Source organism: Hyla sarda, chromosome 3 (assembly GCF_029499605.1).
Source record: "Hyla sarda isolate aHylSar1 chromosome 3, aHylSar1.hap1, whole genome shotgun sequence".
In the NCBI taxonomy this organism is placed as follows: Eukaryota; Metazoa; Chordata; class Amphibia; order Anura; family Hylidae; genus Hyla; species Hyla sarda.
The window spans coordinates 442,030,356-442,159,499 of record NC_079191.1 but is presented as its reverse complement, the minus strand read 5'-3'; the positions used below and the strand labels follow the sequence as shown (position 1 = coordinate 442,159,499).

The 129,144-nt window shown below is 45.7% G+C and overlaps 1 protein-coding gene and 2 pseudogenes across 1 annotated transcript; 2 read left to right on the top strand and 1 right to left on the bottom strand.

Moving 5' to 3' along the window:
- Nucleotides 1–7,708: 7,708 nt before the first annotated feature.
- On the bottom strand, nt 7,709–118,426 carry LOC130361092 (kinesin-like protein KIF6). Its single transcript, XM_056563658.1, has 15 exons — nt 118,226–118,426; nt 109,528–109,634; nt 105,052–105,126; nt 83,923–84,070; nt 82,756–82,865; nt 70,699–70,828; nt 48,443–48,649; nt 42,880–43,023; nt 39,712–39,798; nt 39,466–39,569; nt 38,498–38,603; nt 37,255–37,396; nt 31,812–31,976; nt 10,951–11,073; nt 7,709–7,833 (listed from the first exon to the last, which is right to left on the bottom strand). The coding sequence occupies exons 1-15, from the start codon at nt 118,283–118,285 to the stop codon at nt 7,709–7,711; spliced, it is 1,833 nt and encodes a 610-aa protein (XP_056419633.1). The 5' UTR covers nt 118,286–118,426.
- Nucleotides 80,726–80,814, top strand: LOC130363285 (U2 spliceosomal RNA; annotated as a pseudogene).
- LOC130363335 (U2 spliceosomal RNA) lies at nt 90,531–90,678 on the top strand (annotated as a pseudogene).
- Nucleotides 118,427–129,144: the final 10,718 nt, after the last annotated feature.

Sequence of the window (129,144 nt, the reverse complement as noted above, 5' to 3'; positions counted from 1 at the left end):
TATAGAAAGTATAAAAGAGCAAAAGGTGAGAGACTATCCGATGGCGCCTTCCTGAATGATTCAAAATTGCCGTGAGTTTAAACAAGGCAATTTTATTGGAAATAGTGCAACATAAAAGTTTCGAATCCGGACCGGATTCTTCGTCAGGCAGAATGATTCACAGAAAAAATGCGCCAAGATTTAAATGTCCAAGTCCCACAACTACCGCCGGGTCATAGGGCAAAAAAATGGGAGGAGTAACATTACCTCACATTACACAATCTATATACAAAATTCCATATACATCCAAAAGTTAATAACAATAATAAGGTAAAAAACAAAGACTACGCAACAATTAAAATGAACAAATTACGCTCCTATATCTTCACTCTGAAGTCGCGGCACTAGCCGCTATTTGCGGGATCTACTGCCTATAGTTAGACAGTCATTCTCTAGAGCGGACCGATTGAGGAGATGGCGCACAGATTATACACTCCACCGCTTGTTGCAGCGCTGGAGCCGCTGGAAAAAAAGGCCCACTGTGACTCAGAGCTAATACAGAAACAATTCAGATGCGGTGCTGCCTATAATCGATAAAAGAAAAAATGGAGGTGTGTAACTGACACATAAGAGTTCCCATCGGGAAAGTCCCATTGCAGAATCAATACCAAATTGTATAGTGACTGCCGGCAATAAAAATTGTAAATGAAAAAGGTGTAAAATTTAAAATCTAATATAAGAGGGTATATTATTAACTGCCTCTTGTACAGTTAAAGGGGTATATTAGTAACTGCCTCTACAAAATGGTTATATATATCAAAATGACATATATAAAAATATATATATATAAAACAATACACTACATAATGAACCCTCATTGCATATAAATATAGGGGTAGAATAAATATTGAAAAAAACCCCGTTCTCATAAAAAACCAATTCTATACAAGAATCCTATATGGAATTAATTAATTTCATAATACAATGTATCTAAAGACATAAAATATCTGCCTGATATAAAAAATACTAAAAGAAATCACATACAAGTATAGGAAGCTAGAGATATAGGTAAAAATAGTCAAAAATGAGATTTATATTTATATGTGAGATTTATATTATCGTCTCTGTAATCTCATTAAGACCACGTGGGGAAATGGTGCCTAGCTTGAAGATCCAGTATACTTCACGTTTTTTTAGGAGTTCAAACCGATTGGAATTGTGTGCGCCAATGTAATCGATGGGAGTAACTTGAATGGGAGCTGCCTCATTGGGGTGTTGTAAGGTGCAATGACGTGATAGCCCATGGAGTAGAAATTGTTTTTTGATATTTTGTCGGTGTTTGTTGATCCTACAGTGCAAGGGTTGGATTGTTCTCCCTACATACTGGAGACCACAAGTACAGTCAATGAGGTATATCACGAACGAGGACTGACAGGTGAGTCTGTATTTGATCTGAAATGACTCGCTAGTAGCATATGATGTGATAGCATTAGTTTTATGTCTAATCTCTTTACAGCACAGGCAGCGCTTGACTCCACATCTGAAACTCCCCAAAGGTAAATCCTCTTTTACATTTTTATTTTTGTGTTGCCGAATCTGACTCGGAGCCAGCAGATTTTTCAAAGTCGGAGCCCTCCGAAAAGTTACCCGCGGGTAATCCGGTATTTTCCCTTTAAGGTGTATGTCATTTAACAGAATGTGCCAGTTCTTCTTTAAAACCTCACGTATTCTGTTTGAGGAGTTGCTGAAAGTTGTAATAAAATTAGTTTTTTGCACAGCAACAGCCTTACTATTTCTTTTTTCAGAATGAAGGCATTCTTTCTGTGTTTTCTTATGGGCTTTTTGTAAAGCCTGTTTAATGATCATTTTGGGATACTTTTTTTCTTTAAACCTGGTCTCCAAGATTCTAGCTTCTTCTCTAAACATACTGTCTTCCGTACAGTTTTTTCGAATCCGCTGAAACTGGCTAAAAGGAACATTTTTTAGCCATTGCTTATAATGCCCACTGTTAAATTCCAAGTAGCTGTTAACGTCAACACTTTTAAAAAAGGTAGAAGTAATAAATTTGCTATTATCATGGGAAATACAAAGATCCAGAAAATGTATTTCATTTTTACTGGCCTCTAAAGTAAACTGTAGTCCCCAATCGTTGTCATTCAAAGTTTCTAAGAGGATCTCGGAGGCATTGTCTGGACCATCCCATATAAAAAATAAATCATCGATGTATCTCTTATACATAATAATAAAAGGGGTTATTTGGGGGTTACCCATAATGAACCGTGATTCAAAGGCACCCATAAACAGATTGGCGTAAGCCGGTGCCACCTTAGAGCCCATGGCAGTCCCTTTACACTGCTGGAATATTTTGGTATCATATATGAAAAAATTATTATATAAAATAAATTCCAAACATTTCGTCAGAAACTTTTTTTGGGGGTGAGGGATTTTATCGTCTTTATCTAAGTAGTTTTGCACACATTTTAGACCCAGAGGATGAGAAATGTTTGTGTAGAGAGATGTAACATCACATGTGATAAACTGATAACCAGATTTCCACGGTATACTCATCAATGACTCAATGAGTTGTGTGGAATCTCTCAAATAACTTGGTAAAAGTAAAACATAAGGCTGTAAAAAAAGATCTATATAGTGTGCCAGGTTACTACTGTGGGAGTTAGTGTTTGAGATGATGGGTCGACCGGGGGGATTACTGAGGGATTTGTGAATTTTAGGTAAAAAGTAAAAATAGGGTTTGTTAGCATGGCACGTTTTAAGATATTTGCTTTCTTCATTATTGAGGACATTGTCCCTAACTCCTTCATCAATAAGGAGGTGCAGATTCTTTTCTACTTGTGGAAACGGATTGTATGAGACCTCATGATAGAAGGTATTATCAGACAAAATCCTATGTGATTCTTCTTCATAATATTCGTAGTCCAAGACTACTACACCTCCCCCTTTGTCAGCACATCGAATTACAATGTCCGAATTGCTTTGTAGTGTTTTAATTGCTGCATTCTCTTCTTTGGTAAGATTATGATTAGACATCCTAGTGGGTTTCATAAGTTCCTGTGCTACTAGATCATGAAAAACTTCAATGTTTGGACCTTTTGCATGAACCGGATAAAAGGTTGAGGGAGGTTTAACTGCTTGGTGTAACATCCCATCCATAATTACTGTACTCACTTGTGGTTCCCGGGAGTCTTCCTCCTTCAGGTTCTCTTTAATAGAAAAAAACCTCTGTAGGGTCAATTTCCTGATGAATCTATTTATATCTAAAAAAAGTTGGAAATCGTCCCCTTTATTAGTGGGGCAAAAAGAAAGTCCTTTTTCAAGGACTGATGTTTCATGAGGGTTAAGGTGATGTTTAGAGAGATTGAATATTTTTATTGTTCCCCTACTGTTGCTGGTAGCACTTTCCCCAAATCCTTCTTTCCTTTTTTCTCTTTTTCTTTTACCTCCTCGTTTTCCTCTACGTCTTCTATTTTCCTTTTGTTCTTCCTTTTCTGAAACATGACCGGAATGCTCGACTGTTTGGTCTGGCGTATCTCTAAAAAAGGTGCTGCAGGAATGTTAGTGGCATCATGCAGGGTGCTGGTACTGGGTTCCTGACTCCTGTCCTTAAGGTAGGGAGCTAAAGAATTCTTATTGTCCGTGTTGTCAATAATCACAAGATCGCCTTCCGTCTGAGATGTTTCTGAGGGTATAATCTCCGAGGGAGAAATCGCCTCATGTACGGACAAATTAAGGTCGATCAAATCCGATAGACCCCAAACTTGCTTGCTTGGTGTCAATTCGAGGATGGGAGGTGTGTTCCTTAGGGCATCCGTTCTCTCTTTCAGTATCTTTTTAACCTCTATAGTAGCATTCTGGTACTTCCTAGAGAGATTATGACTAGCCTGGAGAAAGAGCGATTTCGGGGTGCTCAGACAATCTTGTCTATTGTTAATTGTTTTTCTTTCAGGGGTTTTGTAAATTCCCTCTATCGGTGTAGGTAAGAGTTCTTGTTGGACAGAGGAACTCCCACATTCCTCAATAGTATCCGAATTGCTCTGATGTGGAGGGGTACGTGTACTTTCATTATTACCATAACTCTTACCACCTCGATTGCCGATTGTAATTTTATTCACATTACGCTCGGGATTCCTTTCTATACTAGCTTCTGATCGAGAGTGAGTAATATCTGATTGTTTACTAGCTTCTGATCGAGAGTGAGTAATATCTGATTGTTTACCTCTTTTCTTGAAACGTGTGTTAGTAAAATATTTATTATTATATGTGGTTGGTGTATTATGATGTTCAATGGGAGCCCACTCCCTATTCGGTGTTTTAGTATTACCTTCATTCATTGATGAGTATACCGTGGAAATCTGGTTATCAGTTTATCACATGTGATGTTACATCTCTCTACACAAACATTTCTCATCCTCTGGGTCTAAAATGTGTGCAAAACTACTTAGATAAAGACGATAAAATCCCTCACCCCCAAAAAAAGTTTCTGACGAAATGTTTGGAATTTATTTTATATAATAATTTTTTCATATATGATACCAAAATATTCCAGCAGTGTAAAGGGACTGCCATGGGCTCTAAGGTGGCACCGGCTTACGCCAATCTGTTTATGGGTGCCTTTGAATCACGGTTCATTATGGGTAACCCCCAAATAACCCCTTTTATTATTATGTATAAGAGATACATCGATGATTTATTTTTTATATGGGATGGTCCAGACAATGCCTCCGAGATCCTCTTAGAAACTTTGAATGACAACGATTGGGGACTACAGTTTACTTTAGAGGCCAGTAAAAATGAAATACATTTTCTGGATCTTTGTATTTCCCATGATAATAGCAAATTTATTACTTCTACCTTTTTTAAAAGTGTTGACGTTAACAGCTACTTGGAATTTAACAGTGGGCATTATAAGCAATGGCTAAAAAATGTTCCTTTTAGCCAGTTTCAGCGGATTCGAAAAAACTGTACGGAAGACAGTATGTTTAGAGAAGAAGCTAGAATCTTGGAGACCAGGTTTAAAGAAAAAAAGTATCCCAAAATGATCATTAAACAGGCTTTACAAAAAGCCCATAAGAAAACACAGAAAGAATGCCTTCATTCTGAAAAAAGAAATAGTAAGGCTGTTGCTGTGCAAAAAACTAATTTTATTACAACTTTCAGCAACTCCTCAAACAGAATACGTGAGGTTTTAAAGAAGAACTGGCACATTCTGTTAAATGACATACACCTTAAAGGGAAAATACCGGATTACCCGCGGGTAACTTTTCGGAGGGCTCCGACTTTGAAAAATCTGCTGGCTCCGAGTCAGATTCGGCAACACAAAAATAAAAATGTAAAAGAGGATTTACCTTTGGGGAGTTTCAGATGTGGAGTCAAGCGCTGCCTGTGCTGTAAAGAGATTAGACATAAAACTAATGCTATCACATCATATGCTACTAGCGAGTCATTTCAGATCAAATACAGACTCACCTGTCAGTCCTCGTTCGTGATATACCTCATTGACTGTACTTGTGGTCTCCAGTATGTAGGGAGAACAATCCAACCCTTGCACTGTAGGATCAACAAACACCGACAAAATATCAAAAAACAATTTCTACTCCATGGGCTATCACGTCATTGCACCTTACAACACCCCAATGAGGCAGCTCCCATTCAAGTTACTCCCATCGATTACATTGGCGCACACAATTCCAATCGGTTTGAACTCCTAAAAAAACGTGAAGTATACTGGATCTTCAAGCTAGGCACCATTTCCCCACGTGGTCTTAATGAGATTACAGAGACGATAATATAAATCTCACATATAAATATAAATCTCATTTTTGACTATTTTTACCTATATCTCTAGCTTCCTATACTTGTATGTGATTTCTTTTAGTATTTTTTATATCAGGCAGATATTTTATGTCTTTAGATACATTGTATTATGAAATTAATTAATTCCATATAGGATTCTTGTATAGAATTGGTTTTTTATGAGAACGGGGTTTTTTTCAATATTTATTCTACCCCTATATTTATATGCAATGAGGGTTCATTATGTAGTGTATTGTTTTATATATATATATTTTTATATATGTCATTTTGATATATATAACCATTTTGTAGAGGCAGTTACTAATATACCCCTTTAACTGTACAAGAGGCAGTTAATAATATACCCTCTTATATTAGATTTTAAATTTTACACCTTTTTCATTTACAATTTTTATTGCCGGCAGTCACTATACAATTTGGTATTGATTCTGCAATGGGACTTTCCCGATGGGAACTCTTATGTGTCAGTTACACACCTCCATTTTTTCTTTTATCGATTATAGGCAGCACCGCATCTGAATTGTTTCTGTATTAGCTCTGAGTCACAGTGGGCCTTTTTTTCCAGCGGCTCCAGCGCTGCAACAAGCGGTGGAGTGTATAATCTGTGCGCCATCTCCTCAATCGGTCCGCTCTAGAGAATGACTGTCTAACTATAGGCAGTAGATCCCGCAAATAGCGGCTAGTGCCGCGACTTCAGAGTGAAGATATAGGAGCGTAATTTGTTCATTTTAATTGTTGCGTAGTCTTTGTTTTTTACCTTATTATTGTTATTAACTTTTGGATGTATATGGAATTTTGTATATAGATTGTGTAATGTGAGGTAATGTTACTCCTCCCATTTTTTTGCCCTATGACCCGGCGGTAGTTGTGGGACTTGGACATTTAAATCTTGGCGCATTTTTTCTGTGAATCATTCTGCCTGACGAAGAATCCGGTCCGGATTCGAAACTTTTATGTTGCACTATTTCCAATAAAATTGCCTTGTTTAAACTCACGGCAATTTTGAATCATTCAGGAAGGCGCCATCGGATAGTCTCTCACCTTTTGCTCTTTTATACAATTCATTTCAATGACACAGATCGGGCCCTATATGCTGACTTAAAGGGGTACTCTGCCCCTAGACATCTTATCCCCTATCCAAAGGATAGGGGATAAGATGTCTGATCACGGGGGTCCCGCCGGTGGGGACCCCTGCGATCTCCCTGCTGCACACGGTGTTCGTTTAGAACGTCGGGTGCAGCGCCGGAGACTCGTGACATCACGGCCACGCCCCCTCAATGATTCTGTGTCAGATCCCACACTGATGGATTGTACATATTGTAGCAAACTCTCAGCTGTGTGAGCAGAGCTAAAGTTATATATTTGAATTTGAAGAAAGAATACAGCAGAAGGTTTGGTTATACAAATATTTTTTATGGGCAGTGTTATATATCTCCTCCTAAAGCAGTGATTCCCAACCAGGGTGCCTCCAGCTGCCCAGACAGCCAACGGCAACAGCTGAAGACACATTGGTTAGCAAACACTGCATTAGGGTAGCTTCACACGTAACTAATCCGCTGTGCATTTTTATTCCATTGACTTCAATGGGTCCACCGAAAATCAGATTTTTCGCGGAACCACTGAAATTAATAGTATCAAAATCTGCTGCAGATTTTCTGCTGCAAGGGATTAGGTACTTTTGAACCTACCATGAGGCTATGTTCACACAACAAAATTTCCGTGCAGAATTCCTCTTGGAAACTCCACTGCAGCACTGAGTCCTATTGATTTCAAATGGGATTCTGCTGCACTGTGCACATGGCGAAAACATCTGCCGCAAAAATCCTGATTCTGGCATCCGCAGAAAGAACAGTCATGTATGTTCTTTCGTCGGATTCCGCTCGGAAATTCATTGCGTCTACGGAGACTCATTTTCGAGCGGTCCTAGCACCAGCATGTTCTGCCGACAATGTATCCAGCATTCTTTCTTGTAACAAGCTTGAAACTCAGTAATGTTTCTATCCACAGAAAGCAAGCAGAGATCTTGGTGAGAATATCATAATATAATAGAATTTTCAATTAATTGAAAACTGGTGCCACAACGCTAAACAGATTTGGAAATTACTTGTATTACAAAAAATCTTAATCCTTCCAGTACTTATCAGCTGCTGAAGTTGAGTTGTTATTTTATGTCTGACCACAGTGCTCTCTGCTGACACCTGTCTGTCTATCTCAGGAACTGTCCAGAGTAGGAGCAAATCGCCATAGCAAAGCTCTCCTGCTCTGGACAGTTCCTGAGACAGAGCACTGTAGTCAGACAGAAAAAACAACTCAACTTCAGCAGCTGATAAGTACTGGAAGGATTAAGATTTTTTTTATAGAAGTAATTTACAAATCTGTTCAGCTTTCTGGAGCCAATTGCTATAAAAAAAATATATATATATATTTTCAGGAGAAAAGAGAAGGCTGTGCAGTGATATTTGAGTCTTTTGTGCAGGGACCCTGTAGACTGACCATGCACTTGGTGTCACTGATGCACTAGATGGCGCTTTGGTGACCACTGCATCCCTATGAACACAAAACAGTGTACCTCAAGTTGTTGCAAAACTACAACTCCCGTTTGCTGTCCGGACATGCTGGGAGTTGTAGTTTTGCAACATCTGGAGGTTCACAGTTTGGAGACCAGTTTTGCAGAGTATTGTATAGTAATGGTGAGTAACCTCCACAATATGCAGCCTTCACCCCCCTGCAGAGCGTCCTGCGGCTTCTCTCCGGGGTCCGGAATCCTCTAGTGATTCAGCTCCCATGAGTCACGGGGCCCTGCGGCTCAGCCCAGACTTCCATGTCCCACCAGGAGAGACAAGAATGGCCCAGTCATCAGCAGATTCCCTCTCCAGACGCTTCCTCTAATCACTTCCATCCAGGACCAGAGGGAAGGTCATGACCCGAGACCACAACCTGACAGTGCCTACAGGAAGCGTCTAGTCGCAGATGTGTGGGGTACAAGACCTGATACTAGTGGTCACAGGGTACTGCCCCAGTGGGCACAAAGAGACATATGCATATGTTTTCAATAGGGAGACAATTCACCACCAGACTCTTCTGTTCTCCTCTAGACCCCTCTGTCCTCTCCAGACTCCTAACCCCCCCCTCTCAGACTCCTCTGTCCCCTCAGGACCCTTCTGTCCCCCCTCCAGACCCTTCTGTCCCCCCTCCAGACCCTTCTGACCTCCCTTCAGACTCCTCTCTCCTCCCTCCAGACCCTTCTGTCCTCTTCCTTCAGACTCCTCTGTCCCCTCCAGACCCCTCTGTCCTCTTCCTTCAGACTCCTGTCCCCCCTCCAGACCACTCTGTCCTCTTCCTTCAGACTCGTCTGTCCCCCCTCCAGACCACTCTGTCCTCTTCCTTCAGACTCCTGTCCCCCCTCCAGACCACTCTGTCCTCTTCCTTCAGACTCGTCTGTCCCCCCTCCAGACCACTCTGTCCTCTTCCTTCAGACTCCTCTCTCCTCCCTCCAGACCCCTCTGTCCTCTTCCTTCAGACTCCTGTCCCCCCTCCAGACCCCTCTGTCCTCTTCCTTCAGACTCCTCTGTCCCCTCCAGACCCCTCTGTCCTCTACCTTCAGACTCCTGTCCCCTCCAGACCACTCTGTCCTCTTCCTTCAGACTCCTCTCTCCTCCCTCCAGACCCCTCTGTCCTCTACCTTCAGACTCCTCTCTCCTCCCTCCAGACCCCTCTGTCCTCTTCCTTCAGACTCCTCTGTCCCCTCCAGACCACTCTGTCCTCTTCCTTCAGACTCGTCTGTCCTCCCTTGACAGCAAATTTTCTTGACTCATCTAAAACATGAGCACTTTGCTCAACTGATCGTGCATATGTTTTCAATAGAGACACAATGTGCTGCCAGACCCCTCTGTCTCCACCGGACCCTTCTCTTTTTACTTCTAGACTCCTCTGTCGTCCTCCAGATCATTCTCTTCTCCCTCCAAACCCCTCTGTCTTCTCCTCCAGACCTGTCTCCACCAGAACCTTCTCTCTTCCCTCAGGACTCCTCTGTTCTCCTCCTGACTCCTGTGTCCAACTTGACCCCTTGTCCTCCCTCCAGGCTCCTCTGACCTCCCTCCAGGCTCCTCTGACCTCCCTCCAGGCTCCTCTGTCCTCCCTCCAGGATCCTCTGTCCTCCCTCCAGACTCCTCTGTCCTCCCTCCAGACTCCTCTGTCCTCCCTCCAGACTCCTCTGTCCTCCCTTCTGTCCCTTTTCTCTTTCCCACAAAACTCCTCTGCCCAACTTGACCAAACTCCTCTGTCCCCTCCCGACCTCTTGGTCCCTTCGACCAGAATTCTCTGTTCTCCCTCCAGACTCCTCTGACCTCCCTTCAGATTTGACTGCCCCCCCCCTTCTATATTCCCTGCAGACTCCTCCATCCCCTTCCACTGACCCCTCCCTCTCCTCCTCCCGACCTGTCCCCTTCCCCTGACCCCTCCGTCTCCTCCTCCCGACCTCTGTCCCTTCCCCCTGACCCCTCAGTCTCCTCCTCCAGACTTCTCTGTCCCCTCCCCCTGACCACTACGTCTCCCCCATCTGACCTCTGTCCCTCCCCCTGACCCCTCTGTTTCTCCGTCATACCCTGCTAGTGGTAGCTTACCTCTCATAGGAACAAGGGATTGTACACACTGAAAGTGAAGCGACTGATCTTTCTTTTAAGGAAACTGCTACCTCACATTTTTGTACGTACAAAATATGACATTTCATATCCCATAATGCATCACATCATTTTACAGACTCTTCTACCAGCTGAGAGATCTGTAGTTCAGACGTCCTCAGGATCCCCCCCAGCATTGTGCAGATCTAGATGTGACCGCAGGATGACGCCTGATGTAACACGTGACCATGCGCTCTCCATGTCCCATCTAGTTTTACCAAGTAGCATCGTCCTTGAGTGCAGAATATGAAGAACTTTCAGTGAAAGATAAAAAATGATGTGAACCTTTGTCTTACCATCTTATTTTTTCCCTATGATATTAGCGCAATGACACAAATATTCTAAGTGCACAAGGGGGGACCAAGCCTTATTGTAATGTTCCAGCCCAACTACTTTCCCTCTGACCCCACCAATGGGAATAGACCAGCCCCCCCCCCCCCCCCCCATCTCACAGCCCCACCAGCCCATGGCGCCCACCTCTGTTTCAGCAATTCCTTGTTGTCTTCTATGCTGACTCTGTCCGGATGATCCCGCTTGAAAATTTCGAATGCTTCCTGGCGACCAAGAGACATATGCGCCCCTGCTGTGAGACACATAGGAAGACGATGAATATCTCTACATGTTACATGTAGATGAACAAGTACATACAGATTGTATTACTATAGTACTATATATTACTAGTATATTACTGTATTACTATAGAACTATCTATTACTAGTATATTACTGTATTACTATAGCCAGGCCTGGTCGTACTAGTACTTGAAAACCAACCAGAGACCCAAATAATACTGTCCCTATATACAAGAATATACCGACTATAATACTGCTCCTATATACAAGAATATTACTACTATAATACTGCCCCTATATACAAGAATATAACTCCTATAATACTGCTCCTATATGCAAGAATATAACTACTATAATACTGCTCCTATATACAAGAATATAACTACTATAATACTGCTCCTATATACAAGAATATAACTACTATAATGCTGCTCCTATATACAAGAATATAACTACTATAATACTGCTCCTATATACAAGACTATAACTACTATAATACTGCCCCCATATACAAGAATATAACTACTATAATACTGCTCCTATATACAAGAATATAACTACTATAATACTGCTCCTATATACAAGAATATTACTACTATAATACTGCCCCTATATACAAGAATATAACTCCTATAATACTGCTCCTATATGCAAGAATATAACTACTATAATACTGCCTCCTATATACAAGAATATAACTACTATAATACTGCCTCCTATATACAAGAATATAACTACTATAATACTGCTCCTATATACAAGAATATAACTACTATAATACTGCCTCCTATATACAAGAATATAACTACTATAATACTACTCATATATACAAGAATATTACTACTATAATACTGCTCCTATATACAAGAATATAACTACTATAATACTGCTCCTATATACAAGAATATAACTACTATAATACTGCTCCTATATACAAGAATATATCTACTATAATACTGCTCCTATATACAAAAATATAACTACTATAATACTGCTCCTATATACAAGAATATAACTACTATAATACTGCTCCTATATACAAGAATATAACTACTATAATACTGCCCCTATATACAAGAATATAACTACTATAATACTACCTCCTATATACAAGAATATAACTACTATAATACTGCTCCTATATACAAGAATATAACTAATATAATACTGCCCCTATATACAAGAATATATCTACTATAATACTGCCTCCTATATACAAGAATATAACTACTATAATACTGCTCCTATATACAAGAATATAACTACTATAATACTGCTCCTATATACAAGAATATAACTACTATAATACTGCTCCTATATACAAGAATATAACTACTATAATACTGCTCCTATATACAAGAATATAACTACTATAATACTGCCCCTATATACAAGAACATAACTACTATAATACTGCCCCTATATACAAGAACATAACTACTATAATACTGCTCCTATATACAAGAACATAACTACTATAATACTGCTCCTATATACAAGAATATAACTACTATAATACTGTCTCCTATATACAAGAATATAACTACTATAATACTGCTCCTATATACAAGAACATAACTACTATAATACTGCTCCTATATACAAGAATATAACTACTATAATACTGTCTCCTATATACAAGAACATAACTACTATAATACTGCTCCTATATACAAGAATATAACTACTATAATACTGCTCCTATATACAAGAATATAACTACTATAATACTCCTCCTATATACAAGAATATAACTACTTATAATACTCCTCCTATATACAAGAATATAACTACTATAATACTGCTCCTATATACAAGACTATAACTACTATAATACTGCTCCTATATACAAGACTATAACTACTATAATACTGCTCCTATATACAAGAATATAACTACTATAATACTACTCCTATATACAAGAATATAACTACTATAATACTGCCTCCTATATACAAGAATATAACTACTATAATACTGCTCCTATATACAAGAATATAACTACTATAATACTGCCTCCTATATACAAGAATATAATTACTATAATACTGCTCCTATATACAAGAATATAACTACTATAATACTGTCTCCTATATACATGAATATAACTACTATAATACTGTCTCCTATATACAAGAATATAACTACTATAATACTTCTCCTATATACAAGAATATAACTACTATAATACTGCTCCTATATACAAGAATATAATTACTATAATACTGCTCCTATATACAAGAATATAACTACTATAATACTGCTCCTATATACAATAATATAACTACTATAATACTGCTCCTATATACATGAATATATCTACTATAATACTGCCTCCTATTTACAAGAATATAACTACTATAATACTACTCCTATATACAAGAATATAACTACTATAATACTGCTCCTATATATAAGAATATATCTACTATAATACTGCCTCCTATTTACAAGAATATAATTACTATAATACTGCTCCTATATACAACAATATAACTACTATAATACTGCCCCTATATACAACAATATAATTACTATAATACTGCCCTTATATACAAGAATATAACTACTATAATACTGTCTCCTATATACATGAATATAACTACTATAATACTGTCTCCTATATACAAGAATATAACTACTATAATACTGCCCCTATATACAAGAATATAACTACTATAATACTGCCCCTATATACAAGAATATAATTACTATAATACTGCTCCTATATACAAGAATATAACTACTATAATACTTCTCCTATATACAAGAATATAACTACTATAATACTGCCTCCTATATACAAGAATATAACTACTATAATACTGGCTCCTATATACAAGAATATAACTACTATAATACTGGCTCCTATATACAAGAATATAACTACTATAATACTGCTCCTATATACAAGTATGTTGGTATTTAGGATCTAGCTCTCTCCTCAGTGTTCCCGTATGATCTGGAGAGAGTGAGTGGCGGTGTAATCATAGGGCTGATGTGGAGGCGCGGAGCTCGGTGTCGGCCTGGTGAGGATCTTGGCAGCGGCTCGGAGTGATGGATACAAGTCAAAGCCACAGAAGCTTTTACCAGACCCGCCCGGCTCAGCCACCACACCTAAACAAATATGAGAGGAGTGCTGCCCTGCGGTGCCAGAGATCACACGTTCTGCGCTCAGTATCTGCGGACAAACAGGATCTACATCACAGACCGCATGGCACTGTTTGTTCTCTGGGATGGACGTGGTGCAGGTCACGTGGCACGCGCAAGGCTCACATAAAAGGCCCAGATGACATTGCTGTTGCAAAACTACAACTCCCAGCATGCCCAGATAGTGGTTGTAGTTTTGCAACAGATGGAGGCACCCCTGTTGGAAAGTAATGTTCTTCAGCTAACGGCTGACCGGGTATGCTGGGAGTTGTTGTTTTGCAACAGCTGGAGAGCCACAGGTTGGAGAACATTAATTCAGAGCAGTGTTTCCCAACCAGGGCGTCTCCAGCTGTTGCAAAACTACAACTCCCAGCATGCCCGGACAGCCAATGGCTGCCCGGGCATGCTGGGAGTTGTGGTTTTGCAACAGCTGGAGAGCCACAGGTTGGGGCTTGCTGTCCTATATGGTATACAACTACAACTACCAGCATGCCCTAGTTTTAATAAATGTGGTGAATAAGCGCCCCGCCCCCCCCCCCTTAAAAAAAAATATATATATATATATATATATATATATATATATATATATATATATATGTTACCCTCTTTTCCCATTTTACAAATAAAAAAAAAGTAAAACAAATAAGTTAATAAATAAAACATATTTGGTATCACCGCGTGCAAAAACGTCCAAACTATTAAAATAAAAAGTGTTGTGGTCTTGTGTGGTAAATGGTGTAGGCTTTAAAAAAAAGAAAAAAGGATTTTGCAAATTACAGCCTTGTCGTGTACTGCTCAATGACCTTTGCCATTTCATAAAGTTGACCCACGTCAGCGCAAAAACTGAAAATAATTGACTGTTAAAGACTCATATATATATATTATATATATATATTATATATATATATATATATAAGAAAATGGCGCAGTACTCCAAGATATGTAGAAAAAACTGTGTATTTATTCCATCGTGTCCCAAAGAAAACAAGCTTGTTTTCTTTGGGACATGATGGAATAAATACAAGTTTTTTCTACATATCTTGGAGTACTGCGCCATTTTCTTCTATTGGTTGGACCATGATCTTGTCGGGGCGCTGGCACCACTGGTTAAGTAGTGCTGCATTGATTTTGATGAACTATACATATATACATATATATATATATATATATATATATATATATACATACATATATATATATATATAGATAGCAACAGAAGAGTACAGCAGCACACTGCTAGCACAAAGATATAGGTAAAACATGAAAAGCCATACAGCTATAATGCAAAAAATGAAAATATGAAATAATGAGGTACTTAGCTTGCAATTTGGCGGCCAAATAGCTTGGACCATCTCACCACGATAAGGTGACCTCATTGGGACGGACCTATGAATATGCCTCTGTGTGATCAGTTTAGCAGGCATTGTAAGGTCTGCAACATCCAACACCTTATATACACCTGACAGAGGTGGGTGGGGTGCAAGAGCCAACATGGAGGTAGCCACTCCCCCGTATGTGTAATACAAACAAGGATAGGTTAGCCAGCACTATTGATACCAAACTATTGTCCGTCCCAATGAGGTCACCTTATCGTGGTGGGATGGTCGAAGCTATTTGGCCACCAAATTGCAAGCTAAGTACCTCACTATTTCATATTTTCATTTTTTGCATTATAGCTGTATAGCTTTCCATGTTTTACCTGTATCTTTGTGCTAGCAGTGTGCTGCTGTATTCTTCTGTTGCTGTATACCTAGCCTAGCAGCGTGCACCTGTATGCCAGGTCCATATAATAGTTTGGTATCAATAGTGCTGGCTAACCTATCCTTGTTTGTATTATACATACGGGGGAGTGACTGCCTCCATGTTGGCTCTTGCACCCCACCCACCTCTATCAGGTGTATATAAGGTGTCTTGGAGGCATATTCATAGCGTAGGGTCCGTCCCAATGAGGTCACCTTATCGTGGTGGGATGGTCCAATCTATTTGCAAATTGCAAACTCACTATTTCATATTTTCAATATTTCATATTTTTTGCATTATAGCTGTATAGCTTTTCATGTTTTACCTATATCCTTGTTCTAGCAGTGTGCTGCTGTACTCTTCTGTTGCTAGATAGATATATATATATATATATATATATATATATACAGCAACAGGAGAATACAGCAGCACACTGCTAGCACAAAGACATAGATGAAACATGAGTATATAGATAGAACATGAAAAGCTATACAGCTGTAATGCAATAAATGAAGATATGAAACTATGAAAATATGAGGTACTTAGCTTGCAAATTTGGCGCCAAATAGCGTGGACCGTCCCACCACGGTAAGATAACCTCATTCTGGGACGGACCCTACACTGTGAATATGCCTCTGTGTGAACAGTACAACAGGAATTGCAAGGTCTGAAACATCCAAGGCACCTTATATACACCTAATAGAGGTGGGTGGGGTGCAGGAGCCAACATGGAGGTAGCCACTCCCCCGTATGTGTAATACAACCAAAGGATAAATTGGCCAGTACTATTGATCCAAACTATCGTAAAAACCTAGCTTGCAGGTGCAAGCTGCTGGGCTAAATATACAGCAACAGGAGAATACAGCAGCACACTGCTAGCACAAAGATATAGATGAAACATGAGTATATAGATGAAACATGAGTATATAGATAGAACATGAAAAGCTATACAGCTGTAATGCAATAAATGAAGATATGAAACTATGAAAATACTCTATTAGGTGTATATAAGGTGCCTTGGATGTTTCAGACCTTGCAATGCCTGTTGTACTGTTCACACAGAGGCATATTCACAGTGTAGGGTCCGTCCCAGAATGAGGTCACCTTACCGTGGTGGGACGGTCCACACTATTTGGCGCCAAATTTGCAAGCTAAGTAGCTCATATTTTCATAGTTTCATATCTTCATTTATTGCATTACAGCTGTATAGCTTTTCATGTTCTATCTATATACTCATGTTGTATCTATATACTCATGTTTCATCTATATCTTTGTGCTAGCAGTGTGCTGCTGTATTCTCCTGTTGCTGTATATTTAGCCCAGCAGCTTGCACCTGCAAGCCAGGTTTTTACAATAGTTTGGATCAATGGTGCTGGCCAATTTATCCTTTGGTTATATTATATACACACACACACACACACACACACACACATCGCCCGACGCGCATTTCTCGGTGCCAGGCAGGTGAATTTTTCCAGCCCTTAGCCTGGCTTCGGGCAAGCAGGGTCGGACCTGACAAGCACGGCAGCGCTCAGAAGTCTGTATGGAGCGGGCTTCCAACTCCTGCCCTGCAGCCCCCGGCTGTTCTCAGTAGCCAGGGGCCGCCGCTAATAGCTAGCATGCGGCGATCGCCATGGCTGGCTATTAACCCTTTAGATCGGAGTTGGGAGTTGTAGTTTTGCTAATGCTAGGGGAGATGTGAGCAGGCAGCATACTGAGGGAGGGGGCGGAGACCTGCAGTGAGGCCACACCCCCTCCCTTTGAGAGGAATTCAGACTAGTGAGCTAAATTAAAAGTGTAATAAAAAAATAAATAAAAGGTGCTAGACACATAAAAATTAGATGTACATGGTCAGGATTAGGTACTGAGTGATATATTTAAAAAAACATTTTTTTGTTGTTGGATCTTACGGGTACACTTTAAATTTCCACAACCCTGATAGATATATATGTATCTATCTATCTATCTATCTATCTATCTACACACACACACACACACACAAATACATACATACACATAGTGGGTGAACACGTTACCATTTTTCTCACTAAATATAATTCCCGCTGCTATTGACATGACATTTTCACCAGATGTTGGTAAAAACCCAAGTAATTCACACATACAAAGAAAACAAAACGGCTCAGAAATGATGTGTAATAATGTGAAAAGACAAAGGGAAAAAGTATTGAACACATGAAGAAAGGAAGGTGCAAAAAGGCCTGGAAAGCCAAGACAATAACTGAAATATATCAGCCGGTTCAGTCCCAACTGATGGCTACAAAAAGGTCTCATTGCCGAGGAGTCACACAAGACGCATCTCACGATGGGGAAAAATCACACAAGACGCATCACATGGTTGGGGGGGGGGGGGGGGGGGGGAGTCACAAAAGACACATCCTACATATCCCCCCCCCCCCCCCCCGCTATAGGTAGAATATCGATTGTAATGATGACCTGTGACCTGTATTACACACATGCAGGGGAGGTAACAATCCCTTTCCCTGTGGTGAAGACGTCTTTTCCTCCCACATGAATGAATTCTGAACCTTTCTGCCCCAGGAGATAACAATCTTGCACACTCTGTCCGCTGCACAGCTCTGAAAGGGTTAACGCACATCTTGGCCTCCGGTCCAGTTCTGGATTTCTTATTTTTAGTGTTGGCCGGGGCCGTGCTGGAGTTTTTAGCCGTATAATTTGTGTTTACTAGTGAAGGAATTTATAGATGTGTAGAGCGCCCCCCGGGGCCACAGGTTGGAGACGTCAGAGCTAAGATCCAATGGGGATAGTAAAGGAGGCGTCCCCTAAGAGGACATGTCTGCCTTAGTGGGGTCGTGGGCTAAGGTCCTTCTATTAGAGAAGCAGAACCCTACGGTGCCCCCAAACACAGTATAATGCCCTATAAGTGCCCCCAAACACAGTATAATGTCCCATAAGTGTCCCCAAACACAGTATAATGCCCTATAAGTGCCCCCAAACACAGTATAATGTCCTATAAGTGCCCCCAAACACAGTATAATGTCCCATAAGTGTCCCCAATACTGTATAATGTCCCATAAGTGCCCCCAATACTGTATAATGTCCCATAAGTGTCCCCAATACTGTGTAATGTCCCATAAGTGTCCCCAATACTGTATAATGTCCCATAAGTGCCCCCAATACTGTATAATGTCCCATAAGTGCCCCCAATATTGTATAATGTCCCATAAGTGTCCCCAATACTGTATAATGTCCCATAAGTGCCCCCGATATTGTATAATGTCCCATAAGTGCCCCCAATACTGTATAATGTCCCATAAGTGTCCCCAACACTGTACAATGTCCCATAAGAGCCCCCAACACAGTATAATGTCCCATAAGTGTCCACAATACTGTATAATGTCCCATAAGTGTCCCCAATACTGTGTAATGTCTCATAAGTGTCCCCAATACTGTATAATGTCCCATAAGTGCCCCCAATACTGTATAATGTCCCATAAGTGCCCCAAATACTGTATAATGTCCCATAAGTCCCCCCAATACTGTATAATGTCCCATAAGTCCCCCCAATACTGTATAACGTCCTATAAGTCCCCCCAATACTGTATAACGTCCTATAAGTCCCCCCAATACTGTATAACATCCTATAAGTCCCCCCAATACTGTATAACGTCCTATAAGTCCCCCCAATACTGTATAATGTCCCATAAGTGCCCCCAATACTGTATAACATCCTATAAGTCCCCCCAATACTGTATAACGTCCTATAAGTCCCCCCAATACTGTATAACGTCCTATAAGTCCCCCCAATACTGTATAACGTCCTATAAGTCCCCCCAATACTGTATAACGTCCTATAAGTGCCCCCAATACTGTATAACGTCCTATAAGTCCCCCCAATACTGTATAACGTCCTATGAGTCCCCCCAATACTGTATAACGTCCTATAAGTCCCCCCAATACTGTATAACGTCCTATAAGTCCCCCCAATACTGTATAACGTCCTATAAGTCCCCCCAATACTGTATAACGTCCTATAAGTCCCCCCAATACTGTATAACGTCCTATAAGTCCCCCCAATACTGTATAACGTCCTATAAGTCCCCCCAATACTGTATAACGTCCTATAAGTCCCCCCAATACTGTATAACGTCCTATAAGTGCCCCCAATACTGTATAACGTCCTATAAGTCCCCCCAATACTGTATAACGTCCTATAAGTCCCCCCAATACTGTATAACGTCCTATAAGTCCCCCCAATACTGTATAATGTCCTATAAGTCCCCCCAATACTGTATAACGTCCTATAAGTCCCCCCAATACTGTATAACGTCCTATAAGTGCCCCCAATACTGTATAACGTCCTATAAGTCCCCCCAATACTGTATAACGTCCTATAAGTCCCCCCAATACTGTATAACGTCCTATAAGTCCCCCCAATACTGTATAATGTCCCATAAGTGCCCCCAATACTGTATAACATCCTATAAGTCCCCCCAATACTGTATAACGTCCTATAAGTCCCCCCAATACTGTATAACGTCCTATAAGTCCCCCCAATACTGTATAACGTCCTATAAGTCCCCCCAATACTGTATAACGTCCTATAAGTCCCCCCAATACTGTATAACGTCCTATAAGTCCCCCCAATACTGTATAACGTCCTATAAGTGCCCCCAATACTGTATAACGTCCTATAAGTCCCCCCAATACTGTATAACGTCCTATAAGTCCCCCCAATACTGTATAACGTCCTATAAGTCCCCCCAATACTGTATAACGTCCTATAAGTCCCCCCAATACTGTATAACGTCCTATAAGTCCCCCCAATACTGTATAACGTCCTATAAGTGCCCCCAATACTGTATAACGTCCTATAAGTCCCCCCAATACTGTATAACGTCCTATAAGTCCCCCCAATACTGTATAACGTCCTATAAGTCCCCCCAATACTGTATAACGTCCTATAAGTCCCCCCAATACTGTATAACGTCCTATAAGTCCCCCCAATACTGTATAACGTCCTATAAGTCCCCCCAATACTGTATAACGTCCTATAAGTCCCCCCAATACTGTATAACGTCCTATAAGTCCCCCCAATACTGTATAACGTCCTATAAGTCCCCCCAATACTGTATAACGTCCTATAAGTCCCCCCAATACTGTATAATGTCCCATAAGTCCCCCCACACTCTCATTAGGTTGCCCCAGTTTATAGACAGTTCTGCAGTAGTTTTCCTCAATAAAGTTGTTCCCCCTACAGATATTATCCCCCTGTAGGAAGTCCCCCCCCCCCCCCCCGCATGTAGTATTTCCCCAGTACGTAGCCCCCTCCCTGTTCAATATGCTTTAAAAAAGTGAAAGAAAAAAAAACTAATACAAATGACCCCCCTCCCCTCGGCTCTTTCTCTCCACCCTGTTTACAGCTCGCACCCCAAAGGCCGATCCTGCATCTCTGATCTGATCTACAGACGCCCCATACTAACCCTTCAGAAGCCTAGGATACCTGGACCGCAGCTAATGTGAGAGCAACAATGGGGCCATATTGGCAGTCACCCAACTTTTCTAAACTGTGAATGGTAACTCTGCCTTGTTCCACACTGATACATAAGGGGAAAAGCTGAGCTGCTTCCAATGTGAGGGATATAATGGCAGCCATATTGGTGGTCCAGCTTTTCCAGGGACAGATGAACAGTGACAGGAGGCAGATTCTATGTCTGATGTCCCGGGACCACCGCCATTGTGGAGGGGGGGGGGGGGGCTCCTCTAGTCCTGACACCTGATCCGCTCCTACTCTTCTCATCCCAGACTGCGGCACATCTGCCGTCCCCAGCGCACTCCGGCCAATATCTGTGTCATCGGAACGGTGGGAGAGATTACCGCAGCGCTCGCGCATCCAAAGCATCTGCTCTCGCAATGAGAACCATCGCTCCGGCGGCGTCTTCAGGGACAGTTTAGTGGACGCGATTCTTCGCTTTTTCAGCCATTTGTTTTGTGAATCGTTCTTTTTGACTGGGATAAAAAAAACATCAATGAGATCGGTCCTCGTAAGTGCGCCGGGCGGTGAGGTCATGGGGGGGACGGCGTCCAACACAATTCCCTGCACCTGCTTATTTTGGAAGGAGAGTATGAACAGAAAAAGAATGCGCCAAAACCAACCGGAGCGGAGGACCGATATCTGAGCGCAAAAGAGGAATCTGGACGGGGAAAAGGAAATCTAACCTGGGATAAGTCTCTGTACAGGTAACGGGGCGGAGGAGACTCCTCACATAGGATTGTAGAGAAGACACTGCGCAATTCTGGTTTACAAAGATAGAAACAATCCGAACTTCCGCCAACTAGGGTTAACACCTGGCCGGTATTTCCCCGCCACAGCCGGTATTTTTATATTAAAGGGGTACTCCCTTGGAAAAATATTCTTTTTTTTTTTTTTTTTGTAAATTAACTGGTGCCAGAAAGTTAAACAGATTTGTAAATGAATTCTATTAAAACATCTTTATCCTTCCAGTACTTATTAGCTGCTGTATGCTACAGAGGAAATTCCTTACTTTTTGAATTTCTTTTTTGTCTTGTCCACAGTGCTCTCTGCTGACACCTGTGTCCATTTTAGGAACTGTCCAGAGCAGCATATGTTTGCTATGGGGATTTTCTCCTGCTCTGGACAGTTCCTGATACGGACATCAGGTGTCAGCAGAGAGCTCGGTGGACATGACAAAAAAGAAATTTAAAAAAAGAAAACAATTTCCTCTGTAGCATATAGCTGCCAATAAGTACTGGAAGGATAAAGATTTCTTAAAGGGGTACTCCGGTGGATTTTTAAAATTTTTTTTTTAAATCAACTGCTGCCAGAAAGTTAAACAGATTTCTAAATTACTTTAATTAATAAATCTTAATCCTTACAGTACTTATTAGCTGCTGAATACTACAGAGGAAATTATTTTCTTTTTGGAACACAGTGCTCTCTGCTGACATTACGAGCACAGTGCTCTCTGCTGACATCTCTGTCCATTTTAGGAATTGTCCAGAGCAGCATATGTTTGCTATGGGGATTTGTCTCCTACTCTGGACAATTCCTAAAATGGACAGAGATGTCAGCAGAGAGCACCGTGCTCGTGATGTCATCAGTGTTCCAAAAAGAAAAGCATTTTCCTATGTAGTATTCAGCAGCTAATAAGTACTGGAAGGATTAATATTTTTTAATAGAAGTAATTTACAAATGTGTTACATTTTCTGGCACCAGTTGATAAAAAAAATTAAAATTAAAATTTCCACCGGAGTACCCCTTTTAAGAATACCGGCAATGCAATGTCTGGTATTTATCCAACCGATCCTCCAACTCCCAGAATGTTGCACCATAACCTATACAAGTGTTTACCAACAAGGGGTGCCTCCAGCTGTTGCAAAACTACAACTCCCAGCATGCCCGGACAGCCAAGGCTGTCCGGGCATGCTTGGAGTTGTAGATTTGCAACAGCTGGAGGTACCCCTGGTTGGGAAACACTGACCTATACTATATACTACTATATAGTCCAAACATGCTGGGAGTTGTAGTTTTCTTTTGGGGCAGCTGCTGAGCCACAGGCTGTATCAGGGCATGCTGGGAGTTGTAGTTAGTAAAAGTGATTAAAAAAAATCACATGGAAACAAAAATGGTTCTGTTAAAAACTAGAAGCCCAAAAATGAGCCTCATACAGGCCGCGTATAAGGGGAAATAAAAAAGTTATAGGGGTCAGAATAGGACACAATTTCACGTGCATGTGTGTATCCCGTGATGTCACGCATATATAATTAATTGTGCAAATTAGCATGGCCGGTATTTTTTTTTTTTTTGCAAGAAAGGTGGCGACCCTACGGGTAACCGATAGTCCGGAAAAAGTAAAAGCAGAACGTAATCTCCCTATAACCGCAGCGATTCTCCTATCCAGGATTTTACTCTGACCCCCGAAAGATGTCGTAAATCTGATGGTATAAAACCATGAAACATATTTACGAGTGTTATCTCTGGTGCCAAGTGAGGAGACGGGCGTTATCAGCCGCCAGGTGAGGAGCGAAAAGTTCAGTCAGTGCAGATCCGGCAGCGGCCGTCAATCTGGTGCTAAGTGCGACATTTACTGCGAAGAGAGAGTTATGGGGGTCCCAGGGGGGCCATGGATACAGGGTGGTGCGATCATCTGCAGGAGAATAAAGGGAGTTATTCAGACTCTCATGTGAATAAAGAGCAATTACTGGATCACAAAAGTGCTACAGTTGGATTTAATTTAAAAGATCTCTGCTTGCTGTCAGCGAATGAGAACTTTTACCTATCTAGATATAATACATCCCGATGCCATCTCCTCCCCAGTAAGGTGACAACATGCTCCCAGTCTTCCATCAGGACTCCTTCTATAGCTCCAGTTGTAGACTCTTTTGGGGGTGGACAGTGGTTACATGGGCTGGGACTGGTCTGTGAGGCCCCTATATACAGCAGCTGTGATGTCCTGTGTGATCGGACTCCTTACTATCATAGCCAGCAGGAGGTTTTTCAGCAGTTCTTCTGTGGGATCGGATCAGACGGCTTCCATGACTTTGTCACCATGAACTTCTCCCCGATTCGTCCTTCCTTGGACATTTTCGGTCAGTACTAATCACTACATACCGGGAACACGCCACTAGTCCGGCGCTCTGGAGATCATCTGACCCCGGAGTCTACACATCACTATTCTGTCCTGGTCACAATCTTTCTTTACACGTCACCATTTTTTTCTGCTTACTACATCTGACCGGTCACCTGCTCCTGATCTATCCCCCTGGACGGGCGCCATCGTCACCACATTACGCAGTCATCGGTTTTATTGTTCTGGCCGATCGGTGTAGGTGTCATTTCAGCTTTCCCAATATAAACAAAAGATATTCATTCACTGTCAGGAAGCAGAGATGTGGACAACAGTGCAGAATATACACTAGGGCTGGGCGGTATGACCAAATATGTGTATCACTGTATTTTTTTAACTTACGGCGGTTCCACGGTATATAACGGTATTTTGTGACCCGCGCGCGGTGTTCAGCATCCCCCCCCCAAATCATGTGACCCGCCAGCACTGTTCTGTTCTCCCCAATTAATGATCAGCCCTGCGGGGTACAACTCACAGATGTCACCTTCAAGCACTGCCCTCCTCCTCTTTGTTGGGGGCCGCCGGCGATGGAACTCTATACTGTACGCCAGTGGTCTCCAACCTGCGGACCACCAGTTGTTGCAAAACTACAACTCCCAGCATGCCCGGACAGCCAAAGGCTGTCCGGGCATGCTGGGAGTTGTAGTTTTGCAACAGCTGGAGGTCCGCAGGTTTGAGACCATTGCTGTACGCTGTATCCCTATGCCCGGGCTGCAAAAGATACGGAAAATAAACTTTAATTTACCTACGTCGGCCGCACGCTGGGGACTGGAACTTCAGACAGCCGTCAGCCGATCACCGGCCGGAGCGATGTCCCGCCCCGGCCAGTGATAGGCTGAGCGCACTGTAAGAAGGGGCGGGACATCGCTCCGGCCGGTGATAGGCTGACGGCTGTCCGAAGTTCCCGTCCCCAGCGTGAGGCCGACGTAGGTAAATTACAGTTTATTTTCTGTATCTTTTGCAGCCCGGGCATAGGGATACAGCGTACAGCAATGGTCTCCAACCTGCAGACCTCAGGCTGTTGCAAAACTACAACTCCCAGCATGCCCATACAGCCATTGGCTGTTCGGGCATGCTGGGAGTTGTAGTTTTGTAACATCTGGAGGTCTGCAGGTTGGAGACCACTGGCGTACAGTATAGACTTCCAGCGCCCGGCGGCCCCCAAAGAGGAGGAGGGCAGTGCTTGACATATGTGAGTAGTACCGCGCTGGGCTGATAATTAATTGGGGGGGGGGTAGAACAGTGCTGGCGGGTAACATAGGATTAGTTCCCCGATGTGGGGACAGTGCTGGGCTGATAATACATTCGAGGGGGAGGGGCCCAACCGGTATTGCGGTATGGGGGAAAATTCATATCGTGCAGCTCAAAAAATTCGGTATTCGGTATGAACCGGTATATCGCCCAGTCCTTATATACAATACATTATAAAGTCATAGAACTCCTAGTCTGGGGCTGTGAGCATCTCCTCTAAGGATCCTGAAATATCTACATTTTGGTGAATCAGAAATCTTTCGGGGGAGGCCTTGTGCATTCTCGTACACTCGACCATTTATGAGTGAGGGCGTTCAGAGCAGGCGGTGAGTCACAGAGGATTTAAAGGGCTACTCCGCCCCTATACATCTTATCCCCTATCCAAAGGGTCGTCCATAAGATGTCTGATCATGGGGGGCCCCAGGATCTCCCTGCTGCAGCCGGCGTTCGTTTAGAGCGTCGGGTTCAGCGCCGGAGGCTCGTTACATCACGGTCACACCTCGTTCGTGACGCCACGTCCACGCCCCCTCAATGCAAATCGTGACGACACGTCACGCCCCCTCCCATAGACTTGCATTGAGGGGGCGTGGCCGTGGTGTCACGAACGAGGTGACGTCGCGAGCCTCTGCCCCGCATCGCCAGTGCTCCGTGAATCGGATGTCTGGGGTGCCGCAGCAGAGATCGCGCGGATCCCCCCCCCCCCCCCCTCACAATCAGACATCTTCGCCCCTAGACATCTTATCCCCTTTCCAAAGGATAATGGATGAGTACCCCTTTAAGCGCCGCTCAGTGCTTCCAGGTGAGTATCAGGCGAAGGGGCTGAGGTCGCTGCGGTCATGTTAAGGAGAACAATATGGTCATTTTGTGGGCCTGTGGGAGAAAATGCAGAGGTTTCTTATTATAAGGATAAAACAATGAAAGGACTGTAGAGAAGTGCAGAGGCAGGGCGTGCGGACGGGGACATAGGAGGTTCTGACCTGAACAAGTGGTTCTAGGACTGAGCGAACTACATCCGCTTCCCGGGGGCGCGGTGAATTACCATATATACTCGAGTATAAGCCGAGTTTTTCAGCACGATTTTTCGTGCTGAAAACACCCCCCCTCGGCTTATACTCGAGTGAACTCTCCACCCACAGTGGTCTTCAACCTGCGGACCTCCAGAGGTTTCAAAACTACAACTCCCAGCAAGCCCGGGCAGCCATCGGCTGTCCGGGCTTGCTGGGAGTTGTAGTTTTGAAACCTCCGGAGGTCCGCAGGTTGAAGACCACTGCGGCCTTCGGCATCATCCAGCCCCCTCTCACCCCCTTTAGTTCTGTACAGTACTCGCCTCCGCTCGGCGCTGGTCCGGTGCTGCAGGGCTGTCCGGTGAGGAGGTGGTCCGGTGGGATAGTGGTTCCGGGCTGCTATCTTCACCGGGGAGGCCTCTTCTAAGCGCTTCGGGCCCGGCCTCAGAATAGTCACGTTGCCTTGACAACGACGCAGAGGTACGTTCATTGCCAACGTACTTCTGCGTCATCGTCCAGGCAACGCCTCTATTCTGGGCCCGAAGCGCGGAGAAGATGCGCCCCCAGTGAAGATAGCAGCCCGGAACCACTATCCCACCGGACCACCTCCTCTCCGGACAGTCCTGCAGGACCAGACCAGCGCCGAGCGGAGGTGAGTACTGTACAGAACTAAAGGGGGTGAGAGGGGGCTGGATGATGTCGAAGGCCACCGTGGTCTTCAACCTGTGGACCTCCGGAGGTTTCAAAACTACAACTCTCAGCAAGCCCGGACAGCCGATGGCTGCCCGGGCTTGCTGGGAGTTGTAGTTTTGAAACCTCTGGAGGTCCGCAGGTTGAAGACCACTGCGGGCGGATGATGACAAGAGGATGATGAAGGGGGGGTGTGGGATGATGAAGGGGGGTATGTGGGATGATGACAAGGGGATGATGAAGGGGGGGTGTGGGATGATGAAGGGGGGGTGTGGGATGATGACATGAGGATGATGAAGGGGGGGGTGGGATGATGAAGGGGGGGTGTGGGATGATTACAAGGGGATGATGAAGGGGGGGGTGTGGGATGATTACAAGGGGATGATGAAGGGGGTGGGGATTATGACAAGGGGATTATGAAGGGGGGTGGGGATGATGAAGGGGGGTGTGATGATGACAAGGGGATGATGACAGGTGATGATGATGAGGGTTTGGATGATGACAGGCGGTGATGATGATTAGGATGTTAATGACGGGGGTCTGGATGATGACAGGGGGGGATGATGTATTTCCCACCCTAGGCTTATACTCGAGTCAATAACTTTTCCTGGGATTTTGGGTTGAAATTATGGGTCTCGGCTTATACTCGAGTCGGCTTCACTTGAAATTACATATGTTGTACATCTTGAGAAAAAATTTACTTTTCTAATATATTTACTTTTTATAGAAATGATGGCTTATAAAAAAAAAAAAAAAAAAAAAAAAAAAGACCACTAGGGGTCCCCATACCATCTAGAACATAATCCTGTCCAGCTGCAGTGGGGGCGGGACTAGCACTGTTCGGTGTTCACTCCTGTCCTATCAGACTGCAGCATGAAAACAGAGGAGGGGGGGTTACAGAGCAGCCTGCAGTGATTGGATGAAGGTACCCAGCACAGCAGACTCAGGGAGGAAGTGAATGAATTGTGAGTGAGGGCGGGCTCAGTGCTTACCTCGGATACACCCCTTCCTGAGCAGTGGATGTCAGAATGAGTGAGTAGCAGAACAGAAAGATTTGTGAGCAATATACAGACTAGACTACAGACCCTGAATAGCTTATAAATCTATATTATTACTTGTACTTATTCTTCCTTTCCAAAGCTGTTTTGCCTGTGTACGTCTATGTCAGTAGTCACTGGAGCTTTCTCATTCTAGTCATGAAACAGGTGGCTCAGGATGAACAGTCAGAGGCCCACACTGATGAGCAGAGCAATGAATGGATGTGCTGGAGGACACATTGTAAACCTGGGTGTCAGACTGGACTGTAGATCTACTCGTGAACCAGAGAGATCAGGATGAACAAAGATGCAGATCCTTCAAGAACAATGTGTACTGACCCATTGCTGAACTCCTCTTGTCTTATACTCCAGTTAGATCCAGAGCTGCATCCTGCATAATGTCCCAGACATGAGAGATGTCCAAGGTAGTAAAAAGCTGTAAATGCAGCTCTGGATGTGACTGGAGTACAACACAACATGCAGAAATTGTGTGAGGGGTGGAGTAAACCAGTGTTGAGCACAAATATTCGTAATGTTAATTTTTTTTGCGAATATCAGCACTTTGCGATTTCCAGAATATTTAGCATATAGTGCTATATATTCGTAATGATGAATATTAATGTTTGTTTTTTTTTGTTTTTTTTTTCACATGCACATTTTTATGCAAATTAACCATGCAAATTTTCGCATGGAAAAAAAAAAAAAGTGAACGAACATAGCGAATATGTGGAATTTCCCAAACATAGGACGAATAATCGTCAATATATTCGCAAACTAACTCGAATATGGCCCCTGCCGCTCATCATTAGAGTAGACCTGATGTTATTTATCATCATCAAGTAACTTCAGACAATGCTACACTGAAACAAACCCCCAGCTCGACCTTCTGAGACAGAAAACGTGGCAGCAATAAAACCGGCATCTTTACTATTGTGTTCTCATCTCCCACACATGAGGCTTCATGAACTCAAGATGTTTCTGATACAAAAATCTGAAGATCAAACTCAAAAGAAGCAAAAAAGACAAAAAAAAAATCTCAATTCTAGGGAAGCGAAACTACAAGTCGTGTGAGAAAAACCAGAACCAGAGCAAAACCCAAATATCGTGTTTTTAAAGATTCTTTAGGGAAGTCACCTGAGCGGCAGAACAGTCAACAAGGACAAGAAAAAGGTCCAACCAGAGAATCCATACCGTATAAAGCCGGCAGTGACCGAAATGTAAAGGTTCACATATGTCCCCAAAGCTTAAAGAACGTCCCTAATGATAACCAGGGAGCAAACTACATGGTGGAGACAATGTTTCCGCATAACAAATTTAATTTTACTGCCATTAATTTACACTTAATACACTACTATAATACTGCTCCTATATACAAGAATATAACTACTATAATACTGCTCCTATATACAAGAATATAACTACTATAATACTGCTCCTATATACAAGAATATAACTACTATAATACTGCTCCTATATACAAGAATATAACTACTATAATACTGCTCCTATATACAAGAATATAACTACTATAATACTGCTCCTATATACATGAATATAACTACTATAATACTGCTCCTATATACAAGAATATAACTACTATAATACTGCCTCCTATATACAAGAATATATCTACTATAATACTGCTCCTATATACAAGAATATAACTACTATAATACTGCTCCTATATACAAGAATATAACTACTATAATACTGCTCCTATATACAAGAATATAACTACTATAATACTGCTCCTATATACATGAATATAACTACTATAATACTGCTCCTATATACAAGAATATAACTACTATAATACTGCCTCCTATATACAAGAATATAACTACTATAATACTGCTCCTATATACAAGAATATAACTACTATAATACTGCTCCTATATACAAGAATATAACTACTATAATACCGCCTCCTATATACAAGAATATAACTACTATAATACCGCCTCCTATATACAAGAATATAACTACTATAATACCGCCTCCTATATACAAGAATATAACTACTATAATACTGCTCCTATATACAAGAATATAACTACTATAATACTGCTCCTATATACAAGAATATAACTACTATAATACTGCCTCCTATATACAAGAATATAACTACTATAATACCGGCTCCTATATACAAGAATATAACTACTATAATACCGGCTCCTATATACAAGAATATAACTACTATAATACCGCCTCCTTTATACAAGAATATAACTACTATAATACCGCCTCCTATATACAAGAATATAACTACTATAATACCGCCTCCTATATACAAGAATATAACTACTATAATACCGCCTCCTATATACAAGAATATAACTACTATAATACTGCTCCTATATACAAGAATATAACTACTATAATACTGCTCCTATATACAAGAATATAACTACTATAATACTGCTCCTATATACAAGAATATAACTACTATAATACTGCTCTTATATACAAGAATATAACTACTATAATACTGCTCCTATATACAAGAATATAACTACTATAATACTGCTCCTATATACAAGAATATAACTACTATAATACTGCTCCTATATACAAGAATATAACTACTATAATACTGCTCCTATATACAAGAATATAACTACTATAATACTGCCCCTATATACAAGAATATAACTACTATAATACTGCTCCTATATACAAGAATATAACTACTATAATACTGCCCCTATATACAAGAATATAACTACTATAATACTGCTCCTATATACAAGAATATAACTACTATAATACTGCTCCTATATACAAGAATATAACTACTATAATACTGCTCATATATACATGAATATAACCACTATAATACTGCCTCTATATACAAGAATATAACTACTATAATACTGCTCCTATATACGTGAATATAACCACTATAATACTGCCTCCTATATACAAGAATATAACTACTATAATACTGTCTCCTATATACAAGAATATAACTACTATAATACTGCTCCTATATACAAGAATATATCTACTATAATACTGCCTCCTATATACAAGAATATAACTACTATAATACTGCTCCTATATACAAGAATATAACTACTATAATACTGCTCCTATATACAAGAATATAACTACTATAATACTGCCCCCTATATACATGAATATAACTACTATAATACTGATCCTTGACTTCTTATCTTCCTGGAATAGCTCTTGTATACTCTTATAATCTACATGTTCTATATACACCAGGATCTATGTCACGCACCTGTCTTCCTGTGGGGGGCGCTGGTCCTGTTGTCTGGAGTTGCAGGTGACTGTGGGCCCCTCTTTGTAGACTGCTCTTCCACATTTGGCCCTGTGTTTGGCCGGAGCAGAGTGCTGGACTCCAGATTCCTCCTCTTCTCCTTCTTCAGCATACTGATCAGGATATCTGATCATTAATAGGAAGAGAACAAACTGTACAATAAAGGGGCAAAAGAGGGAAAATAAACCGAAACACAGGATCCTATAGGATCTATTAGGATATATTTGTGTTATAATGTCTGGGCATTGGGAGCTCAAAGTCTGAGCAGGTCTAACTTGGTCGCTTCTCTATACTGCAATGTTACTGTTGCACTGTCCCTTGAATTCCCTGCACTCTCTGCTGCAAAATGTGTGTTCACCATGCAGACTGCAGCTCCTTTGGTTCGTGTATATTTTGTTTTTACTCTGCAGACTGCAGCTCCTCTGGTTCATGAGTATATTCTGTGTACTGTGCAGACTGCAGCTCCTCTGGTTCATGAGTATATTCTGTGTACTGTGCAGACTGCAGCTCCTCTGGTTCATGAGTATATTCTGTGTACTCTGCAGACTGCAGCTCCTCTGGTTCATGAGTATATTCTGTGTACTGTGCAGACTGCAGCTCCTCTGGTTCATGAGTATATTCTGTGTACTGTGCAGACAGCCGCTCCTTTGGTTCATGAATATATTCTGTGTACTCTGCAGACTGCAGCTCCTCTGGTTCATGAGTATATTCTGTGTACTGTGCAGACTGCAGCTCCTCTGGTTCATGAGTATATTCTGTGTACTCTGCAGACTGCAGCTCCTTTGGTTCATGAGTATATTCTGTGTACTGTGCAGACTGCCGCTCCTTTGGTTCATGAGTATATTCTGTGTACTGTGCAGACTGCAGCTCCTCTGGTTCATGAGTATATTCTGTGTACTGTGCAGACTGCAGCTCCTCTGGTTCATGAGTATATTCTGTGTACTGTGCAGACAGCCGCTCCTTTGGTTCATGAGTATATTCTGTGTACTGTGCAGACTGCAGCTCCTCTGGTTCATGAGTATATTCTGTGTACTGTGCAGACTGCAGCTCCTCTGGTTCATGAGTATATTCTGTGTACTGTGCAGACTGCAGCTCCTCTGGTTCATGAGTATATTCTGTGTACTGTGCAGACTGCAGCTCCTCCGGTTCATGAGTATATTCTGTGTACTGTGCAGACTGCAGCTCCTCCGGTTCATGAGTATATTCTGTGTACTGTGCAGACTGCAGCTCCTCTGGTTCATGAGTATATTCTGTGTACTGTGCAGACTGTAGCTCCTCCGGTTCATGAGTATATTCTGTGTACTGTGCAGACTGCAGCTCCTCTGGTTCATGAGTATATTCTGTGTACTGTGCAGACTGCAGCTCCTCCGGTTCATGAGTATATTCTGTGTACTGTGCAGACTGCAGCTCCTCTGGTTCATGAGTATATTCTGTGTACTGTGCAGACTGCAGCTCCTCTGGTTCATGAGTATATTCTGTGTACTGTGCAGACTGCAGCTCCTCTGGTTCATGAGTATATTCTGTGTACTGTGCAGACAGCCGCTCTTTTGGTTCATGAGTATATTCTGTGTACTGTGCAGACTGCAGCTCCTTTGGTTCATGAGTATATTCTGTGTACTGTGCAGACTGCAGCTCCTCTGGTTCATGAGTATATTCTGTGTACTGTGCAGACTGCAGCTCCTCCGGTTCATGAGTATATTCTGTGTACTGTGCAGACTGCAGCTCCTCCGGTTTATGAGTATATTCTGTGTACTGTGCAGACTGCAGCTCCTCTGGTTCATGAGTATATTCTGTGTACTCTGCAGACTGCAGCTCCTTTGGTTCATGAATATATTCTGTGTACTGTGCAGACTGCAGCTCCTCCGGTTCATGAGTATATTCTGTGTACTGTGCAGACTGCAGCTCCTCTGGTTCATGAATATATTCTGTGTACTCTGCAGACTGCAGCTCCTTTGGTTCATGAGTATATTCTGTGTACTGTGCAGACTGCAGCTCCTCTGGTTCATGAATATATTCTGTGTACTCTGCAGACTGCAGCTCCTTTGGTTCATGAGTATATTCTGTGTACTGTGCAGACTGCAGCTCCTCTGGTTCATGAATATATTCTGTGTACTCTGCAGACTGCAGCTCCTTTGGTTCATGAGTATATTCTGTGTACTGTGCAGACTGCAGCTCCTCTGGTTCATGAATATATTCTGTGTACTCTGCAGACTGCAGCTCCTTTGGTTCATGAGTATATTCTGTGTACTGTGCAGACTGCAGCTCCTCTGGTTCATGAATATATTCTGTGTACTCTGCAGACTGCCGCTCCTTTGGTTCATGAGTATATTCTGTGTACTGTGCAGACAGCCGCTCCTTTGGTTCATGAGTATATTCTGTGTACTGTGCAGACAGTTTGGTTCATGAGTATATTCTGTGTACTCTGCAGACTGCAGCTCCTTTGGTTCATGTCTATATTGTCTATACTCTTACAATACAGGAATATGGGTGCACTACTGTGGTAGATGTATACAGTGACATTGTCTATCCCTCAACACTGATGTTAAAATTGAGACTTTTCTTGTATTATTCTAATTGTTACACATCCACATCATCTATCTGGTGTAGGATTCTATTGTGGCACTTGTAGTCCGCTGCAGGCATCCCCCATTGTATGCATTTTTATGCTGGGGATCGCCCCTAGCAATGGACTACAAGGGCAGGATCTGCTCCCCCAGTATAAATGCACAACCGTATTTGGGGTTGAGCACCTCCAGCCATTTTTTTTTGTTGTTGTTTAAATTGTCTATACTCTGCAGACTGCAGCTCCTTTGGTTCATGTATATATTGTCTATACTCTGCAGACTGCAGCTCATTTGGTTCATGTATATACAGTGGGAATCAAAAGTTTGGGCACCCCTGGTAAAAATGTGTATTAATGTGCATAAAGAAGCCAAGGAAAGATGGAAAAATCTCCAAAAGGCGGCAAATTACAGATTAGACATTCTTATAATATGTCAACAAAAGTTACATTTTATTTCCATCATTTACACTTTCAAAATAACAGAAAACAAAAAAATAGTGTCTGCAAAAGTTTGTGCACCCTGCAGAGTTAATATCTTGTACTGCCCCCTTTGGCAAGTATCACAGCTTGTAAACACTTTTTGTAGCAGCCAAGAGTCTTTCAATTCTTGTTTGAGGTATCTTTGCCCATTCTTCCTTACAAAAGTCTTCCAGTTCTTTGAGATTTCTGGGCTGTCTGTCACGCACTGCTCTTTTAAGGTCTATCCATAGATTTTCAATTATGTTGAGGTCAGGAGATTGTGAAGGCCATGGCAAAACCTTCAGTTTACGCCTCTTGATGTAATCCCCCGTGGATTTCGAGGTGTGTTTAGGATCATTATCCATTTGTAGAAGCCATCCTCTCTTTAACTTCAGCTTTTTCACAGATGGCATCAAGTTAGCATCCAAAATTTGCTGACATTTTATTGAATCCATTTTTCCTTCTACTCATGAGATGTTCCCTGTGCCACTGGCTGCAATACAACCCCCAAGGATGATTGATCCACAACCATGCTTAAGAGTTGGACAGAGGTTCTTTTCATTAAATTCTGTTCCCCTTCTTCTCCAAACATACCTTTGCTCATTCCGGTCAAAAAGTTCAATTTTAACCTCATCGGTCCACAGAACTTGCTTCCAAAATGCATCAGGCTTGTCTATATGTTCATTTGCAAAGTTCAAATGATGATTTTTGTGGTGAGGACGTAGAAGAGGTTTTCTTCTGATGACTCTTCCATGAAGACCATATTTGTACAAGTATCTCTTTATAGTGGAATAGTCGACCACAACTCCAGTGTCTGACAGATCTTTCTGGAGGGATTGTGCAGTCAAACGTGGGTTTTAAATAGTTTTTCTCACAATCCTGCAAGCTGTTCTGTCTGATATTTTTCTTGGTCTTCCAGATCTTGCTTTAATTTCCACTTCTCCTGATGACTGCCATTTCTTAATTACATTTCGAACAGAGGATATTGACATCTGAAAACGTTTTGCTATCTTCTTATAGTCTTCTCCAGCTTTGTGAGCGTCAACTATTTTCAGTTTCAGATTTCTAGACAACTGCTTAGAAGAATCCATGGTGCTGATTGTTGGGGCAAGGTCAGATGAGTCTGGGCATTTAAAACCTTTGAGATTGACATCACCTGGTCTTCCCAGATGATGATTGAGAACAATCCATGACACTGGCAGGTCTCAGCTTTGCAAAGGGGGCAGTGCATGCTATAAATTCTACAGGGTGCCCAAACTTTTGCAGACACCATTTTTTTGTCTTCTGTTATTTTGAAAGTGTAAATGATGGAAATAAAATTTAACTTTTGTTGACATATTATAAGAATGTCTAATCTGTAATTTGCCGCCTTTTGGAGATTTTTCCATTTTTCCTTGGCTTCTTTATGCACATTAATACAAATTTTTACCTGGGGTGCCCAAACTTTTGATCCCCACTGTATTGTCTATACTCTGCAGACTGCAGTTCCTTTGGTTCATGTATATATTGTCTATACTCTACAGACTGCAGTTCTATTGGTTCATGTGCATATTGTCTATACTCTGCAGACTGCAGCTTCTTTGGTTCATGTGCATATTGTCTATACTCTACAGACTGCAGCTCCTTTGGTTCATGTATATATTGTCTATACTCTACAGACTGCAGTTCTATTGGTTCTCGTGTATATATTCTATACTCTACTGACTGCAGCTCCTTTGGTTCATGTGTATATTGTCTATACTCTACTGACTGCAGTTCCTTTGGTTCATGTATATATTGTCTATACTCTACTGACTGCAGCTCCTTTGGTTCATGTATATATTGTCTATACTCTCCAGACTACAGTTCTATTGGTTCATGTGTATATTGTCTATACTCTACAGACTGCAGTTCTATTGGTTCATGTGTATATTGTCTATACTCTACAGACTGCAGTTCTATTGGTTCATGTATATATTGTCTATACTCTACAGACTACAGTTCTATTGGTTCATGTATATATTGTCTATACTCTACTGACTGCAGCTCCTTTGGTTCATGTATATATTGTCTATACTCTGCAGACTGCAGTTCTATTGGTTCATGTGTATATTGTCTATACTCTCCAGACTGCAGCTCCTTTGGTTCATGTATATATTGTCTATACTCTCCAGACTGCAGCTCCTTTGGTTCATGTATATATTGTCTATACTCTCCAGAATGCAGTTCTATTGGTTCATGTATATATTGTCTTTACTCTCCAGACTGCAGCTCCTTTGGTTCATGTGTATATTGTCTATACTCTGCAGACTGCAGCTCCTTTGGTTCATGAGTATATTCTGTGTACTCTGCAGACTGTGTGGGCAGCACCTCTTACACTTGACACATAAGGGTTAAGGATACTGATTTCGTTGTCTCTTTGCTGCAGGAGATCTCGAAGCTTCTTTATCTCCTCTGAATGGGCAGAAGATGTTGTAGGTCTTTCCGTGGATATTTCTGGAGAGGTCACCTGGTTGACTGATTCTGTCTTTTCATGGAGAGCTCTCTGTTGAAACATAACGATCCAAAAGAATAAAACTGCACGAATGTCATGTGACTAACAGTGCTATATTATCTGCTGTCACATGACCTACTGCTTTCTGCTCATTGCTGCTGAAGAACCACAGTGTATCATAGACAGCTCAGATAACAAGAAACCTTTACACATAATGAGCAGAATGGGGTTAGGACAAGGTGTCTGAATGTAAAAAAGAATATTTCTATTCAGTTACAGCAAGCAGGGATCTTAAATATGGTGCGGAATTGAAGCACAAAAGTGTAATAATAATTGTGTAAAGCTCTACAACTTAAAGGACATCTGCAGCCTAAATACACTTCCCCCCTATCCACAGGTTATGGATAAGTGTTTGATCGTGGGGGGGTCCAACCACTGGGACCCCCGCGTCTCCCGAACGGGGCACCGGCATTGCCGTACTGTGCTGCGGCTAATACGCGTAGTGTCCCCTCCACGTCCCGCCCCCTCCAGCTCTATGCATGAAAACTGCCTCCCTGCCTCTCCCTTAGAACTACATGGAGGAGGTGTGTCGGCCGCGGTGCCATGATGCAGCCGGCACGCCTACTGCACGGGAAAGCCATGGCAGAGCCAGACACTGGGACTGGGGGATCAAACACTCATCCCCTATCCTGTGGATGGTGTATAAGTGTATTTGGGCTGCAGATGTCCTTTAAAGAAGATCTCCAGGATCTGAAAACTTATCCCATATCCTAAAGAAAGGGGTAAGTTTCAGATCGCGGGTCGTCTGACCGCTGAGCCCCCACAATGCAGGGCTATGGCAGAGCGGGAGGTTGCTGAGTGCAGTGCTCCGGTACTCCCATAGTGTCGTATTGAGAGGGCCAATCAGCCACCACTTCGTGCAGTGGTCGACACACTGCCTTTCTGCAGACTGCCAGGGCCCTGTACAGGAGATCGTGGGGGGTCCCAGCGGTCAGACCCCCCGCGATCTGACACTTATCCTTACCTGGAGTACACTAAGTTATTTTTTGGAGGATGATGCCTGGTATACGACTGAACCAAAGTCTATGGGAACAGCTGGAAATGTCTCCCTTCACCCCCTGCAGAGACTTGTGCTGGGTCGTACAGTGTTACCTTAAAGAAGCCAAAACAATACTGAATCTTCCTCATGTCTGCCCCCACATCCAGGAGACTCTCGGGGTCCTGGTCATCCAGAAAAATCTGGAGTTGTTCCTCAAGCCTAGAAGAGAAAAAAGAATGTTGTCAAAATACAAATGTCAGTCAATATCACGGCCCAAGGATTCCGACAGGTATGAATATGGATCAAATGGAGCATGTCCGCGAGCAGCCACGGCATGTCTGGGAGCAAGCTGAGGACAAGCGGGGCTCTGCACACCGAGGACAAGCGGGGCTCTGCACACCGAGGACAAGCGGGGCTCTGCACACCGAGGACAAGCGGGGCTCTGCACACCGAGGACAAGCGGGGCTCTGCACACCGAGGACAAGCGGGGCTCTGCACACCGAGGACAAGCGGGGCTCTGCACACCGAGGACAAGCGGGGCTCTGCACACCGAGGACAAGCGGGGCTCTGCACACCGAGGACAAGCGGGGCTCTGCACACCGAGGACAAGCGGGGCTCTGCACACCGAGGACAAGCGGGGCTCTGCACACCGAGGACAAGCGGGGCTCTGCACACCGAGGACAAGCGGGGCTCTGCACACCGAGGACAAGCGGGGCTCTGCACACCGAGGACAAGCAGGGCTCTGCACACCGAGGACAAGCGGGGCTCTGTACACCGAGGACAAGCGGGGCTCTGTACACTGAGGCTCTGTGACACGCTCCTGGCTCACACATCAGGATGATCCACAAGCCTGCACAGAGCCCTGCAGGTCCTGACCTCACTTCCTGTATCTGGACTCCTCATAGAGACACATAGGGAATAGCCACAGGGAAAAGCCAAAGAGACAGCATTTCTCCACCCAAAAATATGCACATTTCTTTACCAACGTATATTACAAATATACATACAATGGTATTATCTCCAGTATATAAAAAGTTTTGGTTAATGACAGGTTCACTTTAAGTCTCCACATGTATGTTACCTCTGGAGTTCGTCCGGGGTCAGGTCCGTCGTCCTCTGCTCTCCAGTCATCAGGGCGATCTCATCTTTCAGCGCTTGAATCTCTTTCTTGAGACGTCCGATCATCTAAGTAAGATGAAGAGCAGACAATCTGTGATGATGCAAAACATGGCGATGTATACTGAAAACCCTACGATCTATCAGATCATGAGAAAGCCCAAAGCAGCACAGAGTATTTCAGGAGCGGACGCGCAAGATATTCTCTTACCAGCTGAGGGTCTATCTCTTCATTCAGGACGGCTTCGTTCTTGATAAGCGCAACTCTCTGGGCAAAGCGACAGGTGGAGATGGATTCCTGTAAGGCAGATGACAAAATTTTAGGCGAATGGGGAATGGTAACCGATGAGATTTATAGGATTTTATTAAAAACTCTAGTTACTTCCTAGAGAAGACTTAAAGGGGTACTCCGATGGGAAAAAATACATTTTTTTTTTAAATCAACTGGTGCCAGAAAGTTAAACAGATTTGTAAATTACTTTTATTTAAAAATCTTAATCCTTCCAGTACGTATCAGCTGCTGTATGCTCCACAGGACGTTGAGTTGTTCTTTTCTGTCTGACCACAGTGCTCTCTGTTGACACCTCTGTCCATGTCAGGAACTGTCCAGAGTAGGAGCACATCCCCATAGCAAACCTCTCCTGCCCTGGACAGTTCCTGAGACAGACAGAGGTGTCAGCAGAGAGCACTGTGGTCAGACAGAAAAAGAAATTCAAAAAGAAAAGAACTTCCTATGGAGCATACAGCAGCTGATAAGTACTGGAAGGATTAGAATAGGAATTTAAATAGAAGTGATTTACAAATTTGTTTAACTTTCTGGCACCAGTTGATTTAAAAAAATGTTTTTAACAACAATACATTTCCACAGGAGTACCCCTTTAATAGTATTGAAAAACAAAACCCATCATGCCCTGCCAGTCAAGGTAAGGGTATGTTCACACTACAGAGTGTGAACGGAATCTCCGCTTGGTGAATTCAGTGAGCAGAGATTCAGCCTGGCAGCGGGCGGCGGAGGTAGGACCGTGCGGCACTGGGCAGTCACCATTGATGGCTATGCAGAGCTCGCGGTCTTACGCGCAAGGAATTAACATGTTCTTTCCCTGCGCGGAACAATTTCAGCGGCAGAATTGTCCGCCGCTGAAATTCCGAAGTGTGAACGGGTCATGCGGAGACCCATTCACACTAATGTTAAGTTCACACCGCGGAATTCCGTAGTATGAACGTACCCTGAGGAGGAAATTTCAGTAAGTAATAGACAATGTGAATATAACCTAATCTCTAACAATCCCTGTGACGTGTGATACAATGTATTCCTATGGAAGCGTATGGATGTCTAACCCGGATGTCTAACATACAAATATCTCGGATCGTTCACCATTATTGTAACATTTACTGCAGTGGTTTAAAAAAATTATAATAAAAAATTGTGTCTCCAGCTCTGGAAAAACTACAACCTCCAGCATGCCTGGACTGACTAGAAACAAAAATGATTATAGCAGAGCACAAGAAAACACACATAGAATGCTGGAAAGAACTGCAGAGGGCATAAGCTATAATCCACACCATACTGCAAAAGTCAGCAATCTAGAAAGCAGTGTTTAAAAACAAGGGGGTCTCCAGCTGTTGCAAAACTACAACTCCCAGCATGCACAGCTGGAGGCAGACTGGTCAGGAAACACAGTATAGCAAGATCAGCCGACACTGATGTCCCGCTCTGGCGTGAGCGATGAATGTTGCACCATTAACAACAAAAGTCCGTATAGATGGTGCTCAGTCCTGTGTAACAAAGGAATCCAAACACATACAGGTCAGGGAGTGATACAGACAGGAGGATCGTTCGGAACGTTTCGTGCGTTATGACGTACTTCCTCTAGCCGACGTTGCCTTTTTGCAACTGAAGTTTAAAGGGTTACTCCGCTCCTCAGCATCCGGAACTCAATGTTCCGAATGCTGGGTGTGGGCTTCCGTGTTCAGGCACGCCCCCTCATGATGTCACGCCCCGCGACATCACGCCACACCCCCTCAATGAAAGTCTATGGGAAGGGGGCGCGATGGCCATCACGCCCCCTCCCATAGACTTGCAATGAGGGGGCGGGATGTGACATCACGAGGGGGGGGGGGGGGGCGTGAACACGGAAGCCCACACCCAGCGTTCGGAACATTGAGTTCTGGACGCTGGGGAGCTGAGCAACCCTTTAAAGCATTCCCGTTTCATGGCGAGTGCTGTCTTCTATCTTATGACACTGGTCAGGAAACACAGCTCTGAACATTGTAGGTCTCCCATTCACTGTCTTGACCGCGATACCTGCTGCTTAGCATACCGGGAGTTGTAGTTTTGCAACAGCTGGAGCCACACTGTTTGGAAAACATTGGTTTATTGCAATGATAAAAATAATAATAAAAAAACAATCTTTTAGTCAGGAGCTGGGCAAATCTAGAACCATTCCAGCGACAACGGGGGAACAGCGGATGGTAAGTTAAGGTTCTTTATTTCAATTGTGGCAGCCTGGGCAAAATGGCAAAATAAAAATTATTGTCAGTGTTCTCCTTTAAAGTGGTACTAGACATCTTATCCCCTATCCAAAGGATAGGGAATAAGATGTCTGATCGTGGGGGTCTTGCAGCTGGGGACCCCCGTGATCTTGGCTGGGGCACCCCAGACATCCGTTGCATGGAGCAAACTTTGCTCTGTGCCAAATGACTGGCGATGCGGGGCGGAGGTTTGTGACGTTTGACGTTACGGTCATGCCCCATCAATGCAAGTCTATGGGAGGGGGCGTGACGGCAGTCATGTCCCCTCCCATAGACTTGCATTGAGGGGGCATAGCCGTGACGTCACGAGCCTCCGGCGCTGCACCTGACGCTCTAAGCGAACGCTGGCTGCAGTAGGGAGATCGCGGAGGTCCCCAGCGGTAGGACCCCCACAATAAGACATCTTATCCCCTATCCTTTGGATAGGGGATAAGATGTCTAGGGGTGGAGTACCCCTTTAAGTGTTTAATTTACCTGCAGCGCCACCACAGGAGAAACAAAGCATTACACAGCCTTGTAATGCAGTCACACAACTCCCCTTTTAGTATCTCTATATAACTGGATGCTTATGTTTAGCAGAGACCTTAAAGTTTCTTCTTTACTTTTAATTTGTCTTGGAGGGGGGGGGGGTCAAATATCATCACTCCAGCTCCAATAATGATCTATCAGCAAACAGACTCACATTAAACAACATTAAAAGTGGGCCAAAATAACAAACGGCACCCGCAGATCAATCACCGAGACACTAAAACGCTTTCTACAGATCCATAAACAGAATTATACCGATGGAGAATAATGATGGTGTCAGCGAGTGGAGACAGCGGTCGAGTGCAGCTCATATACATACATCAATGTTCTTCTTGTCTAAGGACAGGGTGGCGATCATGGTTGTCATACAGTTCCCCCCGAGGCTGTCCCGGAGGACAGAGGTCATCATGGAGTTTCTGTACGGTATGTGCGAGCGATTCCTCTCAGCCAGCGCAATAATAACCTAGAAAAGGGACAAAAAAATGTAATACAGATTCTATATTGAATTACTGATCATATACACAACCACACATTACTTATCCTGTATTATACTCCAGAGATGCACTCACTATTCTGCTGGTGAGGTCACTATGTACATACATTACATTACTTATCCTGTACTGATCCTGAGTTATATCCTGTATTATACCCCAGAGCTGTACTCACTATTCTGCTGGTGAGGTCACTGTGTATATACATTACATTACTTATCCTGTACTGATCCTGAGTTATTTCCTGTATTATACCCCAGGGCTGTACTCATTATTCTGCTGGTGAGGTCACTTTGTACATACATTACATTACTTATCCTGTACTGATCCTGAGTTATGTCCTGTATTATACTCCAGAGCTGTACTCACTATTCTGCTGGTGAGGTCACTTTGTACATACATTACATTACTTATCCTGTACTGATCCTGAGTTATGTCCTGTATTATACTCCAGAGCTGTACTCACTATTCTGCTGGTGAGGTCACTGTGTACATACATTACATTACTTATACTGTACTGATCCTGAGTTATATCCTGTATTATACCCCAGAGCTGTACTCACTATTCTGCTGGTGAGGTCACTATGTACATACATTACATTACTTATCCTGTACTGATCCTGAGTTATATCCTGTATTATACCCCAGAGCTGTACTCACTATTCTGCTGGTGGGGTCACTATGTACATACATTACATTACTTATCCTGTACTGATCCTGAGTTATATCCTGTATTACACTCCAGAGCAGTACTCACTATTCTGCTGGTGAGGTCACTTTGTACATACATTACATTACTTATCCTGTACTGATCCTGAGTTATGTCCTGTATTATACTCCAGAGCTGTACTCACTATTCTGCTGGTGAGGTCACTGTGTACATACATTACATTACTTATACTGTACTGATCCTGAGTTATATCCTGTATTATACCCCAGAGCTGTACTCACTATTCTGCTGGTGAGGTCACTGTGTACATACATTACATTACTTATCCTGTTCTGATCCTGAGTTATATCCTGTATTATACCCCAGAGCTGTACTCACTATTCTGCTGGTGAGGTCACTTTGTACATACATTACATTACTTATACTGTACTGATCCTGAGTTATATCCTGTATTATACCCCAGAGCTGTACTCACTATTCTGCTGGTGAGGTCAGTGTGTACATACATTACATTACTTATCCTGTACTGATCCCAAGTTATAGCCTGCATTATACTCCAGAGCTGTACTCACTATTCTGCTGGTGAGGTCACTGTGTACATACATTACATTACTTATCCTTCACTGATCCTGAGTTATATCATGTATTATACTTTATACACTTCATAACCATGCAGCAATGTGGTTTCTGGGTGTATCAGATTTACATTCCAGGATTCTAAGAAAGCTGGGTGATAAATCTTAGTTACATCACAATAGCGGCCATATTTGTTGTCAACCAGACCCACAAACAGCTAATTTGGAAAGTATGATTCACACAAGAGGCTGAGTGGGTAGAATCCCATGGGGTCAGCCCAGGGGGCGCTCTGCTTCTAAAGGGCTATTCTACTTTTTGTAAAGTTTATTTGTTATAAGAAGTTTTACAATCCTCCGATAGATGAAGAAGCAGAGTATAAACAATGCGGCTGGACTCCGGATCCCCGTCATCTGCTCTTCATCTAAACCGTATGTTACCCCCATAACCCACCCACTGGATCCGCTCATGGACGATCTGTACGGCCCGGATCCTGGGCTTGTGGGTGTTCTATGGTCACAGACAATAAAGCCTTATAATCTACAATGAGACCCGAGCCAATATAGGAGGCCATCCTGGGCAAAGATGGCCGCTGGTCACAAGGGGCTGACAGTGTGTGGATTATACTTGGATATCTCTAAACCAGTGAACCTCCAGCTTTTGTAAACTACAACTCCCAGCATGCCCGGACAGCCGTTGGCTGTCCGGGCATGCTGGGAGTTGTAGTTTTGCAACAGCTGGAGATCCACTGGTTTAGAGATATCACAGTAAAATCCCCTTGTGACCAGCGGCCATCTTTACCCAGGATGGCCTCCTATATTGGCTCGGGTCTCATTTTTTTTCGTATAAGCGCTAAACACACGAATTTAGAATTTATGACTGAATCCAAAAATGGTTGGATTTAACCCAAATTTTGTACTGGTTAGAGCCAAATATTGCAACTTATTTTTTATTCTAATCTGTTTGATTTTATTAAATTTTTTTAATTAAAATTAATTTTCTTATAGGAATTTTCTTTTTGTTTAATTTTTTAATTTATTTTTTATTTATTTATTTTTTAATTTTGATAACTTTTTTTTAATAAAAATGATTTTAATTCATTTTGTGTATATTATTGTGATGGTGCGTCCATCTTGGCTGATCTTTTTTTTAAAACAGCAATTAGGGATATGCTTTACAGCAAGCCCAATGGACATAGGCAACAATAAACAAGAGCTGTTCTATGGATACAAAAAGGGAAAGGTTGCTGGGAGCATTCTGTGACCTCTTCAGAGGGAGGGGGAGGCTGAGCTGTGAGCGTCATCTATTATCTTATTTATATACTCGTATAAGCTTCCATCCCGTCTGTGGTCAGGAGAAGACTGCTGGGAAGTGAATTGTACAACACAGGAAGTCTCAGGATTTATAGTAGGCCTAGTGGTGAGAATTGAAACTGCAAGATTATTTTAGAACATAAAAAGGTAAAAATCAACAAAAATTCTTAAAAAATATGTTTAAAATAAAAACTTAAATTTAAAAAGTAGGTCATTTCAGATTTACCCTGCAGTCGTGCTCTCCGCTATTAGACACTTATCCCTTATCCTATGAAGATGGGGATAAATTTTAGATCCCCCGGAGTAACCCTTTAAAGGGTGTGTGCAATGATATATTATAAAAAAATAATCTAAAAACCTTGCAGTTTCCATTTTCACCACTAGGCCTGGTATAAGGCTGAGCCTTCCTGGTCTGTACCGATCATTTCCCAGCAGTCTCCTCTTCATATCACAGACAAGTTTACAGAGACACGTGACACCAGTATGTAGATAACAGAAGTATACACAATAGCTGTTACTCGCAGATCAGCCTCCCCCTCCCTGTAAAATAACCTTTGGAAAGGTCACAGAGTATACCTTGAAAGCTTCACCAATCATACAAATGGGGCGGCTCTATTCTGTTATTGCTAATGTCCATTGTCCCAATAACAATGAACAAAAAAATAAAATAAAAAAAGTTACAATATTGTGAAATGACAAATGTTTTAGTATCAGGCTCTAATAAGGCTAATAATGTCTAACACAGTGTTTCCAAACCAGGGTGCCTCCAGAGGTTGCCAAACTACAACACCCAGCATGCCCGGACAGCCGACAGCTGATCTAAGATAAGTGCAGGAGGTTTTGCTTTTGTAAGAAGAGACAAAACCCTGAAGATAAAGAGCGATAGAAAACACTAAGGCCTGACTTTCTTGCTTAGATCCGGTGTCTGTGCCCCAGTGTGGGGGGTAGTTGGGATGCTTCGGTGTGGAGTTGTCGGGGATCCCCAGTGTGGAGTTGTCAGGGTGCCCCGGTGTGGAGTTGTCAGGGTGCCCCGGTGTGGAGTTGTCAGGGTGCCCCGGTGTGGAGTTGTCAGGGTGCCCCGGTGTGGAGTTGTCAGGGTGCCCCTGTGTGGAGTTGTCAGGGTGCCCCGGTGTGGAGTTGTCAGGGTGCCCCGGTGTGGAGTTGTCAGGGTGCCCCGGTGTGGAGTTGTCAGGGTGCCCCGGTGTGGAGTTGTCAGGGTGCCCCGGTGTGGAGTTGTCAGGGTGCCCCGGTGTGGAGTTGTCAGGGTGCCCCGGTGTGGAGTTGTCAGGGTGCCCCGGTGTGGAGTTGTCAGGGTGCCCCGGTGTGGAGTTGTCAGGGTGCCCCGGTGTGGAGTTGTCAGGGTGTGCCCCAGAGTGGGGGGTAGTTGGGGTTCCCCGGTGTGGAGTTGTCAGGGTGCCCCGGTGTGGAGTTGTCAGGGTGCCCCGGTGTGGAGTTGTCAGGGTGCTCCGGTGTGGAGTTGTCAGGGTGTGCCCCAGAGTGGGGGGTAGTTGGGGTTCCCCGGTGTGGAGTTGTCAGGGTGCTCCGGTGTGGAGTTGTCAGGGTGTGCCCCAGAGTGGGGGGTAGTTGGGGTTCCCCGGTGTGGAGTTGTCAGGGTGCCCCGGTGTGGAGTTGTCAGGGTGCCCGGTGTGGAGTTGTCAGGGTGCCCCGGTGTGGAGTTGTCAGGGTGCCCGGTGTGGAGTTGTCAGGGTGTCCCGGTGTGGAGTTGTCAGGGTGCCCCGGTGTGGAGTTGTCAGGGTGCCCCGGTGTGGAGTTGTCAGGGTGCCCCGGTGTGGAGTTGTCAGGGTGCCCAGGTGTGGAGTTGTCAGGGTGCCCCGGTGTGGAGTTGTCAGGGTGCCCCGGTGTGGAGTTGTCAGGGTGCCCCGGTGTGGGGTTGTCAGGGTGCCCCAGAGTGGAGGGTAGTTGGGGTTCCCCGGTGTGGAGTTGTCAGGGTGCCCCGGAGTGGAGGGTAGTTGGGGTTCCCCGATGTGGAGTTGTCAGGGTGCCCCGGTGTGGAGTTGTCAGGGTGCTCCGGTGAGGAGTTGTCAGGGTGCCCCGGTGAGGAGTTGTCAGGGTGCCCCGGTGAGGAGTTGTCAGGGTGCCCCGGTGAGGAGTTGTCAGGGTGCCCCGGTGTGGAGTTGTCAGGGTGCCCCGGTGTGGAGTTGTCAGGGTGCCCCGGTGTGGAGTTGTCAGGGTGCCCCGGTGTGGAGTTGTCAGGGTGCCCCGGTGTGGAGTTGTCAGGGTGCCCCGGTGTGGAGTTGTCAGGGTGCCCCGGTGTGGAGTTGTCAGGGTGCCCCGGTGTGGAGTTGTCAGGGTGCCCCGGTGTGGGGTTGTCAGGGTGCCCCAGAGTGGAGGGTAGTTGGGGTTCCCCGGTGTGGAGTTGTCAGGGTGCCCCGGAGTGGAGGGTAGTTGGGGTTCCCCGATGTGGAGTTGTCAGGGTGCCCCGGTGTGGAGTTGTCAGGGTGCTCCGGTGAGGAGTTGTCAGGGTGCCCCGGTGAGGAGTTGTCAGGGTGCCCCGGTGAGGAGTTGTCAGGGTGCCCCGGTGTGGAGTTGTCAGGGTGCCCCGGTGTGGAGTTGTCAGGGTGCCCCGGTGTGGAGTTGTCAGGGTGCCCCGGTGAGGAGTTGTCAGGGTGCTCCGGTGAGGAGTTGTCAGGGTGCCCCGGTGTGGAGTTGTCAGGGTGCCCCGGTGTGGAGTTGTCAGGGTGCCCCGGTGTGGGGTTGTCAGGGTGCCCCAGAGTGGAGGGTAGTTGGGGTTCCCCGGTGTGGAGTTGTCAGGGTGCCCCGGAGTGGAGGGTAGTTGGGGTTCCCCGATGTGGAGTTGTCAGGGTGCTGGCTCACCTGCTCCAGATAGTGCAGGGACAGATTGATGTACTTGGCTTCGGTCAGCAGCTGCCCCCCCACTCCAGTCTTTGCCACCCGCTCGGATCCGGCCAGGTCCACGAGGTGCAGCTTGGAGCGGCGGACGGTGGCGGAGCCGGGCTCCTTGCTGGAGATGTGTACGGTGAAGATGCAGTGAGAGCGGGTGGAGGCTTGGTTCATTGGAGTCTGAGAAAAAAAATGAGAAAGAAGAAAATGAAAAGGTTCAGAGTATAAAAAAAATCTCACACTGTCACTATCACTGCTTGCTGTCAGTAACAAGGAACACTCTTTCTGACCTAGTTTGTGGACTTGACATAATTCCTGTACAAGGGAGATGCAAAACACTAAAGCTCATAATGGCTGATACACAGTAACAAACCATCAGCTGTACATGCAGAACAAATCCCTGGGCTATGTTCACACAGATGCAGAAATTTATCAATGACTTTTGTCTTTATCACATGTGTTTTGCGCAAAAATTTTGCTAATTGTCAACATCCCTATAACATAAAGGGGTACTCCGGTGGAAAACTTTTTTATTTTTATTTTTTTAATCAACCTCAACTGGTGCCAGACAGTTAAACAGATATGTAAATTACTTCTATCAAAAAAATCTTAATTCTTCCAGTACTTATTAGCTGCTGAATACTACATAGGAAATCATTTTCTTTTTGGAACACAGAGCTCTCTGCTGGATCACGAGCACAGTGCTCTCTGCTGACATCTCTGTCCATTTTAAGAACTGTCCAGAGTAAAAGTAAATCCCCACAGCAAACATATGCTGCTCTGGACAGTTCCTAAAATGGACAGAGATGTCAGCAGAGAGCACTGTGCTTGTGATGTCAGCAGAGAGCTCTGTGTTCCAAAAAGAAAAAAATTTCCTATGTAGTATTCAGCAGCTAATAAGTACTGGAAGGATTAAGATTTTTTAATAGAAGCAATTTACATATCTGTTTAACTTTCTGGCACCAGTTGATAAAAAAAAAAAAAAAAGAAGTTTTCCACCGGAGTATCCCTTTAAGTAATTTTTGCAAAACTGACTTAGTAGAGGTTTTTCACTGGTAGTGCATACAGTGGTGCTGATGTATTAAATTATCTAGATCAGTAGTTTCCAAACTGTGGACCTCCAGTTGTTGCAAAACTACAACTCCCAGCATGCCCGGACAGCCAGCGGCCTTCCGGGCACGCTGGGAGTTTTAATTTTGCAACAGCTGGAGGCACCCCTGGTTTGAAACACTGACCTATACTGTATACTACTAAATTGTCCAACATGCTGGGAGTTGTAATTTTACAACATCTGGAGGGCCACAGTTTGGAGACCATCGAGCTAGATCTATCTATCTGATCTATAGCATCTTCTGTGAGGTCTGAACTCCAGAGACTGATCTGGTCTATACCTGTACAGATACATTGTAACAACCCTATCCAGACTGGAGAGAGATATGTGCTGCTGTATGCATCTCACAGAGCATTGTCTAGACTGGATACAATTGTATCACTTCTCAGCTGAGAGCAGGATGAGCTATGTACAATGTATCAGTCTGGGGTCCAGGAGGTTTAGCTCACAGAGCATTGTCTAGACTGGATACAATTGTATCACTTCTCAGCTGAGAGCAGGACTAGCTATGTACAATGTATCAGTCTGGAGACCAGGAGGTTTAGCTCACAGAGCATTGTCTAGACTGGATACAATTGTATTAATTCGCAGCTGAGTACAGGACTAGCTATGTACAATGTATCAGTCTGGAGTCCAGGATGTTTAGCTCACAGAGCATTGTCTAGACTGGATACAATTGTATCACTTCTCAGGGCAGGACTAGTTATGTACAATGTATCAGTCTGGAGCCCAGGATGTTTAGCTCACAGAGCATTGTTTAAACTGGATACAATTGTATCACTTCTCAGCTGAGAGCAGGACTAGCTATGTACAATGTATCAGTCTGGAGACCAGGATGTTTAGCTCACAGAGCATTGTCTAGACTGGATACAATTGTATATACTTCTCAGCTGAGAGCAGGACTAGCTATGTACAATGTATCAGTCTGGAGTCCAGGATGTTTAGCTCACAGAGCATTGTCTAGACTGGATACAATTGTATCACTTCTCAGCTGAGAGCAGGACTAGCTATGTACAATGTATCAGTCTAAAGTGCAGGATGTTTAGCTCACAGAGCATTGTCTAGACTGGATACAATTGTATCACTTCTCAGCTGAGAGCAGAAAGTTAAACATATTTGTAAATTACTTCTATTAAAAAATCTTAATCCTTCCAGTACTTATTAGCTGCTGAATGCTACAGTGGAAATTCCTTTCTTTTTGGAACACTGATGACATCACGAACACAGTGCTCTCTGCTGACATCTCTGTCCATTTTAGCAACCGTGCATAGCAGCTGTATGCTAAGGGCAGCATGGTGGCTCAGTGGTTAGCACTGCTGCCTTACAGTGCTGAGGACTTGGGTACAAATCCCACTACTAAGGACAACAATAAATAAAGCGTTATTATTATTATAATACCGTCAGCAGAGAGACCTTTGCTCGTGATGTCATCAGAGAGCATTCCAAAAAGAAAAGAATCTCCTCAGTAGTATTCAGCAGCTAATAAGTACAGGAAGGATTAAGATTTTTTAATAGAAGTCATTTACAAATGTGTTTAACTTTCTGCCACCAGTTGATTTAAAAGAAAAAAGGTTTTCACCGGAGTACCCCTTTAAAGGGATTCTCCGCTGCTCTGTTCCGAACGCTGGAGCTGGCACCGGGAGCCCGTAACGTCATAGCCCCACCCTCTCAATGCAAGTCTATTGGAGGGGGTGTGATTGCTGTCACACCCCCTCCCATAGACTTTCATTGAGGGGGCGGGGCGTGATGCCATGAGGTCACGAGCTGCCGGCTCCAGCGTTCGGAACAGTTTGTTCCAAACACTGAGCAGCGGAGTGCCCCTTTTAAAGAGCAACTGTAATAAACCCTCGGAGTATTAGGGGAGGATATTTTTTAGCATCTGGATGTAAACAAAAATGTTCTTGTTCACTGACAACAAGCAGAGATCTTAAAAAGTTCTGCTAAAGTCCTGAAACACTGTAGCAGAACTTTTCATTATACAGTGAGGAAGACTATAAGGTTACGTTCCCACACAGAGGATTTCACCAAGACTTCGGTGTCAGAATTGGAATGATAATGTGAACGTTCGCAAAAAATTAATAAAAATTGGGACAAATTTGAGTGTGGGTAAAATAGAATAGGGGGGATTTATGATTGTATGCGTAAATCAGGATATTTTTTTTTCCACCATTTGCCGCTCCTATGTCACGACGTGTATTTTCTCCAAATGTATCAAAAAATTTGCAACAATATTAATATTTTTGATCTTGATAAATCAGCGACCACTGCGAAAGTCTGGACAAATCTGACTTCATCCTAAGGAGTTTGGATCCAATAACTCCAGCAGTGAGGAAGCAAAATGGTTGCACTTTATTTGTACGTAACTACAGTGATAAATTGCTCCCACAGTGAGAAAACGTTTTATTAGAGCGGGATGAATCCTGTACAGACAGAAGGTATACAGGCGGCAGCGGGCGCACAGTAAAGATTTATAGGCGGCGGTCGGTGCTCGGTAAACATTATGGCAGTAAAGCGGAATGTGGTAAATATTTATAGACAGAGAGGGCTTCTTCATAAACATTTACACTCAGGAGGGGGGGGGGGTCTTCATGGAGACGCTCCAATTCTCGCTGTTTCCTCTGCAGTAGTCGCCACCGGCAGGAATAACACAGAAGTTCGCTCACCCCATGATGTCACAACAAGGACGCAAATGTTATAAATCACCGGCCAATAAAGTGGACACGACGCCCCCCACCAGACGCCATCCACCCTGCGCGTCACTAAATAAAAAAGGGTCACTGCTGGTGAACTAGAGTCATGGGAAAAGATGTAAGAATAAGGCTTAAAGGGGTACTCCACTCCCCAGCTTTCGGAACATTTAATTCTGAATGCTGGGTGTGGGCTTCGGGGATCGCCACGCCCCCTCGTGACTTCACGCCCTGCCCCCAATCCCCCCCCCCCCATGGGTCACTACGCCCCACCCTCGCGGGTCACCGCGCCCCCTAGTGACTTCACACCCCGCCCCTCAATACAAGTCTATAGGAGGGGGTGTGACCGCGGGGAGGGAGTAACATCACAACCCCCAAAGCCTGCACCCAGCATTCGGAACTAAATGTTCCGAATGCTGGGGAGTGGAGTACCCCTTTAAAGAGTACCTCTCATGATCTTGTTAGGCTGCATTTACACCACGATGTGACCTTCCGATGCACAGATACAATTTCAGAAGCTCAAATCATCTGTGCATGGATAGGTACGGACAGATACTGAGCCCTTAAAGGGGTACTCCACTGCCCAGCATTTAGAACAAACTGTTCCGAACGCTAGAGCCGGCAGCTTGTGACATCATAGCCCGCACCCCCTCAATGCAAGTCTATGGGAGGGGGCGTGACGGCTGTCACGCCCCCTCCCATAGACTTGCATTGAGGGGGCAGGACGTGACGTCATGAGGGGCGGGACTATGATGTCATGAGCTCCCGGCGCTGGCTCCAGTGTTCGGAACAGTTGGTTCCAAACGCTGAGCAGCGGAGTATCCCTTTAACTATTATGGGGCTGTGGACCTGATCATAGTCAGCTAGTGACTACGATCTGGTAATTTTTTCAAGGGATCTGATATTTCGCTAGGACTGAAAATCGCGGATCCCCTGAGAAAATGACCAAATCGTAGCCACTAGCTGACTATGATCGGGTCCGCAGCCCCATAATAGTTAAAGGGGTAACTTTTTTTTTTAAATCAACTGGTGCCAGAAAGTTAAACAGATTTGTAAATTACATCTATTAAAAAAATCTTTACCCTTCCAGTACTTTTTAGCAGCTGTATGCTACAGAGGAAATTATTTTATTTTTCAATTTCTTTTTTGTCCACAGTGCTCTCTGCTGACACCTCTGTCCCTACCAGGAACTGTCCAGAGCAGCATAGGTTTGCTATGGGGATTTTCTCCTGCTCTGGACAGTTCCTGATACGGGCAGCAGGTGTCAGCAGAGAGCACTGTGGACAAGACAAAAAAGAAATTCAAAAAGAAAAGAATTTCCTCTGTAGTGTGCAGCTGCTAAAAAGTACTGGAAGGGTAAATATTTTTTAATAGAAGTAATTTACAAATCTGTTCAACTTTCTGGCACCAGTTGATTAAAAAAAAAAAAAAGTTTTCCACCAGAGTACCCCTTTAATGGCTCAGATTGTGGTGTGAATGCGGCTTTACATTTTATAATCCCCCCCAGATCACTGCCCCCATCATGATAAACTACCACCGGGATTTATTTTTATTATTTTTTAGTTTTCTACCTTGATATTGTTCTGTATTTTCTGCTCAGTCTCAGTCAGATTCACAGACTGGGAAGGGGCGTTCCCCAGCAGGCGTGACATCATCTGAAGCCATACAGGGGAGAACTTCCTCCCTCACTCTGCTACACACAGCCCAGAGAAGTTCAATATGTGATGAGCTATGATTGGCTAAGGCTGTAAACACCCCCTCAGCACTCCAGACTGCATTTCCTGATTTTGGACTCCTGCCAGGCCAGCAGGAGTCCAAAGTCTGTGCAAGAGATGGGGGTAAATGTGCTCTGGACAAGTAGGGAGACACCTAGTGGCAGCTTTTTTTAAACACAAATAAATCATAGAAAACAATTTTTTTTAAACAAAGTACATTAGAAAGATTTTTTTATGTACCATAAGGAGTGCTGTTACGCCAAGCACTCTGGGTCCCTGCTCCTCCCCGGAGTACTCGCGGCGTTCTTCTACGTGCAGCGCCCCGGTCAGATCCGCTGACCGGGAACGCTGCTCTGCTGTTACCGGCGGGGATGCGGGTCGCATCCCAATCTTCTCACCTGCCCTGTCCTCCTGCTGTCCTGTCCCGCGCGCGCGGCCCCGCTCTCTAGGGCGTGCTCGTGCCGGCTCTCTGAAATTTAAAGGGCCAGTGCACCACTAATTGGTGCCTGGCCCGATCAGTGCCTATCAGTACTACACATATAAAAACCCACTTCCCCTTCCTGACCTTGCCGGATCTTGTTGCCTTGTGCCCTGAGAAAGCGTTTTGTGTGTTCCCAAGCCTGTGTATCCAGACCCTTTGCCGTTGCCCCGGACTACGAACCTTGCCGCCTGCCTTGACCTTTTGCTACGTCCGACCTTGCCTTCGCCTTGTCCTTGTGTACCGCGCCTGTCTCAGCTGTCAGAGAGGTCGAGTCGCTATCAGGGGATACGACCTGGGAGTTACCGCCGCAGCAAGTCCATCCCGCCTTGCGGCGGGCTCTGGTGAAAACCAGTAACTTCTTAGAACCGGTCCCCTGGTACGGCCCACGTCATCACCTCACTGACACAGAGGATTCACTACCTGCATCCTAACCGCTTACCAGTCCGGTTCCTGACAAGTGCATTTTCAAGGACAGGGCTGATGATACCAGGACAAAGAAATGGAGGTGAGTGAGAGGTCCCAGACTGAGATTACCAAAAAGAGAAGAGCCTTCCAGCAGCACAGAGGATTTCAGGATCAGAGTGCGTTGGTCTTGAGCAGGCCAGTGATCAGTCTTGGGCTGGGTTCACACCACGTTTTTGCAATACAGTTCCCAGATCAGGTTTTTGATAAAAAATTGATTCCTCAAAACCGGACTAAACTGTGTCAAAACGTGTGTACAAATTTTTATCCGTATACGGTTTGAAAAATGATATCCGGTTGCATCCGTTTTTTTTAGAAAAAAAAAACGTATACGTCTTTAACTTTTCACTCCATTGTGAATAAAGTTTCACTTGTTTGATTGAAATTCCAAGAAAAAGAACTGTGCAAAGTCAAAAACCGTATGGTGCAATCTGGATGGAACCGTACGCACATAAGGTTCTGTACGGATCCCATTGACTCCCATGTTTAAAAAAAAAGTATACGTTTTAATATGGTTTTTCACCCGGACCAAAAATCGTGGTAGACTATGGTTTTGGGTACGGGAAAAAAAACGGACAAAATCGTACATGATGCAAAACGGACACAACGGGATCCATCGTTTGGCGTACGGTTTTCAATGGAGAGTCAATGCGTACGGTTTTCAATACGGATCCGTACGGTTTTCAAATTGAAAATGTATACGGGAACTGTATTGCAAAAATGTGATGTGAACCCGGCCTTACTCGCGATTTTAGTGACCATAGGGCTGATGTCATATTGTCCCCGGGAGCGGGAGGTCATAGACAATGATATAGCAGGATCAGCTAACAGCACAGAGTATTTTAGGAAAGGAACATGCTGATTCTTCGGCCGGGCGTTGACCTGTCCACCAGCTGAGATTTTTTAGTTGGGACAGGGATGAACGCGGTTTCGTGATATAAGAAAGGGAACGGGAACAAGTGACAAGTCGCAGGCTAAGATTTAGATACTGAAAGGTACAAGGCCATCCTGCAGCACAGAGGATTTCAGAAGAGGAGTGTGCTAAACACTGGCCAAGCGCACTCAGAGCTGCAATTGACCTGGGTTCCTCCAGCTGTTGCAAAATAACTCCTAGCATGCCCCGACAGCTGTTTGTTATCTGGGCATGCTGGGTGTTGTAATTTTGCAACAGCTGGAGGCACCCTAGTAGGGTAACCCTGCTCGTTATCGTTGCGCTCCAATCTGTGGCTCTTCAGCTGTTGCAAAATTAAAACTCCCAGCATGCCCGGACAGCCAACAGCAGGAGGCACCTTGTTTGAAAAGCACTGTCCTAGAAGGTGCATTGTCTTTCTGTAGTACAGAGGATTTAAAGGAGCATTACGGGCAAAAACCATCTTTTCCCCCTATCGAAAGGATAGGGGATAAGATATCTGATCGCGGGGGGCCCGCCGCTGGGACCCCCGCAATCTCCCTGCAGCAGACCACATTCTATGTGTAGCTGCGTCTGCAGTTTCGGAAACCGCCAAGCTTCCGAGACGGGGACGTGACGTCACACCACACCCCCTCCATTCATGTCTATGAGAGGGGGCGTTGCGGCCTTTACGCCCCCTCCCAAAGAAATGAATAGAGGGGGCGTGGTGTGATGTCCCCATCTCAAAAGCCCGGCGGTTTCCAAAACTGCAGACGCTGCTACGCATAGAATGAGTGCTGCTGCAGGGAGATTGCGGGGGTCCCAGTGGCGGGCCCCCCGTGATCAGACATCTTATCCCCTATCCTTTCGATAGGGGGATAAGATGTTTTTTGCCCGGAATGCCCCTTTAAGGGAAAAGAGAGCCAACAGCTGTCCGGGCATGCTGAGAATTGTAGATTTGCAACAGCTGGAGGCACCCAGGGTGGGAAACAGTGTCCCAGAAGGTGTATCGACCTTGCAGCACAGAGGATTTTAGGGAAGGAAGAAGCCAATTGCTGTCCGGACCTGCTGGGATTTGTAGTTTTGTAACAGCTGGAGGCACATTGGTTGGGAAACCGTGTCCTGCTCCGGCAATGTAATGAGAAATGTGCGACAAGGCTTCCCTCGCCGCTGCCAGGGAAATTCCGCCACGGAGCAGATGAGTCTCTTTCATGTATCATCCCTGGAGCCTCCAAAATAGGGGGGAAAAAAGTTATTTTCAGCAAATTGCATTTGAGTTATATAGCAGCAGCTGCAGCGGCGGCGGGGACACATGTACATTGTTAAAAAGCAGAGAGGCTTTGAGGGTGACAACTTCAAAAGGCGAGGGGGTCCGCCGTGAGAAGCCTGACAATGGCATCATGTGAGGGAGAAGCCTCTGATCTCTTATGAGCCGCCATGTGCTCCACATATATTGCTGAGAACCTGCCGGCCACATGTACCGATCCGACAGCAGTCATGTGACAATAATAGGTCCTGGGGCGCACAGACCGGCGCAAATGTTGTTATCCCTGTCAGTAGAAAAAACTCAGGGACATGTCAAAAACTTTTTACTGGCAGGGTAAACCCCGAACCAGGACAAGCCCCATAGACTTAAAGGAGTACTCCGGCGCGCACTTTTTTCCTTTTATCCCATCCGGGCTGCAAAATAAAAGAAAACACACTTTCTCTTACCTGCCAACGAGCCCCCGGAGCTCCGGTACACTCCGGTACAGGTGTTCGGTCCCCGGGCTGTATTCTTCTTACTTCCTGTTAGCCCGGCACGTCACACGGAGCTTCAGCCTATCACCGGCCGCAGCAATGTAACTGGAAGTAAGAATACAGCCCGGGGACAGAACACCTGTACCGAAGTGTACCGGAGCTCCGGGGGCTCGTTGGCAGGTAAGAGAAAGTGTGTTTTCTTTTATTTTGCAGCCCGGACAGGATAAAAGGAAAAAAGTGCGCGCCGGAGTACTCCTTTAAATTTTAAGCCTGTTTGGGTCACATGACAGAGAGCCTGGTAGAGAACGCAGTAAGCGCAGACTTCTCCAGTCTCCTTGTTGTGATGTGGCGAGTCTGGCGGGGCGTGAGTGGAGTACCCCTTTAACCCCTTAATTACCAGGCCCATTTTGGCCTTAAAGGGTAACTCTCATTAAAATAAATTTTTGCTATTGCCCTCCTTATGGTAAATTAAAAAGATTTCTAATATACTTTGTTAAAAAAAAAAAATGAAGTTTTCTATGTTTTATTTTGAGATAAAAAAAAGCTTGAGAGCACATTCTCCCCCCCCCCCCATCTCATACACAGACTTAGGACCGAAGTCCAAATACAGGAAGTGCAGCCTGGAGTGCTGAGGAGGGGGGTGTCCTCTCACACTTAACTGCCATATGCTGTTGGTTGGACACACCCCCCTCAGCACTCCAGGCTGCACTTCCTGTGTTTGGACTTCAGTCCTAAGTCTGTGTATGTGATGGGGGAAAATGTGCTCTGGAGCTTTTTTTAAGCACAAATAAAACATAGAAAACTTCATTTTTTTTTTTTTTTAACCAAAGTACATTAGAAATCTTTTTTTATTTACCAAAAGGAGGGCAATAGCAAACGTTAGTTTTAATGAGAGCGACCATTTAAGGACCAGGCTAATTTTATATTTGCCTTTTCGTTTTTTCCTTCTCGCCTTCTAAAAATCATATCTTTTATATTTCCATCCACAGACCCATATGAGGGCTTGTTTTTTGTGTCACCAATTTTACTTTGTAAGCACATCACTTATTTTACAATAAAATGTATGGCGCAACCCAAAAATTATTATTTATGTGGGAAAATTGAAAAGAAAACCGCAATTTAGCAAATTTTGGAAGGTTTTGTTCTCACACTGTTCACATTACAGCATAAATAACGTTTTCTTTATTCTGTGGGTCAATACGATTAAAATGATCCCCATGTTAGATGCTTTTCTATAATTCTACCACTTTAAAAAAAATCTCAAACTATTTTAACAAAATTAGTATGTTTGAAATTGCCCTATTTTGACCACCTATAACTTTCAAATTTTTCCGTATATGGGGCGATATGAGGGCTAATTTTTTGCTCTGTGATCTGTAGTTTTTATCACTACCACTTTTGCTTAATTTTACTTTTTATTAATTTTTTATAATTTTTTTTTTAATAAAATGTGACAAAAAAGCAACAATTTTTGATATTTTTTTTTACATTTACGCCGTTCACCGTACAGGATAATTAACAATATATTTTGATAGTTCAGACTTTTATGCACGCGGCAATACCAAATAGGTTTGTTTATTAATCATTTTTTTAACGGATTCCTTAAAACCTGACTAAACTGAATCAAAACGTGTGTACAAATTTTAACCCGTATACGGTTTGAAAAATGATGTCCGGTTGCATCCGTTTTTTAAGAAAAAAAAGGGTACGTTTTTAACTTTTTCACTCCATTTTTAATAAAGTTTCATTTGTTTGATTGAAATTCAAAGAAAAAAAAACTGTGCAAAGTCAAAAACCGTATGGTGAAAACCGGATAGAACCGTACGCACATACGGTTCTGTACGGTTCCCATTGACTCCCATGTTTAAAAAAAATGTATACAGTTTAATACAGTTTTTCACCCGGTCCAAAAAATGTGGTAGACTACGGTTTTGGGTACGGGTATAAAAAAAACGGACAAAACCATATAAGACGCAAAACGGACAAAACAGGATGAGGTGTTTGACATACGGTTTACAATGTTAAGTCAATGCATATGGTTTTCTATACGGTTCCATATGGTTTTTAACTTGAAACTGTATACGGGAACTGTATAGCAAAAACATGGTGTGAATGCACCCTAATACTGTTCAGCGCTATGCATAGGGCATATCACTGATCAGTGTTATCGGCGATCTTCTGCTCTGGTCTAAGATTGAGCAGACCAGCGCAGAAGACCCCAGGAGACGGCTGGAGGCAGGTGAGGGGACCTCCGGTCGCCATGCTGGATGATCAGATCCCTGCGGCAGAGTTACGGGCGATCCGATCCTCCATTCAAAGTACCGCACTGCCCCAGATACCGTGATCTGTATTGATCCCGGCATCTGAGGGGTTAATGACGGACATCCGTGAGATCGCGGATGTCCGTCATTACCAGCGGGGGTCCCTGGCTGCTGATAGGACCCGGGACCTGCCGCGAACATCGATTCAGTGCCCGCGGTCATGGCGGAGCGTAAATGTACGTCATGGTGCGTTAAGTATTGTATATACTCGAGTATAAGCAGAGTTTTTCAGCACGATTTTTAGTGCTGAAAACGCCCCCCTCGGCTTATACTCGAGTGAACTCTCCACCTGTCAATCCCTTCTCAGTGGTCTTCAACCTGCAGACCGCCAGAGGTTGCAAAACTACAACTCCCAGCATGCCCGGACAGCCATCGGCTGTCCGGGCATGCTGGGAGTTGTAGTTTTGAAACCTCTGGAGGTCCGCAGGTTGAAGACCACTGCGGCCTTCGTCATCATCCAGACCCCCCTTTAGTTTTATACTCACCTCCCCTCAGTGGGAAGGAAGGGTGAGCTGGTCCGGGCCATCTATGCTGCAGGGACCGTCCGGTGGGGAAGGTTAGTCGTTCCGGGCTGTATATTTTCACCGGGAGGCACTCTTCTCTGCGCTCCGGGCCCGGCCCCGGACTAGTGACGTTGCCTTGACGACGACGCACAGGGACGCGCATGAACGTGGTGAAGACCACTGATGAAGGGATTGACAGGAAGTGATGACGACGGGGGTCTGGATGATGACGGGGGTCTGGATGATGACGGGGTCTGGATGATGACGGGGTCTGGATGATGACGGGGGTCTGGATGATGACGGGGGTTTGGATGATGACATGGCGGGATGATGCATGTCCCACCCTAGGCTTATAGTCGAGTCAATAACTTTTCCTGTGTTTTTGGGGTGAAATTAGGGGCCTCGGCTTATATTTGGGCCGGCTTATACTCGAGTATATACGGTACCACGGCACCATGACGTACATTTACGTCCATTGTCGTTAAGGGGTTAAAGATGCCACGTCAAGCACTTAGAGACGGTTAATGTTTCCTTCAGTAACATATGGCCATCACCCACCTCAAATACTCACAAATGCGCTCACTGATCCTCCAGGAAAATTCCGCTGTTGAGCAACATTCGTTCGACGTATATACTATGTTGCAATTTGACTTCTTCCATTAAACCCCGTCTGATCCTGAATGACATCATGTGCCGTCACGTAACACAAGTGTCCAGTTTTGGGGGCAGTTCTATGTATTAACCTTGAACAGTCATCTAGATCAGCGTTTCCCAAACAGTGCACCTCCAGCTGTTGTAAAACTGCAACTCCCAGCATGCTAAGCAACAGGTATCATGGTCTGGGCTAGGGATGTCCCGATACCGATACTGGTATCTGTGTCAATACTGGACATTTGCACGAGTACTTGTACAAATGTCCCCGATACCTAATCTGATACCTGCAGACGGGACTCCCGCCAGCAGGTATCACGGAGGTGCGGTAAGCTGCCTGCACACTCCACACGGATCACCTACTAGAGGACGCAGGGCGTAAATTTACGCCATGTGCCCACTCCCGAGTTATGCAGCAGGTTCATAGCCGGGACCCGCACTAACCTTTTAGACACCGCAATCAAAAGTTGATTGCGGTGTCTAAAAGTCCTGAAGGAAACTTCCGGTTAGCTCAGAAATCTCTTTATCCCGATGAGCTGAGAAGACGGCCGGAGGTCCCTTACTGTGCTCCGTGCGTCTGATCGTCGCTTCTTTACTGCAGCCAGCCACGGCAGGCATTAGCAAAGGAGCGCCGATAACACTGATCAATGCTATGCTGTGGCATAGCATTGATCAGTGTATGCAATCTACAGATTGCAAGTTATGGGGTCTCCTATGGGGACAAAAAATGTAAAAAAAAAAAATGTAATAAATAATAATTATAAATGTGAATTAACCCCTTCCCTAATTAAAAATTGAATCACTCCCCTTTAAAAAATGTTTAAGTAAAATGAAAAAAAATAAAAATAAAAAAAAAAATATAATAATAATAATAATAATAATAATAATAATAATTTATAATTAATAAATATTAATATTCTCTTATAAAAAGAAAACAAAATTCCCCTTAAAGAAAATAAATTAAAAAAAAAACCTGTCACGTGACACTGAAAAAAGTATCGGTAGTTTGTATTGGCGAGTACTTAAAGGGGTATTCCAGGCAAAACCTTTTTTTATATATATATCAACTGGCTCCGGAAAGTTAAACAGATTTGTAAATTACTTCTATTAAAAAAATCTTAATCCTTCCAATAGTTATTAGCTTCTGAAGTTTTCTGTCTAACTGCTCAATGATGATGTCACGTCCCGGGAGCTGTGCATGATGGGAGAATATCCCCATAGGAGCTGGACAGCTCCCGGGACGTGAGTCATCAGAGAGCAGTTAGACAGAAAACAACAACTCAACTTCAGAAGCTAATAACTATTGGAAGGATTAAGATTCTTTAATAGGAGTAATTTACAAATCTGTTTAACTTTCCGGAGCCAGTTGATAGAGATATATATATATATATATTATATATAAAAATTGTTTTGGCCTGGCATATCCCTTTAAAAAAAAGAAAAGAAAGTATCAGTACTCGTAGTCGGTCTTAAACAAAAATGGTATCGGGACATCCCTAGTCTGGGCAGTGGATGAGAGAACAACAATGCTCATAGCAGCGTTTCCCAACAAGGGTGCCTCCAGCTGTTACAAAATGACAACTCTGAGCATGCTTAGCAGCAGGAATCATGGTTTAAGCAATGGATGGGAGACAAACTGTTACGCCGAGCGCTCCGGGTCCCCGCTACTCCCCGGAGCGCTCGCAACATCCTCGCATTTGCAGCGCCCCGGTCAGACCTGCTGACCGGGTGCGCTGCAATACCTCTCTCAGCTGGGATGCGATTCGCGATGCGGGAGGCGCCCGCTCGCGATGCGCATCCCGGCTCCCGTACCTGACTCGCTCTCCGTCGGTCTTGTCCCGGCAAGGAGCGGGGCCGCGCGCGCCGGGTCTCTGCAATTTAAAGGGCCACTGCGCCACTGATTGGCGCAGCTGGCTTAATTAATTAGTGTGTTCACCTGTGCACTCCCTATTTATACCTCACTTCCCCTGCACTCCCTCGCCGGATCTTGTTGCCATCGTGCCAGTGAAAGCGTTCCCTAGTGTGTTCCTAGCCAGTGTTCCAGACCTCCTGCCGTTGCCCCTGACTACGATCCTTGCTGCCTGCCCTGACCTTCTGCTTAGTCCGACCTTGCTCTTGTCTACTCCCTTGTACCGCGCCTATCTTCAGCAGTCAGAGAGGTTGAGCCGTTGCTGGTGGATACGACCTAGTTGCTACCGCCGCTGCAAGACCCTCCCGCTTTGCGGCGGGCTCTGGTGAATACCAGTAGCAACTTAGAACCGGTCCACCAACAAGGTCCACGCCAATCCCTCTCTGGCACAGAGGATCCACCTCCAGCCAGCCGAATCGTGACAGTAGATCCGGCCATGGATCCCGCTGAAGTTCCACTGCCAGTTGTCGCCGACCTCACCACGGTGGTCGCCCAGCAGTCGCAACAGATAGCGCAACAAGGCCACCAGCTGTCTCAACTGACCGTGATGCTACAGCAGCTACTACCACAGCTTCAGCAATCATCTCCTCCGCCAGCTCCTGCACCTCCTCCGCAGCGAGTGGCCGCTTCCGGCCTACGATTATCCTTGCCGGATAAATTTGATGGGGACTCTAAGTTTTGCCGTGGCTTTCTTTCGCAATGTTCCCTGCACTTGGAGATGATGTCGGACCAGTTTCCTACTGAAAGGTCTAAGGTGGCTTTCGTAGTCAGCCTTCTGTCTGGGAAAGCTCTGTCATGGGCCACACCGCTCTGGGACCGCAATGACCCCGTCACTGCCTCTGTACACTCCTTCTTCACGGAGATTCGAAGTGTCTTTGAGGAACCTGCCCGAGCCTCTTCTGCTGAGACTGCCCTGCTGAACCTGGTCCAGGGTAATTCTTCTGTTGGCGAGTACGCCATCCAATTCCGTACTCTTGCCTCCGAATTATCCTGGAATAATGAGGCCCTCTGCGCGACCTTTAAAAAAGGCCTATCCAGCAACATTAAAGATATGCTGGCCGCACGAGAAATTCCTGCTAACCTGCATGAACTTATTCACCTGGCCACCCGCATTGACATGCGTTTTTCCGAAAGGCGTCAGGAGCTCCGCCAGGATATGGACTTTGTTCGCACGAGACGGTTTCTCTCCCCGGCTCCTCTCTCCTCTGGTCCTCTGCAATCCGTTCCTGTGCCTCCCGCCGTGGAGGCTATGCAAGTTGACCGGTCTCGCTTGACACCTCAAGAGAGGACACGACGCCGCATGGAGAATCTGTGCCTGTACTGTGCCGGTACCGAACACTTCTTTAAGGATTGTCCTATCCGTCCTCCCCGCCTGGAAAGACGTACGCTGACTCCGCACAAAGGTGAGACAGTTCTTGATGTCAACTCTGCTTCTCCACGCCTTACTTTGCCTGTGCGGATATCTTCCTCTACCTTCTCCTTCTCTACTATGGCCTTCTTGGATTCCGGATCTGCAGGAAATTTTATTTTGGCCTCTCTCATCAACAGGTTCAACATCCCGGTGACCAGTCTCGCCAGACCCCTCTACATCAATTCTGTTAACAATGAAAGATTGGACTGTACCGTGCGTTACCGCACGGAACCTCTCCTAATGTGCATCGGACCTCATCGCGAAAAAATTGAATTTTTGGTCCTCTCCAACTGCACTTCCGAAATTCTTCTTGGATTACCGTGGCTTCAACGCCATTCCCCAACCTTTGATTGGTCCACAGGAGAAATCAAGAACTGGGGTACTTCTTGTTTCAAGGACTGTCTTAAATCGGTTCCCAGTACTCCCTGCCGTGACCCTGTGGTTCCCCCTGTAACCGGTCTTCCTAAGGCTTATATGGACTATGCTGACGTGTTTTGCAAAAAGCAAGCTGAGACTTTACCTCCTCACAGGCCTTATGACTGTCCTATTGACCTCCTCCCGGGTACTACTCCACCCCGTGGCAGAATTTATCCTCTGTCTGCTCCAGAGACTCTTGCCATGTCGGAGTACATCCAGGAAAATTTAAAAAAGGGGTTTATCCGCAAATCCTCCTCTCCTGCCGGAGCTGGATTTTTTTTTGTGTCCAAAAAAGATGGCTCCCTACGTCCTTGCATTGATTACCGCGGACTTAATAAAATCACGGTAAAGAACCGCTACCCCCTACCTCTTATCTCGGAACTCTTTGATCGCCTACAAGGTGCCCACATCTTTACCAAACTGGACTTAAGAGGTGCTTATAATCTCATCCGCATCAGGGAGGGGGACGAATGGAAGACTGCATTTAACACCAGAGATGGACACTTTGAGTATCTGGTCATGCCCTTTGGCCTGTGCAACGCCCCTGCCGTCTTCCAAGACTTCGTTAATGAAATTTTTCGTGATCTCTTATATTCCTGTGTTGTGGTTTATCTGGACGATATTCTGATTTTTTCTGCCAACTTAGAAGAACACCGCCAGCATGTCCGCATGGTTCTTCAGAGACTTCGAGACAATCAACTTTATGCCAAAATGGAGAAATGTCTCTTTGAATGTCAATCTCTTCCTTTCCTAGGATACTTGGTCTCTGGCCAGGGACTACAAATGGACCCAGATAAACTCTCTGCCGTCTTAGATTGGCCACGCCCCTCCGGACTCCGTGCTATCCAACGTTTTTTGGGGTTCGCCAATTATTACAGACAATTCATTCCACACTTTTCCACTATTGTGGCTCCTATCGTGGCTTTAACCAAGAAAAATGCCAATCCCAAGTCCTGGTCTCCCCAAGCGGAAGACGCATTTAAACATCTCAAGTCTGCCTTTTCTTCTGCTCCCGTGCTCTCCAGACCTGACCCATCTAAACCCTTCCTATTGGAGGTAGATGCCTCCTGAGTGGGAGCTGGAGCTGTCCTTCTACAAAAAAATTCTTCCGGGCATGCTGTTACTTGTGGGTTTTTTTCTAGGACCTTCTCTCCGGCGGAGAGAAACTACTCCATCGGGGATCGAGAACTACTGGCCATTAAATTGGCGCTTGTGGAATGGAGGCATCTGCTGGAGGGATCAAAATTTCCAGTTATCATATACACTGATCACAAGAATCTCTCCTATCTCCAGTCTGCCCAACGGCTGAACCCTCGCCAGGCCAGGTGGTGGTCGTTTTTTGCCCGTTTCAACTTTGAAATTCATTTTCGCCCTGCCGACAAGAACATTAGGACCGATGCCCTCTCTCGTTCCTCGGATGCCTCGGAAGTAGAGCTCTCTCCGCAACACATCATTCCTCCTGACTGTCTGATCTCCACTTCTCCAGCCTCCATCAGGCAAACTCCTCCAGGGAAGACCTTCGTTTCTCCACGCCAGCGTCTCGGGATTCTCAAATGGGGACACTCCTCCCACCTCGCAGGCCATGCGGGCATCAAAAAATCCTTGCAACTCATCTCTCGTTTCTATTGGTGGCCGACTCTGGAGACGGATGTTGTTGATTTTGTGCGGGCCTGTACTGTCTGTGCCCGGGATAAGACTCCTCGCCAGAAGCCTGCTGGTCTCCTTCATCCTCTGCCTGTCCCTGAACAGCCTTGGTCACAGATTGGTATGGACTTTATTACAGACTTACCCCCATCCCGTGGCAACACTGTTGTTTGGGTGGTCGTTGATCGATTTTCCAAGATGGCACATTTTATTCTTCTTCCTGGTCTTCCTTCAGCGCCTCAGTTGGCAAAAAATTTTTTGTACACATTTTTCGTCTTCACGGTTTGCCCGCGCAGATCGTCTCGGATAGAGGCGTCCAATTCGTGTCTAAATTCTGGAGGGCCCTCTGTAAACAGCTCAAGATTAAATTAAACTTCTCTTCTTCTTATCATCCCCAATCCAATGGGCAAGTAGAAAGAATTAACCAGGTCCTGGGTGTCTATTTACGGCATTTTGTTTCCTCCCGCCAGGATGACTGGGCAGATCTTCTACCATGGGCCGAATTCTCATACAACTTCAGAGTCTCCGAATCTTCTGCTAAGTCCCCATTTTTCGTGGTGTACGGCCGTCACCCTCTTCCCCCCCTCCCTACTCCCTTGCCCTCTGGTTTGCCCGCTGTGGATGAAGTGACTCGTGATCTTTCCACCATATGGAAAGAGACCCAAAATTCTCTTTTACAGGCTTCATCCCGCATGAAAAGGTTTGCCGATAAGAAAAGAAGAACTCCCCCCATTTTTGCTCCCGGAGACAAGGTATGGCTCTCCGCTAAATATGTCCGCTTTCGTGTCCCCAGTTACAAACTGGGACCACGCTATCTTGGTCCTTTCAAAGTCTTGTGCCAGATTAACCCTGTCTCTTACAAACTCCTTCTTCCTCCTTCTCTTCGTATTCCCAATGCCTTCCATGTCTCTCTCCTTAAACCACTCATCATTAACCGCTTCTCTCCCAAACTTGTTTCTCCCACTCCTGTTTCCGGTTCTTCTGACGTCTTCTCCGTGAAGGAGATTCTGGCCTCCAAGACGGTCAGAGGGAAAAAAAATTTCTTGGTGGATTGGGAAGGCTGTGGTCCAGAAGAGAGATCCTGGGAACCTGAGGACAACATCCTAGACAAAAGTCTTGTCCTCAGGTTCTCAGGCTCCAAGAAGAGGGGGAGACCCAAGGGGGGGGGGTACTGTTACGCCGAGCGCTCCGGGTCCCCGCTCCTCCCCGGAGCGCTCGCAACATCCTCGCATTTGCAGCGCCCCGGTCAGACCTGCTGACCGGGTGCGCTGCAATACCTCTCTCAGCCGGGATGCGATTCGCGATGCGGGAGGCGCCCGCTCGCGATGCGTATCCCGGCTCCCGTACCTGACTCGCTCTCCGTCGGTCTTGTCCCGGCGCGCGCGGCCCCGCTCCTTAGGGCGCGCGCGCGCCGGGTCTCTGCAATTTAAAGGGCCACTGCGCCACTGATTGGCGCAGCTGGCTTAATTAGTGTGTTCACCTGTGCACTCCCTATTTATACTTCACTTCCCCTGCACTCCCTCGCCGGATCTTGTTGCCATTGTGCCAGTGAAAGCGTTTCCTTGTGTGTTCCTAGCCTGTGTTCCAGACCTCCTGCCGTTGCCCCTGACTACGATCCTTGCTGCCTGCCCTGACCTTCTGCTACGTCCGACCTTGCTCTTGTCTACTCCCTTGTACCGCGCCTATCTTCAGCAGTCAGAGAGGTTGAGCCGTTGCTGGTGGATACGACCTGGTTGCTACCGCCGCTGCAAGACCATCCCGCTTTGCGGCGGGCTCTGGTGAATACCAGTAGCAACTTAGAACCGGTCCACCAGCACGGTCCACGCCAATCCCTCTCTGGCACAGAGGATCCACCTCCAGCCAGCCGAATCGTGACACAAACACTGCTCAGAGCAGTGTTTCCCAGCTAGTGTGCATCCAGCTGTTGCAAAACTACAACTCCCAGCATGCCCGGACAGCCAACGGCTGTCGGGGCATGCTGAGAGTTGTAGTTTGCAACAGCTGGATGCACACTAGTTGGGAAACATTGATCTAGATGGTCGATGCAAAGTTTAGAGAATAGGGATTCTGTAAGAAGGGCAGGATTAAGGTGAGACCATATGAGGTTTGCAGCAATAGTCTACGTGCGTTTTTGCCCCAATCCAAACCCGCAACACTATTGACTTGCGGCACTAGAAGAAATCAGCAGCATAGTGGTTTTTCTGCTACACGTTAATAGGCTTCTCCGAACCTGGTTCCCATGGGTTATACTGTAATCTGCGGTGTGAGACCTGCAGCGTGTGAATTCAGCCTCGGTTCATCCCCTCGTGGGCTCCTGCACGGGAAAAGGTCAAATCCACTTCCCACTTTTACACCGAACCTTCCAAAACTCACACATGTTACCGATCAGGGAAAGCTGTTCTTTTATGGGAAAAGTCTCTGCTCCTAGTAGGGTTGGGCCGTAACCGAAATCTCTTCCTGCAGAGCAATGATCCGGGTGAAAGCGAGAATGTTTAATATTGATATCCCGGATAATATAGTGAGGACTGTCACAGGCTGAGGCAGTGATTCCTAACCAGGATGCCTCCAGCTGTTGCAAAACTAAAACTACCAGAATGCTAAGCAGCAGGTATCATGGTCTGGGCAGTGGATGGGAGACCAACAATGTTCAGAGCAGTGTTTCCCAAACCAGTGTGCCTCCAGCTGTTGCAAAACTACAACTCCCAGCATGCTAAGCAGCAGGTATCATGGTCTGGGCTGTGGATGGGAGACCAACAATGTTCAGAGCAGTGTTTCCCAACCAGGGTGCTTCCAGCTGTTGCAAAACTACAACTCCCAGCAAGCTAAGCAGCAGGTATCATGGACTGGGCAATGGATGGGAGACCTACAATTCTCAGAGCAGCATTTCCCAACCAGTGTACCTCCAGCTGTTGCAAAACTACAACTCCCAGCATGCTAAGCAGCAGGTATCATGGTCTGGACAGTGGATGGGAGACCAACAATGTTCAGAGCAGTGTTTCGAAACCAGTGTGCTTCCAGCCTTTGGCTGTCCGGGCATGCTGGGAGTTGTAGTTTTTAAACAGCTGGAGACACATTGGAAAACGCTGCTTCATAGAAGTTTGCTTGATTTTATTTATTTTACCCTCCCCACACACACACACACACACACTTAAAAAGCATGCTGGGAGTTGTAGTTTTGCAATAGCAGAATGCTCACTGGTTGGAAAACACTGTTCTAACTGCTGAGTATTCAATATAGGGCTCCATCACTTTTTAGCTTCAAAGCTAGGTATATCTTGTTGCTTTATCCCTACTTACTTCTTTGTATCATGTTGCTTTGTATTTATCTTCATCAATTAGGTTAGATTATATCTTCAGCCAAAGGCTGTACGGGCATTGCTGGGAGTCATAGTTTTGCAACAGCTTGAAGCACCACACAGGGCTGAGGATACAGGTCTGTACATACTCCTCACATTCTAGACCACTGCTCCCCAATCCGTGGCTCTCTAGCTGCAGCAAAACTACAAGACTACAATTATCAGCAATCTGTTGCAATTTTTAAATGGTAATTTATTTTATTAATTACTTTTTTGTACATTATTATGGGAGCTGCCATGTCCCCTGAGCTGTCTTTAACAGCATTCAGCAATATGCTTTACAGCAGGCCCATGGACACAATGAACATCTTCAGCCCCTATTCTTTCGATGGGGGAGGCTTGTATGCTGCTCTGTGACCTGAGCAGTGGCCATTCTATAGAGAGAGGGTGGCTGAGCTCCTATTGTCCTCTCTACCTGTGTCACTTATCAATGTAATACTGTTCACTTTTCTGCAGCCTTCTACTTATCACAGACAGGCGTACAGTGACAGGTGACACTAGTGTATAGTTTAGTATATATACAGAGCTGTAAATAGTATACACAGAGGCGAACACAATAGCTGATGCTCACAGCTCATCTCCCCTCTCTCAGTCTAGAATGGCCTCTGAAAGGGTCACAGGGGATGCCCAGACACCTTTCCCATTCATATCAATCTCTATCTATTGTTTTCTATGTCTCTGGGGCTTGCAGTAAAGCGCATCTCTAAATGCTGTTAAAAACAGCTCAGGCAAGATGGCTGCCCCCATAATAATGTACAAAAAAATAAACAAAAATTACATTCAGAAAATACAAACAGATAAATAAAATAAAGTATATGTTTCACTATCCGGTTCTAATAAGTAATAAAAAAAAAAGTGTTCTACATTTATTTTATACACAAGAAGCTCCATGCACTGGTTGTACAGCCCACAAGGGGGCGCCGCACTCTCACCTCTGCTATCATTCGATTGGTGTCTCCCAGGAAGAGCAGGTTCAGGGCGTCCTCCTCGGTGGTGGCCTGCTGCAGTGACAGGTTCTTCAGGTGAATGTTCTGGTCTGGATCTTCCATAATAGTCACCTTCCTGGACACACAGACAAGAAGGAGAAAAGGAAAATGATCAGATTATTACTAATTATTTTACTAAAATATATTACTAATTTCTTATGTGTGTGTGTGTGTTGGGGGGGGGGTATTAAAATAAAAGCAAGCAAATTACTTTCAAGCAGCGTTTTACAAAACAGTGTGTCTACAGCTGTTGCAAAACTACAACTCCCAGCCAAAGGCACAGAAGGAGTATACTTAACTCCTTAAGGACCAGGCCCAAAATGGCTTTAAAGGGGTTATCCAGGAAAAAACTTTTTTTATATATATATCAACTGGCTCCAGAAAGTTAAGCAGTACTTATTAGCTGCTGAAGTTGAGTTGTTCTTTTCTGTCTAAGTGCTCTCTGATGACACCTGTCTCGGGAATCGCCCAGTTTAGAAGCAATAGCAAACCTCTTCTACTCTGTGCAGTTCCCGAGACAAGCAGAGATGTCAGCAGAGAGCACTGTTGCCAGACAGAAAACCATAACTCAACTTCAGCAGCTGATCATTATTGAAAGGATTAAGATTTTTTAATAGAAGTAATTTACAAATCTGTTCAACTTTCTGGAGCCAGTCGATATAAAAAAAAAACATTTTTTTTCTGGAATACCCCTTTAAGGACCAGGCCAATTTTATTTTAGCATTTTCGTTTTTTTCCTCCTCACCTCAGTTTTCCACCTTAAAAATCATAACTCTCTTATATTTCCATCCACAGACCCATATCAGGGATTGTTTTTTGAGTCATCAATTTTACTTTGTAATTACATCACTTATTTTACCATAAAATGTACAGCGCAACCCAATAAATAAAACATTTTAATGTGGGAAAATTGAAAAAAACGCAATTTAGCAAATTGTGGAAGGTTTTGTTTTCACGCTGTACACTTCATGGTAAAATAGACATGTTTTCTTTATTCTGTGGGTCAATACGATTAAAATGATCCCCATGTTAGATGCTTTTCTATAATTGTACCGCTTAAAAAAATCTCAAACTATTTTAACAAAATTAGTATGTTTGAAATTGCCCTAATTTGACCACCTATAACTTTCAAAATTTTCCGTATATGGGGCAGTATGAGGGCTAATTTTTTGCGCCGTGATCTATAGTTTTTATCACTACCACTTTTGCTTAGGTTTTATTTTTTTACTCATTTTTTTTATTATTTTTTGGGGGAATAAAATGTTTTTGGGAAAAAAATACAGCAATTTTTACATTCACCGTATGGGATAATTAATTTATAACTTCTATGAATGCAGAGATACCAAATATGTTTATTAATTATTCTTTTTTGGGGGTAAAATAGGAAAAACGGATGATTTATGTTTTTATTGGGGGAGGGGATTTTTCTAATTTTTTAACATTTTTATATATATATATATATATATATATATATATATATATATATATATATATATATATATTTTTTTTTTTTTTTGTTTATTTATTACACATTTTAATGTCCCCATATGGGACTATTTATAGCAATCATCTGATTGCTATTTGCTAATACTGTTCAGTGCTATGCATAGGACATAGAACAGATCAGTATTATCGGTGATCTTCTGCTCTGGTCTGCTCGATCTCAGACCAGAGCAGAAGACCCCTGGAGACGGACGAAGGCAGGTGAGGGGACTTCCGGCCGCCATTATGGACGATTGGATCCCTGCGGCAGCGGTAGGGGCGATCCGATCATCCATTTAAAGTACCGCACTGCCGCAGATGCCGTGATCTTTATTGATCACGGCATCTGAGGGGTTAATGGCGGACATCTGCGTGATCAATAATGTGCGCCATTACTGGCAGGTCCCTGGCTGCTGATGGCAGCTGGCATCTGCCGCGCATAATGCAAACACCAGTCCGGTGCGCACGGTTATGGCGGAGCGTAAATGTACGTCCTGGTGCGTTAAGTACCATGGCACCATGACATACATTTACGTCCATTGTCGGTAAGGAGTTAAAGGGGTACTCCGGTGGAAAACTTTTTTTTTTTTTTTTTTTTTTTTTTATTAACTGGTGTCATAAAGTTAAACAGATTTGTAAATTACTTCTATTAAAAAAAATCTTAATCATTCCAGTACTTATCAGCTGCTGTATGCTCCACAGGAAGTTCTTTTATTTTTTAATTTCCTTTCTGTCTGACCACAGTGCTCTCTGCTGACACCTCTGTCCATGTCAGGAACTGTTTAGAGCAGGAGAGGTTTGCTATGGGGATTTGCTCCTGCTCTGGACAGTTCCTGACATGGACAGAGGTGTCAGCAGAGAGAACTGTGGTCAGACTGGAAAGAACTACACAACTTCCTGTGGAGCATACAGCAGCTGATAAGAACTGGAAGGATTAAGATTTTTTAATAGAATTAATTTATTAATCTGTTTAACTTTTTGGCACCAGCTGATTAAAAATTTTTTTTCCATTGGAGTACCCCTTTAAGGATAAATTGGAGTGGAATAAGCGAGCAGAATTACGCGAGTAAAATCCTTTCCAATTCATTGTGAACATGCTCTTAAAGGAGTACCCTGGAGTATAAACCGGGTGGTCCGGTAGGTATTTCTATGTCCCTTTATGCTTCAGATGCCGTGATCAGTATTGGCTTATCCTCAGAAGATTATGGTACCACTTATTGTTAATTCAAGTGCATCTTTTCTGCAAATAATCTGTCTAGTGAGCATTTACCCTATAGAATCCTTGCCACCCAACTTTCCCAGACCCAGATATAAGATGGCTTTTTATTATGACCCCTGTCGTACGTGAAAAGGGGCCTGAGACCATGGCAGAATTGCTCATGCCAAAGCCATAGAGGACGCCATATTGGTTATCACTAAGCCAATTCCCCGCGTGCAGACGAGGAGTATAAATATGTGCGGACACCCGTCTGTTTTGTGGCGCGGTCGTGGAGGCTTCGTATTTCTGACTACACAATCACGAGGTCACATGTGCAGGGAGCGGTCATTTCCTACACAGATTGGCCTATTTTTATGTTGTCTCGGTCGGTGACAGCGGTGATCAGCAGATCGGGTTGGAGGCTCGTACAGAGCGGCAGGGATTGGTTTATCTCTCTCCTGATGTCACTTTCGGAGTTCTTTATCTTTTCACCTGGACACGGCTGATTATGAGACCATGTCGTATCACAGAGACTCTGCTGGGGACACTGACTGCTCCTTCCTGGTCTCTGGTCACATGGAGCCCTCACTAACATTATCACATTACACAATGAGCTTGTTCCTCTCCTGAAATCCTCTGAACATACTTGTTATTTTAGGTTTAGTATTCACAGTCATATCTAAGTGCATGAAAAGTCATAGAGATAGTCAGGAGAGGACCTCTTACTCCACAGTCAGGAGAGGACCTCTTACTCCACAGTCAGGAGAGGACCTCTTACTCCACAGTCAGGAGAGGACCTCTTACTCCACAGTCAGGAGAGGACCTCTTACTCCACAGTCAGGAGAGGACCTCTTACTCCAGTCAGGAGGAGAGGACCTCTTACTCCACAGTCAGGAGAGGACCTCTTACTACACAGTCAGGAGGAGAGGACCTCTTACTCCACAGTCAGGAGAGGACCTCTTACTCCACAGTCAGGAGGAGAGGACCTCTTACTCCACAGTCAGGAGGAGAGGACCTCTTACTCCACAGTCAGGAGGAGAGGACCTCTTACTCCACAGTCAGGAGGAGAGGACCTCTTACTCCACAGTCAGGAGGAGAGGACCTCTTACTACAGTCAGGAGAGGACCTCTTACTCCACAGTCAGGAGAGGACCTCTTACTACACAGTCAGGAGAGGACCTCTCACTCCACAGTCAGGAGAGGACCTCTCACTCCACAGTCAGGAGAGGACCTCTTACTCCACAGTCAGGAGGAGAGGACCTCTTACTCCACAGTCAGGAGGAGAGGACCTCTTACTCCACAGTCAGGAGAGGACCTCTTACTCCACAGTCAGGAGGAGAGGACCTCTTACTCCACAGTCAGGAGGAGAGGACCTCTTACTCCACAGTCAGGAGGAGAGGACCTCTTACTCCACAGTCAGGAGGAGAGGACCTCTTACTCCACAGTCAGGAGGAGAGGACCTCTTACTCCACAGTCAGGAGGAGAGGACCTCTTACTCCACAGTCAGGAGGAGAGGACCTCTTACTCCACAGTCAGGAGGAGAGGACCTCTTACCACAGTCAGGAGAGGACCTCTTACTCCACAGTCAGGAGAGGACCTCTTACTACACAGTCAGGAGAGGACCTCTCACTCCACAGTCAGGAGAGGACCTCTCACTCCACAGTCAGGAGAGGACCTCTTACTCCACAGTCAGGAGGAGAGGACCTCTTACTCCACAGTCAGGAGGAGAGGACCTCTTACTCCACAGTCAGGAGAGGACCTCTTACTCCACAGTCAGGAGGAGAGGACCTCTTACTCCACAGTCAGGAGGAGAGGACCTCTTACTCCACAGTCAGGAGGAGAGGACCTCTTACTCCACAGTCAGGAGGAGAGGACCTCTTACTCCACAGTCAGGAGGAGAGGACCTCTTACTACACAGTCAGGAGGAGACCTCTCACTCCACAGTCAGGAGAGGACCTCTTACTCCACAGTCAGGAGGAGAGGACCTCTTACTCCACAGTCAGGAGGAGAGGACCTCTTACTACACAGTCAGGAGGAGACCTCTCACTCCACAGTCAGGAGAGGACCTCTCACTCCACAGTCAGGAGAGGACCTCTCACTCCACAGTCAGGAGAGGACCTCTCACTCCACAGTCAGGAGAGGACCTCTCACTCCACAGTCAGGAGAGGACCTCTCACTCCACAGTCAGGAGAGGACCTCTCACTCCACAGTCAGGAGAGGACCTCTCACTCCACAGTCAGGAGAGGACCTCTCACTCCACAGTCAGGAGAGGACCTCTCACTCCACAGTCAGGAGAGGACCTCTCACTCCACAGTCAGGAGAGGACCTCTCACTCCACAGTCAGGAGAGGACCTCTCACTCCACAGTCAGGAGAGGACCTCTCACTCCACAGTCAGGAGAGGACCTCTCACTCCACAGTCAGGAGAGGACCTCTCACTCCACAGTCAGGAGAGGACCTCTCACTCCACAGTCAGGAGAGGACCTCTTACTCCACAGTCAGGAGAGGACCTCTTACTCCACAGTCAGGAGAGGACCTCTTACTCCACAGTCAGGAGAGGACCTCTTACTCCACAGTCAGGAGAGGACCTCTTACTCCACAGTCAGGAGAGGACCTCTTACTCCACAGTCAGGAGAGGACCTCTTACTCCACAGTCAGGAGAGGACCTCTTACTCCACAGTCAGGAGAGGACCTCTTACTCCACAGTCAGGAGAGGACCTCTTACTCCACAGTCAGGAGAGGACCTCTTACTCCACAGTCAGGAGAGGACCTCTTACTCCACAGTCAGGAGAGGACCTCTTACTCCACAGTCAGGAGAGGACCTCTTACTCCACAGTCAGGAGAGGACCTCTTACTCCACAGTCAGGAGAGGACCTCTTACTCCACAGTCAGGAGAGGACCTCTTACTCCACAGTCAGGAGAGGACCTCTTACTCCACAGTCAGGAGAGGACCTCTTACTCCACAGTCAGGAGAGGACCTCTTACTCCACAGTCAGGAGGAGAGGACCTCTTACTCCACAGTCAGGAGGAGAGGACCTCTTACTCCACAGTCAGGAGAGGACCTCTTACTCCACAGTCAGGAGAGGACCTCTTACTCCACAGTCAGGAGAGGACCTCTTACTCCACAGTCAGGAGAGGACCTCTTACTCCACAGTCAGGAGAGGACCTCTTACTCCACAGTCAGGAGAGGACCTCTTACTCCACAGTCAGGAGAGGACCTCTTACTCCACAGTCAGGAGAGGACCTCTTACTCCACAGTCAGGAGAGGACCTCTTACTCCACAGTCAGGAGAGGACCTCTTACTCCACAGTCAGGAGAGGACCTCTTACTCCACAGTCAGGAGAGGACCTCTTACTCCACAGTCAGGAGAGGACCTCTTACTCCACAGTCAGGAGAGGACCTCTTACTCCACAGTCAGGAGAGGACCTCTTACTCCACAGTCAGGAGAGGACCTCTTACTCCACAGTCAGGAGAGGACCTCTTACTACAGTCAGGAGAGGACCTCTTACTCCACAGTCAGGAGAGGACCTCTTACTCCACAGTCAGGAGAGGACCTCTTACTCCACAGTCAGGAGAGGACCTCTTACTCCACAGTCAGGAGAGGACCTCTTACTCCACAGTCAGGAGAGGACCTCTTACTCCACAGTCAGGAGAGGACCTCTTACTCCACAGTCAGGAGAGGACCTCTTACTCCACAGTCAGGAGAGGACCTCTTACTCCACAGTCAGGAGGAGAGGACCTCTTACTCCACAGTCAGGAGAGGACCTCTTACTCCACAGTCAGGAGAGGACCTCTTACTCCACAGTCAGGAGAGGACCTCTTACTCCACAGTCAGGAGAGGACCTCTTACTCCACAGTCAGGAGAGGACCTCTTACTCCACAGTCAGGAGAGGACCTCTTACTCCACAGTCAGGAGAGGACCTCTTACTCCACAGTCAGGAGAGGACCTCTTACTCCACAGTCAGGAGAGGACCTCTTACTCCACAGTCAGGAGAGGACCTCTTACTCCACAGTCAGGAGAGGACCTCTTACTCCACAGTCAGGAGAGGACCTCTTACTCCACAGTCAGGAGAGGACCTCTTACTCCACAGTCAGGAGAGGACCTCTTACTCCACAGTCAGGAGAGGACCTCTTACTCCACAGTCAGGAGAGGACCTCTTACTCCACAGTCAGGAGAGGACCTCTTACTCCACAGTCAGGAGAGGACCTCTTACTCCACAGTCAGGAGAGGACCTCTTACTCCACAGTCAGGAGAGGACCTCTTACTCCACAGTCAGGAGAGGACCTCTTACTACACAGTCAGGAGAGGACCTCTTACTACACAGTCAGGAGAGGACCTCTTACTACACAGTCAGGAGAGGACCTCTTACTCCACAGTCAGGAGAGGACCTCTTACTACACAGTCAGGAGGAGACCTCTTACTCCACAGTCAGGAGAGGACCTCTTACTCCACAGCCAGGAGAGGACCTCTTACTCCACAGTCAGGAGAGGACCTCTTACTCCACAGTCAGGAGAGGACCTCTTACTCCACAGTCAGGAGAGGACCTCTTACTACAGTCAGGAGAGGACCTCTTACTACAGTCAGGAGAAAAACTGGATAACATATCTTCAAAATTAGGGTGCTTTCACACTACGATTGTAGTGTATGGTTGCTGGATCCGGTTGGGAGGGGCAAAAACCGTCCGCTCCCGTATCCCAGCCAGATCCAGCCTGAACCCCACTCATTTCAATGAGCCGACAAGAGTCAAACCGTATACCACGGTTCTAGGTCCGGTCAGAAAACCGTGTTCGGGGAAAAATGAGACAACCTGAGTCAGCGTTTAACTCCGGTCGGCTCATTGAAATGAATGGGGTTCAGGCTGGATCTGGCTGGGATACGGGAGCGGACTGTTTTCGCCCCTCCCAACCGGATCCAGCAACCGTACACTACAATGGTAGTGTGAAAGCACCCTTAGTTGGCAAATTGGGAGTCATTACCTCTTAGGTCATGTTCACACTACCAAAAAACGTGCGGAATGGGTGAACATTGCACATATATGCTTGATCGAGCGGCCTCTAGGACAGCATGGAAATATCCCGTCTCATAGACGACAATGTATTGAGAAAGTCTATTCTTTCTGAGGATGCAGGAATCGGGATTTCCGTGGCAAAAAACATCTGCAGTGGAAATTTCGCCATATGCACATTGCTGCAGAATCCTACTGAAATCAATGGGACTCTGCTGCAGAGGAAAGTCTGTGCAAAATACATATAACAATAAAAACACCATCACCACAATGTGCCGCAATGGAATCTCTCAGACCACAAGACGTCCCAGCCTCCGTGAAGGTCTCCATGTGCACATCTTACAGACTGAGGATCTGTTATTGTCCAGAACAGAAACGTCTACACGATGACGACACCCGCGCTGTGACAAGTAAATGCATACATACCATTATGGTCCATTAATTTACATAACGTGACAATTTAAGGCTCTACAGGAATGGGTGTCTGCTTCCCAGAAATAGCCATGTTCTAACCAGGACAAATGCATCTGCAGCTAACCATTGATAAATATAGGACGGCCGTCTGTAATTTACGGCCTATCCACATTATTACCAGTAACCGGATCCTGCGAGACGGCAGAATTCATCAAAAAGCTGGTGGATACTCTGAAACCCATCCGAGCTTTATAAAGCCCAGACTTGTGCTTATTCCCATTATAGATGGGTGGATCGCGTCCCGGGAATTGCCCACAAGTGCACTGGATCGTCCTGGGCAATGGAGCAGGTGCAGGTACGGCTGGAGTTTATAGTGGTCCTGGGTAGGACCCCGCACTGTGATCAGTCAGTATAGTCCCCACAGACCTTTCACAGCTGTCACTATGGAGAGGGTTTGTCACAGGTGATTCTGATCTATTTCTCTATATTAGCAATGATGGGGCAAATATCTGCATGTGTATGTATAAGCATAAAGCACCAGTGCGGGCCGGCTCTAGTCAGGGTCTGTTCACACATGCATCATAACCTCCATTAAAGGGGTACTCTAGGAGAAAACTTTATTTTTTATTTTTTTATTTTTATAAATCAACTGGTACAAGAAAGTTATACAGATCTGTAAATTACTTCTATTAAAAAAATCTTAAAAAGGGGTACTCCGCTGCTCAGCATTTGGAACAAACTGTTCCGAAAGCTTGTGATGTCATAGCCCCGCCCCATCATGCCGTCACACCCCGCCCCCTCAATGCAAGTCTATGGGAGGGGGCGTGACGGTTGTCACGCCCCCTCCCATAGACTTACATTGAGGGGGTGGGGCGTGACATCATGAGGGGACCGGGCTATGACATCACGCGCTCCCGGCACCGACTCCAGCGTTCTCTGGAGAAAAGAGCTTTCTCTGGAGCATACAGCAGCTGATAAGTACTGGAAGGATTAAAGGGGTACTCCGCTGCTCAGCGTTTGGAACTGTTCCGAACGCTGGAGCCGTCGCCGGGAGCACGTGATGTCATAGCCCCATCCCCTCACAGCCGCCACGCCCCCTCCCATAGACTTGCATTGAGGGGGCGGGGCAGGGAGTGACATCATGAGGGGCTATGACATCACGTGCTCCCGGCGCCGACTCCAGCGTTCGGAACAGTTTGTTCCAAACGCTGAGCAGCGGAATACACCTTTAATCCTTCCAGTACTTATCAGCTGCTGTATGCTCCAGAGAAAGCTCTTTTCTTTTTAAATTTCTTTAATATCTGACCACAATGCTCTCTGCTGACACCTCTGTCCTTTTCAGGAACTGTCCGGAGAAGGAACAATTCCCCATCACAGCAAATGCTCTCCTGCTCTGGACAGTTCCTAACATGGACAGAGGTGTCAGCAGAGAGCACTGTGGTCAGACAGGAAGGAAATAAAAAAAAAAAAAAAAGAACTTTATCAGGAGCTTATAAGTACTGGAAGGAATATGTGGTATATTGTAAATAAGGGCGGAGTAATATGTGGTATATGGTAAATAAGGGGCAGAGTAATATGTGGTATATGGTAAATAAGGGGCGGAGTAATATGTGGTATATGGTAAATAAGGGCGGAGTAATATGCGGTATATGGTAAATAAGGGGCGGAGTAATATGTGGTATATGGTAAATAAGATGCAGAGTAATATGTGGTATATGGTAAATAAGGGGCGGAGTAATATGTGGTATATGGTAAATAAGGGGCAGAGTAATATGTGATATATGGTAAATAAGGGCTGAGTAATATGTGGTATATGGTAAATAAGGGCTGAGTAATATGCGGTATATGGTAAATAAGGGCTGAGTAATATGCGGTAATCGCTTCTCGGCCTTTTGGCTAAGATCAAGTGTAGTATCTGTTCTTCAGTTTCAGGCTGGTTGCAGACGATGCCGGTATGGAGCTGGTGGGGACGGGTGCTGCATGGTAGGGAGCAGGTGTACGGGGGCGTTCCGGGGCTGGTTCTGAGGAATCAGCTGGACGGCTGCCCCGATGTGACCTGTTTCCTCTGGGTCTCGCCATGAGGCTGAGAGGGTCTAGAGCCGAGGTACTTTAGTGTCTCGGGGAGTGGTGACCCCCAGGTGCCAAAACTCACTGGGAGGATGGACTCACTGAGTTGAAGCACGGGCACCATAATCTCTGCACCTTGTGGCACTCACCTCTTGATTCCCGGCCTTCTGGCTAGGATCAGAGAAATGTTTATGGATCCGGCCGGATGTCCGGGCAGTATATCTGCGCACATTCACTTATTTATTTCTATTTTTCTCACTGTGTCACTTTTTGCGTGTTCTGTCCACATGATTTGTCAGGATGCGGTAACCCTTCTGGGTGTCCCTCCTGGCGGTCTAGGGGAGGTGTGTGTGGCCATTAGGTTCCGCACCTCCCTGAAAACACCCCGGGTACTCCTGCTTTGGCAGGGTACTGACCGTTATCGGCTCTGCGGGCAGATCCCTTGGCTAACGCCAAGGGGGATGCCGGGAGCATTTGTGGTCCCTTAGTAGCTTCGGCGAAAAGGGACATCGAACCTGGAACACCTCCCCCATGTCACACCTCCCCCCGATGTCACACCTCCCCCGATGTCACACCTCTTCCCCCCCCCATGTCACACCTCCCCATGTCACACATCCCCCCCATGTCACACATCCCCCCCATGTCACACCTCTTCCCTCCCCCATGTAATAGGGGAATTTCGCTATTTTTTTATTTTTTTTATTGTTTCGAAATCACAATATTTACCATCCTAATCACAATCGCACTCGCACATCTTCCCCAAATCGTGCAGCCCCAGTACAGACTGAAAAACACATGGGGAGCGGCGTGGCCAAACATATGCTGCAGTGATGTGCTTCTGCCTTAGGAAGACTGCGCCATTTGTGCGCCTCTGATTGGGTCAGAAGCGGAGGTCCTGTCCTGTGTAGTTTGCACATTCCCCCGAGCCCTGGTTTATTATTTAGTGATGCGATTTTCTCCCACACATTCATGCCTTAAGCACGCTATATTTTGTGGTTTTCTCCATAGCTGAGGCCGCTCTCACTGCACTCACATCACCAATTACATCTGACATCCAGCTCAAATAAATGAGTGTTTTCTCTTCAGGTGGTTATCCGCTGCTATTCTCAATGACCAGACGCTCGATGTAAGTAAGTTCAGCGTCATGTAATGAGCCTTCTGCCTGTAATTCTCATCACAGTGTAACATAGAATCTATGGCTGGGAAACCCATCACCGAACGCCACGGAGATCACTGGAGACAAGGACTTTGTCAGGAGACATGGCTACCGAATCAGAATTCTCTATGTAGGGCTGCGCGCGGACCCAACTGTTCCATATTGAACATTCCATCATGTAAATTAAAGGGGTACTCCTCCCCTAGACATCTTATCCCCTATCCAAAGGATAGGGGATAAGATGTCTGATCAATGAGGACCCCCGCGATCTCGGCTGCGGCATCCCAGACATCTGGTGCATGGAGTGAACTTCGCTCTGTGCCGGATGACTGGCGATGCGGGGTGGAGGCTCGTGACGTCACGGCCATGCCCCCTCAATGCAAGTCTATAGGAGGGGGCGTGACGGAAGTCACGCCCCCTCCCATAGACTTGCATTGAGGGGGCGTGGTCGTGTCGTCACAAGTGGGGTGCGGCCGTGACGTCACGAGGCTCCGGCGCTGCAACCAACACTCTAAACGAACGCCGGGCGCATCAGGGAGATCACGGGGATCCCCAGTGGCGGGATCACTATGATCAGATATCTTATCTAAGATGTCTAGGGACGGAGTACCCCTTTAACATTGCACAATCGCCTATGAACAGACATCAATGACATTATCATTCATCATTGTGACGTGACTTACGGGAGGTCCTCTAACTTGGAGGCTTCATGTCTTGGGTCCAGCAGGTCGTAGCCACATTCATTGTATATCTCCAGGTATGAGATGTGCACAGTGTAGACTTTACTGCTGTCCTGAATAAAGAAAAGAGACAGATAAGTACAAAGGCAGATATATACACTGCTCAAATAATAAAGGTAACACTGCGATAACACATCCTAGATCTGAATGAACTAATCGTATGAAATACTTTCCTCTTTACATAGTTGAATGCGCTGACAACAAAATCACACGAAAATTATCAATGGAAATCATCACCCCATGGAGGTCTGGATATGGAGTCACCCTCAAAATCACAGTGGAAAACCCCACTACAGGCCGATCCAACTTTATGTAATGTCCTTAATACAAGCCCAATGAGGCTCAGTAGTGTGTGTGGCCTCCACGTGCCCGTATGACCTCCCTACAACGCCTGGGCATGATCCTGATGAGGTGGAGGATGGTCTCCTGAGGGATGTCCTCCCAGACCTGGACTAAAGCATCCGCCAACTCCTGGACAGTCTGTGGTGGATGGAGCGAGACATCCCAGATGTGCTCAATCGGATTCAGGGGAACTGGCGGCCAGTCCATAGCATCAATGCCTTCCTCTTGTAGGAACTGCTGACACACTCCAGCCACATGAGGTCTAGCATTGTCTTGTATTAGGAGGAACCCAGAGCCAACCGCACCAGCATATGGTCTCACAAGGGGTCTGAGGATCTCATCTCGGTACCTAATGGCAGTCAGGCTACCTCTGGCAAGCACATGGAGGGCTGTGCAGCCCCCCAAAGAAATGCCACCCCACACCATTACTGACCCACCACCAAACCGGTAATGCTGAAATATGTTGCAGGCAGCAGAACGTTCTCCACGGCATCTCCGGCGTCTCCAGACTATCACATTTGTCACGTGCTCAGTCTGAACCCGCTTTCATTAACAAGGAAGTAGCGTTTCTGACATGGCAGGGGAGAGAATGTCAGATGCACAAAAAAAATTGATTTTTGGTAAGCAATGCTATACGCTTATGTGGCCATCGGAGTACCCTATTTTAAAGGGGGTTTCTAGGAACTGATGGCCTGTTCCAGATATCTGACCAGTGGTCGGTCCAACACCTGGCTCCCCTTAAATTCCTTAAATAAAACTACATCATACCTTCTGAAGCTGCTCGAATATATAGGACAATGTCCTGGGGATGATTCCTCTGTCGTTGTAACGTTCGGCTCCTCCAGTGATGGTGAATGTTTTGCCGCTGCCAGTTTGCCCGTAGGCAAATATGGTGCCATTGTAGCCGGTAAGCACGCTGCCGAGATAGAATTGGCGTAACATTAATATCATGACAAAAGCTCCATCACTATCCACATATATGTTGACACAATACTCCAGTGTTTCCCAACCAGCGTGTCTCCGGCGGCTGCAAAACTATAACTCCCAGCATGCCCGGACAGCCGTTGGCTGTCCGGGCATGCTGGGAGTTGTATTTTTGCAGCAGCCAGAGGCACACTGGATTGGAAACATTGCATTACTTGCTCACTATAGGCTATTACTGTACACATTGTAGTCTCTAAAAATAAAAAGTAAAAGCAAAACATGTATCCGAGCCCACACAGAGCGACATATGTAGCTGGATGCTGTATATGTGAAGGGATATATTCAGAAATGTGACTAAATGTATCCAGCCCACATAAAATACAGACTAAATTACAGAAGCTGCTCCATCAGAGGTCACCGGGTCCGTCCCAGCTGGAGCAGAATATGATAGATGTGTAGACTAGACAGGAGGCTCCCGCTGAGTCCATCATGATCCCTCAGGTTTATATTATAGAGTATATATCTTATATCACCCATATATACAGTATACACAGGGATAAATTCACCAATCATATACAAACACATCAATGTCTACTCTGCTGCAAGGGAAAGGAAGTGACACCTGCACTGCAGCACTGTAAGGGAAGGGAAGTGAGAGCAGTAATGTGAGGGAAGGTAAGTGAGAGCTGTAATGTGAGGGAAGGGACAGCTGTCATGTGAGGGAAGGGACAGCTGTAATGTGAGAGAAGGGAAGGGACAGCTGTAATGTGAGGGAAGGGACAGCTGTAATGTGAGGGAAGGGAAGGGACAGCTGTAATGTGAGGGAAGGTAAGTGAGAGCTGTAATGTTAGGGAAGGGACAGCTGTAATGTTAGGGAAGGTAAGTGAGAGCTGTAATGTGAGGATAGGGAAGGGACAGCTGTAATGTGAGGGAAGGGAAAGGACAGCTGTAATGTGAGGGAAGGAAAGGGACAGCTGTAATGTGAGGGAAGGAAAGGGACAGCTGTAATGTGAGGGAAGGGAAGGGACAGCTGTAATGTGAGGGAAGGGAAGGGACAGCTGTAATGTGAGGGAAGGGAAGGGACAGCTGTAATGTGAGGGAAGGGAAGGGACAGCTGTAATGTGAGGGAAGGGAAGGGACAGCTGTAATGTGATGGAAGGGAAGGGACAGCTGTAATGTGAGGAAAGGGAAGGGACAGTTGTAATGTGATGGAAGGGAAGGGACAGCTGTAATGTGAGGAAAGGGAAGGGACAGCTGTAATGTGAGGGAAGGGAAGGGACAGCTGTAATGTGAGGGAAGGGAAGGGACAGCTGTAATGTGAGGGAAGGGAAGGGACAGCTGTAATGTGAGGGAAGGGACAGCTGTAATGGGAGGGAAGGGAAGGGACAGCTGTAATGTGAGTGAAGGGAAGGGACAGCTGTAATGTGAGGGAAGGGAAGGGCCAGCTGTAATGTGAGGGAAGGGACAGCTGTAATTTGAGGATAGGGAAGGGACAGCTGTAATGTGAGGATAGGGAAGAGACAGCTGCTTCACTGAAATGTGAGGGAAGGGCTGGCTCTAATGTCAGAGAAGGAAAGTGACAGCTGCTTCCCTACAATGTGAGGGAAGGGAGGTGACAGCTGTGCTACTACTAGAAAGGGGATGAAACAGCTGCACTACTGCTAGGAAAAGGAAGTGTGCTGCTGCTTCATAAGGGAAGACACAGCTGTGATGCTGCTAGGGAAAGGAAGTGACAGCTGGGGTGCTGCTAGGGAAAGGAAGTGACAGCTGGGGTGCTGCTAGGGAAAGGAAGTGACAGCTGGGGTGCTGCTAGGACAGGGAAGTAACAGCTGCACTTCTACAAGGAAAAGGAAGTGACAGCTGAGCTGCGCTAGGAAAGGCAAGTGACAGCTGCTCTCACGCTACAAAAAGGAAAGGAATGATGCATCATGTTTTATTTTAGGTATTTTGGGACAATAACATAAATAATTAATAGTTTGTGAAGGTAGATATAACCTTTAAGGTAAGAAGATCCACCAACAGTGACTGTCTTCAAGACTTGTGCTCGCCCTTGGCACCTCTGCTCTGCCAGCTTTCCTGTACAGAAAGTGAAGGATGGTTGACGCCCTAACATCTCCACCATGCTGTAATAAGAAGTGTTTCTGACACTTAGTGCAGTTAGTACCTACCCACACACCCAGCCCGGTTATTGGCCTCACATCCACCATCTGCAGTTCGTCTACACGTGGCCACTTGCTGGCATCTCCGCCGCACATCAGTATTCAGTTAGTGCGCAAAACCTTTGTTATTTGGCGATTTCCAGCCACATGTGGCCTCCGGCAGGAACATTTACATCCCAAATGTTGAAAACATACAGAAAAGTTTAGCAGCCCCTGAAAGGCTAATGACGTGTTAACACCGTATTACGGCGGTCGATGGATGCAGTGTGACGGAGACCTCAACAGTGGCTCCAAAACGGGGCAAAACCGCCCAGGTGCAGACGCGTGACGTAAGGTCACGGATTAAACGGGACAAATTGAACTCTAGGTTTATTATTAGAAAATTCCTTCCACATGAGCACAATTCTGTAAATCACAAATGAAAACAAATAAATAACAAGTACAAGCGAGTACGAGCGGTGCTGAAATAATTGTGCACCAGATGTCTGTCCAACAGCACCGGGGGGGGGGCGAAGACGAAGGGGGTTCATGTATAAAGGAGAGTTCAAGATTAGAAACAGAAAAATTGTACAGAATCGGCTGTGTGGTGTATAAAACACACAAAAACGTACAAAAGGAAAATGGCCCCCAGAGTTGTCGCACATTTCCCAAAACTATTAATAAAAGAAGAAATTTTCACCATTTATGGGGATAGCGGAAAAGGGTCTGAATGTGAACAGTGTACAGTAATCTCCTGCCATAGCAGAGCTGTCAATCACAGGGAAGACAAAATCCGCCCACACCTCCTCACACAGCAGAAGAGGAGGTTCTGTCTCCGGAGAGATGGGGAAGTCAGGGAGCTGCTGAGACAACACCACACTGACAATGAGAGGGCTACACAACTACTTGTCAGGAGAGATGATGGGGAGCTGCTGAGACAACACTACACTGACAATGAGAGGGCTACACAACTTCTTGTCAGGAGAGAGTATGGGGAGCTGCTGAGACAAGACCACACTGACAATGAGAGGGCTACACAACTACTTGTCAGGAGAGATGATGGGGAGCTGCTGAGACAACACCACACTGACAATGAGAGGGCTACACAACTACTTGTCAGAAGAGATGATGGAGATGGGGAGCTGCTGAGACACCACCACACAGACAATGAGAGGGCTACACAACTTCTTGTCAGGAGAGAGGATGGAGTTGGGGATCTGCTGAGACACCACCACACTGACAATGAGAGGGCTACACAACTTCTTGTCAGGAGAGAGTATGGGGAGCTGCTGAGACAACACCACACTGACAATGAGAGGGCTACACAACTTCTTGTCAGGAGAGAGGATGGGGAGCTGCTGAGACAACACTACACTGACAATGAGAGGGCTACACAACTTCTTGTCAGGAGAGAGGATGGGGAGCTGCTGAGACAACACCACACTGACAACGAGAGGGTTACACAACTTCTTGTCAAAAGAGAGGATGGAGATGGGGAGCTGCTGAGACAACACCACACTGACAATGTTGGTACAGGTGTATAGTGCAGGTGACGATAACCATACTTACCTGTCCCCGATCGGTGGTCCCGTTTTCCAGCTATCTTCCTCATTCGGGCGGCAGGATTGGGGCACTTGCGGAGCTTTGTGACATCACCGCCGCTGCTACCCCAAGCCTGCCCGCCGCGGGGCCCAGCAGAGAAGCAGAGAAGCGATGTCAGGAAGCTCCACCTGTGCCCTAAGCCTGCCGCCCGAACTAGGAAGATAACTGGAGAACAAGACCACGGATCGGGGACAAGTAAGTATGGTTCTCATCAGTGTCACCTGCACTGCACATCGGTACCAACAGGTTAGTGCAGTGACTATGATGACCGTGTTCCTCTGGATGCAAGTAAATAAAAAGGGAAGGACTGGGGTGCAAGAAATCGCTACTCCTGATGCCACAGAAATGTTCCTATGGAGATCGGAGATTTAGACAGTATATTGGATTTTGCTAAAATACTTCATGGTCCTGAACCTTTACACATAAAATAATAATTGCGCCTTTTTGCATAGAAATGCTCCTCCAAACTTTCCTTTTCGGTCCAAGATACCGGCGTCTAAGGGGCTCGTGTGGCAATAACCGATGGCATGCAGCTTGTTTGGATCATGTAAAATTTCCGTCTACGATCGCCAGAGCTACAAAAGCCGGGTCTCATGCGAAGCCCCCGCCGCCCCCGGCCTCATTAGACTGTACAAATAGGCTGGAACCTGACTAATAAAAAAGAAGAAGAAAAGGAAGGCGAGGGAACACTGACAGCTTTGTGGCTGCGCCGACCACGTGCGGCACCGCACCAAAGGAATCCCAGCGCGGCCCAATTGTCTATAAATGATGCGTGACAGATTTAGAACATATTAATAATAAAAAGCACCCAAGACGTCCGGTTTCCTGGATTTAGTATAGAGGAGGAGCGGGAGGATTTGGAGCCGTTTTCGGCAAGGAAGCTGTATAAATAGGGGCCGTGTCAGAAGTGGAAAGTCTCCTCTGCATTATTTATATAGAGAGGCTGTGGATACAATGAATCATCTCCCGGCCCCTGTAATGACCACGTTACCATGCGGCCCGATGGAACGCCGCATTCTGGAGGCGTCCTGACCCGGACCTTAACCCAATAACTGCTGCAGCTAGGAGAAAGTGATGCTCCTATGTGCAGGGTACCACCACAACACCTTCTATGGCTGAACCTAAAGAAACACTCTATAACAGTGGTCTCCAAAATGCGGACCTCCAGATGTTGCAAAACTACAACTCCCAGCATGCCCGGACAGCCGTTGGCTGTCCGGGCATGCTGGGAGTTGTAGTTTTGCAACATCTGGAGGGCCACAGGTTGAAGACCACTGCTCCATAAGATCTACGCTTGTGAACAGTGAATGGAAAAATACTTGGATACTAGGGATCAACCGATTATCGGTTTGGCCGATATTAGCAGCTGATATTCACGATTTTGGACGTTATCGGTATCGGCAATTACCTTGCCGATAATGCCCCGCCCCCACCGCATCCCCCACCACTGCACCGCAGCGCACCCCCCACTACCGCACCGCACCCCCCACCGCACCGCCCTGGCCAGAGACCGCCGCTGCCCCATTGCCTCCCCCATCCCCGGTTTTATAATTACCTGTTCCCGGGGTCCGCGCTACTTCTAGCTCCTGCGGCGTCCTGTGTTACGCTGTGCAATGACGAGTGATGTCCTCAACGCGACCTCACCGTCAGTGCACACAGTGACAGCTCAGGACGCCGCCGGAGCCAGAAGTCCGGGAACAGGTAATTATAAAACCGGGAATGGGGGAGGCAATGGGGCAGCGGTGGTGGCAGGGGGAGAGAAGAGAGCGGCGGCGGTCTCTGGCCAGAGGATGGGGGTGGGGTTGGACTCAGGAGGACCCCAAGACAGGCAGGGGGAGAGAAGCGGGTGGCGGCGGCGGCGGTCTCTGGCACCGCAAAAGCTGCTGTAGTTCACAGATTTAAAGCGCCCGCTATAAATCAATGATCTGCTGCGGTGTCGCCGGGGGGGCAGGATAAATAGCCGATAACTTATACTGATATTCCGGTATAAGTTATCGGCTATCGGCCTTAACCTCCACAGAGTATCGGTGTCGGCCCTAAAAAAAAAAAAATTGATATCGGTCGATCCCTATTGGATACATCAAAAAGCTAAATAATCCATCCTGACCCAACACTTCTCACAGCTGAGAGTTTGTTACATCTGACCCAGACCCATCAGCAGCATAAATCTCTTCCATGTCCAGATAGTTTGTTACAATGTGTCAGAGCAGGTAAAATGTATCAGTCCACAACACTGAAGACTGTCTACATTAAATCTGAAAAGGATTTAAAGGGGTACTCCACTGGCCAGCATGGAACTAAATGTTACGAACGCTGCGGGGGTCGGCCATGCCCCCTCCTGATGTCACGGCCACGCCCCCTCAATGCAAGTCTATGGGAGGGGGCGTGACAGCTGTCACACCCCCTCTCATAGATTTGCATTGGGGTGTGTGGCCGTGATGTCACGAGGGGGCGTGGTCGACACCACAGCATGAAAACAGCATTTGGAACATTTAGACTTCAGAATGTTTTTGCATGATTCCCACCGGAAAGGAAGTTGTTTAATCCTCTCATTGTTAGTGTGGTGTTGTGTCCAGCTTCTTGGTACCTCCTTTTTCTTTAGCCCCTCCCCTGAGTGATGACATCGCCTCTGACCAGCCCCTACAGCCTACATGACCATCACCCTCTTATACACATATATCTTTACTGGGACATTTAGAGAACAAAGAGTTCTTCGCTTCTCGGCCTATTGGCGAAGATCAAGTGTAGTATCTGTTCTTATCAGTGGTTTAGTCTTCGCCATTGATATAGGATGGGTGCTGCATGGAGGAGGCAGGTGTGCCACAAAAACAGCTCAACGGCTGCCCTAATGTGACCTGTTTCCTCCGGGTCTCGCCATGAGGTAGAGGGGTGTAAAGCCGAGGTACGTCTGTGCCTTGGGGAGTGGTGACCCTGAGGTGCCGAAACTCCCTGGGTGTTATAACTCACTGAGTGAACGCTCTGCACCATTACTCTTCACCTTGTGGCACTCACCCTTGGTATCCCGGCCTTCTGGCTAGGATCAGGGAAATTTTTATAGATCCAGCCGGATGATCGGGCAGTATATCTGCACTCATCCACTTTTTTTTTTTTGCATGTCACTGTGCCCCTTTTGCGTGTTTTTTTGTACAGAGGATTTGTCAGGGTTCGGTAGCCCTTCTGGGTGTCCCTTCTGGCGGTCTAGGGGAGGTGTGTGTGGCCATTTGGTTCCTCACCTCCCTGTAACCCCTGGGCATCTTGGCTTCGGTCAAGATGCCATCAGTATACGGCTCCTCGGCTGATACCTTGGTCAAAGCCAGGAGCATTTGCGGCCCCTTAGTAGCTTCGGCGAAAAGGGGCATCGAACCTGGATCCTTGCAGGTGCCTTTCGGCCCGGAGGTGTAGGGTAAGGTTTGTTGGGGGGCCTCTCTCCTATCGGAGAAGGGCTTAGCGATAGACCGCATCCTTTGTACACGTTTTTTTTAGTGTAACACGTTTGCACTTTTTCTTGCACTTTGGGTGATAGAGAGCACGCGCCTCGGCTCTTAAAAAAAATAAAAAATTTAGAGAACAATGAGGTGCGTTTACAGCATTCTGCCTCGTGCTGAACAATGGCATAGGCAAAGAAGCAGACACGGAAAGAATAGTCTGCGATAGTCTGCTGGGAAATTAGATGTTCTGAAGCAGCTCTGGGTAGGGAGAAGGCAGGCTGGGGGGGGGCTGTGATAAAAAGGTGAGGAAAAGCAATGCATTCTGGGAATTGTAGTGTTGAGCAAATGAATAACCAGGAAGTACAGGACTAAGACTCCTAAAACAATTGGATTTTAGGTGTTTTTAGAACTGGAGCAGACAGGACAGCAATGCTTTGTTCTTCTGGAGCATTTATGTTTTTACCTGAGTGGGAATTATGCTTTATGCCTCTAAGAGTCCTATTTATTTCAATGGACTAAGGTAGTCCACCAGTGACTATGTTTGCTCCATTTCTAAGCAAATCCTGTAACTTTGAAGAACTCAAAACCACGAGGAATCTGTGTTTTGTAATTCCGCAAAATGCTCGAAAATAGACCAAACACACTCACAAGGAGACTATGTTCAGTTCATTAGAATAAAATAATACGGCTCAGGTACACAGCAGTATATGTCAGCATACCGCTCTGCTGAGCATAGGGCACATAACACAAAATCTGCAGAAAAGAACAGAAAATCTGTATAATAAATTCCCTCCATTTTATTTTAAATTAAACAGAATAAATATAAAAAATGTGCAAAGCAAGATGCCATTTATCAGTAGTTACTATGTTAGTTTTAAAGTTAATACCTATGTTATGTACTTGTTTTCTTACATACACTGATCACCCCAAGACTTAAATTGTTAAGCTTCCATCATATTGTGACCTGGATTCACACAGACTGCATATAGGGAGGAAAGCATACAAGAAGGGCACTTCACAAAGGCTGTAAATAGGGAGGAGAGCACACATGAAGGGCACCTCAAAAAAGCTGTAAATAAGGAGGAAGGCATACAGGAAGGGCACCTAACCCAGGCTGTAAATATGGAGGAGAGCATACATGAAGGGCACCTCACCCAGGCTGTAAACAGGGAGGAAGGCATACAGGAAGGGCACCTCACCCAGGCTGCAAACAGGGAGGAAGGCATACATGAAGGGCACCTCACAAAAGCTGTAAATAAGGAGGAAGGCATACAGGAAGGGCACCTCACCCAGGCTGTAAATATGGAGGAGAGCATACATGAAGGGCATCTCACCCAAGCTGTAAACAGGGAGGAAGGCCTACATGAAGGGTATCTCACCCAGGCTGTAAACAGGGAGGAAGGCATACATGAAAGGCACCTCACCCAGGCTGGAAACAGGGAGGAAGGCATACATGAAGGGCATCTCACCCAGGCTGTAAACAGGGAGGAAGGCATACATGAAAGGCACCTCACCCAGGCTGTAAACAGGGAGGAAAGCATACATGAAGGGCATCTCACCCAGGCTGTAAACAGGGAGGAATGCATACATGAAGGGCACCTCACAAAAGCTGTAAATAAGGAGGGAGGCATACAGGAAGGGCACCTCACCCAGGCTGTAAATAGGGAGGAAGGTAAACAAGAAGGGCACCTCACCCAGGCTGTACATAGGGAGGGAGGCACACATGAAGGGCACCTCACCCAGGCTGTACATAGGGAGGGAGGCACACATGAAGGGTAGCTCACACATGCTGTAAATAGGGAGGATAGTATACCTGAAGGAAAACTCATACAGACTGTAGATAGGGGAGAGAGCATAAATTAATGGCAGCTCACACAGGCTGCAGATAGGGATGAGATAATGCAAGGAGAGCAGCTCAGGCAGGCTGTAAATAAGGAGGAGGGCATACATGGATGGCAGCTCACACAGGCTGTAGATATGAACGGGAAAATACATGAAAGGAAGCTCAGACAGGCTGTAGATAGGAAGGGAAGCATACATGTAGGGACGGTCACACAACTTTTAGATAGGGAGAAGAGCAAACAGAGGGCAGCTCACACAGGCTGTAGAGAGGGAGTCAAGCATATATGTAGGACAGGTCACACAGGCTGTAGATAGGAAGGAGAGCATACATGTGGGGCAGGTTACACAGGCTGTAGAGAGAGAGTCAAGCATATATATATATATATATATATATATATATATATATATATAGGACAAGTCACACAGGCTGAAGATAGAAATAAGCATGGAGGGCAGCTCACACAAGTTGTATATAGGGAGGCGAGTGTAAATGGATAGACAGAACAACAAGAACTGACTGGTCACTTTTCCTAACCTATGCCATTCCTCATAGGCGCCATTGCCACCAGATAATTTGTGTTATTCACTTCACCTATAAGTATTTTGCACATCTTTTTTTCCATTTAATAAGCTTTACTTATAAAGCCCCATACACCAGGGACATATGATGCCAGCAGATTACTAGTACCCAGATGCAGAACTTTACATTTCTCCACACTGAACTTCATCAGCCAAGGAGACGCCCAAACACTCAGTGAGTCCCAGTCAGCTTTGAAACTTATGGACGTCTTCCATAGACTGCGCTACATGACAAAGCTTGGTGTCATCTGCAAAAATAGAAACAGTGCTGCTAATCCCATCCTCTATGTCATTAATATTTTATTCTGGTTCCATTTTTAGCATTATATTAGCATGATGAATGGAGCCTCTGCTCTGTAGGAATCCAGTGTACAATGAAATGTGCAAAGATATAATGCGGCCAGAGACATTGTGTACTGGGGAGCTGTGGGCCGGCAGCTGCTGTGTGTCAGAATACAGCTGTGTGCACAATGCACAAGGAATGACGAGAGCGACGCACGTGATGTCAGTGCAAGCCGGGAACAACACGAAAGGGAAACCAATCACATTAGCTTCACATCAGTTCTTCAGCTCCGCTACCTGGGGCAAAACTCAACTACAACTCTTATCGTGTTCGGACAGCTGAAAAATGTTTAAAAGGGTTATACGGCCACGGCCCCTACAAACTGATGATCATGGGGGGTGGCTGGAGCCAGTGCTTTATCCATCTAACACTAATGGCCTATCCAGAAGTTTTAAAGGCTGGATACCCCTTTAAGAAAAAGTCCATTCTACTTCCCTTGGGCCCTCAGCTGCTCCTGTCTTCACCAATGTGTCCGTTTTAGAGACAACAATGTTGTGGGTTTAGATCCAAGTAACGCACAAGGAGAACAATAATGTTAAAGCCAAAGACACTTTTGTACTGAATTTTTTTATTATTATTATTTATGATTATTATTATTCATGTATTTCTTGAATGTTAAATGTAGCTCCTTTCTAACTAGTCTTCATTTTAAATTTCCTACCAGTTAGCTGTAGAGTGGAGTGTCCTTAAGGGAATCTGTCCTCCAGGGTGTAAGGAAAATCCATCAGACCAGCTTTTAGCGCAACAATGTGGGAGGGCAGCTCACACAGGCTGGGGATAGGGAGGAGAGCATACATGGAGGGCAGCTCACACAGACTGGGGATAGGGAGGAGAGCAAACATGGAGGTCAGCTCACACAGGCTGGGGATACGGAGGAGAGCAAACATGGAGGTCAGCTCACACAGGCTGGGGATAGGGAGGAGAGCATACATGGAGGACAGCTCACACAGAATATATATAGGGAGGAGAGCATACATGGAGGACAGCTCACACAGGCTGGGGATACGGAGGAGAGCATTCATGCAGGACAGCTTACAGGATATAGATAGGGAGGAGAGCATACATAGAGGATAGGACAGGTCACACAGGCTGGGGATGGGGAGGAGAGCATACATGGAGGATAGGACAGGTCACACAGGCTGGGGATAGGGAGGAGAGCGTACATGGAGGGCAGCTCACACAGGCTGGGGATAGAGAGGAGAGCATACATAGAGGACAGCTCACACAGGCTGGGGATAGAGAGGAGAGCATACATGGAGGACAGCTAACACAGGCTGAGGATAGGGAGGAGAGCATACATTGAGGTAAGCTCACACAGGCTGAGGATAGGGAGGAGAGCATACATTGAGGTCAGCTCACACAGGCTGGGGATACGGAGGAGAGCATTCATGCAGGACAGCTTACAGGATATAGATAGGGAGGAGAGCATACATAGAGGATAGGACAGGTCACACAGGCTGGGGATGGGGAGGAGAGCATACATGGAGGATAGGACAGGTCACACAGGCTGGGGATAGGGAGGAGAGCGTACATGGAGGGCAGCTCACACAGGCTGGGGATAGAGAGGAGAGCATACATAGAGGACAGCTCACACAGGCTGGGGATAGGGAGGAGAGCATACATTGAGGTCAGCTCACACAGGCTGGGGATAGGGCGGAGAGCATGCATGGAGGACAGCTCACACAGGCTGAGGATAGGGAAGAGAACATACATGGAGGACAGCTCACACAGGCTGGGATAGAGAGGAGAGCATACATGGCTGACAGCTCACACAGGATGGGGATAGGGAAGAGAGCATACATGGAGGACTGCTCACATGGGCTGTACATGGGGATGAAAGCATACATGAAGGGCAGCTGACACAGGCCATACATAAGGATGTAGAATAGGGGAGTAACCAGGTAGACTAATCTGTGTGTATGGGGATCAATTAGAAATTAGCAATAGATAATAAAATACAGCTTTCATTCAAACAAACATAAAATATTAGTGCATAACAAGTGTAGTTACAATTGGCCACAGATATTGGCCTACCACTCTGACCCGGTCTATGCTGACCCTGCTAACGCACAAGGCCCCCTACCTATTACTGCAGGGAGGCCCTCCTTGCGACGGCCAGCCTGCAACCAGTACCTCCTATCTTACCCTAGTGTAAGAACAAGACAGGAGGGTTTTAGGTCAACAGTGGTATGTAGTTAATAAACCTCCAATCCACTGGTGAAGATAGATATGTTGCAGTATACAGATAACACAATTTAGTAATACTTGCAAACAACAATTGCATCAATACCCAACGCGTCAGGGAGTGGTGCATATGGGTGCAGATGAGCAGAGGAGGTATTGACATCTGCGACCGCTTTCTCACTCAGATTATTTGAGGTGGTATGTAGGAGATTCTTGTATACAATGCCCAATGATAAATATGGACCTAGGTGATCGTTCCAGGTAAAGCCACCGAAATTCTCAAAAGTAAAAGAGGCTCTGATAGATTATCATTCCATTTGTGATACACGGTATGATGTCACCTTTGATAGTAGGTGTACATTAATATTGTCCATAAGATTATGTATAGTCTATCCAGGTGCCAAAATTAGGCTTCCCTTTGCTGCATTGCCGTGCTTTTAAGGTCCTGTGAGGAGTATGAGGTCCCTTGAAAGAAGGATACTGATGTCCGGGGCAATTTTGAGATACGGTGCAGCGTGCGGGCAATCCCAGGTCCGGGCATATGGGATAGAGAGGAGAGCATACATGGCTGACAGCTCACACAGGATGGGGATAGGGAAGAGAGCATACATGGAGGACTGCTCACATGGGCTGTACATAGGGATGAAAGCATACATGAAGGGCAGCTGACACAGGCCATACATAAGGATGAGAGCCTATATAGAGCCTATAATCTGGCAGCTGTTCACCCACACTAAACCCAGTAACGTAAGAGCCCAGTGATGAGGAAGGGGTGCTGCGCTATTGGGAATAGGTAGGGAGTGTACATGGAGGACAGCTCATACAGGCTGTAGATAGGGAGGACAGAGTACATAAGGGCAGATCAAAAAAGCTAAAGTTAGGGAGAAAAGCAGATACAAGGCAGTCTACAGGGGAGAATTATATGGGATGTGTACAACTGCAGAGAGAAAGCAGAAGTGGCAAAGTAAACTCCAGAACTCACGTCCAGCATATATTACAGGGAGGGCACCGCCGCATGAGAAGTATCTATCGCTAGAAGTCAGCTGCAAACTGCATATCAAGGTGTCTGAGAATAAAGTAAGGGATAAAGACTGCAGTTAGTGAAGTATTACAAGGAGTTACAAATGTTGCATATGGAATTTTTTTATATGTTATGGTGTCCATAGCATAAACCCAAAGAGACAAGAAACTAGGGATGTCCAGATACAGATACTGGACATTAGCACGAGTACTTGTACTAATCCAATACCTTCCGGTACCGAATCCAATACCTTCCCGATACCTAATCCAATAACCTGCTGGTATCTTGGAGGTGCCCTGTGCTATTCAGGGTGCGTCAGAGCCGGGACCTGTGGCTAATGGCGAACATCACCCATCGCGATGATGTCCGACATTAACCCTTTAGACGCCGCAATCAAAGTTTATGGTGGCATCCAAAAGTCCTGAAGTTACCTGCTGGTAGCTCAGGGATGCTGATCGGGATCAATGTGCTCCGTGCCGTCCGATCGTCGCTCCTATACCGGAGCCAACCATGACCAGGCAGTAGTAAATGAGTGCCGATAACATTGATTAATGTGCATTGACCAGTGTATGCAATCTACAGATTACATGTAATAGTCCCCTATGGGGACTAAAAAATTGCGAAGATAAATGTGTAAAAAAAAAAAGTTTTTTTTTTTTTTAATAAATGTGAATTAACCCCTTCCCTAATAAACGTTGGAATCACCCCCTTTTCAAAAAAGTTTAAATAAATAAAAAACTTTTATTAATATAAAAAAAAAAAAAAGACCTTTCTCTAATAAAAACTGAAAAAACCCAATTTTTTCCCCATTTACAAGTAACAGGAGTATATTTGGGATAGCTATGGAATCAATATATGTTGTTTCTGTAGTGAGTTGCGGTCACCAAATTGTGCACTGCACCTCATGTACAAACTGTAATACACCGGCAAAATGACGACAGATCATAGAAGTATTTCATGGTGCAGAAAGCATTAGCATTTCTCCATATTGTGAAGAGCCAAGAAAGGAGTGGTGACCCGAAAGGGATGAGGGATTCAATACAGTGGTCCCTCAAGTTACAATATTAAAAGGGGTTATCCAGGAAAAAGACTTTTTTATATATATATCAACTGGCTCCAGAAAGTTAAACAGATTTGTAAATTACTTCTATTAAAAAATCTTAATCCTTTCAGTACTTATGAGCTTCTGAAGTTAAGGTTGTTCTTTCCTGTCTAAGTGCACTCTGATGACACCTGTCTCGGGAACCGCCCAGTTTAGAAGCAAATCCCCATAGCAAACCTCTTCTAAACTGGGCGGTTCCCGAGACAGGTGTCATCAGAGAGAACTTAGACAGAAAACAACAACCTTAACTTCAAAAGCTCATAAGTACTGAAAGGATTAAGATTTTTTAATAGAAGTAATTTACATATCTGTTTAACTTTCTGGAGCCAGTTGATATATATAAAAAAAGTTTTTGCCTGGAATACCCCTTTAATTTGTTCCAGGACGACCATTGTATGTGGAAACCATTGTATGTTGAGACCATAGCTCTATGGAAACCTGGTAATTGGTTCTAAAGGCACCAAAATGTCATCCAAAAATAGGAAAAAAAGTGAGGATTAAAGAAAAATAAGTCGATAACTAATATAGATAAAGCAAATCTTTACATATAAAAGTAATAAAGATCTGCTGGAAGCTGTAATCACTGTCTATGTCAGTGTTTACCAACCAGGGTGCCTCCAGCTGTTGCAAAACTACAACTCCCAGCATGCCCGGACAGCCGTTGGCTGTCCGGGCATGCTGGGAGTTGTAGTTTTGCAACAGCTGGAGGCACCCTGGTTGGGAAACAATGGTTTATGTAGAGGACAGGAGCTTCTTCAGGGTCCCAAATGGAGCCGCCCTTACTTGGTGTCCAAAAGGAGCAGCTAACCCTGGCACAGGTAAGGAGTAGTAAGGAACTTGTAGTTCCTCCCTGTACTGTAGGGGGCGCTACCAGACACCAGTCAGTGCTTGTACTTCAGTAATAGTGGTGATTTACCAGTAAACTGCCCATTCTGATTGGTTAGTTCCTCCAGTTGTGACACGTTTCACAGATCTGGACTGTCAGTACATTGTATGTTGAGTCTGGTTTCAAGTTACAATGGTCCAGAAAAGACCATTGTATGTTGAAACTATTGTATGTTGAGGCCATTGTAAGTTGAGGGATCACCGTATATGTGACTTCAGGTGCAAAGTGTGTAACGCGTTTCATGCGTTATAATGCCTCGGCTTCAGAATTACCGTGACCTCGGCTTCAAAAGCGATTAGATTCTGGCCCCTCAACACAGGGATTGATCCAAATGTCCGTGTCAAGTCGCAAAGAACAGAAAACAATGTTCTGTTATGAAAAACAATCGGCCTGGTCAGAACAACTTCGAGCCTTGCGCAAGACTTGAATCCCGTCCTAGATGTATAATAAAAGCTTCTGACCGCACTTAACTAAACAGCATTAGAGGCGCTGGGAGCGGAGTGAGCGCCCGACCTGCAGCCCCCAGTCATCCCAGCTTGTAATGAACCTATTTACAGCCCCTTCGCTGTGCAATATAATGTAATGGCGCAAATATCGGTGGAGCTAGTACGGCTTTCAGATCCCAATCATTGGGCTGTCCATATTCTGCACACTCACCACCACTAGTTCTACAGCTGCATCCATGTTTTATGACTGTAACTGGGTCATGTGATAACCAGTCTGATTCACAAAAATATAAAATAATTTTTTTTTATAATCCAGCATTAGAAAAACTAATTTCTTCAAACGACTGTAGCATATATGTCCTCAGGTTGTCCTCAGGTTCCATTTAAGCCAAGTTGTAGCCCCAGAAAACCTGAGGACAGGTATGGGGATGGTTTTGGGAGAAATTAGCTCTGTTTTTTTTATTGCTGGATAACCACTTTAGAGGAAGGTCGTATTTGACGCTGCGGATGCGCTACTGACCATCCCTAAAGCGACCCCCCTGCTGTGGCCGTGCCTCCTGCTTAGCCGCAATCCGCAATCCCTGTGTATCTGCTCATAGCAGCGGATCGCGGCTACGAGCAGACAAAGCAGTACGCACAGGCACAGCAGGATGTACACGGTCAGTAGCACATCCACAGTATCAAATACGCAGCGGATGCGCTGTGTGTGACCCTACCCTTAAAAGGGATACTCCGCCCCTAGACATCTTATCCCCTATCCAAAGACTTGTGCGGGGCAGAGGCTTGTGACATCAAAGGTCACACCCCACTAGTGATGTCACGGCCACGCCCCCCTCAATGCAAGTCCATGGGAGGGGGCGTGATGTCACGAGCCTCCGGCGCTGCACCCTACGCTCTTAACAAACGCCAGGTGCAGTAGGGAGATCGTGGGGGTCCCGCCGCTGGGGCGGAGTACCCCTTTAATGTGTCAGTCCTTGGTAAGCTGACTTCCTATGAAGAACAGGATGACATCACCACCAATCAGGTGTTATTTAAAGAAATTGTGCAAACTGCAGTAAAAAAATTGCATCATTTTTTGCAGCCATTTTGTAAAGACTTCTTGAAATCTTCATAAAACACCTCAGTTGTGATTATAGCTCTAATCACTTTCTTCTCATGGTAATATTTCTCTTTAAAATAAATAAATAAATAAAAGGCACTGTGAATAAGAAAAGACATCAAATCTGCACATAATGTGAACTGACCTCAACCCACCTATGAGTCTAATCAATTCACCTGGGTGAGCTCCAGCAGCCTAATTAGATGATAGCATGCAGTGATCAAACACCACACCCTCTCACTGCAAAGCCAAAGGATTCATAGGAAATGTAGGCAACATTAGGAAATCATTTCAGTGATGGAATTATATTCAGTATGGCTGAAAATCCTATGCCTGCCACATCAGCTAAAGCAAGTAAGCACAAGGCATACACAAGAAGAAACGATTACTTGGGCATTTGTCCGTTGCCCACAAGCTTTGGAAACAGATTTATGGAAAAGGGGTTATGCTGCAGAGTGGAGCTCAATCCTGCAGCATAGGAGTCTCAGCACTAAGAGATAGAAGCGCTTCCTCTAAAGATTGAAGACAGACGTGAGTATGGGGGGGGGGGGCGGGGATGGTCTTAGGAACGAGCTTGGGAAAGAGTTTGAAAATAACGTGACAATTTCCTCCTTACATCATGTTACAATATAATAAATTTGGTGCATCCGATACCAGCAAGAAGAGAAAAAATGCAAGTGGAGTAAGAAAAGGAGTGAAAGGGGAACACAAATGATAAATTCCCCACAAAATCTCGGGAATGGGGATTAGCTGCGGCTCTTCCCGGCTCCTCGGTGACTGTAGCCGGCAGCCGAGCACCATCACCGCGCTCCTTTTGGCATTGTTTACGCGAGACCGAGGCAGCTGTTGGCAGATAGGCTCCATGTGCTCGTCCTGGGCGCTCGCTCAGATGCGAACTTTGATCGCCTTCCGCCTCTTGTTTGCCCATCAAGGTACAATCCAGGCACGCCATTAAAATGTCTCCGGCTTGGTTGGCACGGGATGCTTGGCTACTACACACCAGCCTTGTGTTTTCCATCAAGCTCTTGGTTCCGCTTATCTAGGAAGTGTATCTGATGTCATACGGGGAGGAGGGGGGGCATCAGTCCGGAATCTCGAATCGTGCCGGCTCGCATTACTTGTAATAATATGTATTTGTGCCTGTTTTATTGGAACGTGCAGAGCGTCCGTGTAACTCTTGGAAGGTTTATCCTATGATACATGAAACTTACGTGTGAGATCCGCTGTGAGCAGAATTGTGAAACATGGAGGTCGCGGTCACTGCGGTAGGGATATTAGGACGATAATACCCACCCGTAAGACAACGCCAAAAAATCTTTATTAGCACAATAACACGATGTTAAAAACACAAAGTGAACCTGTCAGGAGGAAAACATGGGTGTAAATAAAGTACATGGCTGGATAGGATTAGTCACCAGGATTCTGGGCATAGGTCATCTCTATATTGCTTTCCAGTGCAGAGAAATTGGCCTTTTTTTATTATGCAAATGAGGCTTAAAAGGAATACTATTATGCAGGACAACTTCTCACCTATGAAAATGATAAGGGAAAAGTGTCTGATCGCGGGGGGGATTCGAAAGCTGGGACGCTCGCGATCTACTGCACGGGACCCTGGCTCTCCCTGGGAACGGCGAATGACTACCCCCGAATTAACGGGGTACTCCACTGGCCAGGGTTCAGAAGTAAATGTTCCGAACGCCGTTTTCGCGGTGCGGAGGTCAGCCACGCCACTCATTACATCACAGCCACGCCCCCTCAATGCAAGTCTATAGGAGGGGGCATGACTGCCGTCATGCCCCCTCCCATAGACTTGCATTGAGGGGCGTGGCTGTGATGTCACGAGGGGTGTGGCTGACTCCAGCAGCGCAAAAACAGCTTTTGGAACATTTACTTCTGAACGCTGACCAGTGGAATACCCCTTTAAGTGGAGGCCAACACGGCCCCTCCATGTATCTTTATGGGAGAGCCGTACATACAGCATTCGGCTATCTCTGGTTCTCCCATAGAAATACATAGAGGGGGCGTGTCAGGGTCTGCTTCATGCGGGGGTCGACATGCTCCATTTCTGGGGAGAGACAGGGTTCCAAGCAGGAGATCGCAGAGGATAGGGGGTTAACATTTTCTTCACGCTAGTACTCCTTTTGGTACCTAGAGGGCATTTCCAAACACAGTAAAAGCCCAGCTATGTCCAGTCCATGTTCTCGTTATGTAGGGGCTGTCAGTCAATCAGTGCAGGCGGATGGAAGTGGGCCAGGGGCATTGATAAAGAGAATTTTTTGGAATGTGAGCAATGTAAAAAATAAAAAAATAAAAATCACAATTGGGGGGGGGGGGGTCTTTGTTCTTACAGCTTTCAGCATGCAGGATAAATTAGGAGTAATATTTATGTAAGTCATTACTATACAAAATCGACAGTTTTTAAGCGTTTTACTACTTTTGCACAGAAAGAAGTTTTTGTGTCACTAGTCAAAACTTTTTGTTTATTGAGTTATGTGAGGTCTTGTTAGATGCAGGACGTGTTTACATTTCCATTTTAGAGCACATCAATATGTTTGATCTTTGTCAGAACTAGTTCAAATATAGCATAGGAGGGCAGAGTCCTGATCTTCCACCAAAAATGTATTACATCATAAACAGTTAGAGTAGACCCTTCGTCAGGTATAGATGCCCACTATCCATCACCTGCCCAATACCATCCCTACAGTGATCATGGTGGGGGCAGCATCATGTATGGAGGAAACCAGGCACTGCCCATCACCTGCCCAATACCATCCCTACAGTGATCATGGTGGGGGCAGCATCATGTCTGGAGGAAACCAGGCACTGCCCATCACCTGCCCAATACCATCCCTACAGTGATCATGGTGGGGGCAGCATCATGTCTGGAGGAAACCAGGCACTATCCATCACCTGCCCAATACCATCCCTACAGTGATCATGGTGGAGGCAGCATCATGTCTGGGGGAAACCAGGCACTGCCCATCACTTGCCCAATACCATCCCTACAGTGATCATGGTGGGGGCAGCATCATGTCTGGGGGAAACCAGGCACTGCCCATCACCTGCCCAATACCATCCCTACAGTGATCATGGTGGGGGCAGCATCATGTCTGGAGGAAACCAGGCACTATCCATCACCTGCCCAATACCATCCCTACAGTGATCATGGTGGAGGCAGCATCATGTCTGGGGGAAACCAGGCATTGCCCATCACCTGCCCAATACTATCCCTACAGTGATCATGGTGGGGGCAGCATCATGTCTGGAGGAAACCATGCACTGCCCATCATTTGTCCAATATCATCCCTACAGTGATCATGGTGGGGGCAGCATCATGTCTGGAGGAAACCAGGCACTGCCCATTACCTGCCCAATACCATCCCTACAGTGATCATGGTGGGGGCAGCATCATGTCTGGAGGAAACCAGGCACTGCCCATCACCTGCCCAATACCATCCCTACAGTGATCATGGTGGGGGCAGCATCATGTCTGGAGGAAACCAGGTACTGCCCATCACCTGCCCAATACCATCCCTACAGTGATCATGGTGGGGGCATCATGTCTGGAGGAAACCAGGCACTGCCCATCACCTGCCCAATACCATCCCTACAGAAAAGTATGGTGGGGGCAGCATTATGCTGGGGGGGGGAAGGGAGACTGTCCAGGGTTAAGTGAAAACCGAATGGAGCAAAGTACAGAGATATTCTTAATGAAAACCATCCAGAGCGCTCTGGATCTCAGACTGGGCAGAAGGTTCACCGTCCAACAAGACAATGACCTTGAGTGGCCCAGCCAGAGCCTGAACCAAATGGAACATCTCTGGAGAGACCTAAAAATGGCTTCCTACAATGGTCCCCATCTAACCTGAAGGGGCATGAGAGGATCTGCAGAGAAAAATGGCCAAAAATCCCCAAATCCAGGTGTGTAAACCTTGTGGCCTCATCCCCAAGAAGACCGGAAGCTGGAATAGCTGCCAAAGGGGCTTCAACTAAGTCCTGAATTAAGGATATGAATACTAATGTCCATGCAAAATTTTTATTTTTAATAAATTTGCACAAATCTTTAATCATTCTGTTTCTACTTTGTCATTATGGGGCATTGAGAGCAGAAAGATCGGAAGCACAAGGAGGAACAGAACAAAAAGTGACAAAGTCGCAGTTCCTGTTTTTTATTTTGGATTGTCCATGCCAGACAAGTTGATACCATAACTATGGCTGGATGACAAATTCTGCCCCTTCTTAAAGCGGCCGTGCATCTCTATGTCCAGCACAGATCTCACAGCTCGCAGCGCAGTCACCTTACCTTTCAGCTACCGGCTTTGCGATGCTTTCAAATACGGTTTCTTGCTTTGTTTCTTGGTCAAAAGTCTCCTGAAACCTGCAAAATATCCAAGAATTAGGAGCTTTTAGCACCTCTGAGTGTGAAACAGAGCTCAATTCATAACCCCAATGTTTCTGTAGAGAACCCCCCTCCTCCCCAGGACTCATAAACCGGCTGCAGAATGAAACAAAGTCGCCCTGTGTTCTGCCTGAGCACTTGGACTATTGTTAGTAAATTGATGGCTGAGATTAGTTCTCGGTAGTAAAAAAATCCAGTGAAAAATGTATCAATGTGGAATTTATTTAGTACATTCATAAAACATTGTGGGGAGAGAGCGGCCGGTCCGCGCCCTGCGCCAGGTGCGTGCATGGCCCCTATGGCTGGTAGTGTATATACAGCGCCCGACTGAACACTGCGCGGAAATTAAACACATTTGTGGGCGCAGAAACCGGCGATTGTTTGATTTTTGCGGTCGCTGCGAGATGATCAATCACCTGGAAGGTAAAGTCCTAGGAATTATAGAACATTTCCCACTAAAGTCAATAAATGACCTGGAAAAAGTAGTCCCCAAGTTTATACTGGTGCAGATTCCATACATATGCTGGGATAAAATGCCAACTGTGGACCTCTATAAGTCACAAAAACTACAACTCCCAGCATGCCCAGATAACCACTGCACTAGAGCTTGTGCAAGCTTGTGGATTAATAGAGATATCCCTGGTGGTCTAGACTGGTGGGTTAATAAGGATATCCATGGTGGTCTAGGCTGGTGGATTAATAGAGATATCCCTGGTGGTCTAGGCTGGTGGGTTAGTGGAGATATTCCTGGTGGGTTAGTGGAGATATCCCTGGTGGTTTAGGCTGGTGGGTTAGTGGAGATTTTCCTGGTTATCTAGGCTGGTGGGTTAATAGAGAAATCCCAGGTGGTCTAGGCTGGTGGGTTAACAGGGATATCCATGGTGGTCTAGGCTGGTGGGTTTATAGAGATATCCTTGGTGGTCTAGGCTGGTGGGATAGTAGAGATATCCATGGGGGTCTGGGACAGTGGGTTTATAGAGATCCCTGGTGGTCAAGGCTGGCAGGTTAACAGAGATATCCCTGGTGGTCTAGGCTGGAGGGTTAGTGGAGATATCCCTGGTGGTCTAGGCTGGTGGGTTGAGAGAGATATCCATGGTGGTCTAGGCTGATAGATTAATAGATATATCGATGGTGATCTAGGCTGTTGGGTTAATAGAGATAACCATGGGGGCCTAGGCTGGTGGATTAGTAGAAATATCCATGGTATACCGTACCCCTGCATTTTTGCATAAAATCTGTGTTCGCCCGGATTCCTGCTGTCCCCGCTGCTCTCTGCCAGATGCTCATCTGTTACATGTTATGTGAGAATGTACCCGTCTTGGTAGATTTTGGAATGATGTGGGGCAACTGATCCAGAGAGTGTACAATTGTCCGCTGTCCTTGACGGCTCTAACATGTATATTGGGCTACTTCAATGGGTTGGATGAGGATAGTGGATTGTATCTTGGTATTAGTCAGATTTTATACCAAGCCCGCAAGTTAATTGCTCAACACTGGTTGCGTCCTGTTCCTCCTACTATCGCTGAACTCATTACTAAGCTTAATCATATTATCAGGCTGGAAAAGGGTGTGTATCATAAGAGGAAGGCTATTTCTAAATTTGAATCGATATGGGGACCGTGGATTGATACCCCGGGCCTGCCTTCCACGTATCTTAGAAGAACTCTCATAGATATATTGCTGGGAAGTGTTGGGGGAGGGTCTCACTGATGTATGGACATCCTTGTTTTATCCTATTCCTCTTCTGTGCTTGTATGTGTGCTGACCTTTACTTCTCTACTTTATGTTCGACTGTTTTTGAGTATTTGTTGGGGGTGGACCTAGTCGGTTTGGTATACTGATGTCTCCTATACGCGTCAATTGTCTATTTGCTCTCTGAATAGTCCGTTGCAGATGTTTGGCGTTTCAGACGCATTGCGTATTTGTAGGTTAACATGTTTATATATGGTCCTGCACTGTTCATACCGAAAGCTGTTTATTGCTTTTATGAAGAGAAGACACGTGGGTGGGAAGTGGGAGGGGTTTTTGTGGGTGGGAGTGGGAGGTAGGAATTTTTGTATGTATTATTGATTTTTTTTTTTTTTTTGTTTTGTTATGTGTTATTGGAAAAAGTTCAATAAAAATTTACCTGACTTAAAAAAAAAAATATCCATGGTGGTCTAGGCTGATGGGTTAACAGAGCTATCCACGGTGGTCTAGGCTGGTGGGTTAGTACAGATATCCACGTGGTCTAGGCTGGTGGGTTAGTACAGATATCCACGGTGGTCTAGGCTGGTGAGTTAGTACAGATATCCATGGTGGTCTAGGTGTCATGTCTGTATTGGTCTGTGTTCACACACAGCCTATTGGTTTTGCTGTGTGTGAACAGTTTTATGTTTCCTGGTCAGGGAAGAGTTAATGTCTCTGGCTCTTCAGCTTCAGCCTCTGTTAGCCAATAGCCTTTTGGGTGTGTCTATTTATCTTCTGCTAAGCTAGACATGCTGCTAACTTGCTACTGCCATGCGGCTTATGGAGGCTGGGTGAAACTCTTCTTATTTGAGCTTTTAATCTACTATATCTGTTTTAGCATGCACATTGTATTTTCTGGTTTTAGCCGCTCTTGGTTTTGGCATGCTCTTAGTAGATTTTAAGCTGTTTAGTCAGTTTTAGGATTTGTATATCCTTTCTGTGATGTGTCTGTTCACACTGTGGATTCTCTTGTATCCATTTATGTGAAGTTTTGTATTTTATATTTCTGTTTTCCTAATGGCTTAATGTATTAATGGCTATTCCTATAGTGGAGTGTCCAGTTTGCGTGTCCAGTGTGAACAGTGTCCTATGTTAGGCATCCCTGTTTCTGCTCCATGGGGACAATCCTGTCTACTGGAGGTTTTCTGAGGGATTGCGATTCCTGTCTTATTCAGTGTGTACTGTGTTCTATAATTTTATCCTGTGTATCTAGATATCCCTGTTACCTGTCCATGGGGAATCCGGGGAATTGAGAATTAGTACAAGATATCTCTGTGCTCCAAGGTGGGCTCTGGGAGATTGCGTTCTAGTATCAAGACATTCCTGTTTCTACTGGAGGATATCTGGGGGATTGCAATAATTCCTGTTTAGCTACTGATCCCTGTTTCTGGTCCATGGCGACTTTGTGTCTATTGGACGTTCTGGGGAATTATGCTATATTCCTGTTTGTTCCTATAGTCTGTTGACTTTTCCGTTTTCCTGTATGGTGTTTTGAACTCTGTTATTTAACTCTTTATACATATCTTTGGAGTTCTGTTCATGATCACTTATCTATGAGTCCTCTGTTCACGGCCACTGAGCCCCCTGTTCATGTCCACTGATCTATGGTGTCCTCTGTTCACGACCGCTGATGTTTCCTCTGTACTACTCTCTGATCTGTGTCCTCTGAACTTATATACTATAGAGTTGTATGTTCCTGTTAGTTTTCTGGTTGGTGACAGACTATTTATTAGTGTGTGTTTTTATTAGGCCCCAGCACTTTAGTTCAGGGAGGGACCGGTGCCCAGTTGTCGATTCATCGTTTAGGGTGGATGGGCAAGTGGGCAGGGAGAGCAGTTTTAGGGTCAGTTTAGGGCTCACTCTCCCTGTCCCCCTGGTCGGTCCCTGACACTAGGCTGGTGGGTTAGTACAGATATCCACGGTGGTCTAGGCTGGTGGGTTAGTACAGATATCCACGGTGGTCTAGGCTGGTGGGTTAGTACAGATATCCACGGTGGTCTAGGCTGGTGGGTTGGTACAGATATCCACGGTGGTCTAAGCTGGTGGGTTGGTACAGATATCCACGGTGGTCTTGGCTGGTGGGTTGGTACAGATATCCACGGTGGTCTAGGCTGGTGGGTTGGTACAGATATCCACGGTGGTCTAGGCTGGTGGGTTAGTACAGATGTCCACGGTGGTCTAGGCTGGTGGGTTAGTACAGATATCCACGGTGGTCTAGGCTGGTGGGTTAGTACATATATCCACGGTGGTCTAGGCTGGTGGGTTGGTACAGATATCCATGGTGGTCTAAGCTGGTGGGTTGGTACAGATATCCATGGTGGTCTAAGCTGGTGGGTTGGTACAGATATCCATGGTGGTCTAGGCTGGTGGGTTAAGAGAGATATCCATGGTCGTCTAGGCTGGTAGGTTAAATACCAGCTGGTTCAGTGATTCCTATCCTCTTCAGGTATCATCACTAATAGTTATAGAGTCCAGTGCAGGGCAGGAGGCAGAGAGGACTGTGCGGCTGTGCTCTCCATGTAGTCGCACAGATCAGGACTAATATATATATATATATATATATATATATATATATATATATATATATATACGTGACGCTGCTGATTAAATCTTTAAAATATTTTATCAAAATTCTGCAGAGATTGAACATACCGGAACTTGTAGCTCTCCCGCTTATTATTGACAAATCCGTCTGCCAGGTCTCGTGGGACGATAATCTCCAGGGAAGACGCGGCCTCCTCATTATTAACCGAATAGATCTGTGGGTAGAGCAGAGATCAGTATAGTCGATAATAAACCCCATAATATCATCAATAATATCCCGATAATATACCCAATAACTTCCCGATAATATACCCGGTAATATCACCAATAACATCCCCGATAACATCCCCGATAATATACCAGATAATATAACTGATAACATCCCGATACCATACTAGATACCATACCCGATACCATCCTGATAATATACCCGATAATTTACCCGATAACATCCCAGATAATATAACTGATAACATCCCGATACCATCCTGATAATATACCCGATAATATCACCGATACAAGAGACAGAATAAGATTTAGGACCCACGTCAGACCACATTTAGCTAAATCACCCAGCAGTACACATAAGGAAAAAAGAACACTAATAGTGTGTTCAGGGTGTAATTAACCCCTTAAGGACTCAGGGCGTACTTGTACGCCTTGTGTCCCGCTAACAGGGTTTAAACCGCTCTTGGCAGACGTCTGGTGGTATATGAGTGTTTGTAGGTGGTGCGCCAGCAGGTTGGCATTTGCAGACACCAAATGACGTGATTGATATTTATCTTATTTGGTCCTCGGCATCTTTCATTACTTATGTGTTGGAATCATATTATTTTTACACTTATTTGTTGTGTAGATTTTACTAGATAACTATTAAAAGATATATTTTAATCACACCCTGAACACATTATTAGTATAATATACACAAAAATATCCCAAAGTAGTGCCTACTATAGAGCGTGCACTCAGGTCTTAGCCAGGACTGTGGAGCGTGCGCTCAGGTCTTAGCCAGGACTGTGGAGCGTGCGCTCAGGTCTTAGCCAGGACTGTGGAGCGTGCGCTCAGGTATTAGCCAGGACTGTGGAGCGTGCGCTCAGGTATTAGCCAGGACTGTGGAGCGTGCGCTCAGGTATTAGCCAGGACTGTGGAGCGTGCGCTCAGGTATTAGCCAGGACTGTGGAGCGTGCGCTCAGGAATTAGCCAGGACTGTGGAGCGTGCGCTCAGGTATTAGCCAGGACTGTGGAGCGTGCGCTCAGGAATTAGCCAGGACTGTGGAGCGTGCGCTCAGGAATTAGCCAGGACTGTGGAGCGTGCGCTCAGGAATTAGCCAGGACTGTGGAGCGTGCGCTCAGGAATTAGCCAGGACTGTGGAGCGTGCGCTCAGGTATTAGCCAGGACTGTGGAGCGTGCGCTCAGGTATTAGCCAGGACTGTGGAGCGTGCGCTCAGGAATTAGCCAGGACTGTGGAGCGTGCGCTCAGGTATTAGCCAGGACTGTGGAGCGTGCGCTCAGGTATTAGCCAGGACTGTGGAGCGTGCGCTCAGGTATTAGCCAGGACTGTGGAGCGTGCGCTCAGGAATTAGCCAGGACTGTGGAGCGTGCGCTCAGGTATTAGCCAGGACTGTGGAGCGTGCGCTCAGGTATTAGCCAGGACTGTGGAGCGTGCGCTCAGGTATTAGCCAGGACTGTGGAGCGTGCGCTCAGGTATTAGCCAGGACTGTGGAGCGTGCGCTCAGGTATTAGCCAGGACTGTGGAGCGTGCGCTCAGGTATTAGCCAGGACTGTGGAGCGTGCGCTCAGGTATTAGCCAGGACTGTGGAGCGTGCGCTCAGGTATTAGCCAGGACTGTGGAGCGTGCGCTCAGGTATTAGCCAGGACTGTGGAGCGTGCGCTCAGGTATTAGCCAGGACTGTGGAGCGTGCGCTCAGGTATTAGCCAGGACTGTGGAGCGTGCGCTCAGGTATTAGCCAGGACTGTGGAGCGTGCGCTCAGGTATTAGCCAGGACTGTGGAGCGTGCGCTCAGGTATTAGCCAGGAATGTGGAGCGTGCGCTCAGGTATTAGCCAGGACTGTGGAGCGTGCGCTCAGGTATTAGCCAGGACTGTGGAGCGTGCGCTCAGGTATTAGCCAGGACTGTGGAGCGTGCGCTCAGGTATTAGCCAGGACTGTGGAGCGTGCGCTCAGGTATTAGCCAGGACTGTGGAGCGTGCGCTCAGGTATTAGCCAGGACTGTGGAGCGTGCGCTCAGGTATTAGCCAGGACTGTGGAGCGTGCGCTCAGGTATTAGCCAGGACTGTGGAGCGTGCGCTCAGGTATTAGCCAGGACTGTGGAGTGTACGCTCAGGTATCAGTACTGTGGAGTGTACGCTCAGGTATTAGTACTGTGGAGTGTACGCTCAGGTATTAGTCAGTACTGTGGAGTGTACGCTCAGGTATTAGTCAGTACTGTGGAGTGTACGCTCAGGTATTAATCAGTACTGTGGAGTGTACTCTCAGGTATTAGTCAGTACTGTGGAGTGTACTCTCAGGTATTAGTCAGTACTGTGGAGTGTACGCTCAGGTATTAGTCAGTACTGTGGAGTGTACTCTCAGGTATCAGTCCTGTGGAGTGTACGCTCAGGTATCAGTACTGTGGAGTGTACGCTCAGGTATCAGTACTGTGGAGTGTACGCTCAGGTATTAGTCAGTACTGTGGAGTGTACGCTCAGGTATTAGTCAGTACTGTGGAGTGTACGCTCAGGTATTAGTCAGTACTGTGGAGTGTACGCTCAGGTATTAGTCAGTACTGTGGAGTGTACGCTCAGGTATTAGTCAGTACTGGGGAGTGTACGCTCAGGTATTAGTACTGCGGAGTGTACGCTCAGGTATTAGTACTGCGGAGTGTACGCTCAGGTATTAGTACTGCGGAGTGTACGCTCAGGTATTAGTACTGCGGAGTGTACGCTCAGGTATTAGCCAGGACTGCGGAGTGTACGCTCAGGTATTAGCCAGGACTGTGGAGTGTACGCTCAGGTATTAGTACTGTGGAGTGTACGCTCAGGTATTAGTACTGTGGAGTGTACGCTCAGGTATTAGTACTGTGGAGTGTACGCTCAGGTATTAGTACTGTGGAGTGTACGCTCAGGTATTAGTACTGTGGAGTGTACGCTCAGGTATTAGTACTGTGGAGTGTACGCTCAGGTATTAGTACTGTGGAGTGTACGCTCAGGTATTAGTACTGTGGAGTGTACGCTCAGGTATTAGTACTGTGGAGTGTACGCTCAGGTATTAGTACTGTGGAGTGTACGCTCAGGTATTAGTCAGTACTGTGGAGTGTACGCTCAGGTATTAGTCAGTACTGTGGAGTGTACGCTCAGGTATTAGTCAGTACTGTGGAGTGTACGCTCAGGTATTAGTCAGTACTGTGGAGTGTACGCTCAGGTATTAGTCAGTACTGTGGAGTGTACGCTCAGGTATTAGTCAGTACTGTGGAGTGTACGCTCAGGTATTAGTCAGTACTGTGGAGTGTACTCTCAGGTATCAGTCCTGTGGAGTGTACGCTCAGGTATCAGTACTGTGGAGTGTACGCTCAGGTATTAGTACTGTGGAGTGTACGCTCAGGTATCAGTACTGTGGAGTGTACGCTCAGGTATCAGTACTGTGGAGTGTACGCTCAGGTATCAGTACTGTGGAGTGTACGCTCAGGTATCAGTACTGTGGAGTGTACGCTCAGGTATTAGTCAGTACTGTGGAGTGTACGCTCAGGTATTAGTCAGTACTGTGGAGTGTACGCTCAGGTATTAGTCAGTACTGTGGAGTGTACGCTCAGGTATCAGTACTGTGGAGTGTACGCTCAGGTATCAGTACTGTGGAGTGTACGCTCAGGTATTAGTACTGTGGAGTGTACGCTCAGGTATTAGTACTGTGGAGTGTACGCTCAGGTATTAGTACTGTGGAGTGTACGCTCAGGTATTAGTACTGTGGAGTGTATGCTCAGGTATTAGTCAGTACTGTGGAGTGTACTCTCAGGTATTAGTCAGTACTGTGGAGTGTACTCTCAGGTATCAGTACTGTGGAGTGTACGCTCAGGTATCAGTACTGTGGAGTGTACGCTCAGGTATCAGTACTGTGGAGTGTACGCTCAGGTATTAGTCAGTACTGTGGAGTGTACGCTCAGGTATTAGTCAGTACTGTGGAGTGTACGCTCAGGTATTAGTCAGTACTGTGGAGTGTACGCTCAGGTATTAGTACTGCGGAGTGTACGCTCAGGTATTAGTACTGCGGAGTGTACGCTCAGGTATTAGTACTGCGGAGTGTACGCTCAGGTATTAGCCAGGACTGTGGAGTGTACGCTCAGGTATTAGTACTGTGGAGTGTACGCTCAGGTATTAGTACTGTGGAGTGTACGCTCAGGTATTAGTACTGTGGAGTGTACGCTCAGGTATTAGTACTGTGGAGTGTACGCTCAGGTATTAGTACTGTGGAGTGTACGCTCAGGTATTAGTACTGTGGAGTGTACGCTCAGGTATTAGTACTGTGGAGTGTACGCTCAGGTATTAGTACTGTGGAGTGTACGCTCAGGTATTAGTACTGTGGAGTGTACGCTCAGGTATTAGTACTGTGGAGTGTACGCTCAGGTATTAGTACTGTGGAGTGTACGCTCAGGTATTAGTCAGTACTGTGGAGTGTACGCTCAGGTATTAGTCAGTACTGTGGAGTGTACACTCAGGTATTAGTCAGTACTGTGGAGTGTACGCTCAGGTATTAGTCAGTACTATAGAGTGTACGCTCAGGTATTAGTCAGTACTGTGGAGTGTACGCTCAGGTATTAGTCAGTACTGTGGAGTGTACGCTCAGGTATTAGTCAGTACTGTGGAGTGTACGCTCAGGTATCAGTACTGTGGAGTGTACGCTCAGGTATTAGTACTGTGGAGTGTACGCTCAGGTATTAGTACTGTGGAGTGTACGCTCAGGTATTAGTACTGTGGAGTGTACGCTCAGGTATTAGTACTGTGGAGTGTATGCTCAGGTATTAGTCAGTACTGTGGAGTGTACTCTCAGGTATTAGTCAGTACTGTGGAGTGTACTCTCAGGTATCAGTACTGTGGAGTGTACGCTCAGGTATCAGTACTGTGGAGTGTACGCTCAGGTATCAGTACTGTGGAGTGTACGCTCAGGTATCAGTACTGTGGAGTGTACGCTCAGGTATTAGTCAGTACTGTGGAGTGTACGCTCAGGTATTAGTCAGTACTGTGGAGTGTACGCTCAGGTATTAGTCAGTACTGTGGAGTGTACGCTCAGGTATTAGTACTGCGGAGTGTACGCTCAGGTATTAGTACTGCGGAGTGTACGCTCAGGTATTAGTACTGCGGAGTGTACGCTCAGGTATTAGCCAGGACTGTGGAGTGTACGCTCAGGTATTAGTACTGTGGAGTGTACGCTCAGGTATTAGTACTGTGGAGTGTACGCTCAGGTATTAGTACTGTGGAGTGTACGCTCAGGTATTAGTACTGTGGAGTGTACGCTCAGGTATTAGTACTGTGGAGTGTACGCTCAGGTATTAGTACTGTGGAGTGTACGCTCAGGTATTAGTACTGTGGAGTGTACGCTCAGGTATTAGTACTGTGGAGTGTACGCTCAGGTATTAGTACTGTGGAGTGTACGCTCAGGTATTAGTCAGTACTGTGGAGTGTACGCTCAGGTATTAGTCAGTACTGTGGAGTGTACACTCAGGTATTAGTCAGTACTGTGGAGTGTACGCTCAGGTATTAGTCAGTACTATAGAGTGTACGCTCAGGTATTAGTCAGTACTGTGGAGTGTACGCTCAAGTATTAGCCAGGACTGTGGAGTGTACGCTCAGGTATCAGTACTGTGGAGTGTACGCTCAGGTATTAGTCAGTACTGTGGAGTGTACGCTCAGGTATATTAGTCAGTACTGTGGAGTGTACGCTCAGGTATTAGTCAGTACTGTGGAGTGTACGCTCAGGTATTAGTCAGTACTGTGGAGTGTACGCTCAGGTATTAGTCAGTACTGTGGAGTGTACGCTCAGGTATTAGTCAGTACTGTGGAGTGTACGCTCAGGTATTAGTCAGTACTATGGAGTGTACGCTCAGGTATTAGTCAGTACTATAGAGTGTACGCTCAGGTATTAGTCAGTACTATAGAGTGTACGCTCAGGTATTAGTCAGGACTGTGAAGTGTACGCTCAGGTATTAGTCAGTACTATAGAGTGTACGCTCAGGTATTAGTCAGGACTGTGGAGTGTACGCTCAGGTATTAGTCAGTACTGTGGAGTGTACGCTCAGGTATTAGTCAGGACTGTGGAGTGTACGCTCAGGTATTAGTCAGGACTGTGGAGTGTACACTCAGGTATTAGTCAGTACTATAGAGTGTACGCTCAGGTATTAGCCAGGACTGTGGAGTGTACGCTCAGGTATTAGTCAGGACTGTGGAGTGTTAGTCAGGTATTAGTCAGTACTATAGAGTGTACGCTCAGGTATTAGCCAGGACTGTGGAGTGTACTCTCAGGTATTAGTACTGTGGAGTGTACGCTCAGGTATTAGTACTGTGGAGTGTACGCTCAGGTATTAGTACTGTGGAGTGTACGCTCAGGTATTAGTACTGTGGAGTGTACGCTCAGGTATTAGTACTGTGGAGTGTACGCTCAGGTATTAGTACTGTGGAGTGTACGCTCAGGTATTAGTACTGTGGAGTGTACGCTCAGGTATTAGTCAGTACTGTGGAGTGTACGCTCAGGTATTAGTCAGTACTGTGGAGTGTACACTCAGGTATTAGTCAGTACTGTGGAGTGTACGCTCAGGTATTAGTCAGTACTATAGAGTGTACGCTCAGGTATTAGTCAGTACTGTGGAGTGTACGCTCAAGTATTAGCCAGGACTGTGGAGTGTACGCTCAGGTATCAGTACTGTGGAGTGTACGCTCAGGTATTAGTCAGTACTGTGGAGTGTACGCTCAGGTATATTAGTCAGTACTGTGGAGTGTACGCTCAGGTATTAGTCAGTACTGTGGAGTGTATGCTCAGGTATTAGTCAGTACTGTGGAGTGTACGCTCAGGTATTAGTCAGTACTGTGGAGTGTACGCTCAGGTATTAGTCAGTACTGTGGAGTGTACGCTCAGGTATTAGTCAGTACTATGGAGTGTACGCTCAGGTATTAGTCAGTACTATAGAGTGTACGCTCAGGTATTAGTCAGTACTATAGAGTGTACGCTCAGGTATTAGTCAGGACTGTGAAGTGTACGCTCAGGTATTAGTCAGTACTATAGAGTGTACGCTCAGGTATTAGTCAGGACTGTGGAGTGTACGCTCAGGTATTAGTCAGTACTATAGAGTGTACGCTCAGGTATTAGTCAGGACTGTGGAGTGTACGCTCAGGTATTAGTCAGGACTGTGGAGTGTTAGTCAGGTATTAGTCAGTACTATAGAGTGTACGCTCAGGTATTAGCCAGGACTGTGGAGTGTACGCTCAGGTATTAGTACTGTGGAGTGTACGCTCAGGTATTAGTACTGTGGAGTGTACGCTCAGGTATTAGTACTGTGGAGTGTACGCTCAGGTATTAGTACTGTGGAGTGTACGCTCAGGTATTAGTACTGTGGAGTGTACGCTCAGGTATTAGTACTGTGGAGTGTACGCTCAGGTATTAGTACTGTGGAGTGTACGCTCAGGTATTAGTACTGTGGAGTGTACGCTCAGGTATTAGTACTGTGGAGTGTACGCTCAGGTATTAGTACTGTGGAGTGTACGCTCAGGTATTAGTACTGTGGAGTGTACGCTCAGGTATTAGTCAGTACTGTGGAGTGTACGCTCAGGTATTAGCCAGTACTGTGGAGTGTACGCTCAGGTATTAGTCAGTACTGTGGAGTGTACACTCAGGTATTAGTCAGTACTGTGGAGTGTACGCTCAGGTATTAGTCAGTACTATAGAGTGTACGCTCAGGTATTAGTCAGTACTGTGGAGTGTACGCTCAAGTATTAGCCAGGACTGTGGAGTGTACGCTCAGGTATCAGTACTGTGGAGTGTACGCTCAGGTATTAGTCAGTACTGTGGAGTGTACGCTCAGGTATTAGTCAGTACTGTGGAGTGTACGCTCAGGTATTAGTCAGTACTGTGGAGTGTACGCTCAGGTATATTAGTCAGTACTGTGGAGTGTACGCTCAGGTATTAGTCAGTACTGTGGAGTGTATGCTCAGGTATTAGTCAGTACTGTGGAGTGTACGCTCAGGTATTAGTCAGTACTATAGAGTGTACGCTCAGGTATTAGTCAGTACTATAGAGTGTACGCTCAGGTATTAGTCAGGACTGTGGAGTGTACGCTCAGGTATTAGTCAGTACTATAGAGTGTACGCTCAGGTATTAGTCAGGACTGTGGAGTGTACGCTCAGGTATTAGTCAGTACTATAGAGTGTACGCTCAGGTATTAGTCAGGACTGTGGAGTGTACGCTCAGGTATTAGCCAGGACTGTGGAGTGTACGCTCAGGTATTAGTCAGTACTATAGAGTGTACGCTCAGGTATTAGTCAGGACTGTGGAGTGTACGCTCAGGTATTAGTCAGTACTATAGAGTGTACGCTCAGGTATTAGTACTGTGGAGTGTACGCTCAGGTATTAGTCAGTACTATAGAGTGTACGCTCAGGTATTAGTCAGTACTATAGAGTGTACGCTCAGGTATTAGTCAGTACTATAGAGTGTACGCTCAGGTATTAGTCAGTACTATAGAGTGTACGCTCAGGTATTAGTCAGTACTGTGGAGTGTACGCTCAGGTATCGGTGTCTCCCCGGCTGTACCCCCACTCCCCTCTCACCCCGGGCGGCCTCCGGCTCGGCTTCACCCGGGCATAGATCTGGATGGTCTGCTTCACCATCTTCCCGGGCACTTCCGAAACAGGTGCGGAGCTCTTAACAACCGTTACTAGGGAAACTACCCAAAATCCTCCGCGGCACAAGCTGGCATCTTATTGGTAAACACCGTATTGGGCGGAGTTAAGCGGGATCTGGGCGGGGTATGCGCGCAACCTGTAAGGACCGGTGACACGCCCCCCGTCACTTGACCAGCTTAGTGTGAAATGACACCACGTGCTATTGTCCTCACAGCAAATAGTGTGATAGTAATTATCAGTGCAATCCAATATATCAATTATTACTATTATTATTATTATTACTATTATTATTATTATTATTGGATATAGAGAGGTAGGTGTGTATATAGAGGGGGGCTGTGTATATAGAGAGGTAGGTGTGTATATAGAGGGGGTCTGTGTATATAGAGAGGTAGGTGTGTATATAGAGGGGGTCTGTGTATATAGAGAGGGGGTCTATGTATATAGAGAGGGGGTCTGTGTATATAGAGAGGGGGGCTGTGTATATAGAGAGGGGGGCTGTGTATATAGAGGGGGGCTGTGTATATAGAGGGGGGGGCTGTGTATATAGGGGGGGGGCTGTGTATATAGAGGGGGGGGGCTGTGTATATAGAGGGGGGGGGCTGTGTATATAGAGGGGGGGGCTGTGTATATAGAGGGGGGCTGTGTATATAGAGGAGGTGTATATAGAGGGGGGGCTGTGTATATAGAGGGGGGGGTGTATATAGAGGGGGGCTGTGTATATAGAGGGGGTCTGTGTATATAGAGAGGGGGTCTGTGTATATAGAGAGGGGGTCTGTGTATATAGAGGGGGGCTGTGTATATAGAGGAGGTGTATATAGAGGGGGGCTGTGTATATAGGGGGGCTGTGTATATAGGGGGGGGCTGTGTATATAGGGGGGGCTGTGTATATAGAGGGGGGGCTGTGTATATAGAGGGAGGCTGTGTATATAGAGAGGGGGCTGTGTATATAGAGAGGGAATGTGTATATAGAGGGGGGGCTGTGTATATAGAAAGGGGGCTGTGTATATAGAGGGGGGGCTGTGTATATAGAGAGGGGGCTGTGTATATAGAGAGGGAATGTGTATATAGAGGGGGGGCTGTGTATATAGAAAGGGGGCTGTGTATATAGAGGGGGGGCTGTGTATATAGAGAGGGGGCTGTGTATATAGAGGGGGGGCTGTGTATATAGAGGGGGGCTGTGTATATAGAGGGGGGGCTGTGTATATAGGGGGGGCTGTGTATATAGAGAGGGGGCTGTGTATATATAGAGGGGGGCTGTGGATATAGAGGGGGGCTGTGTATATAGAGAGGGGGCTGTGGATATATAGAGGGGGGCTGTGGATATATAGAGGGGGGCCTGTGGATATATAGAGGGGGCTGTGGATATATAGAGGGGGGGTTGTGGATATATAGAGGGGGGGCTGTGTATATAGAGGGGGGCTGTGGATATATAGAGGGGGGGGCTGTGGATATATAGAGGGGGGCTGTGGATATATAGAGGGGGGGTTGTGGATATATAGAGGGGGGGTTGTGGATATATAGAGGGGGGGGGGCTGTGGATATATAGAGGGGGGCTGTGGATATATAGAGGGGGGGCTGTGTATATATAGAGGGGGGGCTGTGGATATAGAGGGGGCCTGTGGATATATAGAGGGGGGGCTGTGTATATATAGGGGGCCTGTGGATATATAGAGGGGGCTGTGGATATATAGAGGGGGGTTGTGGATATATAGAGGGGGCTGTGGATATATAGAGGGGGGCTGTGGATATATAGAGGGGGGCTGTGGATATATAGAGGGGGGGCTGTGTATATATAGAGGGGGGGCTGTGGATATATAGAGGGGGCCTGTGGATATATAGAGGGGGGGCTGTGTATATATAGGGGGCCTGTGGATATATAGAGGGGGCTGTGGATATATAGAGGGGGGTTGTGGATATATAGAGGGGGCTGTGGATATATAGAGGGGGGGTTGTGGATATATAGAGGGGGGGCTGTGGATATATAGAGGGGGGGTTGTGGATATATAGAGGGGGGGCTGTGGATATATAGAGGGGGGCTGTGTATATATAGGGGGGGCTGTGGATATATAGAGGGGGGGGCTGTGGATATATAGAGGGGGGGCTGTGTATATATAGGGGGGGCGCTGTGTATATAGAGGGGGGGCTGTGGATATATAGAGGGGGGGCTGTGGATATATAGAGGGGGGGCTGTGGATATATAGAGGGGGGGTTGTGGATATATAGAGGGGGCTGTGGATATATAGAGGGGGGGCTGTGGATATATAGAGGGGGCTGTGGATATATAGAGAGGGGGCTGTGGATATATAGAGGGGGGCCTGTGTATATATAGAGGGGGGCCTGTGTATATATAGAGGGGGGGCTGTGGATATAGAGGGGGGTTGTGGATATATAGAGGGGGGCTGTGTATATAGAGAGGGGGCTGTGGATATATAGAGGGGGGGCTGTGTATATATGGGGGGCTGTGTATATAGAGGGGGGGTCGCTGTGGATATAGAGGGGGGGCTGCGGATATAGAGGGGGGGCTGTGTATATAGAGGGGGGGTCGCTGTGGATATAGAGGGGGGGGCTGCGGATATAGAGGGGGGGCTGTGTATATAGAGGGGGGGTCACTGTGGATATAGAGGGGGGGGCTGCGGATATAGAGGGGGGGCTGTGGCCTTCCTATGGGGAGTAATAATCTGCAGCATCATATGTCCTACAGGATATCCGCTCCATCCTATGAGGTGAAGTATATTTACGCAATATGTTGGGGAAAATAAATCTCTTTCGGGTTTAATCACACGTCCAGTATTCTGCGCAGGATTTGAAGCGGTGCTCAGTCATTAAGTTTACATTGAAATCTGCAGCATAAAACCTGAACATCAAATCTGCGCAGAAAACTACGTGTGAATAGACCCTTAAAGGAAAACTGTAGTGGTATATAACTTATGCCCTATCCGAAGGGCAGAGGGTAAGTTATAGATTGTAGGGGGGTCAGACTGCTGGGGCCCCCCGGGATCTCCTGGCAGTGTGCAGGAAAAATGACTAAGCGAGCGTCTGTGCATGCTGGGAGTTGTAATCTTGAAACAGCTGGAGGTCCACAGTTTGAAGACCACTCTATACAGAGATCAAAACAACAAGAAAAAAGCTGGCAACCATAAGTAATGCACCGACACATGTAGATGTAATTATAAATACACTTTTATTGACAGAGACCAAAGAAAAAAGGGGGGAGAAAAACACCATTAAAGGGGTATTCCAGGAAAAAACTTATTTATATATATATATATATATATATATATATATATATATATATATATATATATAATCAACTGGCTCCAGAAAGTTAAGCAGATTTGTAAATTACTTCTATTAAAAAAATCTTAATCCTTTCAGTACTTATGAGCTTCTGAAGTTAAGGTTGTTCTTTTCTGTCTAAGTGCTCTCTGATGACACATGACAATGCCCATGTTTAGAAGCAAATCCCCATAGCAAACCTCTTCTAAACTGGGCAGTTCCCGAGACACGTGTCATCAGAGAGCACTTAGACAGAAAAGAACAACCTTAACTTCAAAAGCTCATAAGTACAGAAAGGAATAAGATTTTTTAATAGAAGTAATTTACAAATCTGTTTAACTTTCTGGAGCCAGTTGAGATATATAAAAAAGTTTCTTCCTGGATAACCCCTTTAAAAACATGTGAGTATAAAGAGCACAGGAATGTAATCCTACCCCAACCACCTAACTCATACTCTAGAGCAGTGGTATTCATCCTGCGGACCTCCAGATGTTGCAAAACTACAATTCCCAGCATGCCTGGACAGCCGTTGGCTGTCCAGGCATGCTGGGAGTTGTAGTTTTGCAACATCTGGAGGTCCACAGGTTGGAGACCACTGCTCTATAGCATACAAAGGTGAAGAAATGACCAAATGGTTATGAATGAAAAAACACCAGAACCTATAATACCTGATATATATAAAGAATCACATTTATCATTCATTGCAAACGTTTGGCTTTTATGACATTTTTTTTAACTTCCTTTTGCTTACATGCGACCTGTTTATTAAATTGTCGCACGACCTTGATAAATAAATCGCACGTAAGCAAAACCCGGGAATCCCGCTTACAAAAGCATTTTTTAAAGCAGAAAAGTTTTCCCTCATGTTAATAGCCGAAGTTCTTTATCTTCTCTTTATTACCAGTAGCGTTACTAGAGAGTGAGGGGGAGGGGGGCGTACCGCATCGGGTGACTCTATGGTTTTGCTGCAGGACCTTTGGAGGTTCCCGTGACGTGTTCACCCACAATGCAATGTAACGGTGAGTGACAGTTGTTACGGACCAATCCAAAATGTCCGGCCCCTGCCCATATAAGGGACCTGCGCCATCTTGATCCCTCTCTTGGGTTGATGACTCTGGAAGAGGTAGGACATCCGCAGCTTACAAGACGATTTACTAGGCCAAAGCCTTGCGGCCTCAGCCTCTAACATAGCGGATAGACTAAGCAATTCCCCGCTACTCACCGCAAGATCACTGGACCTAATTACTCCCCTAAATCCAGCGGATCTCTGCTATACAATCCTTCAGAAGCTAAATTGGGCTTATCTGATCCCAACCCACTGTCAATCGCTGCTCAGCTATATCTATAGAGACTCTGTTATCTGGACTGTTACTATTACTACATGTACAGAAATTCTTCAGTAAAAGTTCCTGCAGGTTTTCAGTTAACAGCGGTTGTGAACAATCCTTTATTTCTGCATCACCTATTGCTCTTGGGAAGGGTGGCAATAGGCCTATCAAGAATATAGCATTTAACCCTCACCCTGGCGTCACGAGTGGCAAGGGTTAACAGCGCCCTTAACTATCCTGAACAGCAACACCCTAACTACCCTACACCCCCACAAGACAGTGCCCTCTCATCCGCCACCACAATACTATGCCGCACCGTGAATATCCGTACTCTGGAGGCTTTTTTGTTTAATTCTGAGCGCGCATTTTGTGAAGCTGGTGGGCGGAGTCTTGCGTCGCTGCGCTGAGGCCGGAGTTTACGTTAGGAAGGAAGACAGCGCAGCACAAACAGGCACATAAACAATAGTGAAGCCACAATAAAAAAAAATGTCTCGGTACGTTACCCACCCCAAAATGTGCATGAACCTGTATTACTAGGGATGGTTCTTTTTTTTTTTAAGGACAAATTTTATCATGTACTTGTCCTAAAATTATCAAGGTGTGCGGTGTGCGGTGTGCATTCTCAACCTTAAAATGAATAGTTATTAGTTATATAATTAATGTTTTCTTTAATTAACATTAATGTAGTAGCTTTGTGTTATGATGCAGAACAAGAACAGTTGTTACAGTGGGTGTTAATGACGTCTGCACTTTCTATAAGCCAGGTCGGACCTGGAATACATAGGCGACTTTTAAATGGAGATGCGACATTTTTTCTTCATAAATAGCGACTATCGCATTTGATAAATACGCGACCGCTGCAAAGTAAAAAAATAAATAAATACTACGTGAGCAGATTACAGAAATGTGCTTTGGGATGCGTAAAAATTAAAAAGTCGCAGCATGTATTGTGCGCAAGTACGTGCAACTTTTTTACGCAAAAAAAATCTACTACAGAGCCCGATAAATCTCCTTCTTTATAGATTTACGTACGTTTTGGGGCTATCATTGGCCACTGACATCTATTCAGGTATTATAGGTTCTGGCGTTTTTTTATTCCTATACATTTGGTCGTGTCTTCACCTTTGTATACTATGGAGTATGAGTTAGGGGGTTGGGGTAGGATTACATTCCTATGCGCAGTATACTCACATGTGCTTTTAAAGGGGTACTCCGGCGCTTAGACATCTTATCCCCAATCCAAAGGATAGGGGATAAGATGCCTGATCGCGGGGGTCCCGCCGCTGGGGACGCCGCACCTCATTAAAATCAGTCCCTGGAGCTTGTTCGCTCCGGGTCTGATTACCGTCGATCACAGGGACTGAGCGTTGGGACATCACGGCTCCGCCCCCATGTGACGTCACGGCTCTGCCTCTCAATTCAAACCTATTGGTGTGACAGCTGTCAAGCCCCCTCCCATAGGTTTGCATTGAGGGGCGGAGCCGTGATGTCATAAGGGGCGGAGCCATGACGTCACAACGCTCCGTCCCTGTGATCGACTGTAATCAGACCCGGAGCGAACACACTCCGGGGTCTGATTTTAACGGGGTGCGGCGTCCCCAGCGGTGGGACCCCCGCGATCAGGCATCTTATCCTTTGGATAGTGGATAAGATGTCTTGGGGCCGGAGTACCCCTTTAAGTGTTTTTATTGGGGGTTTTTCCCCTCCTTTTGTCAATAAAAGTGTCTTTATAATTACATTTACATGTGTTGGTGCATTACTTATTGTTGCTTTGTTCTTGTTGTTTTGATCTCTAGTTTTTTGCCGACCCCTTTGCACCCACATTGATTACAGCTGCGGCGCCCATCTTTCCTCGTCTATAAACACTTTATACAGAGGTTCGGACTCTGTATAAATCATCAGAACATGGAGGATCCAAGGAGAACAGACTGTGCAGAGGGAAGGAGTCTCAGAGATTACGGAGCTCAAAACTGGAGTCATCGCGAATAAACAGGAAGCGAGGAGCTAAAAATAGCCTCATCCCATCGCAAGGAACGCGGCCGCGACATTTATCAATCTGGAGCTGTAACAAGCAGGTGTCACTGAGCGGCAACAAACCATCGGGAATAGTGAATGGATAGGCTGTATTCTCAGTGATGTCACCGCTGATCTCTAGTGATGGATAGGCTGTATTCTCAGTGATGTCACCGCTGATCTCTAGTGATGGATAGGCTGTATTCTCAGTGATGTCACCGCTGATCTCTAGTGATGGATAGACTGTATTCTCAGTGATGTCACCGCTGATCTCTAGTGATGGATAGGCTGTATTCTCAGTGATGTCACCGCTGATCTCTAGTGATGGATAGGCTGTATTCTCAGTGATGTCACCGCTGATCTCTAGTGATGGATAGGCTGTATTCTCAGTGATGTCACCGCTGATCTCTAGTGATGGATAGGCTGTATTCTCAGTGATGTCACCGCTGATCTCTAGTGATGGATAGGCTGTATTCTCAGTGATGTCACCGCTGATCTCTAGTGATGGATAGGCTGTATTCTCAGTGATGTCACCGCTGATCTCTAGTGATGGATACGATGTATTCTCAGTGATGTCACCGCTGATCTCTAGTGATGGATAGGCTGTATTCTCAGTGATGTCACCGCTGATCTCTAGTGATGGATAGGCTGTATTCTCAGTGATGTCACTGCTGATCTCTAGTGATGGATAGGCTGTATTCTCAGTGATGTCACCGCTGATCTCTATTTAATGGATAGGCTGTATTCTCAGTGATGTCACCGCTGATCTCTAGTGATGGATAGGCTGTATTCTCAGTGATGTTACCGCTGATCTCTAGTGAATGGATAGGCTGTATTCTCAGTGATGTCACCGCTGATCTCTAGTGATGGATAGGCTGTATTCTCAGTGATGTCACCGCTGATCTCTAGTGATGGATAGGCTGTATTCTCAGTGATGTCACCGCTGATCTCTAGTGATGGATAGGCTGTATTCTCAGTGATGTCACCGCTGATCTCTAGTGAATGGATAGGCTGTATTCTCAGTGATGTCACCGCAGATCTCTAGTGATGGATAGGCTGTATTCTCAGTGATATCACCGCTGATCTCTAGTGATCTCTAGTGATGGATAGGCTGTATTCTCAGTGATGTCACCGCTGATCTCTAGTGATGGATAGGCTGTATTCTCAGTGATGTCACCGCTGATCTCTAGTGATGGATAGGATGTATTCTCAGTGATGTCACCGCTGATCTCTAGTGAATGGATAGGCTGTATTCTCAGTGATGTCACCGCTGATCTCTAGTGATGGATAGGCTGTATTCTCAGTGATGTCACCGCTGATCTCTAGTGATGGATAGGATGTATTCTCAGTGATATCACCGCTGATCTCTAGTGATGGATAGGATGTATTCTCAGTGATGTCACCGCTGATCTCTAGTGATGGATAGGCTGTATTCTCAGTGATGTCACCGCTGATCTCTAGTGATGGATAGGCTGTATTCTCAGTGATGTCACCGCTGATCTCTAGTGAATGAATAGGCTGTATTCTCAGTGATGTCACCGCTGATCTCTAGTGATGGATAGGCTGTATTCTCAGTGATGTCACCGCTGATCTCTAGTGATGGATAGGCTATATTCTCATTGATGTCACTGCTGATCTCTAGTGATGGATAGGCTGTATTCTCAGTGATGTCACCGCTGATCTCTAGTGAATGAATAGGCTGTATTCTCAGTGATGTCACCGCTGATCTCTAGTGATGGATAGGCTGTATTCTCAGTGATGTCACCGCTGATCTCTAGTGATGGATAGGCTGTATTCTCAGTGATGTCACAGCTGATCTCTAGTGATGGATAGGCTGTATTCTCAGTGATGTCACCGCTGATCTCTAGTGATGGATAGGCTATATTCTTATTGATGTCACTGCTGATCTCTAGTGATGGATAGGCTGTATTCTCAGTGATGTCACCGCTGATCTCTAGTGATGGATAGGCTGTATTCTCAGTGATGTCACCGCTGATCTCTAGTGATGGATAGGCTGTATTCTCAGTGATGTCACCGCTGATCTCTAGTGATGGATAGGATGTATTCTCAGTGATGTCACCGCTGATCTCTAGTGATGGATAGGCTGTATTCTCAGTGATGTCACCGCTGATCTCTAGTGATGGATAGGCTGTATTCTCAGTGATGTCCCCGCTGATCTCTAGTGAATGGATAGGCTGTATTCTCAGTGATGTCACCGCTGATCTCTAGTGATGGATAGGATGTATTCTCAGTGATGTCACCGCTGATCTCTAGTGATGGATAGGCTGTATTCTCAGTGATGTCACCGCTGATCTCTAGTGATGGATAGGCTGTATTCTCAGTGATGTCACCGCTGATCTCTAGTGATGGATAGGATGTATTCTCAGTGATGTCACCGCTGATCTCTAGTGATGGATAGGCTGTATTCTCAGTGATGTCACTGCTGATCTCTAGTGATGGATACGCTGTATTCTCAGTGATGTCACTGCTGATCTCTAGTGATGGATAGGCTGTATTCTCAGTGATGTCACCGCTGATCTCTAGTGATGGATAGGATGTATTCTCAGTGATGTCACCGCTGATCTCTAGTGATGGATAGGCTGTATTCTCAGTGATGTCACCGCTGATCTCTAGTGATGGATAGGCTGTATTCTCAGTGATGTCACCGCTGATCTCTATTTAATGGATAGGCTGTATTCTCAGTGATGTCACCGCTGATCTCTAGTGATGGATAGGCTGTATACTCAGTGATGTCACCGCTGATCTCTAGTGATGGATAGGCTGTATTCTCAGTGATGTTACCGCTGATCTCTAGTGAATGGATAGGCTGTATTCTCAGTGATGTCACCGCTGATCTCTAGTGATGGATAGGCTGTATTCTCAGTGATGTCACCGCTGATCTCTAGTGATGGATAGGCTGTATTCTCAGTGATGTCACCGCTGATCTCTAGTGATGGATAGGCTGTATTCTCAGTGATGTCACCGCTGATCTCTAGTGAATGGATAGGCTGTATTCTCAGTGATGTCACCGCAGATCTCTAGTGATGGATAGGCTGTATTCTCAGTGATGTCACCGCTGATCTCTAGTGATGGATAGGATGTATTCTCAGTGATGTCACCGCTGATCTCTAGTGATGGATAGGCTGTATTCTCAGTGATGTCACCGCTGATCTCTAGTGAATGAATAGGCTGTATTCTCAGTGATGTCACCGCTGATCTCTAGTGATGGATAGGCTGTATTCTCAGTGATGTCACCGCTGATCTCTAGTGATGGATAGGCTATATTCTCATTGATGTCACTGCTGATCTCTAGTGATGGATAGGCTGTATTCTCAGTGATGTCACCGCTGATCTCTAGTGAATGAATAGGCTGTATTCTCAGTGATGTCACCGCTGATCTCTAGTGATGGATAGGCTGTATTCTCAGTGATGTCACCGCTGATCTCTAGTGATGGATAGGCTATATTCTTATTGATGTCACTGCTGATCTCTAGTGATGGATAGGCTGTATTCTCAGTGATGTCACCGCTGATCTCTAGTGATGGATAGGCTGTATTCTCAGTGATGTCACCGCTGATCTCTAGTGATGGATAGGCTGTATTCTCAGTGATGTCACCGCTGATCTCTAGTGATGGATAGGCTGTATTCTCAGAGATGTCCCCGCTGATCTCTAGTGAATGGATAGGCTGTATTCTCAGTGATGTCACTGCTGATCTCTAGTGATGGATAGGCTGTATTCTCAGTGATGTCACCGCTGATCTCTAGTGATGGATAGGATGTATTCTCAGTGATGTCACCGCTGATCTCTAGTGATGGATAGGCTGTATTCTCAGTGATGTCACCGCTGATCTCTAGTGATGGATAGGCTGTATTCTCAGTGATGTCCCCGCTGATCTCTAGTGAATGGATAGGCTGTATTCTCAGTGATGTCACCGCTGATCTCTAGTGATGGATAGGATGTATTCTCAGTGATGTCACTGCTGATCTCTAGTGATGGACAGGCTGTATTCTCAGTGATGTCACTGCTGATCTCTAGTGATGGATAGGCTGTATTCTCAGTGATGTCACCGCTGATCTCTAGTGATGGATAGGCTGTATTCTCAGTGATGTCACCGCTGATCTCTAGTGATGGATAGGCTGTATTCTCAGTGATGTCACCGCTGATCTCTAGTGATGGATAGGCTGTATTCTCAGTGATGTCACTGCTGATCTCTAGTGATGGAT

Excerpts from the sequence above, each read along its gene's own strand:
- LOC130361092 (XM_056563658.1), bottom strand. The coding sequence starts at position 118,285 with ATGGTGAAGCAGACCATCCAGATCTATGCCCGGGTGAAGCCGAGCCGG. Across the intron at positions 39,570-39,711 it reads AAGAGATAGACCCTCAGCTG|ATGATCGGACGTCTCAAGAA; the intron begins GTAAGAGAATAT and ends CATCTTACTTAG. Across the intron at positions 37,397-38,497 it reads ATTGTTTTGGCTTCTTTAAG|AGAGCTCTCCATGAAAAGAC; the intron begins GTAACACTGTAC and ends ATGTTTCAACAG.